Below are 144,179 nucleotides of genomic sequence, written 5' to 3' on the forward strand. Positions count from 1 at the left end.
TAGATTAGGGTTTCTTTTTCAAGATTTACGATTCAATAGCTTCATCATGCTTATTTTATCACAATTATATAATCACATTCATGCAAGCATACAATTAAGCATATAGAAGGGTTTACAATACTACCCATACATATCATTCGCTATTAAGAGTTTACTACGTATAGTATAAAAACCAAAACCTACCTCTACTGAAGAATTTTGATCAAGCAAGTAATTTCCCAAAGCTTTGTTCTTCTTCTCGTTTCTCCTCTTTCTCGTTCGATCCTCTCTCTCTCTCTTTGTTCTTTCTACTTTCTTTATTCTAACCCTCTTTCTTTTACCCTAATTAGCATATAATTAAGAATAAAAGGTGGCAATAATAACCCACTAATTAATTTAAGGTTACCTCTTTTAACCCCCAAGTAATTGAGTTATTAATATTAAACCACTGACTTTATAATTATAAGCCAGAATTGTCCAAAATACCCCTTAAAATAATTATAGAAACCGACCCAGCCTGGGATTACGCAGCTTGTGACAGGCCATCGTGCCTGCGACGGTCCGTCCTGCTGCTCCGTCACAGAGTTCAGAGACTCAATTCTTTGAAGAGTCTGTGACGGTCCGTCACGCCTGTGACGCTCCGTCCTGCTATTCCGTTACGAAGTTCAGAGAGTCGATTTCAGTACCCATTTTTCAGAATTTCTAAGTGTTTTGAAATGAGACCCCCTCGACGGTCCGTCGTGCCCATGACGGTCCGTCGTGGGATCCGTCGTCTCAGCCAGTTTTCCAGAAATAACATTTGTTGCTCAAAACGACTAAACAGGTCATTACAATAGATACCAATTTACCATCGTTCGTCCTCAAACGATCATAAGAAGAAAAACAAGGGCGAAAAGAAGTACCTGAATCTGTAAACAGGTGTGGGTATCTTTCTTGCATATCAGCCTCTTTCTCCCAAGTGGCTTCTTCAACGGGTCGATTCTTCCATTGAACTTTGATGGATGCAATCTCCCTTGACCTCAGCTTGCGAACTTCTCTATCTAAAATGGAAACAGGCTCCTCCTCATAAGATAAATTTTCATCAAGCAAAACTGAATCTCAACGAATGATGTAGTTTCCATCCCCATGGTATCTTTTCAACATAGACACATGAAATACCGGATGCACTCCGGACAGCCCTGGAGGCAAGGCTAACTCATAAGCCACCTCCCCTACTCGCTTAAGTACTTCAAAGGGACCAATATACCTTGGGCTTAACTTACCTCTTTTTCCAAACCGCATCACCCCTTTCATGGGCGAAACCTTCAGCAAGACTTGCTCACCCTCCATAAACTCCAAGTCTCTAACCTTTCGATCCGCATATTCCTTTTGCCTACTTTGCGCTGCTGAAAGCTTTTCTTGAATAGATTTCACTTTCTTTAACGATTCTCTCAGAAGGTCAGTACCCCAAGGTCTAACCTCAAATGCATCAAACCACCCAATGGGAGACCTACATCTTCTCCCATATAGTGCCTCAAATGGGGCCATATCAATGCTTGAGTGATAGCTATTGTTGTAGGAGAACTCTGCTAAGGGTAAGAAGCTATCCCAATGACCACCAAATTCTATCACACATGCACGAAGCATATCCTCCAACACTTGAATCGTTCGCTCAGACTGACCATCGGTCTGAGGATGGAACGCAGTACTAAGGTCCGACCTAGTACCCAATTCCGCATGCAATGTTTTCCAAAACTTAGAAGTAAACTGCGTACCTCTATCTGATATGATGGAGAGTGGAACTCCATGCAATCGAACAATTTCCGAGATGTAAATTTTGGCTAACTTCTCTGCATTATAAGTCACCTTGACCGGAATGAAATGAGCAGACTTAGTTAATCTGTCCACAATTACCCAAATAGAGTCATACTTACCCATTGTCTTTGGAAGACCAAGTACGAAATCCATTGCAATCCTTTCCCACTTCCATTCAGGAATGGGCATTCTCTGAAGTGTTCCTCCGGGCCTCTGGTGTTCATACTTTACTTGCTGACAGTTTGGACATTTGGCAATAAAATCAACAATATCACACTTCATTCTACTCCACCAAAAGTGTTGTTTTAGGTCACGGTACATCTTGGTTGCACCAGGATGTATAGAATATCCGGAACTATGAGCCTCTGTAAGAATGGTGTGGATCAAATCATCAACACGGGGCACACATACCCTTCCCTTAATCCTCAAAACACCTTCCTCATCCGTTATTGCTTCTTTAGCCTCTCCTCGCAACACTTTATCTCGGATCCGGATCAATTTCTCATCATTAAACTGTTTTCCCTTGATCTTGTCAAGAAAAGAAGATCTTGTCTCCACACAAGCCAAAAATCCTCCCTTCTCATTTACTTCTAACCTCATAAAGTCGTTAGCCAGAGTCTGGACCTCTCTAGCCAATGGGCGTCTAGAAACTTGTAAGTGGGCTAAACTACCCATGCTCCCTGCCTTTCTACTTATGGCGTCTGCCACAACATTAGCCTTTCCCGGATGATACAAGATAGTGATGTCGTAGTCCTTCAGTAGTTCCATCCATCTCCTCTGTCTCAAAATCAAATCTTTCTGAGTAAAGACATACTGTAGGCTACGATGATCCGTGTATACTTCACACTTAACCCCATATAAATAATGTCTCCATTGCTTTAATGCAAACACTACCGCAGCCAGTTCCAAATCATAGGTCGGGTAATTGCGTTCATGCACCTTTAATTGCCTTGAAGCGTAAGCAATTACGTTCTTCTCTTGCATTAGCACTGCATCCAAACCCGAATAGGATGCATTACAATAGACAATGAAATTCTTACCTTCCACTGGCAGGGTAAGGATTGGTGCAGTAGTCAACAAGGTCTTGAGCTTCTGAAAGCTTTCTTCACATTCATCCGACCATACAAATGGAACATTCTGCTTAGTCAAGTTCGTCAATTGGGAAGCAATGGAAGAGAATCCCTTGACAAATCGGCGGTAATAGCTAGCTAAACCAACAAAGCTCCTTATTTCTGACACATTAGTAGGTCTTACCCAATTCTTCACTGTCTCAATCTTAGAAGGATCCACCATCACTCCATCCTTAGAAACCACGTGCCCCAAAAAGGACACTGAATCTAGCCAAAACTCACACTTGGAGAATTTGGCATAGAGCTTCTTCTCCCTCAACATTTCCAATACAATTCTCAAGTGCTCCTCATGTTCCTTCTTGCTCTTTGAATATACCAATATATCATCAATAAATACGATCACAAAGAGATCCAGATATGGCTTAAAAATCCCATTCATCAAGCTCATGAAAGCAGCAGGGGCATTCGTAAGACCAAAAGACATCACTACAAATTCGTAATGCCCATACCTGGTCCGAAAAGCAGTCTTTGGCACATCCGTTGCCCGTATTTTCAATTGATGATAACCGGATCTCAAGTCAATCTTAGAGAAGACACAAGCACCTTTAACTGATCGAACAAGTCATCAATGCGAGGAATGGGATACTTGTTCTTAATAGTTACCTTGTTCAACTGCCGGTAGTCTATGCACATCCGAAAACTCCCATCCTTCTTTTTCACAAATAACACCGGAGCACCCCAAGGAGATGCACTTGGTCTAATGAAGCCTTTGCTTAACAACTCTTGAAGTTGGGCCTTTAACTCTCTCAACTCCGCGGGAGCCATTCTATAAGGGGGTATAAAAATGGGGCGAGTACCCGGTTCCAGGTCGATGCAAAAATCAATATCTCTATCCGGTGGCATACCAGGAAGGTCTGCAGGAAACACATCTAAAAACTCGCGAACTATCGAAACCGACTCAATTGGAGGTACTTGGGTAGTATCATCCCTTAGATGTGTCAAGAACGCTAAACAACCCTTACTAACCATTTTCTTAGCACGAAGAAAGGAAATGAAACGAACCGAATTGGAAGTGTAGTCACCCTCCCACACCAACGGATCTGTCCCAGGCTTGGCTAACGTCACAGTTTTAGCATTACAATCCAAGATCGCAAAATTTGGGGAAAGCCAAGTCATACCCAGAATTACATCAAAGTCAACCATTTCTAAGATAACCAAGTCTACATAAGTATTGCTCTCCATAAAAGTCACAGGACAAGACCTATACACCTTCTCAACTATCACAGACTCACCCACCGGAGTAGAAACACGAATAGGCATGTCAAGCAATTCACAATTTAATTTAAGACCAGTAGCAAATGAGAAAGATGCATATGAAAATGTGGATCCAGGGTCAAATAATACAAAAGCCATGCAATCACAAACCAAAAGATTACCTGTGATGACAGCATCTGATGTCTCCGCTTCTGACCGCCCAGGGAAAGCGTAACAATGGGCACTATCACCTGTCGGCCCGTTGCCTCTACCAGGCTGCGCTGCAGTAGTTCCCATTTGTCCGTCACCCGACCGTTTTGGTGACCACCATTACTTCAGCCACCACGCCCTCCAGAATGACGGCCTCTTCCATGACCATCTCTACCTCTGACTATTTGAGGTCTGTAACTCTGTTTTGGACAATACCTCTTGATGTGTCCAGTCTCCCGACATCCATAACATTCTCTGGATTCAAGCATTGGTCTCTTAGAGAAGTGTTGACCGGTCTGAGGTGGACCCCCAACTACAGTCTGTAGTGAAGACTGAATTGGTCGGACTAAGTAACCTCCTGAACCCTGTCCTCTAGAGTAAGAACCATTAAACTCACCTCCCTTTCGAAACCTTTTTGATGTTGATGCCATGGTGAAGTCATCTGGCTTCACTCCCTCTACCTCTATCACGAAGTCTACCACTTCTTGAAAAGATTTCGCTGTAGCCGCTACCTGTAAGGCTGAAATTCGCAACTCTGATCTCAACCCCTTCACAAAACGGCGAATCCGCTCTTGTGGACTGAAACAAAGTTGGGTGGCATACCTGGATAATGCACGAAACTTAGCCTCATATGCAGTAACCGACATCTTACCTTGCTCTAGGCTCAAGAACTCATCTCTTTTCCTATCCCTCAAAGTCCGGGGGATATACTTCTCCATAAACAAGTTAGAGAATGATGCCCAAGTCATAGGTGGTGCCTCTGTTGGTTGACACTCAACATGTGACCGCCACCACATATTGGCGTTCCCTTGAAATTGATAAGTCACAAACTCCACACTAAACCGTTCTACTATACCCATCTTGTGTAGTAGCTCATGACAGTCAACCAGAAAATCATAAGCATCCTCCGATTCAGCACCCTTGAAGACTGGAGGTTTCAATTTCAAGAACTTACTGAAAAGTTCATGCTGATCATTTGTCATTACAGGCCCTGTAGTCAGACGAGGAAATGTGCCTATTTCCACTGAGGCATCCATGCGGGGAGCCATAGTAGCTGCATGTTGTACCTCCGGAACCTGAGGTGCTGGTGCAGAAAACACTGGAGGTGTCTGGCCCTGACCAGATAACCCGCTAAGATAAGCAAGAACCTGATTGATCATCTCTGGGGTAGGTTGGGGTGGCAATCCCTCATTCTGTACTTGTTCATTCTCCCCATCCTCCCCTTCTCTTACTACTTCCTCAGTCGGTGGAGGGGTCACCGCCCTAGTATCAGATGGGCTAGGTGCTCGTCCTCTTCCTCTAGAGGACATCCTCCCACGACCTCTATCACGGCCTCTTGCCGCTACTCTTCCTCGAGCTACAGCCCCAGCGGCTGGCTCAGACGCTTCTTGTCTTGCCGATGTTGGTGTTGGCGCAATCGTTGCTCTAGTTCTAACCATCTGCGAAATAGAGTGAAGATGGTCAGATACCAATTTGTATCACCTAGATACCAATTGGACCCAAGTAATAGCACGAAAGAAGAAAGAAAGAATGGAAATTTCCTAAAGTCTTATAGCCTCTCAAAGAAAAGTAAATGCGTCCCCCTACCGTTCCTTAAGACTCTACTAGACTCGTTCTTGTGTGATGAGACCAACGAACCTAATGCTCTGATACCAAGTTTGTCACGACCCAAATCGGGCCGCGACTGGCACCCACACTTACCCTCCTATGTGAGTGAACCAACCAATCTAAACCTTAACATTTCAATATAATATCAACAGAAAGTAATGCGGAAGACTTAAACTCATTAATAAAAACCAATTCAATAACTTCTAAAAACTCAACAACTATTATTATTATCCCCAAAATCTGGAAGTCATCATCACAAGAACATCTACTTCAAATTACTAAATCTAAGAGTATCTAAGAAGCTAAAATACATAAAAAGCTAGTCCATGCCGGAACTTCAAGGCATCAAGACATGAGGAAGAAGATTCAGTTCAAGCTAGAAGCGTTAGCTCACACTGAAATCCGGTTTAATGAAGACTGGCTAGAGTTGCGGTTGAGTTGAAGATGACGGTACGTTTGTTGTACTCCACAAATAACAAAGAAAACAAATACAAGTAGGGGTCAGTACAAACACAAGTACTGAGTAGGTATCATCGGCCAACTCAAAATAGAAAACAGTATATATCAGATAACATCATAAAATCAACTAATATCCTTAGCATGCAGCATTTACAATTACCATAACCCTTGGTTACAACACCAAGCACATCAATGAGGACTCACGCCTCCTCATCATACTCATTTGGGAATTAGGTTCATTAGATTGAATATATTAACATCTTTCAAGATTCATTATCTTTATTCCTCTCATGTCGGTACGTGACACTCCGCTCCTCATATACTATCCTGGTGTTGGAACGTGACACCCGATCCATATTCTATCCTGGTACCGGAACGTGGCACCCGATCCATATACTATCCTGGTGCCGGAACGTGACACCTGATCCATATTCTATCCTGGTACCGGAACGTGGCACCCGATCCATATACTATCCTAGTGTCGGAACGTGACACCCGATTCATATTCTATCCTGGTACCGAAACGTGGCACCCGATCCATATACTATCCTGGTGTCGGAACGTGACACTCCGATTCTCCTATACTATCCTGGTACCGGAACGTGGCACCCGATCCATATACTATCCTGGTGTCGGAACGTGACACTCCGATCCTCATATACTATCCTGGTACCAGAACGTGGCACCCGATCCCCTAATCTCACTACTTTCGTTCATCAAGCCTTCTTTTATACCAAGGCATCATCATTAACAAAGTAGATTAGGGTTTCTTTTTCAAGATTTAAGATTCAATAGCTTCATCATGCTTATTTTATCACAATTATATAATTACATTCATGAAAGCATACAATTAAGCATATAGAAGGGTTTACAATACTACCCATACATATCATTCGCTATTAAGAGTTTACTACGTATAGTATAAAAACCATAACCTACCTCCACTGAAGAATTTTGATCAAGCAAGCAATTTCCCAAAGCTTTGTTCTTCTTCCCGTTTCTCCTCTTTCTCGTTCGATCCTTTCTCTCTCTTTGTTCTTTCTATTTTCTTTATTCAAACCCTCTTTCTTTTACCCTAATTAGCATATAATTAAGAATAAAAGATGGCAATAATAACCCACTAATTAATTTAAGGTTACCTCTTTTAACCCCCAACTAATTAAGTTATTAATATTAAACCACTGACTTTATAATTATAAGCCGGAATTGTCCAAAACGCCCCTTAAAATAATTACAGAAATCCGACCCAGCCTGGGATTACGCAGCTTGTGACGGGCCGTCGTTCCTCCGACGGTCCGTCCTGCTGCTCCGTCACAGAGTTCAGAGACTCAATTCTTTGAAGAGTCTGTGACGGTCCGTCACGCCTGTGATGGTCCGTCCTGCTATTCCGTTACGAAGTTCAGAGAGTCAATTTCAGTACCCATTTTTCAGAATTTCTAAGTGTTTTGAAACGAGACCCCCTCGACGGTCCGTCGTGCCCATGACGGTCCGTCGTGGGATCCGTCGTCTCAGCCAGTTTTTCAGAAATAACATCTGTTGCTCAAAACGACTAAACAGGTCGTTACAAGTACACAAAAAGAGACAATTGTATGTTAAAAAAACATGTGTTAATTAAATAAAGTCACTTCCAGGAAGTTGCTTGAGACATCGAAAAGCACAAATATTTGTAGGGTGAGCATCAGTCTACAATTGAGCATCGATCGGCCTATGAAGAGTAATTCCTAAGCATTCCACATTCAACTCATAATGACAACAAAATTGTTAGTAATATCAAATTCTCTGTCATTTATTCCAGCCAAACTTGCTTATGGTTCAGTGTGGAATATACTGCTGCTAGCTTCCGCTACTATTATCGCATGATCTTTAACTTGACTTTAAAACAGTCAATTGTGATCTTTAACTTTAAATGGATGTGTCTATTTTTTAATTTTGTACAAATTAAAATATCTACTTATGTACGAAGTTAGAGAACATGGATGTCAATTAAAGACAAATTAAAGAATTAATGTATTATGTCATTTTATAATGCCGCAGAATATACATAGTTTCACTCGCAAATAAAAAGAAAAAAAGAAAAAACTATTCATATCATTTTTATTAAAGTTTAAAATGTTTTTAGTGGAAAAATTATATTAAAAATTATATTATATTAGAAAAATTAGTTAGATGATTTTCTTACAATTATATTATGAATTCGATAATCTTTAATGTCACGACCCAAATCGAGCCGCAAGTGGCACCCACACTTACCCTCCTATGTGAGCGAACCAACCAATACAAAATCCAACATTTCAATATAATGACGGAATATAATGCGGAAGACTTAAACTCATTAATGAAAATCAATTAAATAACTTCTAAAAACTCAACAACTATTATTATCCCCAAAATCTGGAAGTCATCATCACAAGAACATCTATCCTCAAATTACTAATTCTAAGAGTATCTAGAAAGCTAGAATAACTAAAAAGCTAGTCCATGCCGGAACTTCAAGGCATCAAGACATGAAGAAGAAGATCCAGTCCAAGCTAGAAGCGTTAGCTCACACTGAAATCCGGTATAATGAAGACTGGCTAGAGTTGCGGTTGAGTTGAAGACGACGGTACGTTTGCTGCACTCCACAATAACAAGGAAAGAAACATACAAGTAGGGGTCAGTACAAACACAAGTACTGAGTAGATATCATCGGCCAACTCAAAATAGAAAACAGTATATATCAGATAATATCATAAATTCAACTACAATACTCAACGGGTAGCAACAACAAGTACTATAATCATTAATAAGTACGCCAAGTACACCCATGAGGACGCAAGCCTCCATACCATACTCATTTGGGAAATAGGTTCATTAAATTGAGTATATTGACATCTTTCAAGATTCATTATCTTTATTCCTCTTGTGTCGGTACGTGACACTCCGCTCTCCTACTACTATGTGCCAGAACGTGACACTCTGATCCCCTAATTCTACGTGTCGGTTCGTGACACCCGATCCCCTAATTCTACGTGTTGGTTCGTGACACCTGATCCCCTAATTCTACGTGTCGGTTCGTGACACCCGCTCCACTAATCTCATTCTATTAATTCATCAAGTCTTCTTTTATACCAAAGCATCATCAATCTCATTACTTAAGTTTATCAAGCCTTCTCTTATACCAAGGCATCATCAATCTCATTACTTTAGTTCATCAAGCCTTCTCTTATACCAAGGCATCATCATTAACAAGATAAATTTAGGATTAGAGATTCAATAGACTCATCATGCTTATTCATCATAATTATATAATCACATCATGTAAGCACACAATTAAGCATATAGAAGGTTTTATAATACTACCCAACACGTATCATTCGCTATTAAGAGTCTACTACGAATAACATAAAAACCATAACCTACCTCCACCGAAGATTCGTGATCAAGCAAGCAATTTCCCAAAGCTTTGTTTCCTCTTCGTTTCCCTCTCCTCTCGATCGTTCTCTTTCCCTCTCCTTGTTCTTTCTATTTTTCTTATTCAAACCCTCTTTCTTTTACCCTAATTAACATATAATTAAGTATAAAAGATGATGAATTAACCCATTAATTAATTCAAGGTTATCTCCTTTAACCCTCAAGTAGTTAAATTATTAACATAACCCACTAAATTTATAATTATAGCAGGAATAGTCCAAAACGTCCCTTAAAACATTTAAAGAAATCCGACTCAGCCTGGGATTACGCTGCCTGTGACGGTCCGTCGTGCCTGCGACGGTCCATCCTGCTGCTTCCGTCACAGAGTTCAGAGACTCAATTCCCTGAAGAGTCTGTGACGGCCCGTCACGCCTGTGACGGCCCGTCCTGCCATTCCGTCACGAAGTTCAGAGAGTCGATTTCAGTACCCAAATTTCAGAATTCTAAGTGTTTTGGAACGAGACCCCCTCGACGGTCCGCCGTGCCCATGATTGTCCGTCGTGGGATCCGTCGTCTCAGCCAGTTTTTCCAGAAATAAAATCTGCTGCTCAAAATGACTAAACAGGTCGTTACATTTAATCTGTGTAACGTGTGTATATATATAGAAAGAGAGAGGGAGAGACATGTTTCATAAGAAGATACCAAATCGAAGTTTAAAAAGAGATTACGAATTTTAATGATAATGCATCTGATTTAAATAAGATCATTGTGTGATTGGTATCAAAGGATCTATCTGAACACCATGTTGACTCATATGACACTATTAATTTCCTATAGTTTAATTAAGGAAGAGATCTAAGTGGATATCAAAGTGACCACAATTGCAGGAAGAAACTTGATAAAATAATTAATAATCCGTTTGGATAGGTTTAACAGCTGTAATTATTTTTTATTTTTTTTTGGATTGTTTTGTAAAATTTAGATTTTAGAGTAACTTTTAGGCCAAAACAAAAAGTTAGGATGCTCAATTTATTGCTTTTGTTTAACAATTGTTTTACTTGGATTAATATGATAATTCCTTTTATTCAATCTGTTCAATAATAATTGTTAATTATTGATTTGAAACAAAGGTAAAGAAATCATAAATAATAGGAGAAATTTTACACTTATTAAACATAAGTCATCTAAATATTAAAAAATAAATAGTAACAATATTTAATTACGATGGCAAAATAGACATAAAATGATATAAATTATTTATTTTATAAACTAGATAAATATTATTAAATATTTCGAAATAATATAGAAACCATTTAATTTGGGTCATTTACTTACCATGTAATTTCCAAAGTCCACTATGATAAAGTCAAGTTCCTACTTTTGTTTTCTTCGTCAAGATCCTACTTCAAGTAGGACATTGGCCATACTTTTCAAATATTCTCTATTTTATTTAGAATTTGTGAAATAGAAGATGAAGATGAAATTGTTTTTTACATTATAATTTTTTATAAAAAAGAAAAGAGCAGCTCATTTGGAATTTACGAAGATGGAATTGAAAAACAGATTGGTAATACTTTCCAAGTTTGAAATCAAACTCCGAGTTTAAAGAAGTAGATCATTTTCGTGGCCTAATGACTTAAATTAGGTCATCCATTGGATCAAATTTTTTCTTGTGAAGTATAAAATAAAGCATTCGTATGCCATAAGACAGACCAAAAATTGAATCTACTCAATAGATTAAGTTGATGCAACAGATGTAATATTTCAAAAGAATGTTAGAGGATATTCCGACTTAATTCTTTTTTCATTGAATTTATTGCATTAAATTTGTTGAAAAAATTTATAATGGTAGAGGTCCAACCAATAATAATTGGGTGACCCTCCATTGATCAATTGACTCTTAGAGAAAGGTACATTTCTTTATCTTTTTACTATCTATTCACCTCTCTTTTTTTCCATTTTCTTATTTTCTTACTTCTAATAAATATTTTTTAACTTTATTTTCTTAAGACGTTAATATATTGAATAAAAGAATTAATAAATAATCTTTTACCACAATAACTAAAAACTTTTTTAGGACTGAGTATTTAAAATAATTCATATCACTCAATATTTTTAATAATATCAAATTAACTAAAAAAATATTTAGTGTTTTGTCAATTACTAGCACCTAGAAAAATAAATTAAATCAAATTTGGTTTTTATTTTCTTAATTCTGTTTTAATTCATATATTTAGTCATTTTCTTAATAGGGAGTATCCGTTATTTTTCTTAATTTAAGTTAAATTTTTTTAAAATACTTAATATAAAAACGTTGGGAAATATATATTATAACTGAATGTACGTAAAAACACGAAAAAATGAATTCTAATAATATTAAGGGTGAATGATATTATTATAATAATAATATAATGATTAGTTAATTTAAAATTATATGGAACTGATTGATTCTTGAAAATAAATTAAGCATTGTAAATTTTGATAGAAAAGACTTAAATTTTGTTGTGTGACTCGTGTCATTTGTATAATTTTATTATACGTTAAAGAGTCTGTCATATGCTGTCTCATTATCTTTCTTATATTTAAATATTGTTATGGCGAAAGAATTAGTATATGTAATATTAAGATAATATCAAAAATCAAAACAAAAATAATCTTATCAAATCAATTTATATGCTAAAGTAAATTAGTTTGTATTTTGAGTTGATTTATTCTATTAAATATACTGAAAATAAGTTCATTTTTTATGTTGACAATTTTATGAGTATCTAAAGTTATTTAAACAGAAAATGTATTTATGGATTTTTTTGTTTATCAAATGTATTAATAATTTAATTATGTTTTGAGAATTAGATATTTATTAAGGGTAAGAAAACAAGAAGATGAAAGAAAAGAGAGGTGAGAGATGGCAAAAAGATAAAGAGTGTACCTTTATTCGAGTGTCAATTAATCATTCGGCTGTCACCCAAATATTATTGATTGATTACACCTCTGCCATTTGTAAAATTTTTCAAATTTGCCTACGGATGCAGAATTTTCCTCGAATTTCTGATGTGTTTTCTTGTAAATAGTGGCCATTTGTGTAAGTAAATGCCCATTTCTCCTCCTACAAAGTCCAATTCCATTTTTCCCCCAATCCACCATGGCAACACCACCTCCAATCTTCATCTCCACCGCCACTCTCCACACCCTTTTGACCCACAAATCCCTCGTCGACCACCTCCAATTTTCACTCCCTACCTTCGCTTCCACCACTGAATCCCCACTTCGCCATGCTCATCAAACAAGCCCTTCTACCTCTCTCCTCCTCATGCCTTGTTGGTCTCGTGCCCCTTCACTTCCTTATATCGGAGTCAAGCTAGTCACTTATCATCCCAATAACTCAACCCAAAATTTACCTGGGGTTCATGCCAGTTATGTTCTTTTCAATTCCATTACCGGACAAACTTTATCCACAATGGATGCCACTGAACTCACAGTCTATCGAACTGCTTGCACCTCCGCTTTAGCTTCAAAATTCTTATCAAGACAAGATTCAGAGACCCTTTTGATGATCGGTGCAGGTACTTTAGCGCCGCATTTGATCAAGGCACATCTGACAGTTAGGCCAAATTTGAAGAAAGTCATAGTGTGGAATCGAACTGCTGATAAGGCGAAGCGGGTGATCGAGAATTTGCAAAGTGAAGCTAGTTTTGAAGGGGTGAGTTTTGAGAGTAATGCATCTCTTGAGGAAGTTGTGGGGTTGGGAGATATTGTGAGCTGTGCTACGAATTCAGGGACACCATTGGTGAAAGGGAAGAAGCTTAAAGAAGGAGCGCATTTGGATTTGGTTGGATCGTTTAAGCATTCGATGAGAGAATGCGACGATGAAGCGTTGAAGAGGGGAAAAGTGTTTGTTGATAATGAAGCTGCTATGGTAGAAGCAGGGGAGCTTGTGGGTGCATTTGAGAGAGGGGCAATTACAAGAGATGATATTGTTGGGGACTTGTTGGAATTGATCAAGGGAGAAAAGAATGGGAGAACAACTGCTGAAGAAATTACGGTCTTTAAATCAGTTGGTTCTGCTGTTGTGGATCTTATCACAGCTCAATTGGCATATGAGACTTACATGAAAAGTCATTAACTTTAAATTTATTTGTTATGTTCTTATATCATGATACAAATAACGATAATAAGGGCTTATTTTTACTCTAGTGCTTGTTCTATGTCTCAATAAGATGGAAATGCAGTTTAATGTGGTATCAAACAGTTTTGACATTTTGTGATATGAAAATGGTTTTTTTGCTTCCACCCGGTGTCCAGAGCCCACATTGGAGCTCCCACTCTGGCTTCATTCAGAGGTGGCACTTCCAACATGATTTTTTCCATAACTCGAGACCTCTGATTAAGGCTGAAACGCTCACCAGTGCAGTAATGCACCACTCTACATACAATCCAAAATAGAATGTGGGTATGTGTAGCTAAATGCACTAAGACAAATCAATATTTAGGATAACTGCTAATGGCATACGCTTCACATCAGTCTAGCACAATAAAGAATGTTTTAAAAAATGTATTTAGCCAAAATTGCATTTGAATTGAACTTGAGTAGAACAAATTGAGATTACAAGTTACAACAGTAGTAAAGGGAGAACCGAGTATTCAAGAACTCTACTGAAGAAATAATTCTAATGGGATGAATCAAAGAGTATGTATTCTGTCTATATACAATTTTGAGCCAGAAGTATAACAAAATCTACAGATTTTTTTTTCATGATTCAGTTTGGTGAGTTTCTTTCTTTTGATGTAACTTAGGGTGGACCCTTGGATACAGCAGATCGTTTAATTGTCTTTCCGCACTGTACTCCGAGGTTGCCTGTAAATAGAACATTCTATTACTATTTCCACACAGACTTTAAGCAAAAGCATGGCACTAAAGAATCAATATGTGCTATGTTTTCATGGTGTGAAACTTTTTACTTGCTCAGATGAAAACAAAAGAGTTATTATCTTGGAACTTGGAAGTAGCAGAAAGTTATACTCAAAAACCAGAAAAGCTATAGGGTTAAAATAGCATGTATGAGAAATATGTAGAAACATGCTGCACTTCTATCCATTTGATTCAGAAAATAAAATTTCAGATACCCTGTAAGTGGTTTTACATGAACACAGAGTCTGCATGTCAGATCAGTGTCAAAGACATAGGTACATTGACAGCATATTCATTTGAATGCAGCAAATATGCAGGGACACTGGAAAATGAAGTTTGAATCTTAAAAACAAAACATAAGTACGATAAGTATCATACCCGCTTTTTAAAGGAAAACCGCACTGTCTGAATTTGTGCTCCAGAGCAAACTCTTACGTCAAAACCAAGGCTGTCTACACCTATCAGAACCACTTCCTGTCATACAAGACAAAACGAAAATAAACAAATTATTCGGTGGGACATCACACAAAACAGTGATGTGGTTCAACTCTTACAGTTCCATGTTCATGCATCAAACAGACTACAAGAAGGGTACATTCTCATATTGAAATAATAACAATAAACAAATAAGCAAGAAAACACCAGAAACAAGAAGTTAAATGATGTCTGCACACACGTGTAAGAGAGAATTTTATTCACAATAATAGCATCAAGTAGCTACTGGGAGCATGCAAAAGCAGCAAATTAGTTTCCATTTCATCAATGTATGGAACTAACAAAATCCATCGGTTGTCTACTACAAAAAAAAAGATGGCTCCAATATTTGGGAAGTACCTACTTATGCAAGTTAATTCATCATTAGAAGGAAAAGATTTGGGGAAAGGGGAGAAAGAGTTGCAGCTTTTGCTTTCTATATTTTATTTGGCTGTTGACTGATGAAAAATGTGAACTATTTGATGGATTGTAAAGCATCAAATCTTTGAAAAGAAGGAAAGACAACAAAAGCTCTAGAACATAATCTAGGGGAACTGAGATTGGTCATACCTCCACTTGAATTCCCTTGCATCTCCAACAGAGAGATCTGAGAGCCTGCGTGGTTTTTTCTCCTACAGCTTTAAGCCGTGATATAATATTGGCAGCCGAATGCGCTATTGCATCAGGCCTAGCTTGACTAAAATCTTCTAACTCAACTAAGATCTGCGCACACCATTAGAAAACATAAAATTGAACGACATGAATACTGAGGGTAGATTCACAGGAATTTCCCAATAGAAAAATTTGTTAAGTTTTTCTAATCCATCAAAAACATTCTAGTGTGAAGAATTGAAGATGCAGGCAGGACATACAGCACACATGTGAAATACAAAAATAATGTGGATGATAATGACTAATGAGTCACTGTATTCACGTATATTAGCTGATTCAGCACTGACAAAGAAAGCATCCTATGGAACTTGTCCACGTGATCAGCTTGGTATCCAATCTCAGAGTGTATCACCATGTCATCAAAATTCTATCATGACAGAACACTTCCAGTTCTGCTTCTGGTGTTAGCTTTAAACTAACTTTCGTCTTTGCATGTAACAACTGCAGAAAAGTGAAAAGAATACACTTTTTCTCAACTTGTTAGGAATAATAGTATGCTATTTTCCTGTGATATTTTTCTTTTTCGACTTAATAAATAAGGTGTCACACACTTATATATGCTTCCCGTCCCACCAACTGTAACCCCTCTGAGATTATAAAGTCCAAAATTCTCTGTACTTAAGTTTTGCTATGACACAAATGATTCAAATAAATTGCACCCAATGGATGCAGATCCATGCAAGGCAAGTATTGTAATGCTGATCAACAAATTAAAGGTTGAACCTCATAAATGATAAACCTACACAACTTACTTGCTGTCCATGTGAAGAAATTAACTGAATTTTAATCATCTCTAGCTTGTAAAATGAAGTTCCATTTCCAAGGGTTTCATCCTTCTCCAATTCCTCTGGACAACTTGGGTTATCTTGCGAAGATTCAGTTTCATGTTTGTGGCCATTGACTTGAACACTACCATTTTGCTTATGTTCTGCCACTTGTTCCATTTGTTTTATACCAGCATCATTTGATTCATGTTCAGCTATCTGCTTTGGAATGGTGATGTGATCTTCAAGGAAAGCTGGCCTTAGAAGGCCATGAATAATAAGACCTGCTGGAGGCTGATCCATAAAATCTATAGGATCATCTGTCACAACCTGAGCAGCAAATATAGACCACAAAATAAATGTTCGATTACTATTCTCCATGGCAGATACAAAATGTTATATGCCACCCATCTGGGAAACTAAATATAACATGATCTACTGATTTTACTGAATAAGAACTCAAATTGATAGTTCTCACTAATCTAACTACATTGCATAAACCTATCACAAGGACAATTACCTCACTAATTTGTTGGGCAAAGTGTATCGGATGAGAAGATCGCATCGTCTCTAATGTAGCCCAATCCTCCAAGTCAGGATCCCCACTCTGATCTTCTTCATCATCAAGAACAGAAACCCAATCCTGGGAACAAGTATATTTACCAACAATGACGGACAGAATAGCAGCTATATTTAAGAAGTAAACCATTTAAAACCAGTAGTACCGCTTCATCATCGTCGTCGTCGTCGTCATCATCATCGTCATCGTCATCGTCAATGTCGTCTTCATCATCAATATCGATATTCTCATCATCAAATTCATCTATATGGTAACCAAGTTCGGATTGACCTGATGACTCCATCTCACTCTGCATTTCGGATGTATCTAGGCCAATAATTACTTCCTGCATTTTATTGGAAATCAAGTAAGCCTTCGGAGAAAAGAAAATACTTTTCTTATAGTATATCTATGGAAGTTTCCATCTGAGAATCCCTTACATTTAACTTTTCATTAGAGTGTCTCCATACAATTATGGAAAGTAGAATTATGCGGTTTGATGGTAGGTTTTACCATCTGGGTGTAACACAGCTTCCTCACAATTTTCTTAAGCGTTTCTATTACATCTCTTAGAAAGAAAGAGCTTTTAAAAGGTGAATTTGATTCACAATAAAGTGATAAAAAAGCAAAGTTCCACATTAGAGACCAATGCAACAGAAGAATCTTTCCATAGGAAGATGGTCATATAATTCATAATCAACATACGACCATAATGAAAATAATTTTGTCTCTTCGATGGATAAACTTAAGAAGCATTAGATTTGGGCTATTATGCCTATTATAGACCATGAGTTGATATGGCATGGTTCATGTTTCCTGTGTATATCAAAATGGGGAAAATGACTGTGACATAATAAGGAAACTCAACAAAAGTTTAATCAGAATCCTCAAACAGGAAAATGCCTATGTGATCCAGAAACAGTTATCCACTTATCCCCAGATGAAGCAGAATCATTTGGAAGGATCCAGTGGTGGCAGTATACCATGTCAAAATTAATTGCTAGAAAATATCGAAAAGCAAACTAATACATCGTTTAGAAAAATAGAAAAACACCTAATGATGAAAATTAACTGAATTTCTTAGATTAAATGTTCCATACCACAACGTTTTCTTCAGTTGTTGGATTTTTCAGAACGTCTTCGTCATTCTTCACTTGAAAGTAGACATCTGATAGAAAGGGAAATCACAAAAACCTTCAAGGATTGAATATGCCACAAATCCAGTAAGAACTAAGAAGTAAATTATTAGCCTGAGTAAAATATGATAATAAAAAGAATTGTGCATCTTACTTCCAAGTTCATCAGTTGTGTAAGGCAAATCTGGCCAGAAAATATTTGCACGCATTACGTCGCTGATTGCACTTGAAAACATGAGTGTTGCTTTGCTATTTACCTAGGTATCAAATGATAACAACAATATATCAGCTACCATAAACAAACAACCATAATGATCAGCAGCCTAGATTATATTTGCTCATGAGCTACAAAAAATATGGGTGACTGAGATCCTGTGGACAATGTCCTGCCATTATAGTTCGTAAGATTCCATTTCAGACGATAAATAGATGCCTGAGAGCTTCATTGACTAAAAGCATAAGACAGGAAAGCATATTGCATAGTCAGCAGTATATTTCTGTTCTTTATAAGTTTATAAGGGGAGGTAACAATGTGTTTGTTGCGAAAAATCTCAGGTTGACTAGCAGGAGAAGAATTAACATAAGGATTTAATGAGGTATGGCTAAACCTACATTTTTGGGGCAGAAGCTATATACTTTTCTATTATGAATGAGAAAATAGTACAAATATCTCTAATTACAATCCCTTTTATAAATCCAAGTGTTCTGCAAACCTACAAGGACATCTAACAAAATATGGATTCACATAATTCAAAGCAAAAACAACATTGAAATTGACAAACAACATTTAAAAGCCAAGATGCACCCATCAGCTCACAGCTAATGCATTTGATTAATAAGTTTGTTTTGCAAAAACATCATTTTTAACCTCAATAATTGTCCTTGTACATTCAGCTGGCTTGAGTTGAGCTTCCTCATTCTCCATTAGTTCCGGCTCCCCAATGTCCTCAGATGGATGATAGCTCGACTGCGTCGCATTCTGTTTTACTGGCTCAGAACCCGAACTGAAATGATCCTTTGCAGTTGCTTTAATTCCAAATTTTCCCTTGCACGTTTTTCTTCCAGCATAATTATCCGTCAATCTTCCAAATTTATCTCTGCAACACAACTCTCAAATCAATAAAAATAATATAAAAATTGGGGGCATTATATGTAACTATGCAGCAAGCAAGAAGTAGTACCGAGGAGGGATGAAGAAGCTGGGAGAATGAGATAACCGGCGGGAAGTGTTATCGAAGTTAACGGCGGAGAATCGGAGGGCGGCAGCGGTGTGTTTTACCGTTAACATTTTCCGAACTGAAACGAAATCAAAGGTAGAGAAGTGCTAGAGTTAAGTATAAACTCAGCTATCTATGTGATGATTCGGCCGTGTGGTTCTCTCTCTTTTATCTAACTATCCACCTTTTTCTTTCTTCTTTTATTTATGATGCCTTGTGCGATAAAGATTCCTATGCTTACTTCCTACAAGTCGTTACTGGATATTTTACATGAATAATTAATTATTCACATTATTATCATTTAAAAAAAATATTAAAAATGTATATATATTCATCATGTATAGTTATATAACATTACAAAATTCGTTATTGTAGATTTAGATATTTCAAAATAAGTCTTGTTTATTTTACACACACTAAGTTAAAGGCTCCACTATTTGAGATGTTAAAGTGATAATTAATTGTTAAAATAATCGGGCATTATTTCTTTATCTTAAAATTTTAATCATGAATTTAGATTTGCTGTTGAAATATAATTATCTACTTTTTAATTTCTGTAATTGTTATTATATACTACTAACATAGTTATCCGGCACTCAAAAATCAAATGCCAATTGCGTCCCTAAATTAAGACGTGATGAGGATTTCGTTTTATTTAGGGTAAATCACATAAATATGCTATATTATAAAAATATTTATTATTTATAGCAATATAATTTTTCTAACTAAATATAATATTTTTTTAATTAAAAAAATTATACAATATTCGCTTCTTTCGCAACCCTTTTGCCTTTTCTTCTTTCAATTCTTCTACTTCTTCGATTTTGTCTTTCTTTCTTTTTACTCTTCTGCACCTTCATCTCTTTCTGTTTTTCTTTTTTTTTTTTAATCTTCTATTTGTTTCTCTTATCTGATATCTTCCTCTTCTTTTTTTTTTTTAATTCTTGTTCTTCTTCTTTGAACTTTTCATTTAAAAATAACTATATTCTTCCAATCAGTTTTTGCCCATGTCACTATTTTTATCCAAAAACAAGATGAAAAGAGGAAAAAATATTAAAAATATACATAAAATCATATTTTAAGCAAAAATTTTAAATTTTCAAAATTACATAAGTAAGAGTTCACCATTGATGGTCATTATAAAGCTTCAAATTTTGAATTTTTTATTTGAATTTTACGAATTTGTGATAAGTTTGAATAGGTAGTTCCTACAAATAATTGAAAATGTCGTTTGGAGTTTATATATCAATTTTAAAAGAGTTCGGTTAAGTTTATAATTGATTTTAGGTGAAATATTAGATTGAAATGAATTAAATATAGCATTAAAATTGTAATAAAGTTGAATTAGATAATACAATATTAATGCAAATTTAATTCATTTTGAAGTTTTTGATTTATTTGTTACTATTGGATACTTAGCTTGTTTAATTCATCATTGATATAACTTATCAGTTTATAGATCATTGTCATGTCATTCGTTAGTTAAGTTCTCCATTCATTCTTAATTCTCTCTTCTAATTCAATTTTAATACTATGTCTTACAATTTTAATGCAAATTTAATTCATTTAATAGTTTTTTTATTTATTTATTACTATTGGATACTTGTTTAACTCATTATTGATACAAGTTTAATTCACTTTAAAGATCATTGTCTTGTCAGTCTTTAGTTACTTTTTCTATTCATTCTCAATTCTCACTTTCTTATTCAAAATTAATCAATTTTAATTCATTCTGCAGTTTTTATTCATTTATTGTTATTATTGGATATTTGTTTAATTCATTATTGATACAAGTTTAATTCACATAAATCACTGTCTGATATTTCATTTGTTACATTTTTTTTGTTTATGTTTAATTTTCTTTTTTGTCTCAACTTTAATATTTGTCTAATATACTTTTAAATACAAATTTAATTCATATTGCAACTAAGTGATTGATTTGTAACAATTGGGTTACTTGTTTAATTCATTATTGATACAAGTTTTCTTCAATTTACATGCAGATCAAAGAATGCTCTTTTGTTTTCTACATTCTACATTCATATTTAATTATCTTTTAATAATTAAGCTTTAATATATTTGTAATACATTTTTAATTCAAGTTTAATTCATGTCTCTTCATATGTTATGACCATATGACTTCTCTTCTAATAATTCAACTTTAATATATTTGTAATACATTTTAATTAAAATTTAATTTATTTTGTAATTTTTTATGTCTCTTCATTTGTTAGATTATATTACTTATCTAATTAACTATTGATATAAATTTTATAAAGTATAAAATCATTGACTACATTACGAAAATAAAAGAAAACAGAGCAATAGAAAAAGAGAGAGAAAGAGCAACAAAAAAGAAAGAAAGAAAAATAGGACAATGTTATAAAAGAACTTACTAAAATTAATATACCAAAAGAAGGAAAATTTTAGGAAGTAATATTCTTTAAAAGGTATATGTATATATTTTATACAATGGCTATTTATAGCCATACATTAACATCAATAATGGGAAGGTGTCATATGGCATGTATACACAATCAATAGTGACGCCACCTTCCATTTACGTGGCACTCCAACTATTTTACAACACTACCCCTTGGATATCTATGTAAAAGAAAGTACATAGATATACATAATACGCATTATTTGCTGCCTCATTAAAAACCTTTCTAGGAAAACCCAGTGGGACAAAACCTAGACTAAGGAAAAAAGAGTACAGTGCGTATTTTACTCCCCCTGATAAAAACCACGATTCAGATGGTTAAGTTTTCGCATTCCAATTTTGTGAACCATCTTCTCAAGAGTTGAGGCTGGTAAAGATTTGGTAAATAGATCTGCTGGATTATCACTTGAACGAATTTGTCGCACATCAATATCACCATTCTTCTGGAGATCATGTGTGAAGAATAATTTTGGTGAAATGTATTTCGTTCTATCTCCTTTTATAAAGCCTCCTCTTAATTGAGCTATGCATGCAGCATTGTCTTCAAAGAGTATTGTGGGTATCTTGACGTCACACTTCAAACCACATCTTTCTTTGTTAAAATGTATTACTGATCTTAACCATACACATTCTCTACTTGCTTCATGAATGGCTATTATCTCAGCATGATTTGAAGAAGTAGCGACAATAGACTGCTTCGTAGATCGCCATGATATAGCAGTACCTCCGTATGTGAACAGATAGCCTGTTTGTGATCGAGCTTTATGTGGGTCAGATAAATAACCTGCATCTACATGACCAACAAGATCTGCACTATCTTTGTTAGAATAAAACAAACCCATATCACTAGTTCCCCTTAGATATCGCAATATATGTTTAACTCCATTCCAATGTCTTCGTGTAGGGGAAGAACTATATCTTGCTAATAAATTAACAGAAAATGCTATGTCGGGTCTCGTAGCATTAGCAAGATACATAAGTGCCCCAATTGCACTGAGATAAGGTACTTCTGGACCAAGAGGTTCCTCATTTTCTTCTTGAGGTCGGAATGGATCCTTACTCACTTCAAGTGATCGGACAACCATTGGAGTACTTAATGGATGTGCTTTGTCCATGTAAAATCGTTTCAAGATTTTCTCAGTATAGGCAGATTGATGGATGAAGACCCCGTCTACTAAATATTCTATTTGTAGTCCAAGACAAATTTTTGTCTTTCCAAGGTCTTTCATCTCAAATTCTTCCTTTAGATATTCAATTGCCTTTTGAACCTCTTCTGGAGTTCCAATGAGATTAATGTCATCAACATAAATAGCAAGAATAACAAATCCCAATGTTGTTTTCTTAATAAATATACAAGGACAAATGACATCGTTTATATAACCTTGTTTTATCAAGTACTCACTAAGGCGATTATACCACATGCGCCCTGATTGTTTTAAGCCATATAATGACTTTTGTAATCTGATTGAATACATTTCCCGAGATTTATATGCTTCAGGCATTTTTAAGTCCTTCCGGAACTTTCATATAAATTTCATTATCTAGTGAACCGTAAAGGTAAGCTGTAACCACATCCATTAGATGAATTTCAAGATTTTCATGTACAACTAAGCCGATGAGATATCGAAAAGTTATTGCATCCATAACAGGTGAATATGTTTCTTCATAGTCGACACCAGGTCGTTGAGAGAATCCTTGTGCAACAAGGCGTGCCTTGTATCTTACAATCTCATTTCTCTCATTTCTTTTTCGTACAAAGACCCATTTATAGCCAATTGATTTAACATCACTAGGCGTTTGGACTACTGGTCCAAAAACCTCACGCTTAGCAAGTGAATTTAATTCTGATTGAATTGCTTCTTGCCATTTTGGCCAATCACATCTTTGTTGACATTCTTCGACAGATAGAGGTTCAAGATCCTCATTTCCTTTCATAATGTTAAGTGCAACATCATATGCGAAAACATTATCCACTATGATTTTTGATCGATCAAAATTTATCTCATCACCTGTAGAACTTATTGAGAGTTTTTCATTTACTTGAGTCTCGGGTTCACTGATCTCTTCAGGAATATCAGGATTAATCAGATCTTGAATTTCTTCGTGAGATTCTTTTGTAGTGTCATTTTTTATACTTCTTTTTCTAGAATTTTTATCTTTTGATCCCAATGGTCTACCACGCTTCAGGCGTATTTGTGATTCAGAAGCTATGACACTTGTAGATGGTCCTTTTGGGACGTCGATTCGGATAGGCACATTTACTGCAGGAATATGTGATTTTGTTATCCTTTTTGAATCAGTAAATGCGTCTGGCATTTGATTTGCTATGTTTTGCAAATGGATGATCTTCTGGACCTCTTGTTCACACACAGGGGAGCGTGGATCAAAATGAGATAATGATGAAACTTTCCATGCAATTTCACTTTTAAGTTTCTTTTTCTCCCCCCCTAATTGCGGAAAATTTGTTTCATCAAATCGACAATCTGCAAATCTTGCAGTGAATAAATCTCCCGTCAATGGTTCAAGGTAGCGAATTATTGAGGGTGAATCAAACCCAACATATATGCCTAACCTTCTTTGAGGGCCCATCTTTGTGTGCTGAGGTGGTGCTACAGGCACATATACAGCACATCCAAAAATTCGAAGATGAGCAATATTTGGTTCATGGCCAAACACTAATTGTGATGGAGAGTATTTATTATAATGAGTCGGTCTGAGACGAACAAGTGATGCTGCATGTAAGATAGCATGTCCCCAAACAGTAGTAGGCAACTCACTTTTCATAAGTAGAGGTCTTGCTATTAATTGTAAGCGCTTAATAAATGACTCAGCAAGGCCATTTTGAGTATGAACATGAGCTACAGGATGTTCAACTTTTATCCCTACTGATACGCAATAAGCATCAAAAGCTTGGGATGTGAATTCGCCAGCATTATCGAGGCGAATTGTCTTAATGGGATAATCTGGAAATTGCGCTCTTAATCGTATTATTTGTGCCAATAATTTTGCAAACGCCAGGTTGCGAGATGATAAGAGGCACACATGAGACCATCTTGAAGATGCGTCTATTAGGACCATAAAATATCTAAACGACCCACTAGATGGGTGAATAGGTCCACAAATATCTCCATGTATTCGTTCTAAAAATTGAGGGGATTCAATGTTAACCTTCATTGGTGATGGCCTAATAATCAATTTGCCTTGGCAACAAGCAGCACATGAAAACTTATCATTTGTAAGAATCTTCAGGTTCTTTAATTGATGTCCATTTGAGTTTTCAATGATTCGTCTCATCATTATTGATCCAAGATGACCTATTCGGTCATGCCAAAGTACAAAAGTCTTTAAGTCAGTAAACTTCTGGTTTACGATAGAGTGTGCTTCAATCGTACTTATTTTTGCATAATATAGGCCAGAAGATAAAGTTGATAATTTCTCCAATACATATTTCTGGTTTGAGACAATCTTGGTAATACCAAGGTATTCAACATTCATTTCATTTATTGTCTCAACATGATATCCATTTCGGCGAATATCTTTAAAACTTAACAGGTTTCTTGGGGATTTAGAAGAGAACAAAGCATCTTCTATGGCGAGTTTTGTCCCTTTAGGCAGAAATATAGTAGCTCTTCCGGAGCCTTCTATTAAGTTTGAATTACCAGAAATTGTAGTAACATTTGTTTTTCTTCTAAGCAAGTAGGAGAAGTATTTCTCATCTTTGAATATGGCGTGCGTTGTTCCACTATCAATTACACAAATGTCTTCATGATTGATCATTGAGGTATCCATATACTCTTCAAGATAAAAGATATAAACGATATAAACATTATAATATTATCACTAAAAAAAAAAACATTACACAACCTTTTAGTTATTTACAAGTTAAGGAAAACATATTCATACTAGTTCATACAAACGACAAAAATGAAACATATTTATATTATTACAGATCCATCACCTATCAGGTGATCTATCTTTCCTTCGGGATTCTCAAAGAAATCCGCTACATCTAGATGCATGGGTTCAACAGTATCTTTCGAGATAAAGTTGGCTTCAGCGTTATTTTTCACCTCCTTCAGGGAAGCTTGATATAGCTCAACCAGGTGCCTTGGCGTACGACAAGTACGTGACCAATGTCCTTTTCCTCCACATCGATAACATTTGTTGTCTGAATTTTTCTTCTGCACTACATCATGTTTTTCATTCTTCTTTTTACACTGCTGGTGTTGAAGGTTATTATTTAGTGCAAGACGATCACCATGATTGAAATTTCTTCCTCGACCACGACCACGGCCACGACTAGGGCCACGACCTTTTTCACGCCTAGATTGGTGAAAATTTACCGTATTTACTTCAGGAAATGGCATAGAACCAGTAGGTCGACTTTCATGGTTTTTCATCAGTAAGTCATTATGTTGTTCAGCAACAAGGAGATGTGAAATTAATTCGGAATATTTTTTAAATCCCATTTCTCGATATTGCTGCTGTAGAAGCATACTTGAGGTAGGAAAAGTGAAAAATGTTTTCTCCAACATATCATGGTCAGTGATATTTTCTCCACATAATTTTAATTGTGAGATAATTTTAAACATGGAAGAGTTATACTCACTGATAGATTTAAAATCTTGAAGTCTCAAGTGGATCCAGTCATAACGTGCCTGTGGAAGGACGACCAACTTCAGGTGGTCATATCTGTCTTTTAAATTGTTCCACAATACCAGAGGATCCTTAACAGTGAGATATTCCATTTTCAAACCTTCATCAAGGTGATGACGGAAAAATATCATCGCCTTGGCACGGTTTTGATTCGATGCTTCATTATTTTCTTGGATGGTGTCTGCTAGACCCATCGCATCAAGATGAATTTCTGCATCGAGTACCCATGATAGATAGCTTTTTCCCGATATGTCTAGAGCAAGAAATTCAAGTTTAGAGAGATTAGACATTATTAAGAAAATGAAATTTATACCTCCGAGGCTTTTAAAATCTTTACTTGAGCTGGCAGAGACTCGTGCTGATAACGTGTTATAAAAGAACTTACTAAAATTAATATACCAAAAGAAGGAAAATTTTAGGAAGTAATATTCTTTAAAAGGTATATGTATATATTTTATACAATGGCTATTTATAGCCATACATTAACATCAATAATGAGAAGGTGTCATATGGCATGTATACACAATCAATAGTGATGCCACCTTCCATTTACGTGGCACTCCAACTATTTTACAACAGACAACATAAAGAAAGGAAAAAGGATTAAAAAAAGAGAAAGAAAGAGATGGAGAAAAAGAGAAAGACAGAAAGGAGAAAGGAGAAAGAGCGACTCATATAAAAGAAAAAAATTTAAAAAGATAATGATAATAATTAAAGAATATATTTAAAATAAGTAATTATTTTTTAAAAGGAATTCACCCACGTAATTAACCCACGCCCAATATATTAAGGAAGTTGGGCAAAGCCCATTTCTTCTGATCCAATACTAGAGGTCCAATATCTTAATTAGATCTTTTAACCGGTTAAATCATTTTCTTTCGCCATTCTTGCGAGCTTCGAGCAAACATCTGTGGAAGTCGAATCGAATAGGAAGTGGCAGAGAAGAAAAATGTTCCTACGGAGGATAGCAAGGCCATTGATGATGATGGCGAAAGTGAAGGAAACAACAGGTATAGTAGGTTTGGAGGTAGTCCCAAATGCAAGGGAAGTTCTGATAAATCTATACAGGAAAACCCTAGAAGAGATCAAGGAGGTACCTGAGGACGAAGGATACCGCAAGGCAGTGGAAAGCTTCACCCGCCACCGCCTCAATGTCTGTGTGGAGGAACATGAATCTGAAATGATTGAGAAACGGCTTGGTTGTGGTCAGGTTGAAGAGCTCATTGAAGAAGCCCAAGATGAACTCAAGCTCATTGGTCACATGAACGGTTCGTGTAATACTATGTTAAATTCTTCCTTTTGACTTCGTTTTTTTCCTTCTAAATTGTATCTGCTTTGTGAATTAGTGATCGGATGCAAGGAAAATTGAAAGTTTAAAATCTGTCGGAAGGGAAATAATTTGGTTCTATTGAATGGTGGGGATACCAATGATATTATATGAGTGTGAATGCTGCCCTCTAAAACCTAAGAAGATGAGTTTGATTGAAATGCTGATTAATTTGGACAAAGCTCGGGCAACATTATTCAAAATAAGTAAAATGTACCTATCGAGCCTTCAACTGGTGAAGTAGTGAGTAAACCGCCGTGCTAAATGGAGCATTGTGCCGCTTGCTTAAAAATTTACATTTCCAACCAGACTGATCCTTTCTTTTTCAGCAATGTATGAATGCATTTCCAAACTGACAATTTCTTGTAAATGTTCACCCTACTTAAGAACTCATTAAGGATCAGTAGTGGGAGGGAACAAAGAGTCAATCCCTTCTCCCAATAAAATAACTTTCTCCTTGTATTTGTTCTCTCTTCTATGAGTATTTGGAAATTCAAAGATTTGTCTCATCTTTTATGAGCAATTCCTTGGAATTAGTTTTTCACTAAATGATGAGTGTTAGAATATGGTGTGATTCATTAGGTTACTATTAATATGCATTAGGCAAATGCAACATATCACACAATCACCTTGAATAAGACAGATTCCTTACGAATTGTGTCCCGACATAAGTATGATTTTGTTATAGTAAGGCAACCTTACAAAAATATACAAGTGCTAAGAGATTGTTCTACAATTTATGCTCACTGCCTTGTATCCAATATCATCAACCTCTTCCTTCTTGTGGAAAATCCCCAGCCATAGACATCTACCTTGCTCACACTTCCTGGCAGGCCTTCATTGGATCAATATTTCCTTGTTTGTCATATTTTCCCTTTCTTTGTTCCTTGAGAAAGTTATTGAAGCAAAAACCACTATGTTTACACTCCGGAATCTGGAAACCAACCTGATAGATTAGCAGCTTCTTCTGGATAAATATTGTTGGAATTCAAATGAGTCTCACATTGTAACTGGATCTGGAAGGCAGAAATCTAGCCACTTCATCTTCTATAGAGTTAAATTTTCTTGATATAAGAAATTCTGTCCTTTCGTGCAAAACTTATGTTCTAAACAGATTAAGTGCTTTCTTTCCTTCAAATTCTGTCTAAAATTTGTGTTTGTTTCTTTTTGACATGTTGAAAAGAATGACAAGAATGGGGTGTGAGGATGTGGTGGTCAACTATTGATGAGAGTTTTACTTTTTATGTAAATTAAAAATTTTAACAAATACTTTTATTAATAATAATAGCACCAAGTAGGTGCCCTAAAAGCTTTGCAGAATAAGATGGATACAGTCCCTTTTAAATATGCCAAAAGTCTAGCAAATCCAACATAGCATCAAAATCATGTACATTTCTCATGTACCATCAAAATTTCAAAAACTGCAAGTTCTGTATCTGAAACAGAAAGCTGTTGTTGCAATTCCTTCAAGCGTCTTCATTTTTCTCCTGCCACACTGTCCAACAATTACACATAGGAACTGTCTTATACAAGGCTTTTATCTGTTATGTGATCCTTTGTCCCTCTCAACTGAGTAGAAACTTCTTCAGGGTGTTCCACATTCCCCTGTTGTGTTCCAAAAAGTTTAAGTTACACTGTACCCGTCAAATTTGAGTTCAATGCAAAAACAATTATTTTGGTTCTCTTAGACATTTTCAAACCTATAACACCTATTGCCAGTTCGAATATACATCTACCACATAAGGTGAATCCTCTCTTCTGCAGACTGGCTTGAGTTAAGCAATTTTGTTCATGGTTGTCCAACCGAAGCAAGCCTCCTTAGGGGGTGCTTTTGTCTTCTAGATTTTTTACACATCGTATCTAAGTCTCAAGTCAATTATCTTAGCCCACCTGTGTACTCAAATTTTATATCAACCTTCCCAGTTTCCATCTTTTTATCGTGAAAGTTTCTTCTGAGTTTTATGCTTTATGCATTCCATTTCTGCATTCTGCAAATGTGGCTCCATTATTTAGAACAAGACTACATATCAGGGAACAACTTCGTCCATGTTGACTGTTCCATCCATGTCCTGCCATACTCCTGCCTTTCTGCTATTTCCTACTTTCAGTTTTACCTAGTTATGGTTTGCCCAGATAATTAAAAGACAATAACTGATTTGTTTTCATGGTGCCATTCCATAGGATGTGGTTATTGGTCAAGTTTTGGGGGTGGACATCGGCCGCTTTGGTTCGTTTCGATAACATTTGGTTTGTTTTTTTCATGTTCGGTTCGGTTTAATTGTTTTTAGGCCTATCGAGTCAAGCAACATCTTGACCATAAATGGGTCTTAGAATTTAAAAATTGGAAAATGAAGCAGCTATTAGGAGCAGCGGCAACTGGTAAGGTAGCGTATTTGGTCATTGGTAGCAGAGGCACGAAGCACTGAGCGTGTTTTTCTTGAATACCTAAATGCCCACACCATGAATCTTTTTTCACTTTCTTTAAGGACGAATAGCGGCTTTCAAAAGAATCTGAGAAATGCTAAAGAAGAAACTGAGTACTTTCTCTCAGGGTAAATAATGAAAGAACCTGAAATACTCTCAATATGGCAGATGGTGAACTCTTGTCCTATGGAATCTTTCTTTTACTTCACCTTCTTCAATGCCGCATCTCTGATTTTGTTCATGATTAGCACTATGGAGTGAACCCTACGAATATTATGGATTTGGTTTTCGGTGTGAGCATTTGGTTTTGGCCTGAAAGTTGGAAGCACCAAAGGATGGTTTTGAATATAAACTGAAAACTGATTGCATGAAAACAAAATTAGGAAAAACATATACCATGAACTGGCCGAATGCACCTAAAACCTGGAATTTTCAGTTGGTTTTTCGGCTTTATGCCTGCCTCTATTTAGTGCACAATTGGCTCTACACGCCTCCTTTGTTCAGACTTCAGATTATATTTTCCACTGTACTTCCTCACTTTGAAACCTCCTTAGCTATTTGAAAAGTAAAATTTTCTTTTGTGCCCCCAATGTTTTCATCGTAGTTTCCCGTTCCCTTTAGGTTTAATTACTGATGACCATTTCATCAGATGCATCTTGTGACTTTGAAATTGAATTAAACAATTTCCTTTCATTTTGTCTAGTTGCTTCTCCACGCTATATGGCTGGTATAATAGTGACATTTAAGTGTACAAATAATCCATCCAACACACAATTTATTCTTCCTACAGATAAGTAGTGTTTTTAGGGAAGATAGTTTTGGTCCAAACTTGCAGTAAAAGTTTAACTGTAAAACTATGTCGTGCTTACACTGCTTTCCAGAAAGGTATCATTAACACAGCACCATTCTTTACTATTCAGGTATCATCAACACAGCACTATTCTTTACAGATCTTGAATAGTATCTCTAACCTCATTGGAACTGCTTGTAGCCAAATTAATATGCAGGCTAGAGACTGCTTCAAATATGAACTGCACAACTCTTAAGATACTTTTTTTTTATATTCATCTGTCCTCTTAGAGTGAGACCATCACTTGCATACAATGTGTGGGAACTCTCTATTATATTTACGTACACTACCAATTTTGAAGCTTTTCCCAATTCCACATACATTTCATTCTGCTTAGAACTTTCATCACCAATGAGTATCAAAAGTGTGATAGAGAATCACTTCGTTTCAGTTGTCTCTGTAAAGAGAAGAAACATGATTGGGATCTGTTTATGAGGTTGGAAGACCGATGGTAGATATACAAGTTTTTATCCATATCTTCCCATAGCCCATTCTTTGCATAGTCTTAATTAGGAAATACCGATTTACATAGTCAAAGGCTTTCTACAAGTCAAAATTGTACACAACTCCCCTCCTTTTTTATCATCTTTCAGTTTAATGTCTCATGTGTGACAAGTAAAGCATATAGTATTTGTCTTCCTAGGCTGAGTGCATTTTGAGTACCTATGATTATTTTCTCTATCACCATTTTCCTTTCATCGAAAATCTTTGCCATGAACCATTATTTTATATGATCTGCCAAATAGACTTATTGGTCTGAATTCCCTAGTTCTGTTGCTCCATGAAAATTAAGACAATCAAGGAAGCATTTGGGCGTTTAATATTAGATAGATTCTGACTGGGTAATTGGGAGTGACTTGATATAAGATTCTGACTGCAAAATTTGACCAACTTTATCAATTCGTTGTTTAGTCAATTGGAGTTGCTAAAGATATTTGTTATTATACTTCCCTTTAAAGCTTTGAATCACTAACATTGTAATGCAGAGGGGTATGGAAGTTCAATCTTAAAAAGTTATTTTGTTATGCAGAGTGGAAACCTTGGGGTATTCCTGATGATTATGAATGTGAAGTCATTGAAAATGATGCTCCAGTACCAAAACATGTTCCTCTGCACCGTCCTGGTCCTCTCCCTGAGGAATTCTATAATACAATGGAGGCGGTTACTTCTGGCAAATTGGATGCTGGTTCAAAGAAGGATGAACCTGCAATTTCATCGGGTGACACACAGTCAAAGTAGGGTCTGGCTTCCAGAAGCTCATTTTGGTTATTGATCAGTACATGCAAAGTTTTAAAACTGATCATGTGCTACTCTATCATCCTTGTTTTCTTTGTGCATCTTCTATACCTGTTTACTGGAGCTGGTGGACACAAATGCTTGAATCATTATTGGTTAATAAAACAAAGGTTCCTTTTTTTTGGGTGGAAGCTAGCAGACGGTTGCTTATTTCTTTGTTTGTAAAAGCATCAACATGGTGTATTTCGTATGAAGGAAGTTATTTTTCATGAATAATAGTATATCTTCTAAACAAAATGTTTTCTTGGTTGATGAGAGAAAATACTTTATGAAAAAATGTATTTTATTGATAATGATGATATAAAATTCTAGAACTTCTAGGAGAATGGATGAAGGATCAATCTCATTTTAGGAAGTTTCGGAAAGCCACTTCCCGTTTTCATTTTACGTGCTTCCCACGTCCTTTTACGCCTATGTAGCTTCTTTTTTCCACTGCATGATGAAGCTGACATAGAATTATGGGTTGCATTATTCACCTAAACATGATATGCATTACTCTATTTTATATGTATTTCAAATTATTATGAAATTCGTGTAGTTTAATCAACGTTTTTGCTTGCTGCAAATTCTATTATCATAAACGGATGATAATTTATTTTCATTGTCTGTGAATTATGCTTTAAATTCGTTACTTGGATCATGGATGAGGAAGATAAGGCGTCGATAGAAGAGGCCCTCATTAAGTGAAGATGGCAAGCTTACTTCCACAGACTATCGAATGAAGAAGGGGACAAGAATGTTGTGCTAGGTGATTTGGAGCACTTTGAAAAATTGTCACGACCCAAAACGAGCCGCGAGTGACACCCACACTTATCCTCCTATGTGAGCGAACCAACAAATCTAAACCCCAACATTTACCAATATTTCAACCATAGTGAACAAAATATAATGCGGAAGACTCAAAACTCATTAATGAAAATCAATTAAATAACTTCTAAAACTCAATACTTATTATTCCCAAAATCTGGAAGTCATCACATCAAGAACATCTATCCTCAAATTTCTAAATCTAAGAGTATTAAGAAGATAAAATAAGTAAAAGGATGGTCCATGTCAGAACTTCAAGACATCAAGACGTGAAGGAGAGAATCCATCACGAGCTAGGAACAATAGCTCACCCTGAATTCTGATATGCTGGAGACTGGCTAGAGTTGAGGGCGAGTCGAAGTCGATGGCGCACTTGCTGTACTCCACAAAATAACAAAGAAGAAAATACAAGTAGGGGTCAGTACAAGGAACAAGTACTGAGTAGGTATCATCGGCCAACTCAGAATAGAAAGCAATATATACTGAATGATAATATAAAATCAACCACAATACTTAACAGGTGACAATCAACAAGTACAATAACCATTGGCAACAACACCAAGCATACCCTTGAGGACTCAAACCTCCACACCATACTCATTTGGGAAAATAGGTTCTTCGAATTTGAGTATATTAACATAATTCAAGATTTCTTCTCTTTATTATTATCGTGTCGGAACGTGACACTTTGATCCCCTAATACTACCGTGTCGGAACGTGACACTCCGATCCCCTAATACTACGTGTCGGAACGTGACACTCCGATCCATTATTACTACCGTGTCGGAACGTGACACTCCGATCCCCTAATACTACGTGTCGGAACGTGACACTCCGATTTTCTAATACTACGTGTCGGAACGTGACACTCCGATCCCTTAATACTACATGTCGGAACGTGACATTCTGATCCCCTAATACTATCGTGTCGGAACGTGACACTCCGATCCATTTATCCCATTATTTTATTTCATCAAGTCTTCTTTATGTCAAGGCTTCATCTTAATAGAGAGGGTTTAAGATTCAACAGTCTCATCATTCTAATCCACCACAATTACACAATCACAACATACAAACACACAATCAAGCATATAGAAGACTTTACAATACCATCCAATACATATCAATCGCTATTTAGAGTTTATCTATAGAAATAAATCATAACCTACCTCCACCGAAGAATCGTGATCAAACAAGCTACTTCCCAATGCCTTTGCTTTCCTCTTCGTTCTCTTTCTCTGCTCGTTCTCCCCTCTTTTTTTTATCTTTATTCTCCAAATCCTTTTTCTTTTACCCTAGTTATCATATAATCCGTTATGATAAAAGTAACCCACTATTTCTTTCCCTACTATCTTCTTAAACCCCCAAGTAATAAATTATTAAACTTACCCCACTAATTTCATAATTAAAATCATGAATAGTTCGAAACACCCCTTTAAAATTTTTAGCGGAAGTCTGACCAAGTCGGGGTCACGAAATTTGTGACGGTCCATCGTCTCTACGACGGTCCGTGCTGCAGTTCCGTCGTGAAGTTCAGAGAGTTGATCCCAGTACCCAGATTTCAGAGTTGAAGTATTTTGGAACGGAGACCCTCGACGGACCGTCGTGACCATGACGGTTCGTCCTACCTGTCGTCGAGGGTAATGAGGAGGGCATCAGGAGAAATTTCACAAGTATGGGACGACGGGGCCCATCACGATCCTTCGTGACCATGACGGTTCGTCGCATGATCCGTCGACCCAGTCAGTTTTTATCAAAAGTAATTCTACTGCTCGAACCGACTAAACAGGTTGTTACAATAATATTGAGATTTTGGGTATTGTAGGTACGGGTGGCAACTTCAGCCCGTATTAGTAAAATGAGCCCATTTTGATCATATATAATGACTTAGACCGCTCATATTATAATTGATCAAATATGGGATTTAAGCTATTTTAAAAATCTCTTCAAATATGGTCAAAATAGGTTCACTACGGGTATCCATTAGATCTATATTAGATCACTTATTTTCACTTTCACTCAATAAAAAAAAGTAAAAATTAGGCAAAAGACATACTGTAAATGACAAATTACATTCTATCCTATAATATCAATATTTATCAAAAATCCTTTCTTTTTTAGAAATTCGGATACTTTATAAAACAAAATGATACGTAAATAGAAATGGCCGGATACTTTATTTTTTTTAATGGTAATTGTTACAGCGCAAAAAAGGGGTAACAACTTTCTCATGATTTACGTTAATTTATAACAAGATTACCGTCAAATCTGCATAGAAAACGCACTAATTTATTTCATTATTCAATTTCATAATATTAAAAAATTCAAATTTGGAATAAAAAAATGATTTTGCATAAAAAAAATTTCTCTGGAACGCTGATTCTTAATTTTCAAAGATGAATATTTTGACCTTGTTGCGACATTCTGAAATATGGGAAAGTGATTTTATGTATGAGCATACAAAAGTGATGGGGTAGTGGTTGGTGAATATATTTCGTTCATGAATCTTATTTCAGAAATTGCGGCTGAGCTAGGTGTTGACGAATCAAAAAAAACTATAGAGATTAGGTATGTTGTTGAAGGGAATTCGTCTCCATTGTGTATTAGGACTGATATGAGTGTAAAATATTATATAGAAATTAAGAAACATGAGGCTGGTTTCGGAACTTATCCTTTATGCATTGATACTTCACATAAATGTGTTGAAGAGATAATAAATTTGATGCAATAACAGGTGTCAACATGTGTGTTGAGGGTGAAAAAAGCGACGCAAAGGCTCTCAATATTGCTGAATCATCAATTGATGATGCATATTACATACCAGAAATGGATGTTGATAAGTATATATCATACACCAATAATTCAGTTGTGGAAGAGAATCAAATGTATAAGGATAAGTCAACTCTGAAGGCGGTAATGGAAAATTACAAAATAAAGAATAGTTTCAACTTTAAAGTTAAAAGATTTGATAACAAAAGGTATGTTTTCAATTAATATGTTAATATTTTTAATAATATATAATTTGTTTGTAATATATTTAGTATGATACATTAATATTATATGTTGCGTGTAGTTTTCTGTGTAATATGATTTTATCGTAATGATGTTTTTCACATTTTGAATGGTAAAATCAGTAAATGTAGTATTTCGGATCAATTTACAGAATAAGTTATCAAGATGTTACATATTTATATGAAGTATCATTTCTATTGTGAAAATGAAATAAAGTATCTTTTTCTATTTTTTTTATTTTTTGTTTATTAAAATAGTCAACCTTAGCAAATAATCAATATATGTTTTTTTATTGCAGCTACGTATTAATTTGTCATTCAGATGATTGTTGTTGAAAATTGAAGGCATCTGTTAGGAAGAATTCAGAAACATTCATAGTGAGATACTTTAATAGTGAACATACCTGTCCATTAAGGGATAAGGTATTAAGCAAGGTACAAGCCACAGTTGGGTTTGTTGGTGGTGTGACAGCGCTTAAATTAGGGAATCATAAAAGAAAACATACTCCGAGCGATATAATTGATGATATCAGGGAAATGTATGGCGTTGAGATTTCTTATCAACAAGCATGGCGTGAAAAAGAGCGTGAATTGGAACTTATAAGAGGTAAACCTGCTAATGGATACATAAACATGTCAAGATACATGTATATGCTTGAAACTGTGTATCCAAATTCATATATAAGGATGCATAAGTCTGAATACAACGAATATATGTATCTTTTCATATCACTAAGGCCAATGATGAGAGGATTTGAGTTATGTAGGCCAGTTGTTGTTGTTGATGCTTCACATCTTAGTGGAGCTTATCGAGGTAAATTTGTGTCTGCTAGTACACTCGATGGAGCAGTATGACATGTTGTTATGAATTTATTTTATTATGTTCTTAATATTAAGTAGTTATTTAGTATATGTCGTTTTGTGTTTATATATTAAGGTTGCATATTGCCTTTGTCGTACGGAATTTTTGACACGAAAAATGATTATTCATGGACATGGTTCTTTCAACAATTTAAGAATGAAATTGGTGAGAGGAAAAAAATGTATGTTGTATCTGACAGAAATTAAAGCATAAAGAAAGATGTGAGTATTGTTTATCCAACTGTTCCTCATTTTGCATGCATATGACACCTCCGGAAAAATATGTGTTCGAACTTTAGGAGAAACAGGACCATTCTAAGTGATATGTTTTATTCAATGGCTAAGGCTTATAGGAAAGATGATTTTGAAAAATTGATGGCTAAATTGGATAAAATAGATGGAAGAGTAAAAAAAGTATCTTCAAGATGCTGGGTATGAAAGGTGGTCTAGGTCTCATGCAACAGTGAACCGTGGGAGAATGATGACTTCAAATATAGCTGAATGTATCAATGGTTGCCTTGTTGATGCACGACAACTACCTATTATAGATTTTTTGGAGGAATTTAGAATTCTATTTGGTTCTTGGAATTTCAAAAATAGAGAAATAGCTTCTTATACAAAAGAAACATTGGGTAGAATATTTGAAGAAATATTGATTTTAAACGCATCAAAAAGTGCAAAAATGAAGGCACATAATTGCTTTGTATTTATTATTTTATTGTTAAACAAAAAAAAAACTTTTTGACTGTCCCTATTTTTTTAAAATTGCAGGTTGTTGCATCTTCTGAGTTTATTTATTCAGTGTATGAAAGTGGGATTACATACATTGTTTGTCTTGAGAAAAAACTTGTTCATGTGGAAGATTTCAACTTGACGAGATACCTTGTCCACATTCAATAGCCGTCTTGAAGAAGAAGAATATAACAGATGTACACCCCTATTGCTCTGATTATTATAAACACGATGCATTAACAAATACTTATGCAATTCTAATAGAACCAATGCCAGAAAAAAGAGAATGGAAAGCTCCGGACTGTTTTGAAAGAAGTGGTCTTGCCACCTAGATACAAAAAGATGCCTGGGAGACCAAGATAAAAGAGAGAAAAATTCAGATGAAAAGATTACAACAAAAACGAATTGTTGCGGACGTTGTGGTCAAGAAGGTCATAATAAAAGAACATGTACCTTCTTTCCAAAAGATTCTTGATTTATATTTTTTTAGTATCTTTGATGCGTAATAATGTTTCTGGATATTTTAATTTGATAATAATTTGTGAACTTTTTTTATTTGATGTGATTAACAACATGTGAATGATTTAAGCTTCAAAATCTGATTTGATACTAAATATATTAAATTTTGACTGTATTATATTACGTGCAAAGACATTTATAAATTTGTAAAAATTTATAACTTATTTAATCTCAATTACATAAAATGGTAAACGTATAATGGATCTGATAACAAAAATTTGTTATCCCATTCAAAATAATAATTGATATAAAATATTTATAGTTTAATATATGATATGTGATTCTTACCGATACTAAATATATTGTGTTCATAATGTTGTATTAATTAACAAAGCTATACAAATTGAATTTTTTATGTTGCTAACACGTGGAACATTACATGTTTTGTGTATATGATTGTAATATAGTATCATACATTTTGATTTGCACGAAAAATATGACATTTTGGAGTAACTTATTTTGTATAAACTAGTATAATTGTGTAAAAATAGTATCAGATATACTCTGAAAATAATTTATTATGGTATCATCATTTATTTTGTATATATTATACTATAAATTATTTAGTATCCTGTAATTAAATAAAATAGTAACAAGCGTGTAAAAATATTATCTGTTATATTATGACCATACTTTATATGGTATCATATGTTGTAGAACTAACTATTACAATAATTAATTATATGTACTATTAATTAACTAATATAGTTGACTTCAAACAGTTGACAAAAATATAAATTAAACTAAATGTATATATATAGGTATATTATTCAAACTCTTGAACGATACTAAATATGATTAACACAATAATTTGCATTATTTAATAAAGATATACTTATTTTATTTTTTGATACTAAAATAAGAATCATATTTGTAATAATTCTATTGTTACTTTGTATCTGATTATAATATAGTATCATATATTGTTATTTACCGAATAATTAATAAATTTTAACTAAATAATTATGTGTCATTTTGTGTCATAATTGAATAAATAACTTAACAGTTATATTGTTAAAAATTTAATAGCAGATAAATTATTAAAACTAGAAATGCTTAGTAATATTGAACGAAAAATAAAAGTTGAAATATAAAATATTCCGTTCCAATAATAGTTCAAAAATAATATAAACCTAACTAATCAACATCAACCAATACATCTTCTACCTGTTTAGAAAACTCGTCTTTTGGCCTTGTTGGATCATCACTATGACTAACATATCCAACATTGAATTTGTCCATGTCATACTTCCATAATAATGTTCTGTATCTGTTACGAAGATAGTTACTCTGAAGACCAACGGATGAAATTTTGATTTCACTGCTCAAATATTCTGCATAAGCAGCTATGAACAGTCCACAATCACTGAAAAAAATGAATATACATTAAAAATGATTTGAATGTAAAGGAAATCTAAAAACTAACATTTTATCAAACAAGAAAAAATTGATTCACAAATGCTTACAGGCTATCGCTTGTTGTTGCATAATCTTTTGCGCATATTCAACTGTAAATGAATTTTGAGGACCCAACAGTTCACATGTTTCCTTGTCTTTGTACACCTCCAATGATAACCAATTAATTCCATTCGTTTTATCAAAAAAGCCGCTATCATGTAGATAGTTTTGAAGCATTACGGACAACTTTTTTATCTCTTCAGAAGGAACTCTTTTCCTTAACCCACCAGATGAGTCATACACACGTATTAACCTTTTCTTCAAAACAACCATAGCCAACACCAAATGAAAATCTTTGCCACAATTAACAGGAATATAAACATCATCAAGTAGATGCCAAGGTAATGAAGCAGGTTCAAAAATCTATTAATGATGTCTTTTATAGATTTTTCATAATTAACTATAGCAACACCACGACCAATATGTTGTTGTGTAGTCAGAGATTCATCAGCAGGAGAACAATAATTCCTATTATATTCAATGTTGATGTATGACTTAAACAAGCAGTTGACCGTAGTGTATATGTATTGATCCAATCCTCTTGATTTCGACTTCTTCTGTAAATAGTAAAAAATTACATCTAGATGCTCTTACATATATTAAAAACACAATATGATTTCTGCACACTTTGAAAAATAAATATATATTGAATAACGGTATAGATAAATTTGTAAGTAGATGTCTAAATAATATGAACGATCTATAAATTATATTATTTAAATAATTTAAATGCATAACGTACCTGATCATTCCAACATTTCATTGGATGTGACATGGTATAAAACCAATTCTTGTCAACTGGAAATGCGACAACAAAATTCATATAATCAAACCCAAGTTTAGCAGATTTGCCTCTATATTTATCATCATCGGGTTTTCTATGATAAAAAAAATTAAATTCGAAATTAAAGTACTTAAAAATGATTTTATAAATAAACTTTATTAATAAAAACTTACTTATTGGCGTGTAATTTAAGGAGTTCTTTTTGAATCCAATCTAAAAACTCTTGCATTAAATTAGTGATACTTGAGATGTAAATGGAGTAAATTGACGGATATGATCGTATATTTTGTCCTTGCCCTTATCAGTTGATTCAAACGAATGGACATAGGGAGACTGCAAAACCTTAGAAGGCATCCTGTTACGCTGAGTAGGAGTTTTAGTATCAACATCACTGACACCAAACTGGGTGGGTAGCTGACTGTCCGATAACAGATCATCACTCCAAGTAAGCTGTAGAGGAATGACAACATCCAATGGGTTGACATTAATTTCCCAGCTTGCTGATCCATGTGCAAATGCATCTGTCACTGCTACATTTTCAGGTGCGAAGGAGACCGATGAGGTAGAATCATGTGTTAAATCAATTAATTAACAAACACACTATAATTTCAATATCTTATGCAACTTAAAATATAATAATTGTTTTCAACTTTTATTTATTATGTCAGCACCATGTTCCAAAATAAATAATAATATTTGGACAAATAAAGTATTTGTTAGTCTTTTAATATATATATGCAGTCTGCGATACTTAAAATACATTAATCAATTTAATAGAATAATTTATATACCAAATTCATGATTAAAAATATCATATATATTTTTACTATAAAAAAATTAGGCAATTGCTGATGACATACAGTTTTCAAAGATAAATTAATTGAATAAGGTATCAATCATCTGAAAAGAGACTTTATTAAAAGTTTTACAAATTAATAAAGTATCAATCAATGTATTAAGTATCATATATTTAATTACCTTCATTACATCTTCATAGACCCCTTTTGTTTTCCAAACTCATCTGCAGTTTCAGCAACATCATCAACAGTTGCAAATTTCATATGCTTTGGTGAAACGGTCGGATGATCAGAGTTATTCTATTAATGTGTGTTGTGCAGTCAGTGATACTTAAAAAATAAAGTAATCAATTTCATAAATTAAAGTATATACCAAATACATGATTTAGATCATCCTTTATAGTTGTAAACTAAACAATTAGTTACTCAATGATACACAATTAGCATATAAAAATTGATGGATTAGAGTATCAAGCATACAAAAGAAATAGTTTATTGAATATTAAGGTATCATTTAATAAATTAAGTATAATATACTTAAATACCTTTGTTACATCTAGAAACCTTTTATTTTTCAATAGCATCAACATTTTCAGCATCATCGTCTACAGTTGCATAATCCTTATGCTTATGTGAAACAATTGCTTCATCAGAGTTATCAGAATTGAATTGTGTACCAACATTGTCTTTTGCCACAGAATCATCCATTATGTGTGGCGATGAGACTCCTCCCGACTCCTCCCGTATCCTTCAATTTTTATAAAAATCAACATCACTAAAAAATCAGAAAGAATTTAAAAAAAGTAAAATATCACCTTCTCAGATTTGTTTCCTCTCGCACCAACATCTTTCAACAATTCTGAATGGTTACTCTGTATTAATGCCTCAGGAGCTTCAACTTTACTATCAAGATCTGCAAATTTTTTGTCAACCTATAATCAAAATTAACATATAATAAATATTAAGAATAAAACATATAAGAGTTTAAATTACTTGATTGCTACATAAGACTTAATGAACTTCTTCAAATCATCAATTTCTGAACTGCCCAAACTTATTTTTTCATTGAATGAATTTGGAGAAACACCAACACCAGATACATTCTAAGACTCTTTTTGTTGTGGTTTTGGACTTTGGAATGAATGATCTGGTTGCTGATCTGGTTTTGAAAGTTTTGATAGATCATACTTATGTGGATGTACAACCTTTATTCTCTTGCGTTTTGGTGGGGTTGTTTCTACATTAGCACCTATTGATGTTCTCTTTAACAGAATATCTGGAGGTTTTGTTGTGAAGTCTTCAAAACCAGGAACATCATCCGGATGCACATCATCATTATCTAGAATTGATGAAACTAGTGGTTTTGGAGGTACATGATTGTTATCTGGTAACCCAAGTGATGCTATTTTCTCAGGAGTTGGCTAAATATTAGAAAATTCAATCTAAAAAAACGAACAATTAATTAATGACAATAAACATATTAAAGTTGTATCGCATAATTAAACTAATTAATTAAGAATATTGTATTGAATTAATTACCTCTAAAAAAATTATTTTCATAAACAACTCAAACTTGGGCTTCAAACCAACAACTTGCCAGTTGCAAATCCTTGGTATACCGTTTCCTTCTTTGACAGCAATATCGGTATTTACTGTAGAAGCACATTCATAAATCCATATATTAAGTGCATATGAAAATCAATTCAACCGATACAACTTCTTGGTGGGTTTGTACTTTTTTCGAAAAGATCTCATTAACTTTTGAAAAACAACTATTCCCCAAGGAAACTGTTGTAACTACCATATTCCACCATATAGAAATCTTCAATAGGAATTCATGTATCACTAAGTTGGGAATACAAAAATGTATGGATAAAATACAGTATAGCCATCTGAAGTGCATCCTCATTATTGTCCCATTCACCTACCATAAATCGGTCTACCAATCTTTATTTATTAAAATAATATGTAGTATCAGGAAAATATCTTTCAACTAACCTACTGGTTTTTGAGTCCGGATATGTAAAGTACTTTACATTACCTTTACAATTCAAACCAGTAACAATGACAAAATCGCTGATACTAAATTTCAACACATTTCCTTTGGCATGACGAATGAATCTCTTGATCTAAATTATCATGCTCAATCTCTAACATAAACACTTAGTATTTGGCCTTGGTAATTGCATTGTAGGGATATTTAGGTATGGTGCAAAAATTATTTCTTTAAATAATTTCATACCTCCATCCTTTATAGATGATACTAAGTGTTCAACAAAATTCGTGTTGTATGTTGGATCAAACTTTAATGCATTAGTTGGAATATGTTAAATGACGTAATTCATGTTCTGCAATAAAACAAATAAAGTTTTATCAAATTGTAACATATATAAAAAGTTTCTAAACTATTGACCGCATATAATAATGTTTCTGTATAAAATGATACTAAAAATTTCCTAATACTGATACTAAATATAACTAAACATGTTAACATGAAACTTATAAATACTATTTGAAACTATATATAAACGAAACAATAAAGTTAAATATATTTCTTTGATACATTAAATTTCATGTCCAACACATCAAAAGATACTCAAATTCACAATTTCAATTAGATATATAAACATAATGGTTTATACTTAAATTTTTATATACTTATCAATAATTCATATAAATATGATACTTAAATAAAAGATAAATGATTGTATGATACACATATACTATTATTTGATACCTTATGTTGAATTCAAAATCATGTTGTTATAACAAAAATTGATACTTTATGTAGATATACAAATCGATACTTATCTATAAGTAATTAGTAATTATTACCCATTAATATATACTTAATATAGGTAAAAATAAAACAAAGAATCATTTTATCACGAGCACATAAAAATGATACTTAATAAAAAATTATTGAGCATACTAACAAATATATACAAAAGTCATGATAAGATTAAAACGATACTTAATATAATTCATCAAACTAATACTGCCAAATAATTCATCAGACTAACTAAAAAAATAAAATTCCATATACAATATAAACGACGCTTATCAATGAGAATCAACAAACTAAAGAAACAACATGAAAATCATGATGTATATTGAAATTTTTTTTATATACCGTTGGTAATGTTGGTCGAACAATAGGAGGCGCCGCCTTTCTACCCCTCTTCTTTGGGGTTCTTGGGTCTTTAGAAGTAGATGCATGTTTTTTTTATGAATTTTTCTTGCTAGAGCTTGATTTTGTCATGACAATAGTTTGATGTAACAATAAAGAACTCAGATCTACATAGAATTTGATTATGTAAATCAACAATATAATTTTTTGAACAATAAGTATAGTAAATATGTAAAGATCGAAAAAATGAAGAAATAGTAATGTAGATGATGATATGCCTGATTTAGGAGTCAAATTCAGATGAATATTGATAATAATCCATAGAATATTTTCAATTTCAAATTTGATTTACAATTGCAACTGAAAATTAGGGGGGAAATTTTGGGAGAAATTGGGGAAGACGAGATTTTTGAGGGAATGGACCAATTTTTACTTGGGACGGTATCTTCTAACTTTGAGAAGATTAATTTAACTTTTTAAGTTTCCAACGTGTAAAGTTAATTAGTATCATTGGGGGATGTGGGGTGGGGGGGGGGGGGGTAAAAAAAGGAATTTTTGAAATTTAATAAATTAGTAGGGAATTAATGGAATTAGATAAATTAAAGTAGTGTAGTTTAGTAATTTTTTCTAAAAAAAAATACGAGGTAGGTTGGTGGAAGTTGGGATGGAGTGGGGGTGGGAGCGGAGAATGCCCGGGAGGAGAGGGTAAACTTTTTTTTTTTTTTTTTGCAAAAAAAGAATTTTTTTTTAAAAAAAGAATAGGGTATGTAAGTGGAAGGTAGAGTGGGGGGCAAGGGGTTTCCGGGGGGGGGGGGGTAATTTTTTTTTTTTTGAAAAACAGATTTTTTTTATTTTTGAAAAATATTTTTTTTAGGGGTAGGTTGGTGAGGGGGGGGGGGGGGCTCCTCGGGGTATGTGGAGATGGGTACATTTATGTTTTTGAAAAACAAATTCGGTTAAATGGGGTTAGAACCATTTTGACCAAACCATATTTGACCAAATCCATATTGACCATATTATATTTGGATGGGTTATGATCCAACTCATTTTTTCTCAAACCATATTCAACCCGTGCAAAACCAACCAAATCCGACCGTTTGCCACCCCTAATTGTAGGTGCATTGAGGTTGAAGAGGTAAAGCGCGCAATTAGTTGGACGTTCAGGGAAGAGCAATCAGACTAGATCAGATTCTGATGGAGTTTTGAAAGAGCACAAACAAGATATGAAGTGTTTATCGTTATTTATAACATGACATATGTTTGAAGAATTGAGGTGGAGTAAAACGGTTATGTTATACAAGAACAAAGGTGATATAAACAGTTGGCATAATTACAAAGTAATCAAGTTGCTAAGCCACACTATGAAAGTTTCAGTGAGAGTAAGTAGGGGTGTACCCATTTTCGAGAATCAGTTCAGGTTCATGTTGTTGTGGTTGACTACAGAAGCTATTCATCTTGTGAGGAGACTGGTAGAGAAATACAAAGAAAAAAATGAAAACATTCAAGGTTATGACACTGAAGAATGTGTAGTTGTAACAACCCAAAAAAATGAATATGCTAAGTAATGTTTAGTGTGTCTAGAATGCCTACGATTAGACCGGGTTCACACGAATTGATACGCGTAGAACCAGACCTCTGAACCCTTGCAACAGCCAAGCCAACTAACTTGGGGAGTTAATTGAGCTAGGAAAGTTTGGGTCCAGCCATGTAGGGCTCCCGAATATGAAGATTTATCCGGATGAGTCTTTACCGGATTAAAAAAGGGGAAATATTAAGTTTGGATGGTCTGGGGGTAAAATGGTCTTTTTTTCAGGCTAAAGGTAGTATCATAATTACCCTAAATATATGATCAATTATTTAATTAATAAGGTGGAGGGGCATTTTGGGTAGAAAGGGCCGAAATTGACCTTTGAGCAAAATCTTGCTCCACCCGAGTTCGAACCTAGGGTGAGCAACGATTTAACTTGATTATTTAAATTGGTGAATTAATTTAATTAATTAATATTTAAATATCGATTTAAGAAAAAAGAAAATCAGATTATTATTAATTAATTAATTAATGGGGTGGTTTGGGTCGGGTCGACCCGGTGGGATCCGTTTTTGCGATGGGGACGTCACGGGTTCGAACCTCAACGGAAACAACATTTAAGTGGATTAAATTGAGGTTTATAATCTGATTTTTGTAAAGGCATTATGGTCCTTTAACATATAATTAAAAAAATCAGATTTTAACATTTGAACAAACCTTATTTTGACTAAGCCTCAACTAGAATACTAATCCTAAGGAACCTCTCTCTTTTTCACGTTTCATCCACTCTCACGATCTGCCTCTCTCTCTCTTTCTTTCACGTTCTCTCTGTCTAACCAAAACACAAGAACAAAAAGCTACAAAATTTCTTCATACTTGAAGAACATACACGAAAAATATAAACAAACAAGCTAACCAAAAACGTAAAGCAAAGTTCCGTCGGGTTTCTGTTGGAGTTTCGGAATTTGGACGTGAGTTTGAAGAAGATTTTTGGGCAGAAAGTCGTGGGTTGAAAAACATTGAAATCAGGTATGAGTTTATCTCATGGACTCCTTTCTCCAAGAGAATTTTCTTTCTCATGATTCAACGAATCTTGAAACTAGGGTTGTTCCCCTTCTTGTCGAACTCCTTGTCTCTAGTATCCATTTGATCTCAATGTGAAATAGGTTAGAGATCATGTTGTTGGTATCTTTGCTGATACTTTAAGTATGAAGTGTGATTTTCGTGATAATGTGTTCATGATTATGTGTTTGGAATTTTAAGCATATTAAGTTATGTCAACCGAAAGTATGTAAAAAATGATATGTTTTTATGATTGAATTTTATGTGCGAATGTTTGTGTAAATCATGAGGTGCAAAAGTGGTGTAGTGTTGCTGGATGTAATGGTAATTCTTGGCTGAATATAATCATAAAAAGATTACACTTAAATATGCACCAAATGATCCACGAAATGCCTTAAGAATTAACGTATGAATGATGATAAAAAGAAGCTGAAAATAGTGAACAAATTTACAACATATCGTAGGTTGGGTTCGGCCAAATAAGGTGGTACAAAATGCAACGAAAAATGAATGTAAAATAAGTGAAATCACTAAGTATTGAACCCAAGACATCATTACATGAAAGCTACAAAAAAAATCAACAACAGATTAAGACAAAATGGATTGGAAGAGACTAAATTTTCAGCCTGCTGGAAATTGTAGTCTCTGCCAACTTTTTTAAAAAAAACTTCATTTAAAAAAAAATTAAAATGTGAGGTCATTGGGGATTGAACCCATGACCTCACTAAATGAAAATTTCATAAAAATTTTGTGAAAAAAATGCAAGGAAAAGTAGATGTGGTCAGTTGGTTGAACCCACAACCATTTGAATGGATGAGAGAGTTAGGGCAAAAATAAAGGAGAAAATAAATGTGAAGAATGGGTATTGAACTCACAACCTCTTGGATAGGTGAGAAAGTTAAGAGATGAATTAAATGAAAAATAATGAGTTTGTGAGAGAATGAACCCATAACCTCCTTGACTTAAACGAAAAATGAGAGGAGAAAAAGAAAGGAAATATTATGGGGTTGATGGGGATCGAACTAGGGTCCCCCAAATTTGAAAAATGCAATTATCAAGTTTAAAATAAGACTATGTGTTGTCCAAGGGTTTGAAACTGGGTTTTCTTGCCTAATTCCGTATTGACACATAAGTCATACGTAAGTAAATATTTAATGAATGCTACCTCTAAAGATCGAAATCAATATCTTGGCATATCTACAAGATGTATAAGTTTTGTACCATATAATATTGGGTGAACATGAATGACTTAGACGAACTATGAATGAAGCCTCATGGCTTGTATATGTGGACCCATAAGTCTAGCATACGTTTAAAAGTAGGTGAGCCTAAGATGTATGTGATGAAATGATGTAACCCTAGAAGGGTTAATTAAGAGTGTGAAACACACTAAATGGCCAAGTGCATTGGCATATGATGAAATGAACATTCATATGAAGGGGTGAGTAATTATGAAAAGCAAATGTGTTAAAGTTAATGAATGAGGTGACAATATGATAAGAGGCTAATATGAAAGATGAGAGCAATTTCAAATGAGCCTAAGTAAATGTTATCAAAACGTACTCACCTATGAGAGTGTAAAGCTAATGAAGACATCAGTTTCTATGAACACTCTAATGAAAGTATTGAAGTTAATGCATATTTAATACTAATGATGAGATGAGAAATCATCTAATGAGCTATGATGTTCTCATGCTAGAATCCAGCTTCCATGATGTATGAGTTGAATGTAATGAAACTTTATATCTGAGCACCGATAGGCTAGCTATGAGCAGTGATGCATTCCTTCGGGAAGGGTAGAGGTTCACGTAACTCTCATGAGATAAGACTTTTCGGCATGCCAGGTATGGTTCTCCTTATATCTCCTAGTCTTTGAACCTAATGCCAATATAGGTATCTAGCAAGGTTCGATTCCATATATACGCTAGCATGTTTTGGTTCACTTTGACTGGTGATTCCATATCTTTTGGTGTGGGCATTACACACTGGATTTAATGATGCTCACATGATCTATGTCGGTTAAGGTTAAAGTTCCCAAAGAAAGAATGAAGCCAGCTTCAGCGAATGCACATAATAAAATGAATGATATCAAAGTTGTTAGGATAGGATAACCAAGAGGTGAGCTAGACTCAAGTAATGACACTAGGTTATTCTTGGTTATTGAACATCAAATCCGATGAGAGTCTTAAACTACATCTTAGGTATGAAAAAGTGAATGCACTAGTATATGAATGAACTAAAATGAAATAAGTATGAATGAATGAAACAGACTCTGTGTTTGCTAAAGAAGGCTCCCTAGTTGAGGTCCCATATGTTGAGCCCTCATTTTGGGAAGTCCTAATGTCAATTCCGTGATTCCAAGGTCTCATGACATATGAAAGAATGATATGAACTATGTGATATGATATGTGTAATATGTTATGTGCTGTTTGTAAAACGATAAGTATGATGATGCATGTTACTCTCATGGCATGACTTTCCTAGTTCAAAATTGTCAAGTCCACTGACTTGACTTTTCATAATTCATATCGATAGGAAAGAGCTCATCTTAATCATGCATGTACTTGGTGTGTGCTTGCATATACCCATATTTAGTACAAGTGTGTACTACTCCCATACAACTCTGCACTTTTAAGTGCAAGCACAGGTGGACGTTAGAGCTTACAGGTCGACGCTGAAGCTATTTGGACGTGGAGCATTCATTTCGATTTGGTAGGCCCTCATGATTTCAAGGACGTTTTTCCATTATATTATAGCTTAGATATATGTTTGCCTAAGTGGAGTATGTTCCACTAGCGTTTCTTTCTTATCTTATTTCAGACATTGTATTGGTGCCATTTTGGCAAGTATACACTTAATGCAGTATGAAACTATTTCTTTCATTTGATGACCTTAATATTAGATGGTTGATTGTGAACGTTTATGAGTTTAAGTAGAATGTCTTAAATGAATGTTAAGGAATAAAAAGTTTAAATTTTTCGCTAAAATTAACCTAGATGTAGTAACAATGACGTACGTAGGCTTGTCAGCGACCTCTGAGAGGTCAACGAAGCCGGTCTCATCTGGGATCTAGACTCCGATCGTGACAGTAGCATTAAGAAATAAGATTCAGAATATCATTGAAAAAGGAAAAATTATAGTGAAACAAGGACCACAAAACAACAATTGCAATCCTTCTACGAATAAAGATGACTTTATTATTCTCAGACCTTATGCCAAAAACTTTCCTCATTCCTTTCATTTTCCTCGTAATTCTGAACTACGTTTAACTTGATTTTCTTTTTGGATACGTAGGCAACCCTTGATGGGTCTGGTCTCTATCAAATAAATTTTTCTTCTTTCTCGTAGTCATTCAAATTACTCCTTTACAAATTCAAATCTAGGCTAATTGACCAATCATGAACATAATTGACAGTTGAATTCAAAGTCGAGCCTTAATGTCAAAATACAAGACAATCACTTTTTTTGGAACTAATAATTTTCTTTGAGTAAAGCAGGATCACAAAATCCCCACTAATAAACTGGGGCAGAATTTTTGTGGAAACCTCAATAAATTTTATGGAAATATCTAACAAAGTGATTATATATCTTATACTCTAAACTGGGACAGAAATTTTTGAGAAATCTTCAAAAATTTCATCACAACAGAGTGCAACTCTAAAAGAAAAACAAGCACAGATATGACCCTTTCTCGCTATTTGAATTTACGATTTTTCTTTGGATGCAGGAATAAATTATACGAGCATACTTCCAGATTTGATACAAAGAGCTACTATTTAAGTCATAGTCTCATTCAGATTATTTTTTAAGAGACTATTATTTAAATCGACTTGCTACTATGACTTACATAATATACATTTAGACTCGTTTGCCTTACAATACAACATTTAGGCTCTTCCACCTTACAATAGGATGTTCAGGCTTGTCTTACTTACAATATGATATTTAGGCTCTTCCACCTTAAAATAGGATGTTTAGGTCAGTCGGCCTTGCAAAATGACATTTAGGCTCTTTCGCCTTACAATAGAATATTTAGGCCCGTCTGCCTTACAATACGAGATTTAGGCTCTTCCGCCTTACAATAGGATGTTTAGGCTATTTCCCCTTACAATATGATGTTTAGGCTCGTCTATCTTACAATATGACATTTAGGCTCTTCCGCCTTACAATTGGATGTTGAAGCTCGTTCTCCTTACAATAAGGACCTTCTGCCTTACAACAGGATGCTTACGTCCATCCACTTTACATCTAGACATTTTGGTCTATACTATTATAAATCTATATTATCAGATCTATTGGATTTCGACATTATCTTTCGGAGATGGGTTTAAATTCTTCAATAAGTTAAGCTAAAGTCTATCAAGGCTTGCACTACGTCTCAAAACAGATAATCTTCTTGTCTCTTCTCGTCATTTTTTAGAACTCTATTTTATCATACTTTTTATATTTTAAGCTAACATTTTATCTAGTCATACTAGAATTTGCAGGGGATAAATTGTCCCCTCAATTACAATTATCATACTTACATCTATTGCCATAAAGACCATATCAATACTTTGCTACTCATATTGCTCTTTTTTATTCGAACCTTGCTCAAAGGCCGAGAACCTCACTTTATCATGCTCTTCTCGCTTCTCTGTCATGCTCTTTTCCCTTCTCGCTACTTTTATCTTATTCATTCAAGCCGATATCGCGCCTTTTCGAATATCTTACCTTTCTTTTAATTTTTAAGAGTTCTGTTTGCTCTTGAATCTAGAACTACACACGACCTGATTCCCGTATAACCAGAGATATGTAGGCGTCTTACTATCAAAGTCTCGGTCGTACCGTTTTTCAACTCTATGTTTTTTCAATTGATCCGACTGACATTTCTCGTCGGTTGGACAAAACCGGCTACTAAGTCAACGTTGGTTGCCTGAAAATTCATTCTTCATTCTCAATCAACCAAGGGGCAACTGTTGACACCCAATTTTGATCGACCTTTAACCGTTCTTTAGGAATACTATTCGATTAAATACATCTTTCAAAAGTTTATTTAAAGTTTGGAATTTTAATTTATTTTGCATGAAAATTATATATTTTTTGTATGTTTACTTTATAAAATTATTATAAATATTATTAAAATATTTTAAAATTATTAATGGATTTCGAATATTTTAAAACTAAAGTGATTTTCAATTATATAAAAATATTTTAAGATATGTAGTATCTTAATTAAATAGTAATTCCTAAATTTTCCTCAAAATCATTTAAATCTTAACCCATTCTATTCTAAGTTCTTTCAATTCTAGCCACTCCAATTCAAATTTTATTCCTATCACAATCACTCTTTCATTTCAATTCTAGCCAATTTAATTACAATTTAGCCATTCTATATTCAATCCAATTTGATTTTTAGACTTCATCTATTAATCTCATCCGTCCTTTTAAATAACTAAATCCTAAATTGGATCTAACCCTCCATCTCTATCTAATCTAATGGTTGATATCAACTCTTCCTATTTCTCTCTTTAACACCAAAAGACCAAAACCTAAAAAAATTTCATTATTTCTCCCTCCCCTTCTCCCTCTTTCCGCCTCCCTTCTCTCTTCCCCTTCCCCCACCTTTTTTCCCTTCTTCGGCGAAGCAGCGATCCATTGGTCACCCCCAATCGCCGACGATCTCTTTTCTCCCTTCTTCCCTCTCCTCTCCTCCCCTCTTCTTCTCCTTTTATCCTCATCTATACAGCAGCCTGCGAGAAAAACCAGCAGCAACTCCAATCAGCAGCCGGCGCTGCTTCATCTTCCTCCAGTCGCTGCTCCGAGCAGTGAGTTCCAGCAACCTGCAGCAGTTGGACACCAGCACAACAGCTTCGAGCAGAGAGCCACCGCGAGGACAACTATCCAGGAAGTAGCTCCAGTGCCTCCCGCCAGCAAGTAGTCCTCTCGTCCCCTCCCTTTTCCACCGAAACAATAGACAACAACTCCGGCTCTGGCCAGCAATGACATGAAATTCAAACTTAGTGTTTGAGAAATGGCGGATTTGGACAGATCCGTCCAGGTTTGTTCTAATTAATTAATTATTATTCATCTCTTAATACTCTTAGTTGTTGGTCCTTGACATGCTCTTGATTTCTATATAATGTAATTTTTTATGCATATATACTTTATATGAGATTAACAGATGCCTTGAATGCATCCTAGAAGGAACTAAGTTGCTATATGTATGATGTTAAACATGTTTTGTTGTAATTTGCTGATGTTTGAATATTCCCATATCTCTATTATTGGTTTCCCTGTAATTTGCTGATTTGTAGAAAGCATTAGTATGTTCTTAATACGGAATTGCTGACCCTTGCTCTTAAATCGATTACCCTCCTAAAACTAATATGATGTCATTTTGTTCCCCATCTTGAGCTAATTAAGTGGTGCCTATGGATTTGTTCTTAATGTGGTAATTTTGATTACATTTCTTAAATTACTTATCAACTTGCTAATTTGCATGATCCTTTTGTTGAACTCACGCAACTGATGCAGTAATATGCAACATGTCCATAGTAATGGTAGGTTATGTGATCTTTAGAAAATTGGTTGAAATTATATTTTATGCTTCTCTCTTAAATAATTACTTTCCTTTTGCCCAATGATTTGTAATTGATAGCTAAATAACTAAATTTTTTTTGTCTTATTTAAGTTGTCGACATATCTTGACATGTAAATTTTGGTTAAGTATTTCTAGAATTTGACTCGTATTTGACAAAAATGTCTACTAATTTTGACTCTTCTTTATTTGGAAAATATATTTTATTTCTATTTTTTATTCTTACTTGTTTATATTTAGTAATGATATTTTAAAATTTTATGATTTTGGCTCTTTATTTAAGAAAAAATAATATTACTCTCTTAATTTTTTTTATTTGGTAAAAACAATTAAAATATTTTCTGATTTTTGGCTCTCCTTTAAATTAAGGAAATTGTGACTAATTGATTCCTTTAAATATTTATTTTCCTTATTTGTTTCCCCTTCTTCTTCTATATAACTAGACCTCCTTCTCATTCTTTCAACATTCACACACTCACTCTTGCTATAAGTTCTCTCATTCTCTCATTGCTCATACACACATTCAAACTCTCAACACATCATTCATTCATTCTTCTAATACAAGTGCTACCTCATTCTTAACTCTCTCTCATTCTCTCATTTCTCATACTTGAATACTAATAATATTGCTCTACTCTTAAAAATAAGTTATGATTCTGATAAGCATTCAAGTGCTTTTGCTACTTTGTTGTGTTTGGATTATGCTATCTATATTATTGATAATCTTTTTTGCATAATTGGTTAGCCCTCTTTATAAGTTTTATTTTGATTTTTGCATAATTATAAATATTTGTGTGTTGAAAAATGAAACAACAAGGAAACATCCGAGTTAGTTTCATTATCTCTTTTTGTATGTTATTTACATATATATGAGAATAATATTTTATTACGAATATTTTATATTACAACTATTTTCTCATTGTATATGTGTTACATTACCTCTTCTACCAGGTTTTTGAACTTAGAGTTCAAGATGTTGAAGAGCTGCCTAGAAGAAATTGTGGACGAAGCCTCGTTCATTCTATTGTTATATATATGTTTAGTTGTTTTTTATTTTTACTTTAATGTTTGTACAACTCTTTCACTCTATATATATAAAATGAATTTGGGGAATCGTCTAAGGGGGGAGGAATTATGTTGCTAATCATCTCTTTATTTGCAATTTATTTGTGTTAGGAAGCGTGCTTATAGGATTGTAATTTGTTCGATAATCTGATAAAATAACTTTAGATCTAACTAAAATAAAATAAATATTGTTTGCTTGACCACTTGGCTAATCTTGTCTAATTAAATGATTGAAACTAATTCTATTTTAATATTATTTGATTGAGTTATGACTATAGATGTCTCCTTGATTTGCTAGAATTCTTGTCCATGTTTTAATATGCCTATAGGATTCTACATAAAGCATGCCTAGTCATTGATTCAATGTCTTGATTTTTCGTTATTATTAGGTATGTCTAAAAAAAAAAAAATAAGATGGATTTTTCATTTGCTCTCTATCCTAAGAATAATGTCTACTTTAAAAAAAAATCTTTCAATCTTCTAAAAAATATTTTATAAAATAGATCTACTAATGTTTTAAAAAATATTTTCTGCATTGAAAAGTGAATCTGCTACTTAATTTGGTTACTATTTTAGAATGTATGTGCATGTGTGGTCATATCCTTTGCTACTTGGAAATAAAATAAAATCTATCATGTCACTAATCATTGCTCACTTTAAAATTACTTCAACATTAAAATCTACACTCATTTCATATTTTGCCTTCATAATTAATCTTTGTTTTATTATTATAACATTGTATGCTCACACTTAGAATGATACCTCTCACAATTGTGTGTTGTTTGCAAGTATGTCTAACTAAAATTTAGAGGCCACATTGAAACCTATCGTGCTAAAATGACCGTTTTGTTTGTCTTGTTTGTTTGACTTGATGTCTAAGAGGGCCTTATATTCTATTTTGTCTAAACCACCCTTTAAGAGTTCAATGCCTCTTTGACAATCAAGTTGGGACGATTAGGCACCTTTTAGGTCCAAATTGAATGTGGTGGTGGGGTAGGAGTAGTTGGCCCTACGGAGATGATAACATCGACGCAGGCTTGAAAGACAAACCTTGGTTTTGTCTGTCCCTATACGGCAGCCTATCGAAAAATAAAAGAAAGTCGAGTGCTGATTCAAAAAGTCTCTCTTAGAATCTCTCGTCCCTTTATTCCTTTATTTGTTTGTTTAATTATATTTATTTGGGGTAGGTTAAAATAAAATATAAAATTATTTGGTTATTTATCTGTATCTTTTCTATCCCCTCACTTATCTTTAAATTTTTATTTAATGTTTTATTTATTGTTATTACTTAGTTTTGCATGCTTAAATAATTAATTAAAAATAATAAATTTATTTCTCAATTTTTTGATATTTTATCACATAGTCTCTCATGCCTAAATAATTAATTAAAACAAGGATGCTATCTTAATGGTTTAATATTATATTATCACATAGTCTTGCATGCTCAGCTAATTAATTAGAATAATAAAATAGATTTGATTGTTCAATATTCTTATCACCTAGCAAGAATATTAATTTAATAAATAATAATGAAGTGTTCTTGATTGCTACTTGTAACTCCCACATAAATTGCATGAGATACGATCGAAACCCACATTTGTGGACCTCTAGGGATGCCTAACACCTTCCTCTCAAGGTAATTTGAACTCTTACCCAAATCTCTGGCTCGTTGATCATATCTGGACTTAGTTAGGTTAGATAGGTGCCCTAATGCGTCTTAATTCGTTAGGTGACGATTCTTCAAAATCAAAATCCCAAAGGAGTTGTGTGTGTCGTGCACAAAACCCGCTTTCGTGAGAAAATGGGGCGCGATAGTGGACAAGATGAAAAAAGCGAGATCAAAATGACTTAGACATGTGAAGAGCAAATGTGCATACTTCCTAGTGAATAAGTGCCAGATGTTGGGTATGATAGGTATAAGGAGAGGTAGACGTAGACTGAAGAAGTATTTGAAAGAGTTATTATGTAAGACATGTTGCAACTTCAGATTATAAATGACATGACTGTAGATAGAAGGGTGTAGAGAACGCGTATTAGGGTAGAATGTTAGTAGATACTAAAGTGTTGTCTTGTATTTCAATGGTTTAGGCTTGTTGGTATTTGTCGTTATACATGTCGTATTCTTGTATTCCTTTCTTTTAATATCACTATTGTTATGTATTGTGTTTCACTTATCACTATCTTTTATTGTTGTTATTGTGTTTTTTTTTAAATAGGTTTTGCACTGTTTCTTTTAATAGTTCTTGTATTTTTTTCATTGTTATTGTTTTCTTCTTAATTTTTGAATTTGTTGCAATTCAGCCGAAGATTTCCAAAAATAATCTTTTTATATTCAAGAAATAGTGATAAAGTGTATATTTACTTTATCTTTTCAAGACTAATACTTATGATAGCTCACTAATATCTATTATCTACCTTTTCTAAACTCCTACTTATGAAATTTCATTTATAGTTATTATTGGTATTATTGTACATACGTTTATAGAAGAAAGAAATAATATTTGATAAAAGAGCTTTTTATTATTGAAGTCAAATGAACAAAATCTAGAATGATCAATGAAGTATGAGAAACTAATTATTTTTACTCCCTCTATTTAAAAATGAATGATAATCTTTCTCTTTTAATCTGTTAAGAAAAGAATGAACTTATTTCCTTTTCAGTTTATTTAAAAAAGAATGACATCTTCTATTTTTGATAACATTTTAATTTCAACTTTTAATGTGACATGTTAAGATCACAAGATTAAAGGATAATTTTATACATTTGACATAATTTTAATTTAAGATCACAAGATTTGACATGTTAAGATCACCAGATTAAAGGACAATTTTATACATTTGACATAATTTTAATTTAAGATCACAAGATTAAAAATTCTTTCTTATTTTCTTAAATTTTGTGCCAAATAAAAGTATGTCATTCTTTGTGAAACGGAGGGAATATATTATAAAATCTAGGGATAATGCACAAGTACCCCTCAACCTATGCCCGAAATCTCAGAAACACACTTATACTATACTAATGTCCTATTACCTTCCTAAATTTATTTTATTAATAATTTTTTTACCTCTTTTCGGCCTACGTAGCACTATCTTGTGGACCCAACATTGATGGAGTTTTTTTTGAAGCTAGTGCCACGTAGATCGAAAAGAGATTGAAAATTACTAATAAAATAAGTTTAAGAGTAATATAACTTTAGTATAGTATAAATATGTCTCTAAAATTTTAAATATAGATTAAGAAATACTTGTGTATTTTTCCTAAAATCTAAAAAGAGGAAAAAGAGACGGTGGGGACCTTTTTGATAGAAAGCTATCAATATGGACAGATAATAGTACTCGAGGACGACTTAGAAAAGTAAACAAGAAGGGAATTGCCGACATTCTTTTGAAAAGATTATTATACGAAGAAACCTTCTAATTTACATAGATATATAAAACATATTATTATAAGTCAAATCATTTATGTGAACATATGAAAGTAGTTATGAAGCTAAAATATTCATCACTTATCCGGCAAGTGAGCAGAGTAGAAATTTTGTATAGTCAAAACAATAGGTTTTTTAAACAACGGCAATGCATAATTTTATACCGTTATTTATTTTTTTATTAGATTTTGAATAAGTTTTTGATGACATGATACAAAATTGTGTCCTTTAATTTAATTTTATTTTGATATTTATAATTTTAAACTTTGAATTGTGTACAAGTAAGACTTGTACTTGTATAAAATGGACGAGTAGATATGTGTATCCTTCATGTCCTACGTAAGGTCTTACATTTATTATGACACGTAAGATGTGTGTGTTTGTGTTCCTAATGTAACGACCTGTTTAGTCGTTTGGAGCAGCAAAGTTAATTTCTGAAAATCACTGTCTGGGTCGACAGATCCCACGACGGACCGTCATGGGCACGACAGACCGTCATGGGCACGACGGACCGTCGAGGGTGTCTCGTTCCAAAACACTTAGAATTTAGAAAATTGGGTGCTGAGAACAACTCTCTAAGCTTCGCGGCGACATGGTAGGACGGACCGTCATGGGCACGACGGACCGTCACAGGCCCTTTAGTAAAATTCAGTCTCTGAACTCTGTGACGACTCAGCAGGACGGACCGTCGCAGGCACGACAGCCCGTCACAGACTGCGTAACCCTGACAGGGTCGGATTTTTGTTAAAAGTTTTAAGGGGCGTTTTGGACTATTCCTGCTTATGATTATAAAGTTAGTGGTTGAATGTTAATATTTCAATTTCTTGGGGGTTAAAGGAGATAACCTTGAATTAATTAGTCGGTTACTTTTGTCATCTTTTATACTTAATTATATGCTAATTATGGTAAAAGAAAAAGGGTTGGAAATCGATCAAGAGGAGAGAACGAAGAGGAAAGCAAAGCTTTGGGAAAGTAGATTGCTTGGTCGCAATTCTTCGGTGGAGGTAGGTTATGGTTTATGCTATTCCATAGTAAACTCTTAATAGCGAATGATATGTATTGGGTAGTATTGTAAACCCTTCTATATGCTTAATTGTGTGCTTGCATGATGTGATTATATAATTGTGATAAAATAAGCATGATGAGGCTGTTGAACTTTAAAACCTCTCTATTAATGATGATGCTTTGGTATAAAAGAACGCTTGATGAACTAAAAGAATGAGGTTAGGGGATCGACTGTCACAAACCGACACATAGTATTAGGGGATCGGGTGTCACGAACCGACACATAGTATTAAGGGATCTGGTGTCACGAACCGACACATAGTATTAGGGGATCGGGTGTCACGAATCGACACATAGTATTAGGGGATCGGGTGTCACGAACTGACACGCAGTATTAGGGGATCGGGTGTCACGAATCGACACGTAGTATTAGGGGATCGGGCGTCACGAACCGACACGCAGTATTAGGGGATCGGGTGTCACGAACTGACACGTAGTATTAGGGGATCGGAGTGTCACGTTCCGACACAAGAGGAATAAAGATAATGAATCTTGAATTATCTTAATACACTCAAATTTAATGAACCGATTTCCCACCTGTTGAGTATTGTAGTTGATTTTATGATATTATCTGATATATATTACTTTCTATTTTGAGTTGGCCGATGATATCTACTCAGTACTCGTGTTTTGTACTGACCCCTACTTGTATGTTTTTCTCTTTGTTATTTGTGGAGTGCAGCAAACGTACCGTCGTCTGCAACGCAACAGCAACCCTAGCCAGTCTTCACCACGTCAGATTTTAGGGTAAGCTATTATTCCTAGCTCGGACTGCATTCTCTCTCATTCATGTCTTGATGTCCTTGAAGTTCGGACATGGACTATCTCTTGTATTTGTTTTAGCTTCCTAGACATTCTTAGATTTAGTAATTTGAGGATAAATGTTCTTGTGATGATGACTTCCAGATTTTGGGGATAGTAATTGATAAACTTTAGATGCTACTAATTGATTTCGTTATTGAGTTTTAAGTCTTCCGCATTTTATTCTGTTTATTATGATTGAAAACGTTGGGGTTATGTTGGTTCGCTCACATAGGGGGATAAGTGTGGGTGCCACTCACGGCTCGTTTTGGGTCATGACAAACTTGGTATCAGAGCATTAGGTTCGTTGGTCTCATCACACAAGAACGAGTCTAGTAGAGTCTTAAGGAACGGTAGGGGGACGCCTTTACTTTTCTTTGAGAGGCTATAAGACGTTAGGAAAATTCCATTCTTTCTTTCGTGCTATTACTTGGGTCCAATTGGTATCTAGGTGATACAAATTGGTATCTGACCATCTTCACTCTATTTCGCAGATGGTTAGAACTAGAGCAACAACCGCGCCAACACCAACACCGGCAAGACAAGAAGCATCTGAGCCAGCCACTGAGACTGTAGCTCGAAGAGGAGCAGTGGCAAGAGGCCGTGGTAGAGGTCGCGGGAGGACGTCCTCTAGAGGAAGAGGACAAGCACCTGTCCCATCTAGTACTAGGGCGGTGACTCCTCCACCGACTGAGGAAGTAGTAAGAGAGGGTGAGGAAGGGGAAAGTGAGCAAGTGCAGAATGAGGAATTACCATTCCAACCTACCCCAGAGATGATAAATTAGGTTCTTGCTTATCTTAGCGGGTTAACTGATCAAGGCCAGACACCTCCAGTGTTTTCTACACCAGCACCTCAGGTTCTAGAAGTACGACAGGCCGCTGCTGAGGCTCCCCACATGGATGCCTCATTGGAAATAGGCACGTTTCCTCGTTTGACTACAGGTCCTATAATGACAAGTGATCAGCATGAACTTTTCAGTAAGTTCTTGAAATTGAAACCTCCAGTCTTCAAGGGTGCTGAATCTGAGGATGCCTACGATTTTCTGGTTGACTGTCATGAGTTACTACATAAAATGGGCATAGTGGAATGATTTGGCGTTGAGTTTGTAACCTATCAGTTCCAGGGAAATGCCAAAATGTGGTGGCGGTCACATGTTGAGTGTCAACCCGCACAGGCACCACCTATGACTTGGGCGTCATTCTCTAGCTTATTTATGGAGAAGTATATCCCCCGGACCTTGAGGGATAGGAGGAGAGATGAGTTCTTGAGCCTAGATCAAGGCAAGATATCGGTGACTGCGTATGAGGCTAAGTTCCATGCATTATCCAGGTATGCCACCCAGCTTTGCTTCAGTCCACAAGAGCGAATTCACCATTTTGTGAGGGGGTTGAGGTCAGATTTGCGGATTTCAGCCTTACAGGTAGCGGCTACAGCGAAATCCTTTCAGGAAGTGGTAGACTTCTTGATAGAGATGGAGGGAGTGAAGCCAGATGACTTCACCATGGCATCGACATCTAAAAGATTTCGTAAGAGAGGTGAGTTTAATGGTTCTTACTCCAGAGGACAGGGTTCAGGAGGTTATCCAGCCCGACCTATTCAGTCTTCACTGCAGACTGTAGCTGGGGGTCCACCGCAGACCGGTCAACACTTCTCTGAGTTTGGAGGTTATCCCCAGACTCTGTCTTTCTCACAGAGACCTATGCTTAAATCAAGAGAATGTTATGGATGTGGAGAGACTGGACATATTAGGAGGAATTGTCCAAAACCGAGTTACAGACCCCCAATAATCAGAGGTAGAGGTGGTCATGGAAGAGGCCGCTACTCTGGAGGAAGTGGTGGCCGAGGTAATGGTGGTCACCAAAACGGCCTGGGTGGCGGGCAAAATAGAAATACTACAGCGCAACCTGGTAGAGGAAACGGGCAGACAGGTGATAGGGCCCATTGTTACGCTTTCCCTGGGCGGTCGGAAGCGGAGACATCAGATGCTGTTATCATAGGTAATCTTTTGGTTTGTGATTGTATGGCTTCTGTATTATTTGACCCTGGCTCCACATTTTCATATGTATCTTCCTCATTTGCTACTGGTCTTAATTTACATTGTAAATTGCTTGACATGCCTATTCGTGTTTCTACTCCGGTGGGTGAGTCTGTGATAGTTGAAAAGGTGTATAGGTCTTGTCCTGTGACTTTTATGATTGTAACGACCTGTTTAGTCGTTTTGAGCAGCAAATTTTATTTCTGGAAAAACAGGCTGAGATGACGGAACCCACGACGGACCATCATAGGCATGACGGACCGTCGAGGGGGCCTCGTTTCAAAACACTTAGAAATTTTGAAAAATGGGTACTGAAATCAACTCTCTGAACTTCGTAACGGAATGGCAGGACGGATCGTCACAGGCGTGACGGACCGTCACAGACTCTTCAGAGAATTGAGTCTCTGAACTCTGTGACGGAGCAGCAGGACGGACCATCGCAGGCACGACGGCCCGTCACAGGCTGCGTAATCCTAGGCGAGGTCGGATTTCTTTAAATGTTTTAAGGGACGTTTTGGACTATTCCTGCTATAATTATAAAGTTAGTGGTTTAATATTAATAACTTAATTACTTGGGGGCTAAAAGAGGTAACCTTGAGTAAATTAGTGGGTTATTATTGCCATCTTTTATTCTTAATTATATGCTAATTAGGGTAAAAGAAAGAGGGTTTGAATAAAGAAAAATAGAAGGAACAAGAAGAGAGAGAGAGGATCGATCGAGACAAGAGGAAAACGAAGAGAAAACAAAGCCTTGAGAAAAATTGCTTGCTTGATCACGAATCTTCGGTGGAGGTAGGTTATGGTTTCTCTTACGATATTCGTAGTAAACTCTTAATAGCGAATGATATGTATTGATAATATTGTAAACCCTGCTATTTGCTTAATTGTATGCTTGCATGAATATGATTATATGATTGTGAAGAAATAAGCATGATGAAGTTATTGAATCTCAAATCTTGCAAAACCCTAATCTCTTTGTTAATGATGAGGCCTTGGTATAAAAGAAGGCGTGATGAACTAAAATAATGAGATTAATGATGCCTTGGTAAGAAAGAATGCTTGATGAATTGATAGAAGGAGATTAGGGGATCGGGTGTCACGAACTGACACGTAGATTTAGGGGATCGGGTGTCACGAACCGACACGTAGATTTAGGGGATCGGGTGTCATGAACTGACACGTAGATTTAAGGGATCGGGTGTCACGAACCAATACGTAGATTTAGGGAATCGGGTGTCACGAACCGACACGTAGATTTTCACGAACCGACACGTAGAATTAGGGGATCGGGTGTCACAAACCGACACGTAGAATTAGGGGATCGGGTATCACGAACCGACACGTAGATTTAGGGGATCGGGTGTCACGTACCGACACGTAGATTTAAGGGATCGCAGTGTCACGTTCCGACACATAGTAGTAGGGGATCGGAGTGTCATGTACCGACAAAAGAGGATTAATGACTATGAGGGAGCGGAGTGTCACGTACCGACACAAGAGAAATAAAGATAATGAATCTTGAAAGATGTTAATATACTCAATCTAATGAAAATAATTCCCAAATGAGTATGGTATTGAGGCTTGAGTCCTCATGTATGAACTGACGGTAATTGTTAATGATATAGTACTTGTTGTTTCTACATGTTGAGTATCATAGTTGATTTGATGATATTACTTGGTATATATTGATTTCTATTTTGAGTTGGCCGATGATATCTACTCAGTACCCGTGTTTTGTAGTGACCCCTACTTTTATGTTTTCTTCTTGTTTATTTATGGAGTGCAGCAAACGTGCCATCATCTTTGACTCAACAGTAACTCTAGTCAGTCTTCATTACTCCGGATATCAGGGTGAGCTAATGCTTCTAGCTTGGACTGGATCTTCCTCTTCATGTCTTGATGCCTTGAAGTTCCGGCATGGACTAGCTTTTATGTATTTGTAGCTTCTTAGATACTCTTAGCTTTAGTAATTTAAGGATAGATGTTCTTGTGATGATGACTTCCAGATTTTGGGAAAATAATAGTTATTGAATTGGTTTTGATTAATAAGTTTAAGTCTTCCGCATTACTTTATGTTGATATTACATTGAAATGTTAAGGTTTAGATTGGTTGGTTCGCTCACATAGGAGGGTAAGTGTGGGTGCCAGTCGCGGCTCGGTTTTGGGTCGTGACAAGAGCAATACTCATGTAGACTTGGTTATCTTAGAAATGGTTGATTTTGATGTAATTCTGGGTATGACTTGGCTTTCTCAAAATTTTGCAATCTTAGATTGTAATGCTAAAACTGTAACGTTGGCCAAGCCTGGGACAGAGCCGTTAGTGTGGGAGGGTGACTACACTTCCACTCCAGTTCGTATCATCTCCTTCCTTCGCGCTAAGAAAATGGTTAGAAAGGGTTGTTTAGCTTTCTTGGCACACCTCAGGGATGATACTACCCAAGTACCTTCAATTGAGACGGTTTCAATAGTCCGTGAGTTTCTGGATGTGTTTCCGGCAGACCTTCCTGGTATGCCACCGGATAGCGATATTGATTTCTGTATTGATCTAGAGTCGGGCACTCGCCCCATTTCCATACCCCCTTATAGGATGGCTCCAGAAGAGTTAAGGGAGCTTAAGGCCCAACTTCATGAGTTGTTAAGTAAAGGTTTCATTAGACCAAGTGCATCCCCTTGGGATGCTCCGGTGTTATTTGTGAAGAAGAAGGATGGGAGTTTTCGGATGTGCATAGACTACCGGCAGTTGAACAAGGTAACTATTAAGAACAAGTATCCTATTCCTCGCATTGATGACTTGTTTGATCAGTTACAAGGTGCTTGTGTCTTCTCTAAGATTGACTTGAGATCCGGTTATCATCAATTGAAAATACGGGCAATGGATGTGCCAAAGACTGCTTTTTGAACCAGGTATGGGCATTACGAATTTGTAGTAATGTCTTTTGGTCTTACAAATGTCCCTGCTGCTTTCATGAGCTTGATGAACGGGATTTTTAAGCCATATCTGCATCTCTTTGTGATCGTATTTATTGATGATATACTGATATACTCCAAGAGTAAGAAGGAACATGAGGAGCATTTGAGAATTGTGTTGGAAGTGTTAAGGGAGAAAAGGCTTTATGCCAAATTCTCCAAGTGTGAGTTTTGGCTAGATTCAGTGTCCTTTTTGGGGCACGTGGTTTCTAAGGTTGGAGTGATGGTGGATCCTTCTAAGATTGAAACAGTGAGAAATTGGGTAAGACTTACTAATGTGTCAGAAATAAGGAGCTTTGTTGGTTTAGCCAGCTACTACCGTCGATTTGTCAAGGGATTCTCTTCTATTGCTTCCCAATTGACGAACTTGACTAAGCAGAATGTTCCATTTGTATGGTCGGATGAATGTGAAGAAAGCTTTCAGAAACTCAAGACCTTGCTGACTACTAAGGGTAAGAAGTCATCCCGGTCAAGGTGACCTACAATGCAGAGAAGTTAGCCAGACTCTACATCTCAGAAATTGTTCGATTGCATGGAGTTCCACTTTCCATCATATCAGATAGAGGTACGCAGTTTACTTCTAAGTTTTGGAGAACATTGCATGCTGAATTAGGTACTAGGTTGGACCTTAGTACTGCATTTCACCCTCAGACCGATGGCCAGTCTGAGCGAACAATTCAGGTGTTGGAAGATATGCTTCGTGCATGTGTGATAGAATTTAGGGGTCATTGGGATAACTTCTTACCCTTAGTGGAGTTTTCATACAATAATAGCTATCACTCAAGTATTGATATGGCTCCTTTCGAAGCATTGTATGGGAGGAGATGCAGGTCTCCCATTGGTTGGTTTGATGCATTTGAGGTTAGACCTTGGGGTACTGATCTTTTGAGGAATTCATTAGAGAAGGTGAAATATATTCAAGAAAAGCTTTTAGCGGAAGTCTTGCTGAAGGTTTCGCCCATGAAAGGGGTGATGCGGTTTGGAAAAAGAGGTAAGCTAAGCCCAAGGTATATTGGACCATTTGAAGTACTTAAGCGAGTAGGGGAGGTGGCTTATGAATTAGCCTTGCCCCCAGGACTGTCAGGAGTGCATCCGGTATTTCATGTGTCTATGTTGAAAGATACCATGGGGATGGAAACTACATTATTAGATGCGATTCAGTTCTGCTTGATGAGAATTTAACTTATGAGGAGGAGCCTGTTGCCATTCTAGATAGAGAAATTCGCAAGTTGAGATCAAGGGAGATTGCATCCATCAAAGTTCAATGGAAGAATCGACAAGTTGAAGAGTCCACTTGGGAGAAGGAGGCTGACATGCAAGAAAAATACCCACACTTGTTTACAGATTCAGGTACTCCTTTTCGCCCTTGTTTTTCTTCTTGTGATCGTTCGGGGACGAACGATGGGTAAATTGGTATCTATTGTAAAGACCTGTTTAGTCGTTTGGAGCAGGAGAGTTAATTTCTGAAAATCACTGTTTGGGTCGACGGATCCCACGACGGACCGTCATGGGCACGACGGACCGTCGAGGGTGTCTCGTTCCAAAACACTTAGAATTTAGAAAATTGGGTGCTGAGAACAACTCTCTGAACTTTGCGACGACATGGCAGGACGGACAGTCGTGGGCACGATGGACCGTCACAGGCCCTTTAGTAAAATTCAGTCTCTGAACTCTGTGACGACTCAGCAGGACGGACCGTCGCAGGCACGACGGCTCGTCACAGACTGCGTAACCCTGATTGTGTCGGGTTTCTGTTAAAAGTTTTAAGGGGCATTTTGGACTATTCCTGCTTATAATTATAAAGTTAGTGGTTGAATGTTAATAATTCAATTACTTAGGGGTTAAAGGAGATAACCTTGAATTAATTAGTCAGTTACTTTTGTCATCTTTTATACTTAATTAGGGTAAAAGAAAAAGGGTTGGAATAAGAAAAATAGAAAGAACAGAGAGAGGGAGAAACGATCGATCAAGAGGAGAGAACGAAGAGGAAAGCAAAGCTTTGGGAAAGTAGATTGCTTGGTCGCAATTCTTCGGTGGAGGTAGGTTATGGTTTATGCTATTCCATAGTAAACTCTTAATAGCGAATGATATGTATTGGGTAGTATTGTAAACCCTTCTATATGCTTAATTGTGTGCTTGCATGATGTGATTATATAATTGTGATAAAATAAGCATGATGAGGCTGTTGAACCTTAAAACCTCTCTATTAATGATGATGCTTTGGTATAAAAGAAGGCTTGATGAACTAAAAGAATGAGGTTAGGGGATCGGGTGTCACGAATCGACACATAGTATTAGGGGATCGGGTGTCACGAACCAACACATAGTATTAGGGGATCGGGTGTCACGAACCGACACATAGTATTAGGGGATCGGGTGTCACGAACCGACACATAGTATTATGGGATCGGGTGTCACGAACCGACACATAGTATTAGGGGATCGGGTGTCACGAATCGACACGCAGTATTAGGGGATCGGGTGTCACGAACCGACACGTAGTATTAGGGGATCGGGTGTCACGAACTGACACGCAATATTAGGGGATCGGAGTGTCACGTTCCGACACAAGAGGAATAAAGAGAATGAATCTTGAATTATCTTAATATACTCAAATTTAATGAACCGATTTTCCAAATGAGTATGGTATGGAGGCTTGAGTCCTCATGGGTGTACTTGGCGTTATTATCAATGATCTTTGTACTTGTTGCTGCTACCTGTTGAGTATTATAGTTGATTTTATGATATTATCTGATATATATTACTTTCTATTTTGAGTTGGCCGATGATATCTACTCAGTACTCGTGTTTTGTACTGACCCCTACTTGTATGTTTTTCTCTTTGTTATTTGTGGAATGCAGCAAACGTACCGTCGTCTGCAACTCAACAGCAACTCTAGCCAGTCTTCACCACGTCAGATTTCAGGGTGAGCTATTGTTCCTAGCTCGGACTGCATTCTCTCTCATTCATGTCTTGATGTCCTTGAAGTTCGGACATGGACTATCTCTTGTATTTGTTTTAGCTTCCTAGACATTCTTAGATTTAGTAATTTGAGGATAGATGTTCTTGTGATGATGACTTCCAGATTTTGGGGATAGTAATTGATAAACTTTAGAAGCTACTAATTGATTTCGTTATTGAGTTTTAAGTCTTCCGCATTTTATTCTGTTTATTATGTTTGAAAACGTTGGGGTTAGATTGGTTGGTTCGCTCACATAAGGGGATAAGTGTGGGTGCCACTCACGGCTCGTTTTGGGTCGTGACACCTAATTACTTATCCACTTTTTGATTGATACACATATTAAGAGAACAATGATTGACAAAGTGAATTTAGTATTTTACCCTTATTAAATATAAAGTAGATAAATTTAAAATTTAAAATTTTCAAAAATTTCTATTTTTTTTTCAAAATTAACTAATAAAGGATAAAATATCTAAAAAAATTATTCTTTCTTGATTCATCAAAATAAAAATAAAAACTAAATAAATAATTAAGCACATACTTATAAGTTAGTGTATCACATAATATTCAACTAATCCTAATTCTAGCTAGCACGTTTTCAAATTCGAATAAAATTGATGGATCAATGTATGTTTGTTAGGAATCTAATTTGCTTTTTTTTTTGGTGAAGTGTGAACCAATTAGCATACTGTTTGCTGCAATTGGTACATGTGAACATAGCTTAATTGATTGAGATAGGTGCTACATGTTATCATTATAAGAAACAAAATACAAACCCTATTATATCATTTGTCAATGTATTCTCCAATTCATAACATAACTAGGGAATTTGGTCGCGCTTCGCGCGGTCTTTAAAATAAATATTAAAGGATTACTTTTTTTAATTAATTCTATAGCTCTCTTTATTTTCAAACGTAATATTATTACATTATTTTTTTACTTATATATTAATTATGAATATCGTTTTGAGATGACGATTAAAATGAAACTTAACAAATTTAACATCTATAATCTATTAAATGAGGGATAGTACATTATTAATCAATATGTCAAATGTCAATATATATTTTCTTAGTAATTTTTTTGTTTGGACATGTAGTTAATATGTCACTTTCTACATTTTATTGGAATATCAATGAGTTTGAATCTTTATATTACAACATATACTCCGATGTAATTTTTTTCTTGAGTACATAAGAATTATATTATAAATAACTGAAAAATACTAATAAAATACATCTACACGTCTTGTTATCCTTTTTCATATTGATATGATAAAACTCATTTGAATATTTCATTTTTCAATCGTTTTTGTTCCTTTTTCAAATATTCTATTTAAATTTGTATGATTTTTGCATGAATCACATCTATTGGTATTTTAGATTCTTTAGCTGCACCTATATCAAAGATAATTGTTATCATTTGTCAAATTTGTTTTTTAAGGATGTTATCCAAAATGTTACGCTATTATTAAATTTCAATATAATCAACCTCGAATGAGAATATGTTTTTTCAAAAAAATTATTAACTCGTTTACTATATTTTAATCTATATCTTTTATATGAAATATAAAGATAAAAGATTCATATAAACTACGTAAAAATATTTGATAGATAATAAACATCTTCACATATTATGTGTATAGAATAATAAAATTTAAAAGTTAATTAAATTGAATACTCTGATAATATGTTTCATTTCAAATATATTTCTTGCATTCTCAAATCAATGATTGCACCTCTTTCTATATAAAATTAATACATGAACGCCCTAAGATATATATTCATTACTTAGTATATTAAAATAATTTAAAATTTTAATCATACTTTTGTGTTTATTTAAGCAATTCATATGGAAAATTTTTATGTACAAAATTTTGTGTTTTATTTTTAAAAAATGTATTAAAAATCAAATCAACTTACTTAGTCATTTGTATTCATCTTTTATTTTAAATTTTCAAAAGATACATATTTAATAAAAATAAATTAATTTATCAAATGCATGAATAAACTTTTTTGGCATATATGTTTGTCCTATTTTTAAATTTCATAAAATGTATATTAAATATTTATATTCACTATTTTATTTATTTTGATCTATATTTAATTATACTTCAAAAGAGTTACAAAATATGATTTTCATAGTATATCAAATACAAGTATTTAATATTACAAAATATTTGCATGGAGCGCAATTAACATATAAGTAAACCAAAGCAAAAAGAGAACAATTTTGACTAAAAAATTTACAAAATCTTCAATTATGAGATCAATATTTTCATTAATTAGATTTTATTTTTCAATTAATTCTAATAAAACGTGAAATAAAGAATAGATAAGGTCAGAAATCTCAGAGACACACTTATACTATACTAAGGTCCTATTACCCCCCTGAACTTATTTTATTAATAATTTTTTACCCCTTTTTAGCTTACGTGGCACTATCTTGTGGGCCCAACGATGGTTGACTTTTTTTCCGAACTAGTGCCACGTATGCTAAAAAGGGGTAAAAAATTACATATAAAATAAGTTCAAGAGGGTAATAGGGCCTTAGTATAGTATAAGTGTGTCTCTGGAATTTCGGGCATAGGTTGAGGGGGTACTTGGGTATTTTCACAATAGATAAACTAAAGTGAGTTTAAAAAAACAATAAATAAAATAACAAAAAAATGATTCATCAAATTATACTATTTTTTTTCAATTGTTATTTTTTATTTTGGCAAATAAATTAAATATATTCTATCATAGTTCATATATATATATATATATATATATATATATATATAACGTTTTCCTCATCATGAGTACATCAAATGTGAATTAAAATACATTAACATTTGCCTCAAAAGGGTTGTCTTACAATACACATTTATATAGATATTTATTAAGAAACACAATAAATTATCATAAATTTACACATTTAAAATTTGAGAGTTACGAAGAGTTATAAAGATTATGGAAATATAAATTTTAGAGACTAAGATTCAGATTCTGTGGTCAAGAATTGATCTCTTGAACATGACTAAGTAAAAAGCAAGAAAAAATCAATATACATAATTCATAAGATTTTCTTCTATCATGAGTACATAAAATATGAATTAAAATACAATAACATTTGCTTAAAAAAGGATTGTCTTACAATACACATTTATTTAGATATTCATTGAGAAACACAATAAATTATCATAAGTTTACACATTTAAAATTTGAGAGTTATGAGGAGTTAGAAATTATAGAAATATAAGTTATGAAGATAAAGAGATATATATTTCTTAGTTTAAGAGGGGAAATTAATGAGATTAATTTTAGGGAATGATAAATCTAAAGTTCCAATTATGTTTGTAAGATTAGTTTCTCTCTTATCTATTTAATAGGAGAAAATGAAAAGGTAAGAAACTTCAAATGTTATTAATAACAAATTACAATAAAAAAAGATCTCTAATCGAAATTAATTTTATTAGTCACAAATTTACATATATTCTCATACGGTTTCATTACTAACTTAAAAAATACAAACTTTATATGTTTAATTAAAACAACAACAATTTAGTGTATTCTTACAAAGTGATACCGGGTGTGCTCAATTAAAATATATCATTAAAAATATTCAATACTAAAAAAAATATTTATTCATTTATATTTTGATTGATTACTAATATAATAGACCATATCATATATTTTTAGGGACAAAAATATTCAGTAGATATTAAAAAAGTGTACCATAGATAATATACCTTTAATTCAACCATGGAAAAATCTAATATATATATATATATATATATGGAATAATCAATTTTTTTCTCAACAACAACAAAAATGACTGGAATAATCATTTTTTTGTTCAAAAATGAAGAAATAAAATAAAACAGAACAAAATAATATTAGTTGAAATCAAAATAGTACAACAATAAATCTTCAAAATGTTTGAAAATCAATTAAACTTTTATACTATTGCAACTCTCTATGCATGAATCTCCAAGATAATTAAGTTTCTTTCTTCATTTTGTTGAACTTGTACCAAATAATGTGATGAATCTTTCAAGAATATAAAAATGATCTTCATCAAAGTGAAGATCATATCGTGACATTATCTTTTCTATATCTTCTTTTTTGATTACTTAACTACATGATTGATGAAGAAAACGATGAAGAAAATAAAATTAAAAGATTATACTACTAAGAAGATGGAATGAAAAAATGGAAATGAACATGCAACATCTCCATAGATGATTGGTATTTATAGATAAAATAAGTCATAGAAATGGTTAAAAGGGAATCGAAAAGACATGCTATTTGAGTAGAGAATAGCAATAGATGAGGTTTTTTTGTAACTCATTTCATATGATTACAATATTAAATATGATTGAATTTTATAATTAATAAAAAAAATATTTTATGAAAAGAATTTTAAAAAAAAGACAAAAAAAAAAGAAGAAGAAACAAATGGAAAAATTTAATACTAAAAATAAGATTTATTCATTTATTTTGTGATTGATTACTAATATGATAGACCACATCATATATTATAAGGGGCAACAATATCCAGTAGATATAAAAAGAAATGTACAATAGGTAGTATACTTTTAATTCAATCATGGCAAAATTTAAAATATTAATTAGCTATAGATTGACGTATATATAAATAATAAAAAAATGTGCATCTTTTCATCTTCAACGACAACAACAATGAATAGAATATTCATTTTTTTGTTCAAATCAAAGAAATAAAATAAAAGAGAATAGAATAATATTAATTGGAATCAAAATAATACAACAATGAATTTTCAAAATGATTGAAAAATCATTCAAACTTTTATACTACTATGACTCTATCTTCCGGAATCATCAAGATAATTATGCTTCCTTCTTCATTTTGTTGAACTTATACCAAATAATGTGATGAATCTTTGAAGAGTATATCTATGATCTTCATCAAAGTGAAGGTCATATTGTGACATCATCTTTTTCTTTTTATTATGCACATGATTGATGAATAAAAAGACAAAGAAAAAAAAAATTTAAAACCTATACTACTAAAAAGAAAAAATGAAAAAATGAAAATGAACATTCAACATCTCTATATATGATAGATATTTATAGATTGGATAAGCCATAAAAATAGTTAGAAGAAAATTGAAAAAACATGCTATTTAAGTGAGAATATCAATAGATGGAGGTTTTTTTGTAACTCATTATATATAATTAATATAATAAATATACTTGAATTTTTTTAATTAATAAACAAATTATTTCATGAAAAGAAAGAAGAAAAAATGTCAAAAAGAGAGAAAAAAGAAAAAAAAGGAATGGAGGCCATAGAGAGGTGTCACATCACCTTGTCTATGGTCCTCATTTATATTATTAAATATATATTTAAAATATTGAGAGCTATTTTCTTACATAGTGTTAAATTTAATTTAATTTTAGTATTTGAATTTTACGATTTATTTTTAGCTGTTTAGTAGATAGAGCTTAAATGAATTAAAAAAATTTATCATTTGAAGTTTATTAAAATGAAAAGATTAATTTGTATTTAAAAATTCATATTATGATGTTAATACAATATATTTTTATTTTAATATAGTTTAAATATATGTATTTAGGAAATAAATTATTGATTCATCAAACGGTAAAATTTTGATTAAATAATCCGTTAGATTTTTTAAAATATATTTTATCCTTTATTTGTCCTTGTTATATATATATATATATATTACCAATAATTTTTTGAAGAAATTTGAAGAAAACATAAATGATACTACTTATTGCCATAAGAAATACCATAAAAAGAGATATATTTCAACATTTAATATATATTATTAAAATTATCAAAATATTGTTTGAACATAGGTGAGTTTTTATCATATTCTAGACAAAATTACAATAACTAATTTGTATCTAACAAAGGTACATATTTGTGACAATAAAAAATTCATAAAACTTCAAACATAATAAAATTCATGAAAAAAAACATAATGCACACATCTTTTTATGACTTTAATCATAAGAACATAGTGAAAAGAATAATATAAATTAATGTAGAAATTTAAAATTCTTATCGACACTATTTTCGATAAACTAATCAACAATCAAGAGTCTTCTTCACCGAGTCAAGCATAAGAATTTGATAATAATAATAATAATAATAATAATAATAATAATAATAATAGCAAAACACTACTTCAAATATGAAGTGAAAAGAAAAGTCATGAGAAAATAATGAAAATTCAATCCAAAGAAATTAAATGAAAAGAACACACATCTTCCTTAACCTTAATCACAAGAAATAAATGAAAAATAGAAATATAGATCGATGCACAGTTTTTTTGAACTTTTGTCCAACATCCTTTTTGACAGACTAATCAACATTTAAAAGTCTTCTTCATCGAGTTATGCTAAAAGATGAATGTGATCCTATAATAATAATAATATTTATAAATATTAACAATGAAATAAAAAATATAATCTTGAGTTACATGGAGAGAACACACAAAACATCTATCTTTCTTAGTTCCTTATGACCTTAATCATAAGAAAATACATAAAAATAATAATGTATAATCAATGCACAATTTTTGTTACTCTTATCCGACATCCCTTTTGGCAAACTAACATCCAAGAGCCTTCTTCGTTGAGTTATGACACAAAATAAATTCGATCCTACAATAATATAAAGATTAACAATGAAATTAAAAAAAATCTTGATTTACATGGAGAGAACAAACAACACACATTTTCCTTAGGACCTTAATCATAAGAAAACACATGAAAGTAATAATGCATAATCAATGCACAATTTTTGTTACTCTTATCCAACATCCCTTTTGACAAACTAATTAACATTCAAAAACTTTTTTTATCAAGTTATGCCACAAGATAAATTCGACCTGATAATAATATAAAGATTAACAATGAAAGTTAAGAAAATCGTAATTTACATGAAGAGAACACACATTAATTACAAGAGAATACATCAAAATAGAAATGCAGAATTAGTGCATATTTTTGAAACTCTTATCAAAGAGTCTTCTTCATCAACTTATGTTGAATATGAATATATGATCCTATAATAATAAGATGAGATTCCCCATTCCCATAATAATATAAAGATTAACATTGAAATAAAATGAATAATTTTGAGTTGGGATCCATGGTACAAAATATTATGAATTTATAAAGGTAAAATTTGAGAATATATCATAAAGTGTCTTAAATATTGTAATTAAATATTTTGGGGTTATGAATATGAAAATTTAATATTAAAAGAGTTAATGATAGTATTAAAAGTAGAAATTTAATAGGTATAAGTTATAAATATGAAATTGTAAAAATAAATAAAAGAGGAAAAGAATAAATATAAAAACGAATAAAGGAGATGAAAGAAATAATTTTATATTATATATAACTATAGCTTTTATGGATTGAATAAGTAATAAATATTTTAACAAAATCATAATGTGTTTTTAAATTGAAATAACAATAAATGTTGCCATAAAGTCTAAAGATAGAAATTCAACAAATAATTCTTTATAACAATTTCAAATTTGAGGAGTGAGTAATTTTAAAAAAAATTGATTGAAAATCTATTTAATTTGGATAATTAATGTGATGTTAGTGGGCTGAGTTTTAAATGGGTTGGACTGCATTTTTTGGGCTATAACTGAGCAAGTAATTAGTTATAGTATTTAGTGTGATGTTTTTACTCATTTATATATTTGTTTTGAGATAAAAATAAAAAATAAATCAGAAAAAGATAAAAATAGATATTGGCAAATGCTGGCCATTGGAGGGCGCCACATCAGCGGATCAAGATTCAGATTTATATATATATATATATATATATATATATATATATATATATATATATATATATATATATATATATATATATATATATTCTAATTCAATACTCTCTTCGTTCCTATTTACTTTTTAAATTTTTATAATTATTCTTAATTACTTATTCATTTTAACAAATTAAGAAAAAATAAAAAATTTAACTTTTTATGTTCCTAATTAAATAAATAATTACTTTTTAAAATGTAAAAATTTTCATCTACTTCCTATTAATAGGGATAAAATGGTAAATTGATCGTGTCATTAATTATTTTCTTAATATGTGTGTCATTTCAAAAGTGAACAAAATAAATAGGGACATATATTCTGTTTCACCCTATTATTTTTATAATTTCTAACTAAATCTATATTCAAATAATTTTTATGTAAAAAGAAATAACATTCAATAAGACAAGAAATTACGAATAGAATTCACATCAACAAAATAGAAATAAAGTTAATCAATTGATTGAGCTACTAAGATCTCTAAATTACTCTAATAAGTAGTGTCTCTTTTTATTTGAGATTGTTTGGTTGAGTACATAAAAAATAATGTTAAAAATGATGTATTAGTATTAGACTACTAGTAATGCTAATCTTATTTCTTATGCTGTATTTAGTTATGTGAAGTAAAAATAACGAAAATTACTTGTTTAGAAAAAATCCTTCATAAATATGTTGACAACAATTTTAAATAAACAATTTTATCTTTAATCATGTTAATAAATGCATTAAATTCTTTTAATAATGTCATAGATTTTCATGTATTAGTTATACCTAAATTTAAAAGGTAAAGCAAATTAAATATTAATAATATACAAAATTAATATTCTAGTTGTTTTAATTTATAGACACTTTTCGTTTTTTGAAAAACATCAATTTAAGTTGGGAAAATTGTATAAAATAGCAAACTAATAACCTAAATTAAATAGAATAGCTAGGGTGTAACGACCTGTTTAGTCGTTTTGAGCAGCGGATTTTATTTCTGGAAAAACTGTCTTGGTCTTTGGATCCCACGACGGACCGTCATGGGCACGACGGACCGTCGAGGGGGTCTCCTTCCAAAACACTTAGAATTCTGAAATTTGGGTACTGAAATCGACTCTTTGAACTTCGTGACGACATGGCAGGACGGACCGTCGTGAGCACGATGGACCGTCATAGACTCTTCAAGGAATTGAGTCTCTGAACCCTGTGACGAAAGCAGCAGGACGGACCATCGTAGGCACGACGGACCGTCACAGGCTGCGTAATCTCAGGCTGAGTTGGATTTCTTTAAATGTTTTAAGTGACGTTTTAGACTATTCCTGCTATAATTATAAATTTAGTGGGTTAATATTAATAATTTAACTACTTGAGGGTTAAAGGAGATAACCTTTAATTAATTCATGGGTTAATTCATCATCTTTTACACTTAATTATATGTTAATTAGGGTAAAAGAAAGAGGGTTTGAATAAGAAAAATAGAAAGAACAAGGAGAGGGAAAGAGATCGATCGAGAGAAGAGGGAAACGAAGAGGAAACAAAGCTTTGGGAAATTGCTTGCTTGATCACGAATCTTCGGTGGAGGTAGGTTATGGTTTTTATGCTATTCGTAGTAGACTCTTAATAGCGAATGATATGTGTTAGGTAGTATTATAAAACTTTCTATATGCTTAATTGTGTGCTTACATGATGTGATTATATAATTGTGATGAATAAGCATGATGAGTCTATTGAATCTCTAATCCTAAATTTGCCTTGTTAATGATGATGCCTTGGTATAAGAGAAGGCTTGATGAACTAAAGTAATGAGATTGATGATGCCTTGGTATAAAAGAAGGCTTGATGAATTAATAGAATGCGATTAGTGGATCGGGTGTCACGAACCGACACGTAGAATTAGGGGATCGGGTGTCACGAACCGACACGTAGAATTAGGGGATCAGGTGTCACGAACCGACACGTAGAATTACGGATCGGAGTGTCACGTTTCGGCACATAGTAGTAGGGGAGCGGAGTGTCACGTACCGACACAAGAGGAATAAAGATAATGAATCTTGAAATTATGTTAATAAATTCGAATGAAAAGAACCTATATCCCAAATGAGTATGATGGGGAGGCGTGAGTCCTCATTGATGTGCTTGGTGTTGTGACCAAGGGTTATGGTAATTGTAAATGCCGCATGTTGAGTATTGTAGTTGATTTTATGATATTATCTGATATATACTATTTTCTATTTTGAGTTGGCCGATGATATCTACTCAGTACTCGTGTTTTGTACAGACCCCTACTTGTATGTTTTCTTTTTGTTCATTGTGGAGTGCAGCAAACGTACCATCATCTTCAACTCAACCGCAACTCTAGCCAGTCTTCGTCACACCAGATTTCAGGATGAGCTAAAGCTTCTAGCTTGGACTGGATCTTCTTCTTCATGTCTTGATGCCTTGAAGTTCTGGCATAGACTAGCTATTATTTATGTTTGTATCTTAGATACTCTTAGCTTTAGTAATATGAGGATAGATGTTCTTGTGATGATGACTTCCAGATTTTGGGGAAATGGTAAGTTTGAGTTTTAGAAGTTGATTATTGATTTTGTTAATGAGTTTTAAGTCTTCCGCATTGTTTTTCTATCTATTATGTTTGAAATGATGGGGTTTAGATTGGTTGGTTCGCTCACATAGGAGGATAAATGTGGGTGCCACTCACGGCTCGATTTGGGTCGTGACAAACTTGGTATCAGAGCATTAGGTTCGTTGGTCTCATCACACAAGAACGAGTCTAGTAGAGTCTTGAGGAACGGTAGGGGGACGCCTTTACTTTTCTTTGAGAGGCTATAAGACTTTAGGAAAATTCCATTCCTTCTTTCTTTCTCTCGTGCTATTACTTGGGTCCAATTGGTTTCTAGGTGATACAAATTGGTATCTGACCATCTTCACTCTATTTCGCAGATGGTTAGAACTAGAGCAACAACCGCGCCAACACCAACACCGGCAAGACAAGATGCGCCTGAGCCAGCCACTGAGACTGTAACTTGAAGAGGAGCAGTGGCAAGAGACCGCGGTAGAGGTCGTGGGAGGACGTCCTCCAGAGGAAGAGGACAAGCACCTGGCCCATCTGGTACTAGGGCAGTGACTCCTCCACCGACTGAGGAAGTGTTAAGAGAGGGTGAGGAAGGGGAAAATGAGCAAGTGCAGAATGAGGAATTACCACCCCAACCTACCCCAGAGATGATTAATCAGGTTCTTGCTTATCTTAGCGGGTTATCTGATCAGGGCCAGACCCCTCCAGTGTTTTCTGCACCAGCACCTCAGGTTCCGTAGGTACAATATGCAGCTACTGTGGCTCCCCGCATGGATGCCTCATTGGAAATAGGCACGTTTCCTCGTCTGACTACAGGGTCTATAATGACAAGTGATCAGCATGAACTTTTCAGTAAGTTCTTGAAATTGAAACCTCCAGTATTCAAGGGTGCTGAATCTGAGGATGCCTATGATTTTCTGGTTGACTGTCATGAGCTACTACACAAGATGGGTATAGTAGAACGGTTTAGTGTTGAGTTTGTGACTTATCAGTTTCAAGGGAACGCCAAAATGTGGTGGCGGTCACATGTTGAGTGTCAACCAACAGAGGCACCACCTATGACTTGGGCATCATTCTCTAGCTTGTTTATGGAGAAGTATATCCCCGGACTTTGAGGGATAGGAAAAGAGATAAGTTCTTGAGCCTAGAGCAAGGTAGGATGTCGGTTACTACATATGAAGCTAAGTTTCGCGCATTATCCAGGTATGCCACCCAACTTTGTTTCGGTCCACAAGAGCGGATTCGCCGTTTTGTGAAGGGGTTAAGGTCAGAATTGCGGATTTCAGCCTTACAGGTAGCGGCTACGGCAAAATCCTTTCAAGAAGTGGTAGACTCCGTGATAGAGGTGGAAGGAGTGAAGCCAGATGAATTCACCATAGCATCGACATCAAAAAGGTTTCGAAAGGGAGGTGAGTTTAATGGTTCTTACTCTAGAGGACAGGGTTCAGGAGGTTACTCAGTCCGACCAATTCAGTCTTCACTACAGACTGTAGTTGGGGGTCCACCTCAGACCGGTCAACACTTCTCTGAGAGACCTATGCTTGACTCCAGAGAGTTTTATAGATGTGGGGAGACTAGACATATTAGGAGGAATTGTCCAAAACAGAGTTATAGACCCCCAATAGCTAGAGGTAGAGGTGGTCATGGTAGAGGCTGTTATTCTGGAGGACGTGGTGGCCGAGGTAATGGTGGTCACCAAAACGGCCGGGGTGACGAGCAAACTAGAGCCACTAAAGCACAACATGGTAGGGGCAACGGGCAGACAGGTGATAGGGCCCATTGTTACGCTTTCCCCGGGCGGTCAGAAGCGGAGACATCAGATGTTGTTATCACAGGTAATATTTTGGTTTGTGATTGTATGGCTTCTGTATTATTTGACCCTAGCTCTACATTTTCATATGTATCTTCCGCATTTGCTAATGGTCTTAATTTAAATTGTGAATTGCTTGACATGCCTATTCGTGTTTCTACTCCGGTGGGTGAGTCTGTGATAGTTGAAAAGGTGTATAGGTCTTGTCTTGTGACTTTTGTGGGGAGCAATACTCATGTAGACTTGGTTATCTTAGAAATGGTTGACTTCGATGTAATTCTAGGTATGACTTAGCTCTCTCCAAATTTTACAATCTTGGATTGTAATGCTAAAATTGTGACGTTAGCCAAGCCTGCGACAGATCCGTTAGTGTGGGAGGGTGACTACACTTCCAATCCGGTTCGTATCGTCTCCTTTCTTCGTACTAAGAGAATGGTTAGTAAGGGTTGTTTAGCTTTCTTGGCACACCTCCGGGATGATACTACCCAAGTACCTTCAATTGAATCCGTTTCGATAGTCCGCGAGTTTTTAGATGTGTTTCCTGCAGACCTTCCTGGTATGCCACCGGATAGAGATATTGACTTCTGCATCGATCTTGAACCGGGTACTCGCCCCATTTCTATACCCCTTATAGAATGGCTCCCGCTGAGTTAAGGTAGTTAAAGGCCCAACTTCAAGAGTTGTTGAGCAAAGGCTTCATTAGACCAAGTGCATCCCATTGGGGTGCTCCTGTTTTGTTTGTGAAGAAGAAGGATGGAAGCTTTCAGATGTGCATAGACTACAGACAACTGAATAAGGTAACGGTTAAGAACAAGTATCCTCTTCCTCGAATTGATGATTTGTTCGATCAGTTACAAGGTGCTTGTACCTTCTCAAAAATCGACTTGAGATCTGGTTATCATCTATTGAAAATACAAGCAGCAGATGTGCCCAAGACTGCTTTTCGGACCAGGTACGGGCATTATGAGTTCTTAGTAATGTCTTTTGGGCTTACGAATGCCCCTGCTGCTTTCATGAGCTTGATGAATGGGATTTTTAAGTCATATCTGGATCTCTTTGTGATCGTATTTATTGATGATATATTGGTATACTCAAAGAGCAAGAAAGAACATGAGGAGCACTTGAGAATTGTATTGGAAATGTTGAGGGAGAAAAAGCTTTATGCCAAATTCTCCAAGTGTGAGTTTTGGCTAGATGCAGTGTCCTTCTTGGGGCATGTGGTTTCTAAGGATGGGGTGATGGTGGATCCTTCTAAGATTGAGACAGTGAAGAATTGGGTAAGACCTACTAATGTGTCAGAAATAAGGAGCTTTGTTGGTTTAGCTAGCTATTACCGTCGATTTGTCAAGGGATTCTCTTCCATTGCTTCCCAATTGACGAACTTGACTAAGCAGAATGTTCCATTTGTATAGTCGGACGAATGTGAGGAAAGCTTTCAGAAACTCAAGACCTTGTTGACTACTGCACCAATCCTTACCCTGCCAGTGGAAGGTAAGAATTTCATTGTCTATTGTGATGCATCCTATTCGGGTTTGGGTGCAGTGCTAATGCAAGAGAATAACGCAATTGCTTATGCTTCAAGGCAATTAAAGGTGCATGAACGTAATTATTCGACCCACGATTTGGAATTGGCCGCAGTTGTGTTTGCATTAAAGCAATGGAGACATTATCTATATGGGGTCAAGTGTGAAGTCTATACGGATAATCGTAGGCTACAGTATGTCTTTACTCAGAGGGATTTGAATTTGAGACAGAGGAGGTGGATGGAACTACTGAAGGATTCTGATGTTACCATCTTGTATCACCCAGGAAAGGCTAATGTCGTGGCAGACGCCTTAAGTAGAAAGCAGGGAGCATGGGCAGTTTAGCCCACTTACAAATTTCTAGACGCCCATTGGCTAGAGAGGTTCAGACTCTGGCTAACGACTTTATGAGGTTAGAAGTAAATGAGAAGGGAGGATTTTTGGCCAGTGTGGAGGCGAGATCTTCTTTTCTTGACAAGATCAAGGGAAAACAGTTTGATGATGAGAAACTAAGCCGAATTCGGGATATGGTGTTGCGAGGAGAGGCTAAAAAAGCAATAATGGATGAGGAAGGTGTTTTGAGGATTAAGGGAAGGGTATGTGTACCCCGCGTTGATGATTTGATCAACACTATTCTGACAGAGGCTCATAGTTCAAGGTACTCTATACATCCTGGTGCAACCAAGATGTATCGTGACCTAAAGCAACATTTTTGGTGGAGTAGAATGAAGCGTGACATTGTTGATTTTATTGCCAAATGTCCAAATTGTCAGCAAGTAAAATATGAACACCAGAGGCCCGGAGGAACACTTCAGAGAATGCTCATTCCTGAATGGAAGTGGGAAAGGATTGCAATGGACTTCATGGTTGGTCTTCCAAAGACAATGAGTAAGTATGACTCCATTTGGGTAATCGTTGATAGGTTAACTAAGTTTGCTCACTTCATTCCGGTCAAGGTGACCTACAATGCAGAGAAGTTAGCCAAAATCTATATCTCAGAAATCGTTCGATTGCATGGAGTTCCACTTTCCATCATATCAGATAGAGATACGCAGTTTACTTCTAAGTTTTGGAGAACATTGCATGCTGAATTAGGTACTAGGTTGGACCTTAGTACTGCGTTCCATCCTCAGACCGATGGACAGTCTGAGCGAACGATTCAAGTGTTGGTAGATATGCTTCGTGCATGTGTGATAGAATTTGGTGGTCATTGAGATAACTTCTTACCCTTAGCAGAGTTCTCATACAACAATAGCTATCACTCAAGTATTGATATAGCCCCATTCGAGGCATTGTATGGGAGAAGATGTAGGTCTCCCATTGGTTGGTTTGATGCATTTGAGGTTAGACCTTGGGGTACTGATCTTTTGAGGGATTCATTACAGAAAGTGAAATCTATTCAAGAAAAGCTTTTAGCGGCTCAAAGCAGGCAAAAGGAATATGCATATCGAAAGGTTAGAGACTTGGAGTTCATGGAGGGTGAGCAAGTCTTACTGAAGGTTTCGCCCATGAAAGGGGTGATGCGGTTTGGGAAAAGAGGTAAGCTAAGCCCAAGGTATATTGGACCATTCGAAGTACTTAAGCGAGTAGGGGAGGTGTCTTATGAATTAGCCTTTCCCCCAGGACTGTCAAGAGTGCATCCGGTATTTCATGTATCTATGTTGAAAAGATACCATGGGGATGGAAACTACATTATTCGTTGGGATTCAGTTCTGCTTGATGAGAATTTGTCTTATGAGGAGGAGTCTGTTGCTATTTTAGATAGAGAAGTCCGCAAGCTGAGGTCAAGGGAGATTGCATCCATCAAAGTTCAATGGAAGAATCGACCCGTTGAAGAAGCCAGTTGGGAGAAGGAGGCAGATATGCAAGAAAGATACCCACACCTGTTTACAGATTCAGGTACTCTTTTTCGCCCTTGTTTTTCTTCTAATGATCGTTCGAGGACGAACGATGGGTAAATTGGTATCTATTGTAACGACCTGTTTAGTCGTTTTGAGCAACAGATTTTATTTCTGGAAAAACTGTCTTGGTCGACGGATCCCACGAAGGACCATCATGGGCACGACGGACCGTCGAGGGGGTCTCGTTCCAAAACACTTAGAATTCTGAAATTTGGGTACTGAAATCGACTCTCTGAACTTCGTGACGACATGGCAGGACGGACCGTCGTGGGCACGACGGACCGTCACAGACTCTTCAAGGAATTGAGTCTCTGAACTCTGTGACGGAAGCAGCAGGACGGACCGTCGTAGGCACGACGGACCGTCACAGGCTGCGTAATCCAGGCTGAGTTGAATTTCTTTAAATTTTTTAAGGGACGTTTTGGACTATTCCTGCTATAATTATAAATTTAGTGGGTTAATGTTAATAATTTAACTACTTGAGGGTTAAAGGAGATAACCTTGAATTAATTAATGGGTTAATTCATCATCTTTTACACTTAATTATATGTTAATTAGGGTAAAAGAAAGAGGGTTTGAATAAGAAAAATAGAAAGAACAAGGAGAGGGAAAGAGAACGATCGAGAGAAGAGGGAAACGAAGAGGAAACAAAGCTTTGGGAAATTGCTTGCTTGATCACGAATCTTCGGTGGAGGTAGGTTATGGTTTTTATGCTATTCGTAGTAGACTCTTAATAGCGGATGATATGTGTTGGGTAGTATTATAAAACCTTCTATATGCTTAATTGTGTGCTTACATGATGTGATTATATAATTGTGATGAATAAGCATGATGAGTCTATTGAATCTCTAATCCTAAATTTGCCTTGTTAATGATGATGCCTTGGTATAAGAGAAGGCTTGATGAACTAAAGTAATGAGATTGATGATGTCTTGGTATAAAAGAAGGCTTGATGAATTAATAGAATGAGAGTAGTGGATCGGGTGTCACGAACTGACACGTAGAATTAGAGAATCGGGTGTCACGAACTGACACGTAGAATTAGGGGATCGGGTGTTACGAACCGACACGTAGAATTAGGGGGATCGGGTATCACGAACCGACACATAGAATTAGGGGATCGGGTGTCACGAACCGACACATAGAATTAGGGGATCGGATGTCACGAACCGACACCTAGAATTAGGGGATCGGAGTGTCACGTTCCGGCACATAGTAGTAGGGGAGCGGAGTGTCACGTACCGACACAAGAGGAATAAAGATAATGAATCTTGAAATTATGTTAATAAATTCGAATGAAAAGAACCTATATCCCAAATGAGTATGATGGGGAGGCGTGAGTCCTCATTGATGTGCTTGGTGTTGTGACCAAGGGTTATGGTAATTGTAAATGCCGCATGTTGAGTATTGTAGTTGATTTTATGATATTATCTGATATATACTGTTTTCTTTTTTGAGTTGGCCGATGATATCTACTCAGTACTCGTGTTTTGTACTGACCCCTACTTGTATGTTTTCTTTTTGTTCATTGTGGAGTGCAGCAAACGTACCGTCATCTTCAACTCAACCGCAACTCTAGCCAGTCTTCGTCACACCAGATTTCAGGATGAGCTAAAGCTTCTAGCTTGGACTGGATCTTCTTCTTCATGTCTTGATGCCTTGAAGTTCTGGCATAGACTAGCTATTATTTATGTTTAGTTTCTTAGATACTCTTAGCTTTAGTAATTTGAAGATAGATGTTCTTGTGATGATGACTTCCAGATTTTGGGGAAATGATAAGTTTGAGTTTTAGAAGTTGATTATTGATTTTGTTAATGAGTTTTAAGTCTTCCGCATTGTTTTTCTATCTATTATGTTTGAAATGATGGGGTTTAGATTGGTTGGTTCGCTCACATAGGAGGATAAATGTGGGTGCCACTCACGGCTCGATTTGGGTCGTGACATAGGGTTTGATTTAATTGTGCTCCATAGCAAACATTATCTAAAATTTGCCAGCGTCTCTCTCCCAGGAATCTCGCTCGCCACTCTCCATTCTCGCTCGCCTCTCTCGCTTTATACACAGAAGTGCATAATTCTGTTTCTGTTTTGTATAAAGCGAGAGAAAATTGTATATACACATGCAAAAATGTATATCTTCATGGTATACACTTAATTATACAATTTACAAACGTTTTACTTCAAAAATTGCAGAGAAAAAGGTCAACGAATTATACAATTGCGAATTATACAATTGCAGTGAAATATAATTTTCTCTAGCTTTATACAACAGAAGTGTATATATTGTGTTTCTGTTTTTGTATAAAGCGAGAAAAACATATATCTTTTTGCTATAAACTTATAATTATGCAATATACATACATTTTAATTCGATTCAACTATATACAAAGCAAATTATACAATTGCAACGAAATAGGCCAGCGAATTATACAATTTAGGCCAGCGAATTATACACTTGTATATGTTTAGCGAATTATACAGTTTTTATATTTGCTATGGAGCGCAATTATGCAACGTTTGCTATATTATACAAATATGAATTTTTTGTTTGCTATATGTGAAAGTTGCCCATTTAAGTTTGGTTAAGATTTGCGAATTAAATCCTTAATTTTTTTGAAACGAATTTTATATATTTTAAATAACGTAAAAACTATTATAAATCATAATAATTAATTACTATTAAAAATAAATTTATTGAAATCTTAAAATTCGAATAATGTCGTAAGGAAGTAAGTACCTACTTTACCAAAAAATGTAAAAAATTTCACCATTTGACTCATAGTTGGACCGATTCAATAATAGCTCAATAGACACGACTCATTCAAATACTATGAAGTTGTAATTTTTAATTAGAGATAATATATAAAATGATATTTAACTTGATTTAACAATGCTTTTTAGTTTTGAGTGTATATAAATAGATATTTAAACTATTATAAAATTAAACTAGTAGATATAAATGTACTATATGATATAATATACGTACATAATAGAAAATTACTATGTAATATAAATATTTTTAATTTTATACTAGTTTAAAGTGTTCCAAAGTAAACGAAGACTTTGAGCTGTACATAAACCTGTTTACAGTCTTTAAATATTCCAATAATCATCTTTTAAAATCCCCTCCAATTCCATTAATCATCCATTCTGTAACATCCCTTTTCCCTCTCTTGTTCAAGAAACTTCTTCTCATCTCATCCATGGCGTCCGATCTCGTAACTAAAGCTAACGAAGCATTCATCGACGACCACTTTGAGCTCGCCGTTGACCTCTACTCTCAAGCCATTGCTATTACTCCTAATAATGCCGACCTTTTTGCTGACCGTGCTCAGGCCAATATCAAACTCCGTAACTTCACTGGTAACTTATTTGTTAATATGATCCCTTTGCATTCTCGGTAACAAGGACAAACAAATGCCTACTCTGTTTTTTGTTTTTTCTTTTGGTTGCGTAAACAAATGGATATCTATGGCATGCATTTGTTCCAAGTATTTTTGTGATTGTGATTAATTTTGAGCAGAAGCTTTTTCTGATTCAAACAAGGCGATTGAGTTAGATCCGTCAACGGCAAAAGCATATATGCGCAAGGGGTGAGTATATCAATCATTTCTATTGGTATGCTTCTTTGTGACGATGACGTTATCTTGTTTAGAGTTCTCCACTGGATTTAGTTTTCTATGGCTTTATTGTTTGGTGCAGGGCCGTGTTCTTTTTAAAATAAGTTCACGTGTTAATACACTTATATTATGATTGGGATAGGATTGTAGTGAGATTTAAAAAACGTTTAATTTCACATGTTATGGTCTTGTTTTCTTGAGCTGGTAATGTTCAAGCGCTAACATCAAACCCAGCTGACGTTGCATTTCTATGCCATTGTAACTCCTGGCCTTACTTTTATGATGTCGTTGAATTGATTTTCCGGTTCACACTTACAGTTTGGCCTGTATGAAGCTTGAAGAGTACCAAACTGCAAAGGAAACTCTAGAAATTGGTGCTTCTTTAGCACCAGGAGAATCAAGATTCACTAGGTTAATCAACGAATGTGATGAACATATTACAAGTAAGATTTTGCTTTTTGAGTTGAATTCCTGACAATTTGCACAAACACTGTCAATTCAAGAATCAAAGCATTCCATCCTTGCTGACTTGTTAATATATTTTAATGCATATTGTATCTTCTTCAAGGACAAGATTTCTGCTTAATGTTTAATATAAACTGAAGCTGTTCTTGTCTGTAACTTATCATGGTGAACTATTTTACTGAAAACCTTGTATTATTGTGATGCTCTAAGTCCGGTTGTGATTTAGTTGAATGAAAAGAGAAGAAATATTTGATCGTTTATTTGTTGTCTTATTCATATGTGTAACATGAATGTCAGAAATATCTTTTGTTTACTAGCTTAGTGTGGGGAACTGGGATTAGCTTACAACTGTACTTGCTTAGTTGGAAACTCTGCAGTTTTAGTGGCTATGGTAATCTTGTGGTGGCTAACTCAGTCACCGGAAAGTTACGAAGAGATATCTCAAATGTTTCCTCTCTGCTTGTCATGGGCTCCATTAATATCTATTTAAGATTGATTGCCAAAATCTTGAAACTATATGAGTCTTGTTATGAATAATTGGTGGTGCTTGCTGACTATATTCAGAGGAAGCTGGAGAATTGCCTAAGTGTGCAACAGTTGAGACCACAGAAAGTATTGTCCCTTCCTTTGGATCAATGTCATTGGATAATGTTGCTGCTGTTCCAAAAGAGACTCAACTGGCTTTCAACTTACCGTATGAAGGAACACCTGCTGTCCAACCAAAGTACAGCTAGGATTTTAAGCATTAGACTATACCAAATATAACTCTAGAAGATATTTAATGCTTTTTTAATATAAGAAGATGTGATTTTCTGCATAATTCTGGTTGAGTCCCCAAGAGTTTATGGAGGTCTAATATAAATTAACTGCAGGCATGAATTCTATCAGAAACCGGAGGAGGCGGTGGTAACTATATTTGCCAAGGGCATACCTGTCGAGAATGTTTCAGTTGACTTTGGCGAACAAATAGTATGTTTTGTCATTTATCTCTTTGAGATATCTTTTGTTCTATAATCGACTGATGGATCATATTCTGCTTTTCCGTTGGTTTTTTTTCAGCTTAGTGTTAGCATTGATATACCAGGCGAAGCTGCGTACTCTTTCCAGCCTAGGTTGTTCGGTAAGGTGAGATTGAACTTAAAAGATATATCTAACATTTTTCAGTACACATGATGTCTCTAAGTAAATGATAGATTGGTAATATTGGTTGTTGCCTAGAGTTTACACAAGTAACTCAGGTTATGTATATTGTGATGGTTTTCATTTTTTATAGTGTCTGAAGCATCGGCTGTTTATGACACATAACCTGTGATCTGTTGGTGGTCCTTTTCCAATATGTAGATAATACCTCAAAAATGCAAATATGAAGTTATGTCTACAAAAATAGAGATTCGACTTGCTAAAGCTGAATCTATACACTGGAAATGCCTCGAGTATACTGGGGAAATTGCTGTAGTACAGAGGCCAAATGTGTCATCAGGTACCTTTCACATACTTGTAAACAAAATATTTCTGGCTTGCAGACAGGCTGCTGCCCCCTTCCCTTTGCTCTGTGTTCATTATCTTCATTCGTTTTAGTAGTTCAAGTTCTTCTCTGCAATTATGGAGAAATTACCAATGACTTCCTTTACATGTTGTGTCGTATGACATCTTCTGATGCTAAGCTTACTTTCTGTTTCTGCATTTTACAGACAGCCATAAGCCTAGCTACCCTTCCTCTAAAATGAAATGCAAGGACTGGGATAAACTAGAGGCTCAAGTGAAAAAGGAGGTATTGGTAGTTTTAGCTGGTCTTTGTTATACATCCTTGATGAATAGTCCTCACTGTTTAGTTTTTGTCATTTGTCGGTAGTCTGTATTCCAGGATTTTGAGTGAATTTTCTAAGGTGCTGCGAAGAAAGTTAGAAAGAGTTGTTTGGTGAGATTGAGTGAAGTTGTGTGTAGGTTGTTTAGCCAGTGTTGTTTGATTTTCTAGTTGGTGCAACTTGGAGATTTACTAGGAACATAGGCCTTGGGAGTTTGTGTTTTTAGTAAAGGAATTACAGTTTATAATTCCTTTTGGTTACATAATTGTGTAGTCGTTTGTAGTTCAAAGTTTGTTTTACTGTAAGTTAAATACTGCTGGGTGTTTTATTTACTGTCTTGCTCAAACATTGAACATTAATATATTAAGTAACACATAAGTCATACGTGTTCCTTAAGTGATTAACGGAGGTCAGAATTCCAACACAGGAAAAAGAAGAAAAATTGGAGGGAGATGCAGCACTGAACAAGTTTTTCCAAGATATTTACAAAGACGGCGATGATGATGCAAGAAGAGCCATGATGAAATCATTTGTAAGTGCATTGCTCGTTGAATACATAATGTTAGATTTGTCATTAGTCTAGAAAAGGGGTCTGGGAGGGAGGGGTTTTCTTTATGGGGACATGTGACTAAAAAAGTATGAATTAACCAAACAAAAAAGCTTTCTCGACATAGATGGGAATCTGTGAGTCTTAATTCCTTTTCTCCCTTTCACTGACTCACAATAAGAGGCTGCTTCAGTTCTTGCTTGCCTTTATCGCACTAATAGAGCAAGTAAAAGTTCATTTTCAATCTGTGTTGTGCCTCACAGGTGGAATCTAATGGGACTGTTCTGTCCACAAACTGGAATAAGGTTGGTACAAAGAAGGTGGAAGGAAGCCCTCCAGATGGCATGGAGCTGAAGCAATGGGAACACTAGGAAATCCAGTGACTATTTTCTTATTTTCCTTTTTGCTCTTCATTCTTGGTACTTGGTTGTCGTAGAACTTGTCCATAGTTTCTAGTGTAAGATGGGCTAATGGAAATTTTGATCTATGGGATATGTCAATTTCCTTGTGAACTTTCACAGTTCGCCACATTAAGGCTTGGCTATTCTGTTCTCTAGATATACCATTTCTTGCGTTCTCCATGCTTCTGTATTGGCCGTAATAACTCTAACAGTGAAATAAAATTTCATGTCATGAGGTAAGCATTGCATGCATGCTCAAAGATCATTTAACGAAATATCATCTCATTTGATATTCTTAACACTTTATCAGCTATTCATTTAAATCGTGATCAATGTAACATTGAATTTCAACATAATATTATCTTTTGCATAATCACTCGTTATCCCTTTGTCTGATTGCATCATTTGCAGTTGGACATTAGTTAGTGACGTGATATTGTAATTTTGGTAAAACTATAATCCTTCTGTCTGCATGTGCATCAAAATAGTACAGTAGAATCATCATAAGATGTTTCCTCCACCAAGAAGCCTATCCTCTATATAAAACAACTTTGTGCATTAAAATGAACATAGCATGCAGGGTAGTCTGATAAAAGTGCATTAATATTAGCATTGATTAAAAATATGGAGTCTTGACAGCATATTCAAGAAACTCCAAAATATTTGCTCGAGTGATGTTTACTTTCACCAAAATTAAAATTAGGCAGGAATAAGTGAAAAGATTAAGGGAAAATTACGCAATAAAGCAAATTTATATATTTAATTACTCACCATAGATATAATTTGTTATAATTACCACTCACGACTAACATTATATATTAATTACGTGGCCTGACTTTGAATTTGTATAATTAGTTATGTTTGTATATGTATAATTCGTCAGAATATACAAAAACATCTGTATAATATACAATTATTTAACTTATATACATATACAATTCACCTCTCTCTCACTCTATGCTCTATCTCGCTCGCCTCTCTCCTCCTCTCCCAATCTCGCTCTCCTCTCTCCTCCCTCTCCCAATCTCGCTTGCCCTATATACAAATGTATATGTATAATATACAATTATATACATATACAATTCACCTCTCTCCCACTCTCTGCCCTCTCTCTCTCGCCTCTCTCCTTCCTCTCCCAATCTCGCTTGCCTCTCTCCTCCCTCTTCCAATCTCACTCGCCTCTCTCCTCTCTCTCCCAATCTCTCTTGCCATATATACAAATTCTATGTATAATATAGAATTATCTAACTATTATACATATACAATTCACTTTTCTCCCACTTTCCTCCCTCCCCCCTCCTCTCTCTCCCAATCTAGCTCGCCTCTCTCCTACCTCTCCCAATCTAGCTCGCCTCTCTCCTCCCTCTCCCAATCTCTCTTGCCATATATATACAAATACTATGTATAATATACAATTATCTAACTAATATACATATTCAATTCACTTTTCTCCACCTTCGCCCCTCCACCCCCTCCTCTCTCTTCCAGTCTCCTCTCTCCTCCCTCTCCCTATCTCTCTTGTCATATATACAAATACTATGTATAATATAAAATCATCTAACTATTATACATATACAATCCAGTTTTTTCCCACTTTTCCCCTCCCCCCTTGTCTCTCTTAATCTCACTTGCCTTTCTCCTCCATATAACATATAACTACAAATTATAATTATCAAACTATAGTTATGAAAAATAATTAATTATTTTTAAGTGACTATATGTGAAAGTTTATATAATATTAATGATATTTGTAACTGGTGTGATTAAACAAAGAAAACGTTCACACATGCCAAATTATTAGGCATTATCATTATTGTTATTATTATAGGAAGAAAAAGACTCGGTTACGTCTCAATTGACGCCGTGAAGAGAGCATTTCCCTAAAGTCTCAATTCGTTCTGCCGTTTATACTCGCGCAAAGTAAGTGGAATAGGAAAACTTTATTTTTTTCTTTTTTATAACGCAGAGGGTTATAGATAAAGCGTTTGTATCAACTATCAAGCCACTATGTATGCCAAAATAGATACATGTGATGAAAAAAGGGAGTTGATTATTAGGTGGAGAATAAAATCTTTTCTCAATAAAGTGAGAGTCTCAATACTTAATTAATTGAGTTACTAGGATACTCGGTCCATTTAGTACTCCTCTTAAATAAAATGACAATTTGAATATATCAGTTTTTGAATATAATAATCAATATATTCAATGCTTTAAAAAATATATATTTATAAATGATTATAACTAATAATCAACATACATTAAGAATAAATTATTATTTTTTAAATTAAATAAACAAAAATGAATATTTATTTCTAATATAGTGAAATTTGATGAAGCGAATATGCGTTTGTGCATATATTTTGTGAGCCTGATTTAATTGACTTATTTCTAATTTATGAGTTATGACTTATTTTTATTATTTAATTTTAAAATAAGTATTTATAAAGACTTCTTTACTTTATTCAAATACTTCATTATTGCTCAAAATAATCGACACTTAATTAGAATTAATTAATAGATTCTCAATTTACTAAATTAATTTTAACTATATTAACATTAGGCGGAAATAAGTATTCACATATGTTCCTCTCCATTCAATTGATTTATATTTACTTGTAAATAAGTATGAATATGTTATTCTTTTTCACTCTTAAATTAATACGAAGAAGTTAAAATATAGGGGTTTTTTGTCCTACAATTCCAACAATCAATTTTCTCGAAACATAAAAAGATAATTTCCGTTCATTAATTTGCGTTATTTACGAGCCAGCAGGTTCGGTAGCAAGCCTCAGGCTCGTAACTCTCTTATTTAAGGCATTTTGATATTTCATCATTCCCACTCATATTCAAGCGACAGGAAAATCTCTCGCACTCAAAAAGCGCCCTTTCGTAACAGCATAAACATCCCCATTGCCGGCGGCGAACCGTTCTGAGATCGGAGGTCAACGCGATGGCCGATCACGCCGGCGAGAACGACTCATTTGTTGATTCGGTAACGGACAAGGTCAACGATAAGTTTCACAGCCACGATTATTCGTCGGATTCTGATGACGACAAGGGTAAAAAATCGCCGGTTAACGCTGTTAAGACTAAGATCTACCGTCTTTTCGGTAGAGAAAAGCCCGTCCACAAGGTTCTAGGCGGTGGAAAATGTACATTACTCAAATCTCTCTCAGTATTTATTTTAAATGCAGATACATGTAGGTTATTCAGAATGTCTGTGATTTTGATTCATGTTTATATGTATTTCCAACAAATTAATTTATCATTGGCTTACTTCCAGATTCTGAAAATAAACCCCATTTGAATTAATAGGACCAATATTGATTGTGTAAATCAAGTCGATAGCGTTTACAATATAAATATCTTTATCTCTGAAGTTCCTATTGAATCACTTGTTTTGATCAGGTGAGAGTTTTTTGTATTTTTATTTTCTTAGAATAACTTAATCCTTTATTGAATTTATTTTTGGTTTCTCGATGTTGAACTGATATATCGATTTGAGTTTCATCACAGTTTGCTTCAAAATTTGGATCTTTTTCCTAGGTTATTTAATTGTTAATTCGTCCGTCTCCTCGTTATTCGAGTGTTGCTAAGTGATATAAAATGTTCTTTGGTTCAAAGTGGAGCGGAGTTTTGCATCCACAAGAATATTTCATATATATGAGCACTTTTTGCAATTTTCATTTTTGCTCATATTGGACCCTAGGAATAACAATATAGACAAAGGATTGTGACCACTTAAGCTTTAAATTTTCTTTAGAATAAGAGAATATATGGTACGAAACCTGACTTTCGCAACATGGATTTTTTGTACTGGCCGAAGGAAAAAGCCAAGGATGAAAGTGCAAAAACTTTAGGCGGTATGATAGCTTCATTAAAATATCTGAGACGTATTTGAGGGCTAAGTAATTTCCTGCTGAAGAGTTGAATTTATACATGAAGAATGATTTGAAAATGACGGAGCTGTTTCTTTTTATAGTTGAAGGATGGAGCTCTTTCTTTTCTGCACCTGCTTTTCTCTGAGTTTGATTCATCGTGTTGAGATACAGTGAGACTTTGCGAAGTTACCTATTTTTTTTTGTCTCCAGTGGGATTTGAACCTAAGACTTAATAGTTCTCAACCACTTCATTGACCTGCTAGGCCACACCCTTGGGTGCGGCTTTGCAAAGTTATTAAGTTTTACATTAATGACTTGTTTATTTGCTTTAGCTTGGAAAGCCAAACTCCTTATCTTCTATGCATCAGTGACCACCAAATCTGTGTGCTTTTACAGAAGCCTTCTCTCTTTGTATTTGCTTGTTTATGTAAATACACTAAGTATTTCCTATGAATGACAGCCGCTGACGTTTTCCTATGGCGGGACAAGAAAGTTACAGCTGGCGTGCTTGGTTTTGCCACTGTTATCTGGGCGCTTTTTGAGTTGCTTGAATACCACTTGCTCACACTTGTTTGCCATATTCTAATTGTTGCTGTAGCAGTACTTTTCCTGTGGTCCAATGCATCGGCGTTCATCAACACGTATGTATATTTTATTAATCTTTAGTTAATTGTCCATCTAATATTTACGCGAAAATTCACATTGAAATCTGTGACCAGGGCTCCACCTCACATTCCAGAAGTTGTTCTACCTAAGGATATTGTCCTTAGTGTTGCATCTGCATTGAGGATTGAAATCAATAGGGCCCTTGAGATCCTACGGGATATTGCATCTGGGAAAGACTTGAAGAAGTTCCTTGTTGTATGTGCATCTAGCTTTATAACTGAAGTCCATAGCTTGATAGTTCTTTTAAGCTCAAGTTTCTTCTCATTGGTTCATGTATATGAGTTTTATGTTTCTCACAGTATTGATGTTAAATATTTGACATTGTACTTGCAGGTCATTGTTGGCTTGTGGATTGTTTCTATATTGGGGAATATCTGGAACTTCCTCACCTTGTTTTACATAGGTAAGTAATTAGTTTTAATTTTGCTAACTGGGACTTTCATATTTTTCAATGCTCATTGTGACCATATCTGCTTATTTTATTCTAATTTGCATCCTCCCTTTTTCTCTGCATGCAGTTTTTGTATTACTGCATACTGTCCCTGTGCTCTATGAGAAGCATGAGGACAAGGTTGATGCTGTTGCTGAGAAAGCAGAGGCAGAGATCAAGAAGCATTATGCTGTTTTTGACGCCAATGTTCTTAGCAAAATTCCAAGAGGTCCACTTAAAGGCAAAAAGCAATAGAGACTAATACGTGGTGTCACTATGTTCATATTGGAGTTTTCCAGATGTTGCGACTTCCTTTGGTAGAGCCCTTTAGTTACTGGCTTTGCTTTATAACACGATTTTTATTTAAACGAGTATGGCATATTGTGAGGTAGTTTTGATTTCCACATTTAGTTTTGGCTTTCTTTATAGTTAAATTGTGAAAGACTGCTGTATGATCTATTGGCAGTCGTGGACTGCTTTGCCTTATTCAAATTGAGTTTTCAGCCATGATAAATAAAGGAAAATACTTGAGTTACGATTTTCACTTTTGCCAAGTTGAGACACATGTTGGTACATTGTTACCAACGTTTGACATTTTTCAGAATCAACGGGTGAAAATTCTCAGAAAATGCAGTATAATGTACACGGACATGGTGGCTACTATAATTGCTAATCTCCTTGGCAAAGGCTCATTTGAACTTTTCAGTATCAGTTACAGCTCAAATTTCTGAATCTTTTCTTCACTTTAGTTTTAAATGCTTCAATTGAGGACTACAAATTCATGGCATTATGATAATAGTACTTTATTTTTCCTTCTTAAAATAATTTTAAATTCATGGCTACTACAAATTCCTTCTTATTGGCAAATCTATTTTATCTAGCGATCATTTTCTTTTTCCTTGACCAGACTTCCTCAGGAACTTGGGACTACCTTGGCTAGAGTGCAGGCGAGTATTTCTTTGTTAGGTCTTTGGTAGGGGTATCAAATTGGACGGGTTGAGCTGAAATTGAGAATATTAAATTAGGTTGGTGTCTTGATCCGTCCAAGTTTACTTTAGGCTCAAATGGGCTAGAAACGGGTTGGATCTTGACCTGCCTAATTTGATCTGATTAATCTCAATAATTTAACATATTAATATTTAACTTTTATATTCACAAAATTGAATTTTAGCTCAAGATTATTTTTTTTAAAAAAAGTAACAAATGGATAGATAATCTCTAAAAGACGTTAAATTAGATAATAATCCATGCCTTAAATATAGAAATATATCTTAATAAAAAGTTCTAAAACGGGTTGAAATTGAAGATTAAATTGGACTCAAATGAGGATTCTCTTCAAATGGGTTATGCTCGAATGAGTTGATTGAACCCAATTCAAATTATCTTGAGCCCAACCTTTAAAATTTCAGCCGAATTACCTATGTTTGGATTCATTTTTGACACCTCTAGTCTTTGACATCTTTCTTTTTTAAGTTTGTGGCCAAAACTAGTAGCAGTATATCAAAAGCCAAAAGCGCAAAAAGGCTCTTAGGTCCATGCAAAATGTAAATAAAGCGTGGGGTTTAAAAAAGCCGCAACGAAAGAAAAAAAATACAAACATATATGTTTAGTCTAAGATTAATAATTATAAACATAATCAACAAGTATATGACCAAAGAAATTAAACTTTTTTATGATAAAATGAAATATCAATTTTTTAGTGTCACTTCATAAGAGGTTCATTGAAAAGGAAAAAATTATATAACAAAGTGCACATAAAACAAGGCGAAACGTTCAAACACGTTTTAGACCATCAAATTATGTTAACAAGAGATCGTTTGAGACGTAAATTAAAGTTAGAAATTTCTGTCACATTTTGTGTCAAACAAAATGGCAGTTTAAGTGAGGAATCAACTTTAGCTGATCAGTTTTTCTACGAGATATACGGGTGTGTTTGATATAAGGAAAATGTTTTTATAAAAAATAAGTAAAATTTTAATTCATTTTGAAATGAATAAGTTAAATTTTTTTAAAGTTTAAAAATATTTTTTAAGAATAATTTTCTCTCTTTTTTGTGTGTGTGGTGGGGTAGGGGGGAATGTTGAAACATAGAATATTGATAATAAATTGTCTTTGGACATGAAAAGTGAAATTCCATTTAGAACAAAAACAGATGGAACAGCTTCTTGAAAAGATTCTTTTGCACCTCGTCCTTTAAGGGTAATGATTATTTTTTGCCACTACCTTCACTCGCCGGACAAGGGATAGAGTCTTATCTTTTTTAACAATTTTGAATTTTGTTTTAAGAGCAATATTCATTTTTACGTGATAATAAAATAAGCATACCCCATAGCGCATACAGTATTTAAAACCCACGGGGGTACCATTGTATTAACATAAACATTAGCAAAACTTTCATTAACAAATGAGAAATAATATTGTGTTTAGTGGCAAAGTCAAAATTTTATTAAGAGTTTCAACATGTAAACAAGTAAACATACAAAAAAGAAAAAAAAAACTGAAGGAGATTTGATCAACATTTACTATATAAACAAAAAAATGATATAAGCAATATAAATTTTCTGTCAAAGGGAATTTGAAACCCCTCGACCCTATTTGGCATCGCCCTGATCATATCAAACTAGTCATTGGTGGTGTGAGTTGGACAAAAATACAAGTATATAATATGGGTGAAACTTTACCATTTTTGAAATATCTAAGAGTGACAACTTAATAGTCAATAATATACAAAGTATACGAACTATCGTAGATTCGATTTCATGCTAGCATTATTCCTACAGTAAGTCATTCAAATTAAAACAAAAAAAACTAATGGAAAGTGACATTGGGGATTCAATCCAAGGTCACAAGTCACTAGATCACATAATGCAATAGAAAAGTTAAGGTGGTATAAATTGATTATAATTTATAGAGAAAAGGATCAAAAATGCTTTTAAATTATATGATTAAAAATGTCCTCATTTATAGTTTAGTTAAAAAATATCTCTACTGTCAATACTTTGGCTCAAGAATGTTCTTGCAGTTAGGGCCCGTTTGGATGGACTTATTAAAAGCAGCTTTAAAAAAGTACTTTTGAAAGTGCTGAAACTTATTTTTAAAATAAGCAGTTATGCGCTTGGATAAAAGTGCTGAAGTTAAAAAAAAAGTTGTTGATGTGTTAGGCAAATAAGTGTTGATAAACAACTTTTTAAATCAAAATGTCTGAAATACCCTTAAAAGCTGTTAAAATAATAAAAGTTAATTTATTTATATTTTACAACCATAAATAATTATATTTTGCTATCATTCACATATTTCTTTCTCATAACAAATTATTTATAAGAGGAATATAAACTTATTATAGATTTTAAAGATATATAATTTGAATAAATTAAAGAACGATTTAAGATTTTATTTTAGTTTCATCTATAGGTAATAATAATTGTCTATCATTCACATATTTCTTTATTATCACAAATTATTTATAAGAGGAATATAAATTTTTATTTAAGTTATATGTGCAACTTATTTTACATTTTAATAATATATAATTTGAATAGATCACTTAAAAGATTTAAGATTTATTTTATTTTTTCATTCATTAGTAATAGTAATTGTCTATCATCCACACGTGAAAAAGGAAAAAATAGAAGAAAGAGATGTTAGGGTTATGTGGTAATTTGGAGATTGTATAAAAATATTAATGGCAAACAGGTAAAAATGTGGTCAACTTAAAACAACTTATAAGCTGGGAAAAAAAAACACCTCTACCCCAGCTTTTAACTTTTGGCTTAAAATAAGTTTTTTTTTAACTTAAAATAAGTTGTTTTGGATATTGCCAAACAGCTAAATAAGTCAAAAACCAGCTTTTAAGTCAGTTTGACCAGCTTTTAAGTTGAGCCAAACAGGCTCTTAATACTTCGATACATAAATGCCCCCTATAATTACAAAATGAGTCAAAATGCCCTTTTTTCAAAATAAATATATATTTTTTTTCTTTTTAACATATCTTATTTCTAATTATAATATTATTAAGGAACACTATTCTTGTTTTCTTTCTTCTAAAATCACTTAAACAAATAAAAATGTAGGAAATATTTTTTCTTCTTAATCTCATTTTATCAATTAAAATAGAATAATTTCATATACCTTTTTGATAGATAATATATATATATATATATATATATATATATATATATATATGCATATAAGATTATAGTATATCTTTGTATTTATATAACGATAAAAAATATTGATGATAAAAAACATAATTTCATTTTTTATTTTTTTCTGAATCATAGTAAGATAAATATTTGCTATTTTTTTTTTAAAAAAACATTAATTGAAAAAAATGTGTCAATAAGAAAGTAATAATATATTTATTTGAAAAATGAACTTTTTTGATCCATCAATTAATAATAAGGAATTTTTGGATCAAACTACAAATGGGGAACACTTTTGTTCTTTTCGCATAGTTTAAGGACATTTTAAAAATAAAATATTACATTTTTTAGCCAAACTATAAACGAAAGATATTTTTATTCTTTTCAAATAGTTTAAGAACATTTTGACCCTTTTTCTTAATTTATATGGTTAAGGATTGTACTCCGTCCAGTTTCACATTATATATTGTCTTAATTACACAAAGGGTGGAGGTTAGGTCAGAACTAATATCGCAAAAGCAAAGTATGTTAGGTCGTAAAACATGAAAGAAGATTCTAGGATTTTGGATTCTTTGTCGATTGAAATCTAATTTTGTGATTGTTTTGGTTTGATTAGTATATATATATATATTAGTACGTGGATGGGTATATAATTTTTTATTGGTTCTTTATTTTTGAGTTTAAATTTAAAAAAATATAGGGTGTATATCTAAAAATTATGTTCACTTTAATTACCTCTGTCTCGACTTCACAATTTAATAATCAAGACTCTTTTAGACACTTTAACAATCCACATGAACTTTCTTTGTTTGAGATTCTTCCAAATCAATATGGTTTAGTGGTTCATAGATAATGTTGATTTCTACTTGTAAACCTTTGAACACACAAATTAAAATTTATCCGATTGGGAATAATTTGATTTTAAATAAAAAGGCAAAAGAGAAGAAAATAAATCTATGGCTTTAGAAGAATTTGACTCATTACAAGTAGCACACAGATAGATAGATGTATCCAAATGTGAGTTTACCATTTAACATAATCCCGTACTTTAAGGTCATGAAAATCAAATATAAATATAATTAAATATCTATTTCGTTTTTTAGAATTTACTATCTCAATTCAAAATACACATTTAAATCTTAACTCTCTTTCTTCAACCAAAACAACACATAATTATATTGTATTACTGTCATTTAATTTCAGTTCTACTGCTATATGACTTCCAGATTCCATTGTTAGACTTGGTCATCGTAGGAACGAATTCACATTCAACTTTGGTTAAGGTACGCATCCGATAAACTCGACTCTTAAAGTTGTTAACATTATACTCAGATTAATACTTCACAATTTGCATATTAAGATAAGATCTCATGAGAGATTTAAGATAAAACCTTTGTTTTTTCTTCTTCTTGTAATTGGCACAAAAACAAACGACCCCCTATAAAAAAAATAAAAATACTGGATTAGATTAAACTTATAGCTTAAAAACTATATCCACCTCTGTGGACTTATCTTTTTCTAAATTATTACCAAACTCAGTATTATTATCTTATTCTCCGTCTCTAAAGCATACACCTGTATTTGCGTGTTTAACTTATAGAGAACATGTTTTCCCCTTGTTTTACGTACTTAAATTACGGTGCAGCTCCTAGGATTAAATTGACAGCTAAGATCCTATTAGGATTAACTATATTATTACTTTGTTTGTTAAAGCTTGAGTTTATATAGTATTTAATTAAATAAAATAATATTATGAAATTTATAATTATTGATCGAGTTAGAATTTTCAATAAGAGAGTTTAAAATATGTAGAAATAACCGAAAGAAGTTCAACATCTGCTATACATATATATATATACAAAAAAAGAAATTCTAAAACTTTTTTTTCGCCCCAAACCCCTTAGTAAAAGCTGATTCTGCCGCTGTTTAATAATGATAAATATGTGATTTAACTTTTTTTAAAATTTAAAGTTTTAGACATATTATTAATATTTTTGTGACTAAAAAGTTTTACGTTACCGTTTGTTAATGATTGTTTTTTTATTTTTTCAACTAGTCATAATCTAAAGAAAAACTGTCGATAGACCTAATGAACCTCTTAATCTTACTGGCTACTGCTATCATTACTTTTTTATTATTTACTTTATAATTAGTTACACTTTTAATATTTTAGTGATTTAAGTTATATATTTAAAAGTAAATTGCGGCTAAAGAAATGCGGTTCCTAGGACTAAATTTAAGTGGAAACTGTACATTCATTGTACAAGCTTATTTTGGACGCAGTTCGTGCAGAAATGTGAATTCTTGATTTTTATTAATTCAAATTCTGCTTGAATATCGTTTTCTTTATGCATTCTCAAGAAAATGTACAACAATTAAAAGGAAAAAAGATATCCAAATATTGCTTTCGCAAGTTAAAAGATTGAAATGAGATCTCTTTACTTTTTTTTTTATATATATAAATTAAATAGAAGAGAATAGCTTTTTCATATTTCTTATGTGTAAGAGTAAAAATTCTCTATAAAAGGACAAAGAGTAAAAATCTCTTATAAAAGGATATAAGACTAAAAAAAAGTTTGTAATATACTTAGACATATTATACTAATAAGTAATTGACATATTATACTAATAAGTAATTTGCCTTATTTGTCTGAAGTTCCTATTATAATATTCTTTTAAGGCCATATATAGGGTAAAGAAAATATTCTTTTAAGGCCATATATAGGGTAAAGAAAATATTCTTTATACAATCTCAGTTTATAGAAATTGAACTTTTAATTATATGGTCCTTGATGCAAAAATTAGAGTGATCATCTCTAGAAACTAGTTAAAAATTGCGATTATCCTAATGAATCATTTGGTGTTGTTTAAATGGTAAATATTCTTTATTTTTAATTTTAAATAAGATAAAATATCTCATATTCTAGATTGAAATTATTTTATCTTATTTTTTTAAAAAAATAAATTAGTTCATAAATTATAATCCGTATACGACGTATCCAACGACTCTAAGGTACATCATATGGAGGGGCTATTTGAATACATTACAGGTATATTGTCGTGTTTGACTTAAAGATGTCTCATTTTAATGGTTTGGTGTATAATTAGTGCTAGGCAGTCATTTAATCGACGGCTCAAAGATGCTTTCCTTTATTCCAGGCCGTCTATTCTATTTTTTATTAATATGAATAACAATTTGACTTTGGATTTCCTCACGTTCCTTCTTCATTCTATATATATAATTTTTAATGTACCTAATATATATATATCATTGTGAGCCTGGAATTTTATATCACATCACCTTTTATGTGTGTGTGTGGTATATTTTACATGGAAACTGAAAAATATATTCTATTAGTGGGGGCTCTTATTTTGTCTAATTAATATCATTGGATTCTAATTTTCTATTATAAAATTATAATTACGAATCATTTGATATTAATAGGTCTGTTTATATTATAATTACGTTATGTTATTACTTTTTTAGAGTATTCTAGAGTAAATTAGAACGTCCGTTGTGCTTCTGTTAATAAAGTGAGATATGAGTGGGTACCCAAAACTATCTGAGTAGAAATTGACTCAGTTTATTTAGTTTTATGTGATGCTTGTTCAGAATTTTATTGTTTAGTAACTTTATCATATAAGTTGCGACTCGATTAATTTTAGATTTCTATTTCGAAAGTTATGATAAAAGGGTAAATTAATGAAAATGTGTATCAACAAATGTATGTTATTCTGTTTTATTAACAGTCAAATGTGTGGAAGACAAATATTCAAGCTTGTACCTGCTATTTTCGGTTTCATATTGTTGACAATTTTTTTTAACTAAAAAAGGATCGATGTTATCTTCGTACATGGCAGCTGTATCCATAACAAACATGATGTGTTGCTTCCAAGAAGTTAGCTTGAATCATCCTATTTATATATAATAATAATGCTTGCAGATTCTCTCAATCTTGGTTGTTACTAGTTGACCTCCATCGATCTTTAGAGAGAAAACTTACATCTTTTGGTGCTACAAGAAAGAGCTTCAAGTAGTGTGGCTGATCATAGGTTTACATTTCAATTGCATAATCTTTCCTGCACATACTTAATAATAAGATTATTGTCTCCTGCAGAATATAGAGACATGGAAACAAGTGAAATAACTAATTCTGCTACTGAAGCAATCCCATCTCTAATCAAATATATTTACGATGAAATGGATGACTTTGGCATCATAGTAGATAATCAGCTTGAGCCAACAGGATCTACTTCTTTTGAGAACTCACCTGTCGTGGTAAGTCCTTCTTCTTAGTAAGGCTGCATTCTTCATTTCTACATGATTCTATCAACAATCTACACCGACCTGATGACTCATGACATCTTGCAATTGTTTGTGCCTTTTTACTTGCTATGCTTACAATTTAAAATCAAGATGTTCAATTTCTCATGTATGTACTCGACTAAGGTTGTATGGTTTTACTTTCTAGCAGCCTCAGCTTCCTTGTTTGTTATGAGCCTAAAATATATAGCTATAGATCAAAGTCACATACATGTCATCAGAAATTACCACCTGTTTTTTTCGACTCTCTTGAGGTCAAAAGTTCTTCTTTTGTAACAGAATTACAAAAGCAAGGAAAAACTAGAAATGAATATTTGTGTGGGGAATTCATTTGCAGATTAATTTCATTCACAGTTTGCTGCTGTCCTTACATGTAACTAAGGCAATACGTTGCTAACATCTAATACTCTGTATTGATCTTTGTAGGTAACTGAAGCTGCTACTGAACGACAGCATGGAAGGAAGCATTCGGTTTCCATTAGTTTACCACCCTCTCCTTTGGCTGGTTACTCACCACCGATTCAAAAAAGAGTTGTTTTCAGTGATAACAATGAGATTATATTCAGCAATGTTGACTCTTCTGATTCGGCTACTACATCAACCGATAATAGCACCAGACGTAACAAAAAAGTCAAGTTTTATTCTCACACAATGCCAAGACATACTGCATTTCCTGAGGCACCTGCTATGGGGAAACTTCTCAGCTATTCAGACTTTGCATCAAGGAGTCCCAAGACGATGAAGCAAAGGGATTCAAGGTTCGACTCTTACAAAACATGGTCTGGTAAACTTGAGAGACAAATTTCAAATCTGCGCGGAAAGAATGTGGAAGGACAGCAAGAGTCAAACTCTCGACCAAGTGCAGAGATTGAAAATATTCCTGTAGACCGGTACTTTGCTGCGTTGGAGGGACCAGAGTTGGATACTCTACGAGTAAGATTTTCTCCACAGATAGTAGTTTTTTAAGTATTACTCACATACTTGCAGTTTGTAATGTTGGTAACACATGTTTTTTCCTTTACAGGCTTCAGAGCAAAGTATTCTTCCGGAGGACAAGAAATGGCCTTTCCTTCTTAGATATCCTATTTCTTCCTTTGGTATCTGTCTTGGTGTTAGTAGCCAAGCTATTATGTGGAAAGCTCTTGCCACTTCTTCCTCAACAAAATTCCTCCATATAAGCTTAGATGTAAATCTTGTCCTTTGGTGCATATCCGTTGCCCTTATGGCGGTTGTTGCTTTCACCTATGCTTTGAAAATCATTTTCTACTTTGAAGCAGTTCGTCGTGAGTACTATCACCCCATACGTATTAACTTCTTCTTTGCTCCGTGGATATCACTTCTATTCTTAGCACTAGGAGTTCCACAATCAGTTACTAAAACCCTTCCCATAGCTTTATGGTACATTCTTATGACCCCAATCTTTTGCTTAGAGCTTAAGATCTACGGACAATGGATGTCTGGAGGACAACGAAGGCTCTCAAAGGTTGCCAACCCTGTAAATCATCTCTCGGTTGTTGGAAATTTTGTTGGTGCTTTGCTTGGTGCATCCATGGGACTAAAAGAAGGCCCGATATTCTTCTATGCTGTTGGATTAGCTCATTATGTGGTCTTGTTTGTGACTCTTTACCAAAGACTTCCAACAAATGAGACGCTGCCAAAGGATCTTCACCCGGTCTTCTTTCTATTTGTTGCTGCACCTAGTGTTGCTTCTATGGCATGGGCAACCATCCAAGGGTCTTTTGATTATGGAGCTCGGATTTCTTATTTCATCGCTCTGTTCCTTTATTTCTCATTGGTAGGCTGAATTTTAGCATTCAAATACACCCTCCTCTCTCTATCTATCTATCGAAATGCAGCTAATGCTGAAGCCAGTGCAAGTGTTACTTTTAATTCTGAAAATGTTTGATCGTTTATTCTTGTACAGGCTGTTCGTATTAATTTCTTCCGAGGCATCAGGTATGTGTAATACTTTGTTATTCCTGACATCATCTTTGTCTTAGTTTCAAGTAGCTTGTGTGTTTTGTTAACTTCAGGTTTTCTTTGACTTGGTGGGCGTATACTTTCCCCATGACCGGAGCTGCTATTGCTACCATCAGGTATTCAGCTGTAGTTACCAACACTCTCACAAAGTGTCTAGTCGTCATACTTTGCTCTCTTGCTACACTCACAGTAACCTCGCTTCTTGTGACAACTATCATCTATGCCTTTGTAATAAGAGACCTCTTCCCAAATGACATTTCAATTGCAATTAGTGAAAGAAGGCATAAATCAAGTGGAATATGGCATCTCAGTAGCTCAGACACCAAACATATCGAACAATATCTTAAGTATGTAGATGCATCGGAGGAAAAAGACATTGAAGCTTCGCTTGCACAACCAAATTCTACTACCATCAACTCTGCCTCAAACCAACTTCCTCAACAATGAGTTATGCAGTTCCATCACCCTTTTTTCTTAATTAATCAAGTGAGGAACACAAAGAGTTTGACAGTTCCTGTGAAGTTGATCATATAGAAAAGTATCAAGCTGTTTTTGTTTGAGTGTCTTTCCAAATTTTTTTACATTTGTATAAACAATGGTCCTAATGTCATCAAGGTTGTTATTTTTGTTTTATTTCTCAAGCCCAAAACCTCTCGATTAAGGATGGATGGAATAGTTTCATTACTACAACACAATCTATGTTAGGTCTTTAATTTGATCATATGCTTTCACCTAGTATTAAATCATTTGGTAATTTCATTGGTAATATTAAATTTTTGGTAAGTGTTAATAACATTATTACTTATTTTAATTAAATTATGAAAAATTCTTTAATTATTTTTTATATCTTTCAATCAAAATAGACTCAAAGTTAATTGTTATTTTCTCCACCCACTTTAAATCGGTTATCTATACTACACTTACACCATTGTTGTACTGCTAAAAAAATCAAACATTTTGTATAATGAAAATCCTTTATAAATAAAACTTCATTAACTAACAAATAAATAAACAAACAGAATTTCCACATAATAAGCATTTCAAAAAATTTCATTATATAGTCAAAAATAAAAATATTCACACGAACCAATCACAACTTAACTTGGTATAATATGTGTGCATATATATATATATACAACACAAGTAATATAAAAAAAGATAAAATAAAATAAAGCAAGGTCTCCAGCATCAAGCTTCTCCCTTCCAACCTTTTGATTTTCCATACTTATTATCTCATTATATTTCTAAATACAACTTTAAAAAAACATGAAATATTAAACAACAATCATTGAAAGATAAAAGATAATACAATTGAAAAAGACGCATTGTGTATTGTAGTTTTTGTGTTCTCAATTTGTTTATTGAGTGCATTGGCCAAGGGCATAGTCATTGTTCCTATTTATCCGACGATCAAAGCTAAAATCTCTTTCTTATTCTATATTCATGTTATGGGTTCTTAAATTTAAGAGGAAAAACAATAATCTTTTTGATGAAAATTAAAAAGGATATTATAATGTGTTAAAACCTCTTCAAATTTATCGTTTCATACCCTATCCATGTATCTATATTATTTGATATACTAATTATAATTTATAAATGAAGAGGTGAAAATTTGTTACAAATAAGTAGTATAATTATCATTGGGGAAAAAGACTGATTTAGACTTCAGTGCAAATAAATTTAATGTATTTAACTATGTAGGATAAAGAATAATTGAGATATATTTGAATAATTAAACCAAAAAAATGAATGAAAAAAAAATAAGCAAATCAAAAAGTTAAATAGGAATGTTGCATATAACTCTAATTTAAAATAAATAGAGGAAGAAAAAGTCAAAAAAATTAAATTACTACAATAATAATTTTATTATAACACCTCACCTTATTTTCTTCTGAATTTGTTCCACTTTCTCAATTTTTTAAAAATCTTCTTCAACTTTTCCTTTATTCATGTAAGCACCAATCAACGAAATTGTTAGTTAATCTATAGAGCTTATATGATTTTTTCAACCTTAAACTCTTAAGTAATATTTTGTAACTTTTATGTGACAAAATGAAGAAACAAAAAAAAAATATTTTTATAATTAAATAATCATACTTTATTTAATTTGACACTATAACTTCATTGATTCTTGAGTTCATCTAAATAATTGAAAAAATTATAAAAAACAAATATAATATTTCATGTTAATAAAAAAATCTCAAAACTTTCATGTTATCCATATCATGGAGTAAGAAAAGAACATACCTTTTTAGGCGTTGTTGATCTTTTCATTTATTTTGTTATCAATTTTGTAAAGTATAACATAACAATCAAATTCAAAAATATTTATTTTCGAAATGGTTAAGATAGTGGAAAATGACTTTTCAAGTTTTATTGAAATGATAAAGCAAGAATGATGTGGAATTAAGGCAATACATAAGTGAATAAATAAAAAAAGAAGCATGTCACATTACTTTTATTTATATCTAATTTTATTATTAGATAATATATAAAGATACATACGTGGGATATATTAGATTAATAATTAAAAGAAGGTAAAAAAAATAAAAGAAAAAGAATAAATTTATTAAGAGTAAAAATTAAAGAGATGTGAGCAATGAATAATTACTCCTAGTAATATGAAGAGTTTCGTTGAAAATGTTCTCTCTTTAATAAAATATTTATTTATAGTCAATTAAGTAATTTATTTTATTGAAAAATCTATTAATAAGACATAGAGATCTTTAGAATATTGAACCAATTTCATGCTATCGATAATGAGTTTTTTAGTTAGTGAAACTTGGTACATTAGATAAATCATTTTGTTCTTGTAATAACTTATTTGTGAATTATTCATGTACCTAGTGTTTGTGTCTATCGAGATGCTTATGTCCTCAACAAATTTATTACTTTCGAACGTGCATACCCCTTTTTTTTTGCCAATGATCGTGAGCTATAGCTCACCATCTTTTTAGGCGATCCGAATTTCCTACTTAAAAATGTCAAAATTTCTCATGGAAATCTATTTAGGCCTTGGCTATGCAGCTGGTTATCCCTCACGGCCATGCCGACCCATTTTCAGGCCAAACAAGCCCCAAAGTGCGTATACCTCCCATTTTGCCGATGATCATGTGCTATTGCTCACCGTATCTATTGGTGATCAGGATTTCCGACTTCAACAATGCTGAAATTTCACGTGGACATCTATTAAGACCTTTGTTATGCACCCGATTGGCCCTCACGGACATGTCGACCCAATTTCCAGGTCAAACAAGCCCTGAAGCAAACATACCCTCTGTTTTGCCGATGATCGTGTGCTATAGTTCACCATCTTTGTTGGTGATCCGGCCAAAAAATTTAAAAAAAAACCTAACCAACCCGATGATAACCTTACCAATCGTTATTTTTTTTTATTTAGTTTGGTTTGGTTTTAGAAATTTAAAAACCGATTTAAATTGATTTGGTTTTGATTTTAACTAATAATCGAACCATCAACACCCCTAATTTTAAGTACAATAGAATAACATACATTTTATCCCCGAGAATTTCTTTAAATAAATATTTTTTTTGCCAATTTGCTCAATTTCATATTTTTAATATTATAAATATAAAGTTGTAGTATTTATAAATTTAGATAATCTACCATTTACTCCATTTTTGTACTTCTTAAGTTTTTCATTTTTATTATTAACAAATCAGAAAATGTAAAATAAATAAACAAAAAAAGAATTAAGGAAAAAGAAGGAAATGTAAGGAAACAGAAAGGGAAATAGACACCAATTAAAAAGTCTTGACAGGTAAGCAGAAAAGAAATTAAAATTATTTTTTATTTCTATTTTTACTTTTTTGACCCTCTAATTTTCTCTTTCTCATTTCTTTTGTCCTCCTTTCCCCCCCTCTAATTCATTTTCGAAGACTCAAATTGTTTTCTTTTATTTGTTTTTTGTAAAAACAAAAAGAAAAAATGTATGCAACACTTTCTCTTTTTCATTTCTTTATCTTTTTAATCTTTCGTTTGTTCATATTTTTCATCAAGATAAACTTTCAATTTTCTTTCTTTTACTAATTTTGCTTAAGTTGTGAATACATCTATAAAATATAATACCGTATATATGATTACATTCACAAATTTAGATAGTTTACATTCTATATATCATATATAATTAAATATATAAAGTTTACATAGTTTGCATTCGAAACATCTTCGTTTCATTTTTTTTTAGTGTCATCCACTTTTTTGAAATTATAAAGAGAAGAAATTTTTTTAAACAAAAAAGATAAGATAATACAGATTAAAACGTTTTGACATATTATGCAAGATTTTTTTTAATTTCACTTTACAATAATTCTGGATATAAATTGAAATATATGTTATTCTCATATAATTAAATATACAAATTTATGCAATTTATATTTGAAATATCTCTCACCTTTATGTGTAGTCGCGATCCCAATTTTGAACAATAAATTGTTGCTTACAGAACCTGAAAAGCAATAAAATATATGCTATTAGTGTATGTTTGTGAAATTAAATACAAATAGTAACATAAAAATATGAACAAACGAAAGACTAAAAAGACATGAGAATTGAGAAGGAAATTACAGTAGGAAAAAAATATATATTTAACAAGTAAAATGAAACTTGAAAAAGGGAGAAGATGAAAGTAATGTTTATCGATCTGTGTTATTAAAATCAGAAATTACTGATTGTAATAAATTATTCAGAAACACGAATTAATTGAAATTTATCGAATCAATAAGCAAGATGAACAGAAATTTATTTCAGAAAATACTTAAAATAAACGTACCAGAAACTGAAACAATCTTTTAGTTTAGAAGAAGATCAAGTCCACTGAACTCACAGTGTCCCCTTAAGGAAATTATTCCCCTCTAGTATCCGAGGTTTGATTTGGAATATAACCTCCCAGGGTAAAATGATTTTAATCAGTAGAGTGTAGATACCAAAAGCTACTGTTAGCGAATTAATCCACAACAGGAAAGTACACGAAGAAAAATGTGTTTAGAAGAAGAAGGAAGATCAGAAAATTTCGTTTGAAAATATTCTGAAGACTGAGTGGTAGTTATAGGCAAGAAGAATATGTTCTGAAAGGTTGCAACCCTTTCAGAATTGACACGACCATTAATGAAACTTTGCAACCTTTCAAATGGTATTGACTGTTCCTGAAAGTAGCAACCTTTCAGAACAGTTATGGCAGAAATTTTAAATAAAACGGAAAATAAAACGGGTCACAGATCCGAGTCGGGTCGAATTAACTAAAAAGGTGAAAATATTTCGGTTAACTTTTGTTATCAACTAATTAATTGAAAATATTATTTGGCTATTTAATTAATTAACTAAATAATTAAAATAAATTTTGTCCAAAAAATAATCTCTCGATCATTTGCCAAAGCCGAAACCGAAGCCGAAATCGAAGCGAGCGACGATGACGACGGCGCGAGGGGAGTCCCTCTTTCCAACCCTTTTAACAATTAATAGGAGTGTTTACGTATTTAAACTCTCCTATTTTCCTTTCCATTACCGATGAGGGACAATTGCCTTTTTTTCATTAAAGCATAAGATGACTTTTGAAGTTCCAACTCTTTAAGTTCTCAACTTTTCAAATTTCTTTCCTTCCCTCTATTTCCCATGAATTCTTGCTACATAACCAACAATCACCTTACATTGATGGAGAATAGTTATAACATAGGAATGCATGGACAATTGTAGCGATCCAAAAAAATAAAATAAAATAAAAAATATATATATATATATATATATATATATATATATATATATATATATATATATATATATATATATATATATATATATTAATTAATTAAGTAAATAAGAATAAATAAGTATTTAAGGGCATAATGATCCTTTCGCGTATTAATTAAAATAAATCAAATTTGTATTTATTTATTTTAAATTCTATTTGACTAAATCTTGAATTAGTCTTCTAATCCTAATAGTTCTCACTCACGCTTCTTAACTCTCTCTCTCACGTTCTCCATCTTTCTCACGTTATTCTGCCAAATATCAATTATTTCTTCACGCTTGAAGAACTCACAAGAATTTTTAAGTAAAAGAAAAAGTAATCAAAACGTCAAGGCTAAGCGAGGTTCGTCGAGTGAGGTGTACGTTGAAGTAAATTGAGAGTGGTTTGGAGGAGTTTTCCGGGCAGCAACATCAACGTTTGAACATCGATTAAGGTATGAGTTTCTCTCATGGAATTCTTTCTCCAAGAGTACTTTCTTTCGAACGTTTCTTAAACTCTTGAAACTAAGGTTGTTCCCCTTCGTATGTACTTGTCCTTAGCTCCCTAACGAATTTGTAGGATGGGTATGTTGTGCTGCTAGATTTTTGCATGAATGATGTGTTTAAATTAAATGTGAATGTGTTTATGTGCGGGAAATCATGATAATGATCATTAAAATATGGCCGAAAAAGTTGATGTATGGGCGTGTATAGGGCAGTGTTTTAAGCACTGTTTTGGGGTGTATAAGTTGTGCATTTATCGTGTATTTTATGTGTGTAATGGGTGTACAATGTGATATTTATTATGATGAATTATAGTGAATTGAATGAACCATGAAATCTCCCTAAGAACTAATGTGAAAATTGATGAAAAAGTGCAGAAAAATCGTGGAATAAATTTCCAGAACTTAGAAATAGGCTTTAAAAGAATCTGGAAATTTTTGGACGTCAAAGAAATTAAAAAAAAAAGGTTTTGGAGGCTGCAGGGATTGAACCCAGGACCTCCCTGCAGTAGGCTTTAATTTAAAAAAAAAATGGGGCAGGGGGGGATCGAACCCTCGCCCCTGCCTTCCGCGAAAAACAAAAGAAAAGGAAAAGAAGAGGGGGCTGCGGGGATCAAAATCGCGACCCCCAGCTACGGGCGAAAAAAAAAAGAACGCGAGGCGTGGGAATCTATCCCACGACCTCAAGGCTGAAAGAGGGGCGAATTTAATAGAAGTGAGGCTGTGGGGATTCGATCCCACAACCTCACTGTTGCACGCCCCATTTAATTAAATTAATGATAGAGGGGCTGTGGGGGTACGAACCCACCACCTCACAACCTCCTCTTTAGCGAAAAAGGGAGGAAAAATAGGGGGGCTGTGGGGGTTCGAACCCACAACCTCCCCAATGAGGCGAATTTAATGAATAAAAAAAAAAGAAAAAAGAGAGATTTGAATTAGAATTCTAATTAAAATAGAAAATTAATTCTTTTATGTAAATATTGAGATTTAAAATAGAATTCTAATTAAAATAGAAAATTAATTCTTTTATGTAAATATTGAGATTTAAATTAGAATTCTGATTAGAATAGAAACTTAATTCTTTTATGTGAATATGGAGATTTAATATAGAATTCTTATTAAAATAGAGAATTAATTAATTCATGAAAGTGTTGAGATTTAATTTAGAGTTCTAATGTTATGAACATTAGAAATAAAATCAATGAAAAATATAAATGATATCCAGGTGATTCAAGATTTGGGTTCCCGTACCCAAAACTCCGTATTGATACATAAGTCATACGTGAGTAAAATATTCAAGAATAATGCCATCTACTTAGATAAAAAATCTAGATCTTGGTATATATACAAGATACATAAGTCTTGTAATACATAATCGTAGGAAAATAAGAATCACTTAACGAACTACGAATGAAGCCTCATGGCACATAAGTCTAACATACGTTCAAAAATTAAGTGAACCTAAGATGAACGTAAGAAAATGATGAACCTTATGAGGATTAAGTACGAGTTTAAGATATACTAAATGGCCAAGTGCATTGACATATGATGAGATGAATTATGAAATGAAGAAAGAGAAAAGACATAAATACACCATCGAAGTTGTTCCATATTTGCGTAAAGACACCTAAACTTCAAAAGTGTCCTATCACCCCACTAAACAACTATATATCATTGTAAATAAGTCATTTTTACCCATTCCCTCGTCTACATCGTGCGCGTGTTGCTCACTCTCTAGGATAGAATTTACCTGACCCGACCCTTATATTTTGAAGAAAAGTCGTCTACCTTCTCTTCTCATCACCCATCACCAGATTAGTTAAGGAATTGGGAACATCCATGGAAAATCCAAAGCCCTTATAAATACACAGGCAATTAACAAGACAAGAAGCCTCTCTGATAAGTGAATGCAATTAAAACGACATCATTTTTACTGGGAATCTCCCTTCGTCTTTGTCAGGTATATCCATTGCATTATTTATTTAGTTTAACAAAACGGTGCTCATTCTCACCATTGTATCGAAAATAATCTTCTTGTTAGTGCTTGTGTTCTCATCTTGAAGTATGGAAAGCAAACCAAAAATCGAGTGCATTGGTCGTCTCATCCCATTGTTCATTAAATTCTGAAACGAATACCTTGTCTGGCTTGCCTTCACAACATTCTCCTTAGCCTGTTGCTGCAAACCGTTCCTCGCTTCTAGTTTCTCCCTCATTAACTCTTCAAGAACAGTCGCATGGGATAGGGCCACAATCACTTGATCAACAACTACTTCCACTATCTCCATCTCATTATGGCTCCAATCATCATTTGCACTCGGAATAACCAAAACTAAAATAGCATAACGAGTGTCAATCAACTCAGGCGTCACACCTTTGAAATCTAAAGCAACATAGTTCTTGTTATAAAAATCAAAATATTAGGGCTACCACATCTATTTTGGGTTTAAATTGGGGAAGATGATATAAATTGATGAAATAATTAATAATAAAGAAAGAAAATGACATGTGGCACTTTTAAACTGGTCAATGAAAATGAAAACTGGTCCATGACGCGCCTAACGTGCGTGTAAACAACCCAGATGAGGGAATGGGTAAAAATGACCCATTTGCAACGATATAGAGTTGTTTAGTGGTGTCATAGGACACTTTGAAAGTTTAGGTGTCTTTATGCAAATATGGAACAACTTCGATGGTGTATTTATGTCTTTTCTCATGAAGAAATGAACATTCACGTAACAAGAGGTGAGTAACTATGAAAATAAAGGTGCTAATAATGAAGAATGTAGTGACAACATGACGTGAGGCGAATGTATATGATGAGAGCAATCTCAAATGAGCCTAAGTAAATGTTACCAATACGTACTCACCAATGAGAGTGTAAGATAATGAAGAGACCAGTCTCTATGAACATTCTAATGAAAAATATTGAGTTTAAAACACTTAATATTAATGATGAGATGAGAAATCATCTATTGAGCTATGATGTCCTCATACTAGAAGCCAACTTCCATGATGTATGAGTTGAATGTAGTGGAACTTTATACTGAGCACCGATAGGCTAGCTATGAGCGGTGATGCCTTCTTTCGGGAAGGGCGGAGGTTCACGTAACTCTCATGAGATGAGACTATCCGGCTTGCCGGGTATGGGTCTTCATACATCTCCTAGTCTTTGAACCTATATTGCCACTATAGGGATCTGGCGGGGTTAAATTCCCATATACGCTAGCATGTTATTGAATCGCTTTGGCCGGTGATTCCAGCTCTTTTCGGTGTGGGGGAGACACTGGATTTCATGATGCCCACATGATCTATGTCGGTTAAAGTTAAAGTTCCCAATGAATGAATGAGGCCAGCCTATAATGAATCATATAAAGAAATGAATGATACCGAATGTGTTGGGATAGGATAATCAAGAGGTGAGCTAGATTCAGGTAATGACATTAGATTATTCCTGATCATTGCACAGCAAACCCGATGAAAGTCTTAAACTACATCCTAGGTATAGATGGTGTTCGCACTGGCCTATGAATGAATTGAAATGAAATACGTATGAAGAAATGAAACAGACTCCGTATTTGCCAAAGAAGGCTCCCTAGTTGAGGTCCCATATGTTGATCCCTCATTTTGGAAAGTCTTAAGGTTAAGTCTATGATAATAAGTTCTCATGGTATATGAATGAATAATATGAAAGAAACTATGTGTTATATGTTATGTGCTATATGAAGATGTTATGCGTTGTGTTCCATACGATAATTATAATGATGCATCTCCCTCTCATGGCATAACTTTTCCAATCTCAATTTAGCAAGTCCACTGACTTGACTTCCAAACATCATGTTGTTAGGAAAGAACTCTTCTTCCTCATGCATGTCCCTGGTGTGTACCCATACTTAGTACAAGTGTGTACTACTTCCATACAAACATCTACTTTTAGGTGCAGGCACAGGTGGACGGTAGAGCTACAGGTTCGTTGTTGCAGCTATCCGGACGTCAGCATTCATCCGGAGTTTGGTAGGTCCTCATGCCTTCGAGGATGCTACTGTTTTACATTCTAGCGTAGTTTAGAGTTGAGCTAGTGGAGCATGTTCCACTAGCGTTTCTTTCCTATTTTGGTTCAGACTTTGTATTGGGGTTATTTGACCGATATACAATTAATACTTAATGAATTATTTCTTTCAGTTGCTTTTCTCTTAATTGTTAGATGGTTGATGATGAAAGATTACGAAATTTAAAGAATGTTTAACAAGTATGATTAATGAATCAAAAATTTCAAATTTTTCGCTAAAATTAACCTATGTAAAGTAAGAATGACGTAAGTAGGCTTGTTTGCGACCTCTGAGAGGTCAACGACGCCGGTCTCGTCTGGGGTCTAGATTCCAGTCGTGACAATAATTGTGTACTTTACAAGCAAGGATTAATTGCATCTGGATAAGTAGGTTTCCCCTTGGACTTTCCGTAGTGAACATATGTCAGATATACTCGGTCAATCGGTAGATGTGATATCTTTCAACCGTCGAGCTTTGGTGTATACCTAGACAACCATATGTCACACAATTAACCCATTACTATTTATGATTCTTACGGTTGTGTTCCTTTCAGCCATGAACACCTTATGGTTTCATGAGTGGATAGAGAATAGACTTTTGACATAACATTCTCTTTGAAGCGGCTTCCACTTCACACTCACATAGGTGATTTTTAACTGTGTCATATCGTAGATACACTATTTGGTCAAATCTATCAAACTTAGCAAATCATTAAAAAATCTAAGCTTTATTACTTCATTAACAATCCTTAAAGTCTTAACCTTTTCCTGAACATTGTCTTCATCATGAGAATGGATTGAGTCAATTGCCAATGTCGAACCGTCAACCACAACTTTGTTTTTCTCCTTGAATCTAGCTCTTGGAATCTCCAGTCTGCTAGATAGAGTTACCATCATGCTGACTTGTCCTAAGTCATAAATCCATTCCCTTAGATGATCTTTCAACTGCCTCTCTCACTAGGCCTTATCGCTTGACTTTACATAGTCAATTGTGATAATTTCACTAGAGAGCAGTTGTCTTACTGTGTTATATCTTCATCATATATGACGAGACTTCCCGTTGTACATAACGCTCCCTGCCCTACCTATTGCTGCTTGACTATCGCAATGTATGCAATTTTGTCCAACAGGTTTGGGCCAGAATGAAACATCCTCTAGAAAATTCCAGAGCCATTCCGCTTCTTCACCAGCCTTATCCAAAGCAATGAATTCAGAATCCATTGTGGAGCGAGAAATACATGTCTGTTTGGACGATTTTCAAGAGACTGCTCTTCCACCAAGTATGAATACATAACCACTCATGGATTTTACATCATTTGACCCGGTGATCCAATTTGCATCACTATATCCTTCAATCACAGCAGGATATTTATTATAATGAAAAACATAATGTTGTGTATATTTTAGATAACTCAACACACGTTTCATAGCCATCCAGTGAGTTTGATTCGAATTACTAGTGTACCGACTCAGTTTACTAATAGAACATGCTATATCTGGTCGCGTGCAATTCATAATATACATCAAACTTCCCAACACTCTGGCATATTTCAATTGAGAGTCACTTTGACCTCTATTCTTTTTAAATGTACAACTTAAATCAATTGGAGTTTTGACAACATTGAAATTCAAGTATTTGAACTTATCCAATACTTTTTCAATATAATAAGATTGAGATAATGCTAGTCCCTGGGGAGTTTCGATAATCCTGAACACTAAGATCAAATCAGCAACTCCTAAGTCTTTCATATCGAACTTGCTGGATAACATGCACTTAGAAACATTTATATCGTTAATTTCTTTACTCATTATTAACATGTCATCAACATACAAACAAACAATGACTTCATAATTCATAACATTTTTAAACTAAACACATTTATCACATTGGTTAATCTTGAATCTATTTGCCAACATTGTTTGGTCAAATTTAGCATGCCATTGTTTGGGTGTTTGCTTGAGTCCATAAAGTGACTTCACAAGTCTGCACACTTTCTTTTCTTTACCAGGAACTATAAATCCTTCGGGTTGTTCCATGTAAATTTCTTCCTCCAATTCTCCATTTAAGAAGACTGTCTTTACATCCATTTGGTGGATTTTAATATCATGCACTGCTGCTAGTGCTATTAACATCCTAATCGATGTTATCCTTGTTACTGGAGAGTATGTGTCAAAATAGTCCAGACCTTCCTTTTGTCTGTACCCTTTTACTACCTGTCTAGCCTTATATTTATCAATAGTCCCATTAGGTTTCATTTTCCTTTTAAAGATCCACTTTGATCCTAAAGGTTTATTTCCTAAAGGAAGATCAGTCAATTTCCAAGTGTGATTGCTTAAATTTGATTCAATCTCACTGTTTACTGCTTCTTTTCAATAAGTTGACTCTGAAGAAGATTTAGCTGCTTTAAATATTTGAGGCTCATTTTCAAGCAATAGTGCTACAAAATTTGGTCCAAAAGAAGCAGATTTTTGTTGTCGAGTACTACGCCTAGGTTCCTCACTAGTTAGAATATTTTCCATTGTTTCTTCTCGTGGTTGTTTAGGTCTTTCACTTGTTGACTCACTTTCAGTTTTATACTGATAAATGTTTTCAAAAAATTATGCATTATCTGATTCAATTATCGTATTAACATGAATCTCAGGATTATCAGATTTGTGAACCAAAAATCGACAGGCTTTACTATTCACAGCATACCCAATAAAGACACAATCTATTATTTTGGGTCCAATTTAACCCTTTTCGGTAAAGGAACCTCTACCTTGGCTAAACACCCCCACACTTTGAAATATTTCAAGTTGGGTTTTCTTCCTTTCCACAACTCATGTGGAATTGATTGTTTTTTTTCCATGGGGTGCTCGATTGAGTATTTTATTAGCTGTAAGGATGGCTTCCCCCTAAAGGTTTTGCGGTGAACCAGAATTGATCATTAAGGCATTCATCATTTCCTTTAATGTTTTGTTCTTCCGCTCTGCCAAGCCATTTGACTGTGGTGTATAAGGTGCAATAGTTTGATGAATAATACCATATTCCAAACATATCTCTGCAAAATGAGATTCATATTCTCCACTCCTATCACTCCGAATCATTTTTATCTTTAGATTCAATTGGTTTTCCACTTCATTTTTGTATTGCTTAAATGCATCAATTGCATCATTCTTACTATTAAGCAAATATACATAACAAAATCGAGTGCAGTCATCAATAAAAGTTATAAAATACTTTTTCCCACCACGCGATGGTGTTGACTTCATATCGCATATATCTGTGTGAATTAACTCTAAAGTTTTAGAATTTCTTTTAACAGACTTGTAAGGATGTTTAACAAACTTACTTTCCACATAAATTTCGCATTTCGACTTATCGTATTTAAAATCAGGAAATACTTCTAGATTAACTAATTTTTGCAAGGCTTTGTAATATGCATGTCCCAAACGAGCATGCCATAAATCACTTAACTCCAATAAGCAAACTGAAGCAGAAATTTTATTAATACTGTCAACTACCATTACATTTAGTTTGAATAGACCCTCATTGAGGTAGCCCTTTCCTATGAACATTTCATTCTTACTTATTACAACTTTATCACTAACTAGGACACACTTAAACCCATTCTTAACGAGTAGTGCATTAGAAACTAAATTCTTCCTAATAGTAGGGACATGCAGAATATTGTTTAAAGTCAACACCTTGCCAGATGTCATTTTCAACATTACTTTCCCAATTCCTGCAATCCTTGTTGTTGCTGTATTTCCCATGAATAAATCTTCATTGTACTGAGAAGGAGTGCATGTTGCAGAGGCTTCTTTCGCAGAGCAAATATGTCTAGTGGCACCTGAGTCGAGAAATCATTCCTTGGGATTTCCAACTAAGTTACACTCCTATATCATTGCACACAAGTCATCTGCATCTTCCATCTTTTCCACGATGTTTGCTTGACTTTTGCCTTTGCCTTTGTTTTTGTCTTTTCTTGGAGCATGACAATCAGAAGACCTATGACCAGCCTTGCCACAAGTGTAGCAGTTGCCTTTGAATTTCTTCTTGGCCTTTTCTGACTTCTGCCCGTTGGACTTCTTTCTCTTTTTGTCTTTGGTAGGAGCTTCTTCAACAATATTAACTCCAATGATTGTTGAACTCTTATGCGACTTCTTTTTGGCGTTTTTGTTATCTTCCTCAATCTTGAGCCGAATCACAAGGATTTCAAGCTTCTTTTTTACGCTTGTTCTTTAGATAATTCTTGAAATTGTTCCACGAAGGAGGCAACTTCTCGATCATTACAGCCACTTGAAAAGCTTCAGTTACTACCATATCTTCAGCAATCAGATCATGGAGAATAAGTTGAAGTTCTTGCACTTGTGATCCAATAGTTTTACTATCTACCATTTTATAGTCTAAAAACTTTGCGACCACAAACTTTTTCAAGCATGCATTTTCTGTCTTATATTTCTTCTCAAGTGCATCCCACAACTCTTTTGAAGTTGTTATTGCACTATAGACATTATATAAGTCATCCTCTAAAGCACTCAAAATATAACTTTTACATAGGAAGTCTGACTGTTTCCATGCTTCAATAATCATGAATTTCTCCCTGTCTGGCATATTATCAGCAGGAACTGGAGTATCTTCACTTGTAAATTTCTGCAGACCAAGAGTGGTAAGTCAGAAAAATACTCGTCGCTGCCATCCTTTGAAATTCACACCTGTGAATTTATTCGGTTTCTCCGCTTGTGGTACAAGAGTTCGGGTTGGTGCAGCAACAACCACTATAATTGCAGACTTAAAGGAGTATAAAATCACGAAGATTTTTGTCTACACCAGAAACACAGATTTTTAAAATTAATATCCTTAAGATTGTTTACCAATCTTTGTTATTAAAACCAGAAATTACTGATTGTAATAAACTATTCAGAAACACGAAGTAACTAAAATTTATCAAATCAGTAAGCAAGATGAACAAAAATTTATTTCAGAAAATACTTAAAACAAACGTACCAAAAACTGAAATAATCTTTTAGTTTGGAAGAAGATCAAGTCCACTGAACTCACAACGTCCCCTTAAGGAAATTATTCCCCTCTAGTATCCAAGGTTTGATTTGAAATATAACCTCCCAGGGTAAAATGATCTTAATCAGTAAAGTGTAGATACCAAAAACTCTACTGTCAGCGAATCAATTTACAGCAGGAAAGTACACGAAGAAAAATGTATTTAGAAGAAGAAGGAAGATTAGAAAATTTTGTTTGAAAATATTCTGAAGACTGAGTGGTATTTATAGGCAAGAAGAATATGTTCTGAAAGGTTGCAACCCTTTCAGAATTGACACGACCATTAATGAAAGTTTGCAACCTTTCAAATGGTACTGATTGTTCCTATTATTTGACCATTTAATTAATTAAGTAAATAATTAAAATAAATTTTATCCAAAAAGTAATCTCTGGATCGATCATTTGCACAAGCCGAAGCCAAAGCGAGCGCCGCTGCCGACGGCGCAAGGGAGGTCCTTCTTTCCAAACCTTTTAACAATTAATAGGAGTGTTTATGTATTTAAACTATCATATTTTCCTTTCCATTACCATGAGAGACAATTGCTTTTTTTTTTCTTCATAAAAGCATAAGAGGACTTTTGAAGTTCCCAACTCTTCAAGTGCTCAACTTTTCAAATTCCTCTCCTTCCCACTATTTTTCATCAATTCTTGCTACATACCCAACAAGTAATGCAAAAATAAAGTAAAATAGGCTTTCAACAAATGAGGTAGTTTTTATGGATTTGAAATAATATTAAATGAGTAAATAAATGGTAAGAAATGTAATTTGAATATGACTTTTGATATGTCAATGTTTGTGAAAGACGTTTTTACACATTTAGTATGACAACGTTTGTGGAAGACATTTTTAAACAACAGTAATAAAAACGACACTTACATTAATCTCTCATATTTAATATATTTTTGTAATTTGTAATTTTTTAAAAAAAAATTAAAAATGGAAAGAAAAAAATTGAGAAGATAGATAAATGCATTTTCCTAATCAATTAGGCATGCCACATCAGCGGGATTATGATCCTCATTTATATAAATATATAAATTACATCACGTTGATTGTCTAAGATTTATATTGACGCAAAACAAAAAATAGAACTATAAATAAATTAAGAGGAGAAATTCTCAAGCAGCTAAGCCAAAGAAAGGATTCTCTAACAAAAAGGAGTTATTTAGTTTAATTACAAACTCAAATTAATTTTAAAAGATTTTATTTGAACCATGTATTGGAAAAAAAAAGTGACTCCTTCTGTAACATATTTTCAAACTTTTTTTTTTAATTTTTTCAAAAGTAGAGGTGAATTTAAGATTTGTAAATTTTGGTGACTAATAACTTAAATTATATTTTTAAAAATAGGGCTTTAGTTGAATTCAAATCCTGATCTCCAGGGGTTTACTTTAGCTTAGACTAACAACACAAGGAAATTTATTTACTCCTCAATCCTCATGGGTGTATGTATATATACTAATTTTCGAGCACGTGCGTTGCATGTGCATTCCAATCTAAGTAATATTTTATTAAAATAGTATTAGAATTAAAGTGTGATGAGTTATATGAACTTTTTAAAGAGATAGGTTAACTTTTGCCTAAATTAAACTTCAAAGTCCTTTCATAATCGAATTTAATAGAAATAATTAGTTATAATGTATATATAATATCAAATGTAAAATGACAAGCTACTAAGATCAACATGCTTCGTGTGTTACCACATCAAATTAGACAAAAAACTTCAAACAATGAATTAATCCTCTAAAATACAAGTTCATTTACAACATATCATCTCATATAATGAAAATTATATATGGTAATTCATGCAATTACACATTCAAGTGTAACCAGAATTAAAACATGATAGCATAAAGAAACAACAACTTTTACTAATCAACATCACCTGGGGGTAAACTACCACAAAATACCCAAAGAAGGAATTTGATTGAAGAGTAAAAATATGTCTTTAAACTTTATGAAATCATTCAATTTGATAGGATTTAATGAATTAGACTAAAGAAATAATTACAAATTAATTGCAAGTGCATGTATGGTGAAGAACCTAAGAGTTATTTGTATGACTTCAGTTTTTTTTTAAGCATGACTTTTGAGTTTCTGTATGACATTATATATTTATTAACTTATAAATACACTTGTGTGCTTCATGAAAGGTACTTTTATGTAAATTTTGTTATGAAGTAATCTTAGTTATTTTTTTTATTTTGCTTTTTTTTTAGGATAATGAACCATGGAAATGCTGATGATATGAAAGAATTTTCATCAGTTTCATTATCAAGGTGTGAGGAATAAAAAAAGAGATTATTTTTTTTATAAAAAATTAGTCACATTTCATTATTGTATCTCTTGGTTCTTTAATTTCGATATTACTTTTCTTTTGCTTCTTGTATCATTTGATATCTGTTGTCCATTTTCAAGGTTTGAGTTATGTTGAATGAAAGAAAATCTACATATGCACACATATATTATGTTCTATTTATAGATTTTATTATATATTTATTCTTTTATATTTGGTCTATTTTGTTTGCTTTTTATATTTATTTTTTTATTTTTTGTTTTATCCTTTTGACCCCAAGTCCCGAATACATATTGCATGGAATACTATTATACCCGTCATATGATTATTATTAGACTTGAAAATCTAGAAAACTCTAATATTGTTTTTTTCTTTTTGATGGTTACACACTTTATGGTGACTAGGCGAACAAAAGATGTACTCTATATATATATTTACATCGTATCATTTTATTCTGATATTATTCTATAACTTCGAAAGGAAATTCTCTTGCATCTATGAATTACTTTAATGTATGCATCTATGAATTACTTTAATGTACCATATTTTATGCTATTCTTTAGAAATACAATAATAACTCAAATTTATGAATAAATGTGATTGAATGTTTAGAGCTACAAGCTTTAAAGGCAAAAAAGTATATTCAAGGTTTTAATATGTATCTACCTAGCTATACTATTAGATAAATAGAATATCTTAAACTAAAGTAATTAAAAACTAATAATTATTTAATTTTCATGCTAATAAATAACTCATAATCTAAATAATAAGTGAAATATTATTACTCAATATTTAGTTAATTAGGTTTTTAAAATATTTTAATTAACAATAAGGGTAAAACTGTAATTCAACTTTAAAGACAAAATCTGTAATGATCTTCTTAGTCGTTTTAGAAATTTCAACCATTGTTTTTATATTGACCTTTTGAGTAGATTTTATATTTAATTTATATGACTTATAAGAATGAGTGACATGATTTTTAGATTTAATAAAAGATTATTTTGTTGCTAATAATAAAGGAAAAAAAAAGAAAAGAAAAAGGAAATTAATTCAATGAATAGATAAAATAAAATAAAAAGAAAAGGGGCAAAGTGCCCTAACTTTTTTAAAAGCCTGTGACGGCTCAAACGAACAAAAAAAAATAGAAAGAATACGCAGAAAAGAAAAGAAAGGGAGAAAAGAAAAGAAAAAAAAAGAGAGGAGCAAAATCAATATTTTTATCTCAAGGCGTCAAGGTAATTATTTTCATCCTTTCTATTAAGTTTTTAATGTAATTAGGAGTAGATTTTTAAGTTAAAACGTGTATAATTTACACTAATACGTGAAACTAGTTTTTGATTTCGTGTACATGTGCACATGTTATTTACATATAATTATGGACTAGAGGGTATTAAATGAATTATTATTGTTGATGGATGAAACAACACATGTATAAAAGATAAGTTTTATGATGATTAATACTTTTAATTCGTTAAGAGTTAGATAGGAAATTGAAGTGGGTTACTGTAGGTTTGTAAAGAAAAAAAGATTTGTGAGTTTGTTTTGAAAGTTAATGGTAATGGGTGGGTACTAAATATATAGGAATTTAATGCGTGACATATAGATTCTGAAAATTTGTTGGGGTTTAATTTTCTTTAAATCTTCTTATAATTATTATGAAATTTGTCAAAGTGATAGTGTCATAACTAGTTATAGATATGTAATTGGGTTTTTATTTAGAAATTATTGATGGTGTTCCCTTTGAAAGTATGTCAAGATTTCCAATGGAATATTGATATGCCGTCAATAGCCATTTTGGGATAATAATTGGACAATTATATTATATGAAAACTATTAGGGTTGTAGTGTTTGGAGAAATTATGACTTAACTCTTGACTTGAAATTTAAGAAATGTGAGATTTGACATATTAGTTAGAATCAGGATTGAGAAACTTTATTATAAATTTGGATAAATTGTTGGGTCAAAGTTAAACAAATAGTAATATGAGTGTTGTAAGATTTGAACTCTTATTGTGGTTATTGATTTGAATAGATTGTATTGATTTGAAAGTACAACAAAGGAGGAAGGCTAAAGTCCCGAAGTGATTGTTCGATAAATTGAGGCAAGTGGATTTCTAAACTCTTGTTAAGTGTATGAAATGCGTGTATGTCCTTGTGGTATATGTTGGGAGTAACGGGATTGGTGATGGGTTGACTTGTTCACATTGATTAATTCTAATGATGAAAAGAATGGGGATAACAAAAAGGCAATGTGATTAATTGGTTATGTGTGTTGTGTTGAGAAAGGGTTGAAGGCTTGTTGAATCATTGTTGATGTAACTTCATGTTTGTCTGGTTGTTAATTGTGCGATGTTATGAAAATGGTCATATCCTCATTATTTGTGTGAACTTGTCATCTGCATTATTCTGAGGCATTGGTTGTGACAAGTGTTATGTGCATTGAGAAAGAATGGGTACTTAAGAGGATGTACCATTTCGAGGGACGTATCGCGCGCCGCGATGGATACTATATTTCGAGGGACGTATCGCGCGCCGCGATGGATACTATATTTCGAGGGACATATCGCACGCCGCGATGGTTACTATTATCGAGGGTCGTGTCGTGCGCCGCGACAGATGCATGGACAGATATGTCCCCCATGGGTCCCGGACTGAGAGACGGCGGGTGTGTATCACTAGGTCAGACATGCATCATTATACTTGACATTGCATTCCATTGCATTGCACATACTTATCATTAGTGAACTTGATATCATATTTTGCTGATCTTTTGATTGCCTTTCTGCGGAACTTGTGATTGATCAATATTGAGCATGTTATTGCGGATATGTAATTCGTTGAAGTGTTGTTGTTGAGGATATGTAAATTGTCTAAGTGTTGTTTTTGAGCTACGTGCTATGTAAACTGTGAGCTGTTAGGTTGGGTTGATTTTAATGCAGGTTGTAGTTGTGGAGGTTTGGTTGGGGGTGGTAGGAGTACCCGTATTTTATCCCCTTAGCTTGTGTTTAGACGTTTTACTTGCTAGGTACCGTGTGGTTTGGTACTCAACCCTTGCTACTACAGATTTTTTTTGTAGGTTACTAGCCCGGACTTTGTGATTTTTCCTTTCTCCTTGTCTGAGGTTTCTTGGAGATTTGTCATGTGGCTGTTTCCATCGCAGAAGACTTTCTTCTCCTTAATTATGATCTTGTTCTATTCTAGAAACAAGTTCATTTGAGACTTGAGTTTTTTTTCTTTTGAATCAATTGTAATACTTTAGAGGCTTGTACACGTGACTACCAGGTTTTGGGGTTTTTATTAAGTTACTTATATTTTATTTCCGCACTTTATTGTAATGGTTGAGTCTTAGGATGACTTGTCTTGGTGGGATAAGACGAGTGCCATCACGCCCATTTTTGGGTCATGACAAAATGGTATCAGAGCCCAGGTTCATAGGTCTCACGTTTGTACAAGTCGAGTCTAAATAGAGTCTCGATGATCGGTACGGAGACGTCTGTACCTATCTTCGAGAGGCTATAGTGACTTTTAGGAAATATCTTCAATTCTTGGATCTCTATTGTGCGTACTTGGTCCCATTTGATTCTTATTGCTTCACTCCATTCTCTCTCATTTGTGTGATGACTCGTGCGTAGTTCCTTTTGTGAATCAGTGGCATGTCGTGTATTGGTTTGATTTTAGATCTGGTATTGAGGTGGAAATGATATACTTATGAAACGAATGCGTGATCATATTTAAAAGAGTTGAGCAAGGTTAGTTATCATTGTAAAATAATAATAATAAATATAGTACTTATCTGGTATAAGCAAAATATGAAGTGGTTCGACAATTAGAAGTTAAATGTTTGAAGAATTAACCAGATAATAAATAGTATAACCTTGAAAAATACAATTGATATAGTTGTCATACCATTAATGAGTTGCTTAGCAAATGATGTTGCACCAATTCAGGTCAGAATCCTTTATGTGGTTTCACAGATTGAGTGTATACCAAAGAAGGTCATGAAACGACTATTATAATGGTATTCATGGGTACTTGGTAGAATTATGGAGTCTGTTACTTTTGATATTGACCTTGCTTACGAAAGAATACATATAGCTTGGGTTAGATACAAAAATAATCTGGTAATATTTTACAGCTATTTGATGGATAAAGTGTGTGACCTATTTGGAAATGATCTTCTCAATAGATATGATATGTTCTAGTGGTGGATGTAACGAATTTTCACGATGTGTTACTAGTGGTACATGAAAACGGACATGTTGATTGTTAAGTGCAAATACTAACTATTTAAGGAGATATCTATTGTATTACATGCTTATATGATAAGATTTGGTGTTGAATTCATATTCGAGATACCAACTAGCTTGTTAGTACGAGTGGATGCGTTAAGCAGTATTTATAAAGACGCTTTTAGTAGTGGATCTTTGGTATGAAATTGATATGTCCAGATTGTGAAATGTATTTTATGAATTTTTAAATGAGTGGTGATTTCATCGTAATGTCCAAGAAATTGGATCAATATTGAATGACAAGCATATGGGTAAAGGAAGTCCTAAAGAGTATACTTATGTGAAGACAATTAAGAGTTTTAGTAAGGAAGTGTGGATAAAAGTGGGTTAGTTCTTTGGATTGGATTGATATAACTGGGTTTAAGGATTCATATTGATGGAATAGTTGACTTCGTGGTGATAACAAGAGCTAACTAAGCATGATGATAATAGGAGTTTGTGATGGATTGCGATTGAGACTAAATCATAAAATAAGAATTGAGGGTTAAACGAGTTTTTATGATAATAACGACTTGTGAGCATCTAAGGCTGTGGTTTTCCACTATTTGATGAACAATGTGGTTGTATGAAAGGTTGTATGATGTGTTAAAAATTTCGCTTGAATAGAATTGAAAGAAGCTAGAGTCATAAATGGAAAAGAATTAGTGGGAAGTATTTTAGTCATTGGAAAGAGACAATCGAGAAAATAGATATTTACTATAATTATAAAGGACAAAGATTGAGAATTTAGTTCAAGGATACATGATTTCATCTGTTTCATTTTGGTTATGGTAATAGTGTCACATGTTCATTAGATTGAAAAAAAATGTATATATATATCTTGGGTAAGAATTGAGAAAGAAACCTACACAGTTCGACTCGAGTGTGGTGATAAGTTCTTTTATAGTTTCGAATTTGATAACGGGTACCATTGGATTTTTAAGAAAGGGTATGACAAGGTCGATGGATAGGCGAAAATAATAAGCTAAGATGTCCAATTATAAGTATTTTCTATGTATGAGCTAATTTCAATAGATAAAAGGATTGAGTTACATAATTGAATTCAAAATTCAAGTTCTTCATTGTGAGTTTAGATTTGTGGTAGTGTATCTTGTCATGGTATGAATTGGTAAGGCAAAAAATGATCGATCACATTGAGTATGAAGCATTTAGAAGGACTTAAAATTTGAGTAGTACATTTGGTTACTTTTGATTGTTATACCTAAGGTTTCCCATATTGTTGGCCAAAAAAAATAAAAAAAATAAAAAATATAAGACTGGTAAGTGCGTTAGCAAAGGAGAAAATTATGGTGTATTGAAGAGTTGAAGTTATTTGAAATTTCCGTCGTGGAAAGATTTTAAGAAAGGCAAAGGAACAATAAGAACTCTCGTACAAACATTGGATTCGGAGGTGATGGTTGTAGTGATTTCGCCTTTGAGTTTAGATATGACTATAAGATGTGAACTAGTTCGGCACTTACTTACTATGGGTTTATTATTAACTTTTCTGAATATTAAGTTTTGGTTGGGTTACAATAAATGACGTATGGAAAATTATACATGGTTATGCCGAGCTAGATTGTTCAGAATGTGATTAAGTAACAAATGAATGTTAAATAGTGTGGACCTACAGTTTTACATGGTTAATGAGGATTGGAGGGATTAAAAGTATTTTGATGACGAGACAAAATAGATTGTTATAATGTGTTACATAGTCATTTTATGGTGAGTAGAGGTTATGAGATTATCGTATACATAAATATTGGAGGGATCAAGGGTTTCTTTGAGTTATTGCATGAGGTAAATAATGGTACAGATGGTGGTTGAAAATGGTATGTGAAAGTTTAGGTGAAGTTGACATTAAGTGTGACTAAATTATTTTACCCTAAAGGAGAAATATATATTTGAAATCAGTGTTATCGGTCTTGGGTGTGACTTATATCTATTATTATAGGACGCTTAAATGGAAAGATAAGAAACCATAGTTCAAAGTCTTGGAGACTACAATGTGCTTGCTAAGAAGAATGTGATACTACTGATGGTGTGAAAGTAAGGTAAATGGTTGGTGTGGTTATGATATTTGTTAATATTAAGAGTGTTGGATTTGATGGAGTACTGTGAGAAGTATGCGGGTTTTGGCAAATCCAGCATGTTTAAAATTGTAATGGAGATCAGACTAGTTGATTTTGGGTGTGAAAAATAAAATAAAATTGAGGGATGTATTAAGATGAATGAAAATACTGATATGAAAATTATGGAGAAAGTATCTAGTGTTATTCGACCTTGATTCCGTATATTCTTAAGTTGACCACCTACTTCGTTTGGACATGATTTGGAGTATGATTCATTGCATATGCCCACTTTTTTTTTTTTTACATCTATAGGTGAATTCCTAGTGGTGGATCGGATGTACCGATCCTCTTATTTCCTCTTGACAGAGTAGGAGCCTTTGAAAGAATTGGTCATTTCATTTATGATAATTTGGCGTTGTTGAAATAGTTAAAGTATCTCAATATGTATAAAGACACAACCTTTATTATAAGAACTTATAGAAGAGCTTCCTTGAATAGTTACAGTTATTTGAGAAGTGTTGTTAGAGGTTCTATATGCATGGGTGTATCATTTGCTAGGTGTTTACTCGATAACTTTCCTTCGTTGGGTTAGATAAATCTGATTCTCTCTTGGAGAGTATCCAATTTCTAAATCAGATTTTTATAACTTAAGCTTCTAAAAAGAGTGTGTTGTGAAAAGGGAATCGTGATAAGAGGTGTGATGGTTTGTGCACTACGAGTATGTGATGATTGGTTCAAGTTCACTCTGATTGTAGCTAGTATCAATAGAATCTTATCTTTGCTATGTGAGAAAATATTTGTCATGATTGTTGTGTTATAGTCCAAGGGGTTTAAATTTAGATTAGGTTCATGGGTTAGTATGTGGTTTGACAATCACTTCTGATATGTAGATTTGTCAAATTTTCTATAGTTCAGTTCTTGGTAGTTGATATTTAATGGAATGTGCTAAAGATAAATTGATCACTTGGAGAGATAAACACGACTTTGAAAATCATACCCCAAGTTTTTTGTCGTATTAGTTATTCTTCCTTCTCCTACTTTATGTTCGAGGACGAACATGATTTTTAGTGGTGGATAATGTAATGATCCTCTTAGTCGTTTTAGGAATTTCAACCATTATTTTTATATTGACCTTTTTAGTAGATTTTATATTTAATTTATATGACTTATAAGAATGAGTGACATGATTTTTAGATTTAATAAAAAATTATTTTGTTGCTAATAATAATGGGAAAAAAAAAGAAAAGAAAAAGGAAATTAATTCAATGAATAAATAAAATAAAATAAAAAGGAAAGGGGCAAAGTGCCCTAACTTTTTTAAAAGCCTGTGACGGCTCAAACGAAGAAAAAAAAAACAGAAAGAATACGCAGAAAAGAAAAGAAAGGGAGAAAAGAAAAGAAAAAAAAGAGAGGAGCAAAATCAATATTTTTATCTCAAGGCGTCAAGGTAATTATTTTCATCCTTTCTATTAAGTTTTTAATGTAATTAGGAGTAGATTTTTAAGTTAAAACGTGTATAATTTACACTAATACGTGAAACTAGTTTTTGATTTCGTGTACATGTGCACATGTTATTTACATATAATTATGGACTAGAGGGTATTAAATGAATTATTATTGTTGATGGATGAAACAATACATGTATAAAAGATAAGTTTTATGATGATTAATACTTTTAATTCGTTAAGAGTTAGATAGGAAATTGAAGTGGGTTACTGTAGGTTTGTAAAGAAAAAAAGATTTGTGAGTTTGTTTTGAAAGTTAATGGTAATGGGTGGGTACTAAATATATAGGAATTTAATGTGTGACATATAGATTCTGAAAATTTGTTGGGGTTTAATTTTCTTTAAATCTTCTTATAATTAGTATGAAATTTGTCAAAGTGATAGTGTCATAACTAGTTATAGATATGTAATTGGGTTTTTTTTTTAGAAATTATTGATGGTATTCCCTTTGAAAGTATGTCAAGATTTCCAATGGAATATTGATATGCCGTCCATAGCCATTTTGAGATAATAATTGGACAATTATATTATATGGAAACTATTAGGATTTTTAGTGTTTGGAGAAATTATGACTTAACTTTTGATTTGAAATTTAAGAAATATGAGATTTGACATATTAGTTAGAATCAGGATTGAGAAACTTTATTATAAATTTGGATAAATTGTTGGGTCAAAGTTAAACAAATAGTAATATGAGTGTTGTAAGATTTGAACTCTTATTATGGTTATTGATTTGAATAGATTGTATTGATTTGAAAGTACAACAAAGGAGGAAGGCTAAAGTCCCAAAGTGATTGTTCGATAAATTGAGGCAAGTAGATTTCTAAACTCTTGTTAAGTGTATGAAATGCGTGTATGTCCTTGTGGTATATGTTGGGAGTAACGGGATTGGTGATGGGTTGACTTGTTCACATTGATTAATTCTAATGATGAAAAGAATGGGGATAACAAAAAGGCAATGTGATAAATTGGTTATGTGTGTTGTGTTGAGAAAGGGTTGAAGGCTTGTTGAATCATTGTTGATGTAACTTCATGTTTGTCTGGTTGTTAATTGTGCGATGTTATGAAAATGGTCATCTCCTCATTATTTGTGTGAACTTGTCATCTGCATTATTCTGAGACATTGGTTGTGACAAGTGTTATGTGCTTTGAGAAAGAATGGGTACTTAAGAGGATGTACCATTTCGAGGGACGTATCGCGCGCCGCGATGGATACTATATTTCGAGGGGCGTATCGCGCGCCGCGATGGATGCTATATTTCGAGGGACGTATCGCACGCCGCGATGGTTACTATTATCGAGGGTCGTGTCGTGCGCCGCGACAGATGCATGGACAGATATGTCCCCCATGGGTCCTGGACTGAGAGACAACGGGTGTGTATCACTAGGTCAGACATGCATCATTATACTTGACATTGCATTGCACATACTTATCATTAGTGAACTTGATATCATATTTTGCTGATCTTCTGATTGCCTTTCTGCGGAACTTGTGATTGATCAATATTGAGCATGTTATTGCAGATATGTAATTCGTTGAAGTGTTGTTGTGGAGGATATGTAAATTGTCTAAGTGTTGTTTTTGAGCTACGTGCTATGTAAACTGTGAGCTGTTAGGTTGGGTTGATTTTAATGCAGGTTGTAGTTGTGGAGGTTTGGTTGGGGGTGGTAAGAGTACCCGTATTTTATCCCCTTAGCTTGTGTTTAGACGTTTTACTTGCTGGGTACCGTGTGGTTTGGTACTCAACCCTTTCTACTACAATTTTTTTTGTAGGTTACTAGCCCGGACTTTGTGATATTTCCCTTCTCCTTGTCTGAGGTTTCTTGGAGATTTGTCAGGTGGTTGTTTCCATCGCAGCAGACTTTCTTCTCCTTAATTATGATCTTGTTCTATTCTAGAAACAAGTTCATTTGAGACTTGAGTTTTTTTTTTCTTTTTAATCAATTGTAATACTTTAGAGGCTTGTACACGTGACTACCAGGTTTTGGGGGTTTTATTAAGTTACTTATATTTTATTTCCGCACTTTATTGTAATGGTTGAGTCTTAGGCTGACTTGTCTTGGTGGGATAAGACGAGTGCCATCACGCCCATTTTTGGGTCGTGACAAAATCTTTCCACGTATAATAATATATGATGATGATTTGAAGATATATGATATATAGGCCGAACTCATAAGCAAATCCCTGAACTTGTTGGATTTTTCCGTTTAGGAACCTCAACTACGCCATTTTCCTATTGAATCACTGAACCACCCATAATTTGTTCCTTTTAAACATTGTTGGCTGATTTTGATCGGCTTCTACATTGTAAATGTCTTCAATTGCGTTCGTTTTGTAATGATTTTGATTGAAGGAACGAAGACAAATTGTGTGTTTGTCTCATTTGTTTTCTAATGTGTTCAAATGACTTGAAGTAAAACACAATTATACTTGAATATTTTCACTGTCAATTAGACTAATTAATAAGTTCTACAATAACATATGTATCCTCTATAAATACCTCTCACAAAATCTGGTTCTACATCAACCAACGGTGTTTAAAAGGACTAAATTATGAGTGGTTCAATAATTTAATATATGTATATGATTTTTTGTGAAGTTAATGAATGGACCAATATGAAAATGGTTCACCTCTGTTCAAAAGCATACTATGGAGCTTTTGTTACTTGGTCATTGGTGCAAAAGACGAGGATGACCGGTATAAATAGATTTGAAATATAATTTGTATTCTTTTCAGGATTACACTTATATTAAAAATTAATAGAACTTTAAATCTTTTCTTCCGTAGATAGAAATATAATTTGTATTCTTTTCAGGATTACACTTATATTATAAATTAATAGAACTTTAAATCTTTTCTTCCGTAGATAGAAATAATTCAATAGGCGATCATATTCCACAATCATGGTTGTTAAAGAAAATGATTAGGAGGAATGTCAAAAAGACAGTAAGAGACTTATTTGAATATAAATATTGAATTTAGACTAAAGTTAGTGATTTGATAGAAATTGTAATTGAAGCCCTATGCTCCTCCGTTGGTTCAAAGAAACAAAAAGTCAATACACGACCATAGTCCTTATGCTAGAATTTCATGCTTTGTAGAATCATTTTCCAAAGGCCCCAACAATATCATCAATCATCATCTTTGAAAATAATGATGCTTCATCCTTCGTTTTGAAAATTTGTAGATACATGTAACTTTTTTTTGTTATATTAGAAGCCTGATAAAGATAAAATAATATTTTAAAAATATCTATGAATATTCTTGGTTTTTGGGGACATTTTTCATGTGAAATTTCATTTGTATATTGTTTATGTTGGGCATCTAAAAGGGAGGAGTTGAAATTACTTAGTTACCTACAAAATGAATAGGAAAACAATATATTCACAATCTTTTATAGTAAGTTCTATTTTTTAATATTAGGAAAATCGTATCAAAGAAAAACAATTTGATTTTTCCAATAGTAACATTATCAATTATTTTTATGATAATGATATAAAATGAAATCAAAAATTCAAATTCGTTTGAAGCTAATGCATGTATTATCTACATTTTAAATTTTAAAAGCCTTCTAGATATACAAATATTATGACATCTTTACAAGTATAAATTAAAATTTCATATTTAATAAATAACGCCACATAAATTAAAAATAGAGTACAAAAATATCATTACATATATGACTTTACAAAGCAAAAAAGCAAGATATTTTCCAAGTCGGAAAGTGATTGTTCCTTGAGAGAAAAGGGGAAAACACAATGTGAGTCATTAAGATTCTCTGTCTCCTCAAAACTTTCAACAACACAAACAAAATATTTTTCATACTTTTCTTGTCTTTTTTTCTTCTATATATTATTCAAGTAGACTTTCATTTCTTCCTTGCTAGTACTGACAAAAACTTCACTTATTACTCATCACCTGAAATAGACAAATTTAGTTTTTACTATCAGTATAATGAATAAAGGATGTATATTTACGGCAATTATTATGATCTTAACTATTTATAACCAACACTCTAATATGAAAGGGTTTAATTAGTGATTTAGGAATAATAACCTAAACTCAATAATAATTTCTTAATGTTTTTACAGAAAAATTTAGTGTCATCTCTTTTATTTTAGTGTATAATAATTGTAGTTTATAACTATATATTCATAATTCTTAGTACCAAACTATTACTATGAAAATGCTTTTTTGAACCTTACTCGATCCAAAGTTTTAGTTCATGATAAATTGTAAAAGAATGTAGGTAGAGAAATACAACAAGTCACTCCTCTAACATGTTCGACATGTCCAAGACAAGACATATAAAAAATTAATACCATTGAAAACTAAATAAATTAGAGCAAAACAAAATTAATTAGCTAGCTGTGAGAAATCGCTCAAAAAATCAAATATTTATGAATTTGATTAAGGAAATTGAAGTTATTAATTAACTCCATAAAATATAAAGAAGAAGTTGATACCATTAATAGTTCTTTTGCAATGAAGAACAGCTTCATAAATAGATGCATCAGAATCACAAGATCTACGCCAATCTTCTTCAGAATAATTAGCTATACTTGTCCTTGGAGTCAAAGTTGTACCTTCAGAACTTTCCCACTTTTTCATTAACATTGCTCCCTCCACCACCCCTGTACTAGTACCACTTTTGCATCCAAAACTCATTTTCTTCAAAAAATCCAACAATTTCTGAATTATTGAAAAAGATCTCTTATCCGCCTCCATTTTTTCTTGATCAGGTATACGAAAATTGATAAAATATCTCTTAGATAGAGGAAGTGAAGGATCCATTTCAATGAATGCCGATTCTTCTTCTTCTTCTTCTTCCATATTGCTATTGAAATTATTAGCTAATATCTTCGGATAATTATCCATCGACAGTCGCTTTGATTTTTTCAACAAGATGAAGGGATCTCAACTCTCAATCTCATCAACTTTTACATGGAAAAAGTGAAGTTATATGGGGTCGCACACGTAGACAATTTTTAACGTGTGATATAAGCAAGTTTGTAACTATTATTATCTACTTAATGAAGATTGTATAATTCCAAATACAGATAGTAAAACCTCCTCAAATCAATAATGTAAATCTTATTAAATTATTGAATTTTAAAATTTTATTATATGTAAAATTAAATACAATATATATGAATGTATGTGTGAGATTCATTGTAAAAAAAAATTTGTTAAACATTCATTGTAAAAATAGGTTCACTATACATAATCTTCATTGTTTCTTCATGATTAAATATTATTCATGGTATATTACTAAAAAAATATTCAACGTATGATAGTGATCAGAGGATAAATTTATATGACCAATCAAGGAAATTTCTTGAAATCATATCAAGAAATAGCTTCTCATTTAAGTGTCATAAAATCAATAACAACGACATATTATTATGTGAGTACAAAAGAGATCATTTCATGTGGACTCAAAAAGATTTACAGTCCTAGTACCATCAAAACTTTTGAATGCAATAAGAGAAGTTAGAAATTTCAACTAAATTTAAATTTTAATAATAAAACAAAATATAATAGAATCGTATTTTACTAAATTTTCTTAGATATATTTATATTTTAAAGAATTATTAATTTATAATATTAATGGAATTATATATTCATATAGGGGTGTTTTTCAAATATAGAATATCTTATTATCTTATCAAAATTAATAATTTTTTTTCATTGACCCAAGTCGGAGTCGGAGGAAAATATTATTTTAGAGAAATTATTAATTTATTGAGAATTAATTTAATATTATTTAAAAATATATAACATTAAGAAAATAAAAAGTCATATATCAATTATTTCTTTTCAAAAATTCATCCTTATTACCCAATTAATGAAATGTTACTTAAGTTAGATGTCTTTTCGAGAAAACATAAAAGGTGTTCTAGAAATGATTTGAGATTATTAAATATCTTCTAAAATTGCGTGAAAATAAAGAAAAAAACTGATAATATGAAGAGAAAAAAAAACTGTATTATTTTGATCGAAAGATTCTAGTCCTTTTGCTAACAATAATATTTTAAGTCTGGTGGTCTGCTACAGACCAATTCCAAATATTACGGAAATTTAAAAAACATACCTATCAACATAAAATATTGTGTCACAGAGTTATATATATATATATATATGAAAACATTTATTATATATAATGTATCATATAAAATAAATATATAGTAGTATGTAAAATTATACACAAATAGGGGCTAACTTGAATAATAAACTCAAAATATGCAGTAGTGGCGTAAATATTTTCTCACAAGAATATAAAGCGTAATAATTAATTAATATTAATAAAAAGAATTAAATGAAAGGAGTAATGAAATAGATAAGCAAACCCCACTTGCACTCATGAACATGCATTATATTACATCTAAAGCTTACTCTTAATTATACTAATTAATTCTAGTATATTTACAACAACTAAACTTCATAAACAAGCTATGGCTTTGTTGGAATGGACAATTATAGCCAAGAAATTAAAATGTCTGTTAGTAATAAACATGTTGATGCACTCATGTCCACAATCCCCAAACTAAAATAAAGCCATAGAATAATGAAAATTGTACCACAAGCTTAAAAACTACACATTACACGCAAATCTTTTATTTTATAATTATCGTGAAAAATAGTTAGTTACATTATTTTTTTTTTCAAATTATAATTTTTTTAAAATTTGGTGGAATCTGAATACATTTCAAAATATCATAATACATTACGTTTTAATTTTAGATACATTGTTCAATGTTTCAATATATCGCGTCTCAGTGTTGAATATATCATTCAATGTCCCGCTTCACCGTGTATGTATCGATACATCGAGTATAGTGATGTATCTGACCTATACATTGTGTAAAATGACATATTTGAAACGTTTGAATACATCGCGTACGTCATGATACATTGTATATAATGATGTATTTGCTCGATATATCGCATAAAGTAATGTATCTGACCGATACATTTATCACATAAATATAATGAATGTGAAAACAAGAAAATATAGAAATTTTACAATTTTTTCAAATGATAAATATTTTTAAAAATATAGTAAAATAAATTGTGTATTTAAATCATTTTTCTCTTATTTATTCGTGACCACAAAACAGAGTCAGACCAACATTGAGGTACCATATATGTTATTTTAAAGTTTATCAGATAACAATAACTTTTTTTCTATTTTTAATCATATAAATGTCAACTAACTTGAGTTAAGCTAACGAAAATATAATTTAATTTTGCCCGACTTTTTGTATTTTATATCGAAAATATAACATAAGTCATATATAGTATTCCAAAATAAGTAAATTGCATTTGAGATAATTTTGAAAATTAAAGCCTCTCAATTTCGATTCATAAATTTGTTGTGGTTTATGATATTAGGTTGTGCCTTCCTTCTTTTTGTTTTTTATGTACTTATTTTAACTCATTATTATGAATTAAAAGAAATATAATTTACCTATTTTACCATACTAATATACTCATTTGTGTAGTATATTTCATAAAAAAAAGAACTTTTAAAATTAGCAAAAGAATTCTGTTACAACATCAATGACAAACTTGAACTTTACAAGCTTGACATGCATGGTCCAAGACTTCAAATACTAAAAAATCAAATGAAAAAGATAAATACAATTGTCCACACGGAAAATCAGTGTTACATAGTGTGAAATTAGGTCTTAGGCCTAACTCACACCCCAAAAGCTAGCTCAAAGGGAGGAGGATTGTCCAAGCCTTATAAAGAGTCAACCCATCTCATTAATCACCGATGTGGACCTTTGTCATTCTTTAACACCCCACCTCACACCCAGTGCTTAGCATCTGGTGCGTGGACAATTTTAATTTGGGAACCCCAACATCGGGTGAGACGGGCCCTTCTCTGATACCATGTGAAATTATGTCTTAGACCTAACTCACACCCCAAAAGCTAGCTCAAAGGAAGGAGGATTGTCCAAGCTTTATAAAGAGTCAACTCATCTCATTAATCACCGATGTGAGACTTTTGTCATTCTTTAACACATAGAAAAAATTAGGGGAAAATCTCTGAATTAACCTATTACAAAGTTCATAAATCAAATTAAATTGTGGAACTATACTTCTATGTAGGACTTGTCCAAGTTTGGAGATTTAAAAATTTAGCGACATCATGCCGACTTTGGAGTTTCGTGTGGAGAGTGTTTTTCTGATCGAATACTTTCATTAACATCTTGGAATTGTTGGATTTTACTTTATTCGGGGGCGAAAGTAACAGTTGCAATTTACAGAATAATTGAGTTTTTCTTTATTCGGGGGTGAAAGTAATAGTTGTAATTTAATTACAAAAAACACATTTAGCTTGTGTTTCAATCTCAATTATCTGCCTCAAGTTTACTGGACTCCATGAGTTGTTAAATTCATAAATTTCATATCTAGACGATTAAGAGATGATTTCTCTTGAATCTTGTGTATAGGATATTATAATATACATGTAATGTTAAGTGGACCTACTGCTTAGCTGTTTGAATTAATAAATTACATTTCGAACTGCTAAGCAATAAATCCACCACTTAATATTAAAGGTACATTAAATCCATCACTTAATATTGCATGTACATTATAAAATCATATATGCAAGATTCAAGCTAGGAAAATCATCTCTCATCCATATAGATATGAAATTTAACAACACATGGGTCCAATAAAGTTGAGGCAAATAATTTCATATTAATAAGATCTGCTGCTTAGCTGTTTGAATTAATCAATTAAATTTCGAATTGCTAAGCAACAAATCCACTTAATATTACTTGTACATTGTAAAATCATATATGCAAGATTCAAGCATATTAATTGTACTTGTAAAATCCTTGCCGCGTGCGACGCGGGAAGGGGTTCCCCGTCTGGCCCTTTTTACCCTCCTGGGAGAGAAGCACAGCCGCACATTCCCGAATCCGAGGATTCTACTCTTGGAGTGACTCAACATAATGCTCCCAGAAATTGGAACCGGAAATAAGGGACCCTACCCTATTCTCGAACCCTCTGCCGAGCTCTACCCTGCCCGCATTTCCTTGTGTTTTGAAGAGAAAAAGAAAATCAGTTCTCATCCATCTAGATATGAAATTTACAACACATGAGTCTAATAAAGTTGAGGCAGATAATTGAGGTTGAAATGCGAGCTAAATGTGTTCTTTACAACTATCACTTTCTCAAGAGGGGGACTTATGTTGTGCATAATGGATGCTTAAGCACCCACTGACTTTCGTGACAAACTATACTATTTAGGTAAAAAAATTAGTAATTTAATCAAATATATTAATTGAGCACCATTCTATGTAGTAGTTTCCAAGCTACAAAAAAAAATTGAGCACCCATAATATAAAATTTCTGAATTTGCCACTGATTTTTTCTCCCAAACAAAGTAAAAATCCAATAAAACTTCACACTCGATCAGAAAAACACGACGCACACAAAACTTTAAAGTCGACACTCGCTAAATATTTTAAATCTCTAAATTTGGGCAAGTCTTACACAGAAGTATAGATCCACAATTTAGTTTGATCGTTTCATTTAGTATGTTTTTTGAGTTAACCATCTACTAATGTAGTCATGGTATATTTATGATATTGTATATAAATATTTAGGTGTATATTATATTTTAATTAACTTGGCTAAAATTAAATGACTTTTACGTGATAAAAATTAGAAAATGAGTATTTTTTTTTAACTTGAATAATTTTATATGACGAGTAAAAATATAACTTTTGTGTGATAAATTCAAAATTAAATGATCATCAATGAAATTTACCTTGAAAATTTGTATGCAAATATTTTTGAAATACAAGATGCACATAAACATGGGATTAAAATAATTAATAAATTATATTACCACTATTGACAACAATGAGGTTAGGGAGATCCAAAAATTTAAAATTGAATACTTAGAAGTGCAAAAGAAAAAATTGAGAAAGAATCTATAAATTAGAAATAAGGATATGCAAAATGTGATGGGACAACTCAAGAAATTTTGAACAACTTAAAGAATTTAAAAAAGCGATTTTCAAATTTCTTGGCAAGATTCAAGTAAAAATTATACATTCTTGAAAGAAATTTAGTGATTTTACTTGAGAAAATTAATTTAAATGATAGATCTGAATTTTGACTATTTTATTAGTACCTTAAGACAATAATTAGTACGTAGAAAGTAGAAACTAGTCGTTTTATAAAAAAATATCAAAAAGAAATCAAAGATATATATCACAAGAAGAAATTACCTTAACGTAAAGATTGAAATGGAAGCATATCAACAATCAATAAAACTTCTATGATATCTACGTAATAAAAAAAGTGATTAAGAAATTATTAACCTCTCGAAGCCATTTTAAAGTTCGTTCAAAACAAAGTTGTCCAGGTCTGCAACTTTCTACTAAAATCAAATCAATTTCTCCAATGGGGGAGCATTTTTCTCCATAAAGACTCTGCATTTTAAAACTTTATATCATTCAAAACATTACAAATTTAATTTTAGAAGACCAGTTAAATATAGTCAAAATTTGTAGACATTATTGCTTTTAAAATAATTTTTTCTTTTCAAAATATATTAATTAGTCAAGCATAATATGGACCACAGATTTAATAATTGAGTCTTCCAATTACGTTATTGATTCGCAAAATGAATTAATTCTAGCATAATAAATTACATATTATTTCACTAATAATTCATAATTACACTGTTCAATTTAAATTTGAAATCTATCATTAAATTTAATTTAACTTTCTATGTGTTAGAATTATCGTTATCAATCAATTAGATTAAAATTTTGACAATTTAATTGGTGAAAATCATTTCTCACCCCAAATTTTGCTTTAAAAAAAAAACTTCCCCCTCAACTTTAAACAATGATCAAACTCCCCCCTTCATCCTAATTAAAATTTTAATATTGTTATAAACAATTTGTATTATAGTGAATGTCTAATTATGTGGAGTCCTAGTAGGATATGGTTAGGAATCCTACTTGGGGACCAAGTAAGGTTTTCCCTATAAATAAAGGGTTTTTCTTCATTGTAAAGAAGATTTGTGAAAGATCTATGAATCCTGAATATACTATGAATAAGAGATCTTCTCTCTTCTCCCTACTTTCTTCTTCTTCTAATTTCATATAGTTTCATAACACGTTATCAGCACGATTGTTCTATTCTTAAAGAATTATGAAGAAGACGAAAAAAGTGCATAAGTTATGCAATAAGATTCTTATATCTTCAAGGTATGATTTATCTTTATGTTATAATTATTTGTGTGACAGATCTGGAGGTACCATCTAAAGTAAGTATTTAAAGAGATTTGTTGACTTTTTATACGTTTAATTTTAATCGATTGGAAAGAGAATTCCTTAATTTATTTTAATAATTGAATAAGCACTATTAAGTGAAAGGTATGTTTTCCACCTTTATATGGGGTATGTGATCTATTAAGCTATATTTATTAACTACTAATGTTGATTATAATAAATCAATAATCTCAATTTTGTGTGTAATTATAATGTATGATCATATTGATGATCATCAAAAGTGATAAAATTATAATATTTTGAAGGTTTGAGGTTGAGCCTCTGGGTAAGACGATAGATTTATCGCACCAAAAGAATATGACGATGGATTTATGTCCAATCGCAAAAAGAGGGTAAGACATTGGGTTAAAGTCCTGATGCACCATGATGATACGATATTGGGTTCAAGATCCATCAATTTATGACCTAAAACATTTTTATATGGATAAGACATTGAATGTCAGTGTCAATGCACCATATTGATGATATAATAATGACTAAAGAAAAACTAATGTGTTTTTGATGAGAAGTCATGAAATTTACTGAATTTGCTTCATTACGTAAAGTCAATATGGTTGTAGTGCATAATATGTCTGAAAGAAGACAAGTGATTGAATAATGCACTTAGATATTGAATGAGGTACTAAAGCTATCATTATTGATATGCTCACATATTTGTGTTTCATTCATGAAGCATGAGAAATTTTGATAAATGGTAAAAATATAAATTCATTCTTTAAAGGGAATGAGGTGTAAGCCACCATGCTAGGCATGAGAAAGATTGCAAAAATATTGGCACAAATAATATGTTACATGCACAATTTTTTTCAGATTAGTTCATTCAATGATGGGATCATGACTCACCTAAAGGGTGAAGTAATTGAGAATAAATAAATCTGAAAATTACTCTTGGAATAATAAAATTGAAATTTACTCATATAATAGTAAATTGAAAATTTACTAAAGCAAAAGGCTCATGGCGTAGTAAACTTGGAGTTTACGAGTACTACTAATTTTATTAGTTGGCATGAATAATTTGGTCATCCCAAAGATGTGCATACTGAGTAATGGACATACATTGAAAAACTAGAAGATTCTTCCAGAATTCTTTACGTTGCTTGTTCTCATGATAAAGTTGATTGGATCAACTAAAGTTGGGACTAAATCCCTAAATTCTGAAAAGTATAAAAGGTGAATATGGGCCCATTCACCTATCATGTGATGTGATAAAAAGATGCATCAATAAGATAATCACAAAAGTGTTTGTTGTCAACTTGCAGTTTGACATTCACAAAATTATTTGTGCAAGATAATTGAGCTAAAAACACAACTTTCAGAATATGAAATCAAGATAATTCATCTTGATAATATTGATAAATATATAAGATGATGTGACATTAAATGTCTCACATAGTG

The 144,179-nt window shown here is 33.4% G+C and overlaps 9 protein-coding genes and 1 long non-coding RNA gene across 14 annotated transcripts; 6 read left to right on the top strand and 4 right to left on the bottom strand.

Moving 5' to 3' along the window:
* The first annotated feature begins 10,715 nt into the window (after window positions 1-10,715).
* On the top strand, window positions 10,716-14,010 carry LOC101259252 (protein SAR DEFICIENT 4). The gene has a single exon (XM_004240666.5). It carries the CDS (start codon window positions 12,907-12,909, stop codon window positions 13,885-13,887), a length of 981 nt encoding a protein of 326 aa, XP_004240714.1. The 5' UTR covers window positions 10,716-12,906; the 3' UTR covers window positions 13,888-14,010.
* A 309-nt stretch (window positions 14,011-14,319) lies between these two features.
* Window positions 14,320-19,734, bottom strand: LOC101258960 (uncharacterized protein At3g49140). Of its 2 annotated transcripts, none has more exons than XR_011221713.1 (10): window positions 19,460-19,734; window positions 19,147-19,375; window positions 18,433-18,535; window positions 18,243-18,310; window positions 17,309-17,488; window positions 17,104-17,226; window positions 16,572-16,913; window positions 15,718-16,260; window positions 15,052-15,147; window positions 14,320-14,619 (listed from the first exon to the last, which is right to left on the bottom strand). XR_011221713.1 is itself a non-coding variant. In XM_004240665.5 (10 exons), the coding sequence occupies exons 1-10, from the start codon at window positions 19,564-19,566 to the stop codon at window positions 14,515-14,517; spliced, it is 1,506 nt and encodes a 501-aa protein (XP_004240713.1). In that variant the 5' UTR covers window positions 19,567-19,734; the 3' UTR covers window positions 14,320-14,514. The 2 variants fall into 2 exon arrangements, 1 of the variants encoding a protein (XP_004240713.1); XM_004240665.5 differs by having other exon boundaries at window positions 15,718-15,870.
* A 6,139-nt stretch (window positions 19,735-25,873) lies between these two features.
* LOC104647892 (uncharacterized) lies at window positions 25,874-26,884 on the bottom strand. Its single transcript, XM_010323736.1, has one exon. It carries the CDS (start codon window positions 26,882-26,884, stop codon window positions 25,874-25,876), a length of 1,011 nt encoding a protein of 336 aa, XP_010322038.1.
* A 327-nt stretch (window positions 26,885-27,211) lies between these two features.
* On the top strand, window positions 27,212-32,728 carry LOC101258660 (probable NADH dehydrogenase [ubiquinone] 1 alpha subcomplex subunit 5, mitochondrial). Its single transcript, XM_004240664.5, has 2 exons — window positions 27,212-27,862; window positions 32,226-32,728. The coding sequence occupies exons 1-2, from the start codon at window positions 27,544-27,546 to the stop codon at window positions 32,432-32,434; spliced, it is 528 nt and encodes a 175-aa protein (XP_004240712.1). The 5' UTR covers window positions 27,212-27,543; the 3' UTR covers window positions 32,435-32,728.
* Window positions 32,729-35,612: 2,884 nt separating this feature from the next.
* Window positions 35,613-38,457, top strand: LOC109120506 (uncharacterized). The gene is made up of 3 exons (XR_002027914.3): window positions 35,613-36,276; window positions 36,609-36,916; window positions 37,942-38,457. It is a non-coding gene; the product is annotated as an uncharacterized lncRNA (long non-coding RNA).
* A 1,101-nt stretch (window positions 38,458-39,558) lies between these two features.
* Window positions 39,559-53,168, bottom strand: LOC138349319 (uncharacterized). Its single transcript, XM_069299642.1, has 11 exons — window positions 53,003-53,168; window positions 52,785-52,912; window positions 43,502-43,589; window positions 43,000-43,112; window positions 42,666-42,881; window positions 42,316-42,392; window positions 42,049-42,208; window positions 40,998-41,113; window positions 40,622-40,757; window positions 39,888-40,242; window positions 39,559-39,767 (listed from the first exon to the last, which is right to left on the bottom strand). The coding sequence occupies exons 1-11, from the start codon at window positions 53,166-53,168 to the stop codon at window positions 39,559-39,561; spliced, it is 1,764 nt and encodes a 587-aa protein (XP_069155743.1).
* Window positions 53,169-86,803: 33,635 nt separating this feature from the next.
* LOC101258374 (protein SGT1 homolog A-like) lies at window positions 86,804-90,685 on the top strand. The gene is made up of 10 exons (XM_026031437.2): window positions 86,804-87,077; window positions 87,238-87,307; window positions 87,653-87,777; window positions 88,364-88,523; window positions 88,672-88,768; window positions 88,859-88,924; window positions 89,141-89,279; window positions 89,491-89,570; window positions 90,032-90,136; window positions 90,415-90,685. Exons 1-10 carry the CDS (start codon window positions 86,918-86,920, stop codon window positions 90,520-90,522), a joined length of 1,110 nt encoding a protein of 369 aa, XP_025887222.1. The 5' UTR covers window positions 86,804-86,917; the 3' UTR covers window positions 90,523-90,685.
* Window positions 90,686-93,231: 2,546 nt separating this feature from the next.
* On the top strand, window positions 93,232-96,064 carry LOC101258070 (reticulon-like protein B6). The gene is made up of 5 exons (XM_004240662.5): window positions 93,232-93,704; window positions 94,894-95,074; window positions 95,153-95,294; window positions 95,433-95,502; window positions 95,618-96,064. Exons 1-5 carry the CDS (start codon window positions 93,503-93,505, stop codon window positions 95,782-95,784), a joined length of 762 nt encoding a protein of 253 aa, XP_004240710.2. The 5' UTR covers window positions 93,232-93,502; the 3' UTR covers window positions 95,785-96,064.
* A 4,665-nt stretch (window positions 96,065-100,729) lies between these two features.
* LOC101260348 (S-type anion channel SLAH2) lies at window positions 100,730-106,608 on the top strand. 4 transcript variants are annotated; one of them, XM_026031439.2, is made up of 6 exons: window positions 100,730-100,954; window positions 103,790-103,950; window positions 104,422-104,928; window positions 105,020-105,790; window positions 105,920-105,951; window positions 106,029-106,608. In XM_026031439.2, the coding sequence occupies exons 2-6, from the start codon at window positions 103,801-103,803 to the stop codon at window positions 106,420-106,422; spliced, it is 1,854 nt and encodes a 617-aa protein (XP_025887224.1). In that variant the 5' UTR covers window positions 100,730-100,954; window positions 103,790-103,800; the 3' UTR covers window positions 106,423-106,608. The 4 variants fall into 4 exon arrangements, with proteins under 4 accessions (XP_025887224.1, XP_025887225.1, XP_025887223.1 ...); XM_026031440.2 differs by lacking the exon at window positions 100,730-100,954 and adding an exon at window positions 103,049-103,116; XM_026031438.2 differs by lacking the exon at window positions 100,730-100,954 and adding an exon at window positions 103,615-103,705.
* A 28,447-nt stretch (window positions 106,609-135,055) lies between these two features.
* Window positions 135,056-136,424, bottom strand: LOC101257774 (probable membrane-associated kinase regulator 6). Its single transcript, XM_004240661.5, has 2 exons — window positions 135,918-136,424; window positions 135,056-135,369 (listed from the first exon to the last, which is right to left on the bottom strand). Exons 1-2 carry the CDS (start codon window positions 136,327-136,329, stop codon window positions 135,359-135,361), a joined length of 423 nt encoding a protein of 140 aa, XP_004240709.1. The 5' UTR covers window positions 136,330-136,424; the 3' UTR covers window positions 135,056-135,358.
* Window positions 136,425-144,179: the final 7,755 nt, after the last annotated feature.

Source organism: Solanum lycopersicum, chromosome 6 (genome assembly GCF_036512215.1).
Source record: "Solanum lycopersicum chromosome 6, SLM_r2.1".
Taxonomy (NCBI): Eukaryota; Viridiplantae; Streptophyta; class Magnoliopsida; order Solanales; family Solanaceae; genus Solanum; species Solanum lycopersicum.

Excerpts from the sequence above, each read along its gene's own strand:
- LOC101259252 (XM_004240666.5), top strand. The coding sequence starts at position 12,907 with ATGGCAACACCACCTCCAATCTTCATCTCCACCGCCACTCTCCACACC.
- LOC101258960 (XM_004240665.5), bottom strand. The coding sequence starts at position 19,566 with ATGTTAACGGTAAAACACACCGCTGCCGCCCTCCGATTCTCCGCCGTT. Across the intron at positions 18,536-19,146 it reads GTACAAGGACAATTATTGAG|GTAAATAGCAAAGCAACACT; the intron begins GTTAAAAATGAT and ends TTTGATACCTAG. Across the intron at positions 18,311-18,432 it reads CACAACTGATGAACTTGGAA|ATGTCTACTTTCAAGTGAAG; the intron begins GTAAGATGCACA and ends CCTTTCTATCAG.
- LOC104647892 (XM_010323736.1), bottom strand. The coding sequence starts at position 26,884 with ATGTCTAATCTCTCTAAACTTGAATTTCTTGCTCTAGACATATCGGGA.
- LOC101258660 (XM_004240664.5), top strand. The coding sequence starts at position 27,544 with ATGTTCCTACGGAGGATAGCAAGGCCATTGATGATGATGGCGAAAGTG. Across the intron at positions 27,863-32,225 it reads GCTCATTGGTCACATGAACG|AGTGGAAACCTTGGGGTATT; the intron begins GTTCGTGTAATA and ends TTTGTTATGCAG.
- LOC138349319 (XM_069299642.1), bottom strand. The coding sequence starts at position 53,168 with ATGTCATTGCTGGCCAGAGCCGGAGTTGTTGTCTATTGTTTCGGTGGA. Across the intron at positions 52,913-53,002 it reads CTGGTGTCCAACTGCTGCAG|GCTGCTGTATAGATGAGGAT; the intron begins GTTGCTGGAACT and ends TTTTTCTCGCAG. Across the intron at positions 40,243-40,621 it reads TGAAATGTTGGAATGATCAG|ATTTTTGAACCTGCTTCATT; the intron begins GTACGTTATGCA and ends CATCATTAATAG.
- LOC101258374 (XM_026031437.2), top strand. The coding sequence starts at position 86,918 with ATGGCGTCCGATCTCGTAACTAAAGCTAACGAAGCATTCATCGACGAC. Across the intron at positions 89,571-90,031 it reads AGGCTCAAGTGAAAAAGGAG|GAAAAAGAAGAAAAATTGGA; the intron begins GTATTGGTAGTT and ends ATTCCAACACAG. Across the intron at positions 90,137-90,414 it reads GAGCCATGATGAAATCATTT|GTGGAATCTAATGGGACTGT; the intron begins GTAAGTGCATTG and ends TGTGCCTCACAG.
- LOC101258070 (XM_004240662.5), top strand. The coding sequence starts at position 93,503 with ATGGCCGATCACGCCGGCGAGAACGACTCATTTGTTGATTCGGTAACG. Across the intron at positions 93,705-94,893 it reads GGTTCTAGGCGGTGGAAAAT|CCGCTGACGTTTTCCTATGG; the intron begins GTACATTACTCA and ends TATGAATGACAG. Across the intron at positions 95,295-95,432 it reads ACTTGAAGAAGTTCCTTGTT|GTCATTGTTGGCTTGTGGAT; the intron begins GTATGTGCATCT and ends TTGTACTTGCAG.
- LOC101260348 (XM_026031439.2), top strand. The coding sequence starts at position 103,801 with ATGGAAACAAGTGAAATAACTAATTCTGCTACTGAAGCAATCCCATCT. Across the intron at positions 104,929-105,019 it reads CAGAGTTGGATACTCTACGA|GCTTCAGAGCAAAGTATTCT; the intron begins GTAAGATTTTCT and ends TTTCCTTTACAG. Across the intron at positions 105,952-106,028 it reads AATTTCTTCCGAGGCATCAG|GTTTTCTTTGACTTGGTGGG; the intron begins GTATGTGTAATA and ends TGTTAACTTCAG.
- LOC101257774 (XM_004240661.5), bottom strand. The coding sequence starts at position 136,329 with ATGGATAATTATCCGAAGATATTAGCTAATAATTTCAATAGCAATATG.